General features: G+C 38.5%; 1 protein-coding gene across 1 annotated transcript; it reads right to left on the bottom strand.

Annotated features, from left to right (window-relative positions):
- Positions 1–77,060: 77,060 nt before the first annotated feature.
- ipmkb (inositol polyphosphate multikinase b) lies at positions 77,061–128,745 on the bottom strand. Its single transcript, XM_028795410.2, has 6 exons — positions 127,792–128,745; positions 113,750–113,835; positions 101,202–101,298; positions 90,189–90,361; positions 81,666–81,747; positions 77,061–81,485 (listed from the first exon to the last, which is right to left on the bottom strand). The coding sequence occupies exons 1-6, from the start codon at positions 127,985–127,987 to the stop codon at positions 80,854–80,856; spliced, it is 1,266 nt and encodes a 421-aa protein (XP_028651243.1). The 5' UTR covers positions 127,988–128,745; the 3' UTR covers positions 77,061–80,853.
- Between the last annotated feature and the right edge of the window lie 15,434 nt (positions 128,746–144,179).

The following is a 144,179-nucleotide window of genomic DNA, read 5'->3' as shown; positions in this document are numbered from 1 at the left end:
ATGGCTTTTCTTCCATTTCACTGTCCGTAAAAAAATCAGAAGCCCCCTACCTACCCATCCAATGCTCGTTGCCAGTGCGAGAACTCCATGGTGGAAATACACCCCACTCAGCCAGCGTGAAATCTCCATTGGGGTTCTGTTAGAGCGAAGGGTTTTAGACTGTCAGTAGAAAATTTTGCTTCTCAGTAGAAATGTGTTTTAGAAGTGCTGTCTCCAAATAATTAATAAATGATCCAGGCAACTGAATGGTTTTAATATTGATGTGTATTAAAATACAACATTTTTAAATTGTAGTTACTCTTTGAGTTTATCAGAAATGTTTGTTTCACTTGACATTTTCAGTGACCCATTTTTGCTGATAAGTTGGACCATTATCTAGACCCCCCTGCTGTCAAAACAATTGGATTACTTCACATCAGATTGAAACAAAAATATGAATACACCCTTATAGTTGAAACATATCGGCCTAAACTGCAAAGATGTTTTGTTTTTATTGGTTTTGGTTCATATTTAAATAGGATAAAATGTAGGCACAGGACTGCCTGTCTGGGAATAAAGCAGCCCGTGATTAATGAACATTTCATCTGTTAAAATTACAATTAATAAATGCTGCCAGTGGACCACCACAGGGACACCAGCTATAATAATAATAATAATTCATTACATTTATATAGCGCTTTTCTCAGTACTCAAATAGTGGTCAGCTAGCCACCAGAAGGCCGATGTTAACCCGCTGGGTGGTTACCATTAGGATTCTAGCAGCTATGAGCTGCTAATTGCTGAGCGGCCAGTCACCAGCAAGCCAACAGTGGACCACCGGCTGAAAACTCTGTCAGCTTGCTGCTGTGCCCCCGATGACCATCTTCTGATTGGCAGTGTAATGCCATGTAACAGGGAGCAGACCGACAGATCCTTGCTTACTGGGTTTTGCCTTCTTTTTGTTATTCTTTTGCTGATATAAATAAATTTATAAAAATTCTTTGTAGACTTTCTCAAGCCACAGGTGTTTTTTTACGTTTTTTCCTTTCACTTGAGTTGCATTTTAATACATGTTGGGTTTTCTAAAAGCTATTTGAACTATATATGCCTGTTCCCACATTTTGAGGCCTGAACTGGCCTGAAGCCCGCCGATGTAGTTGGCATGACAGTCTGTTTTTGGCGAAGCTTACTCTTCTGTTTTCTTCAATGACTGTCATATTACAGGTTTATAAATATGAAGCAACCCACTCTACCCACTAAACAAAGCTATCAAAATATCTATCCATTTTTCTTCAAAAGATCACTGGAAGCTGAAGCCAATCATGGCAGCATTAAACAACAGGCAGCAATCAATCAAGAAATGAAATTAATTTATACTCACTGATTAATGTAACATGCCTATATGTGAGATGTGGTGGAAACCTTCAGTATCTGGAGAAATGCAGTACTGACAAAGATGGATAAGTCAACTCCACATAAAGAGAGAATTGAACCTCGAGAATGGGGGCTGTGAAGCCACTCTACCCCCATACTGCTTCAAGCAGGAATATTAGAAGACAAAAATAATGTGTTGAATAAATGCATAAAATCAGCTTAATGAAATGTGGTTACCTTCAACAATCCATCGTTTTAAGATTTGCTGCCAAATTTTTATATACATTCATCCTAAACAAATCATAGTGAATTAGGATGGACCAAGACAAGAAAACATTAGCTCTCAAACACTTAGTGATTTATTAGTTCATTCTTTTTCTAAACCCTGCTTTTGGACAGTTGATATTGGTAGTAGGTTTAATTAAAATTCAGGACAAGAACAGTAATCAAAAAATATATTTTTTTAAAATATTGTCTTGCCACAATTGCCTGGCTATTTATCTGCCCCCCCTATCCCCCCCCCATTTAGAAATCTGGTTTAGTATTCTGGGGGAATACTCTTCTCTGCAGGAACAAGAAGATGCAAGTCCTAATTGTAATCTTAATTTCAGTCTTTGCTGCTTCATGAGAAAAGATGGGATGCCTCATAAATTCTAGATAATCACTGACTGAGGAGAGAACAAGCTCTTGCTTTAAAAAGATTTCTCCCTTGCAGGTTTGATATTTCCTGGCACAGCACTTTCAGCAGCATGCCACACTCGGGGCTCTCTCTTGTGTCTTTACACTGCGCTGGCCTTGACCAGACGGGATATGACCAGCATCTGCACAAAATTGGCTCTTCGATATCTGAAGGTTGTTTAAAGCAAACCTTCATCTTAGAGCTCTGTTCAGTTCAGCCCTATTTCACTATGCGCTGTCTATTTTATTACAGTATATGAGGCCCCATGGTTTTCCTTTTTTATGAAACATTCTGTTTAACAACTGAGGACAAGAGTGTGTCATTAATTACACTTTCCCTGGTTGCTGGCCAGTTTTAGCTGCAAGTTGCCCAGTAGATCAATAAATATTAATCATACTATTCTCTTGCTTGTAGTTTAGCCAACTGCCCTGTGAAAATGACTTTCCTACTACATATTATATCAAGTCCCAAAACCCTTGGTAATCCTGGACATGCACCTTTGTCTCCTTTATTATTGAAAGCTGAACTCAGTCTTATTGTGCCACCAATTTGTGTAACCTGGGATTCTGGGCAAACAATAAAAAGATCAAAAATAAAGAATAAATGCCTGGCATCTACACCTGGGCCTTGCACTTGCTAACCTACACCTTCAGTGTGCCCCCCTTAGCTTCAACTCAGTAAATTATTAATGCACTACCATCCTCACCGAATGCATCTCTATATGTCTGGAAAAATGCTGCTTACTTTCCATTTCAGGCTTTACCTACAGACTGGAGGCACTGGTTAAACTCAGAAACAGAAATCAACCCAACATTGCACTTGTGATCCACGCTCAGATTCCAAAAGCACGTCTACAGTATGTGTTTCTTATCATTTAAAACTTTACACAGAAAGAAATTGGGTTGGACATATTTTGACCTACTTTTGTAAATGTTTTGTAAAGCAAAACTCATCTGTTCAGGAAGGCTTTTAGCTCTACTTGACTTTATTACCCTTCTCTCAGTTTACTTCTTGTCAAGTTGCTAATGTATCCTGTGTGTGTGTGTTGTGTGTGCGAGACCATCAATTATGTTGTCTGTTTTTTTTTCAGAATTCACTGTCTTAATCTTCTTTATTTATTTATCTGGTTTGTACAGTGCTATATACTGTATACGCTGCCGTTCTTTATTATATTCTGTAAGTGCCTTGAGCATGGGAAAGGCGCTATATAAATAAAACGTATTATTATTATTATTAATGTTTTCATCCTTTTATGACTTATTTTCTTAAGATAAAAGATGGATTTCATGAACTAACGCATCATTTGAAAGCAATTTTTTAAAAGACCACTACACTTTGTAAATAGTTAAAATTGTACAAAATATGCTGGTTTAATGCCACTGTTGAGTCCGTGTGAGTCAAACAGCTCACCCATCCTTTGCGCTGAGGTGCCCAAATAGCAATGTGTTGTAAGGGCAGCACCATGTTAGCACACAGAAGAGCTAGGCCAAACCGAGAGCCCCAGTGGCAGCAGAAGAGTTCTGCACATGCAGCTGTTGGAATGAAGGGGTCAGCAGGGGACAGTAAATCTTACTTGTTTGTTTTAGTCTCCAGAGGGTCCTGAGGATAAGCATACAATGTTTCCGTAGACTACTAGAGGGCAGTTGCCAGAATTGCTTGTGTTTTTTTTCACAGACAGAGGAGGGAACATCAGTGATAGAAATACCTCCTGGCCTGAAGGTGGCACACAGTCCCAGAAGGGAATGCACATGACTGTACTTATCTTCACAGAGTGCAGGCCTCTGTGTATTCAGCTAATAGACAAGGCAGCAGAAGAATTATGGGTACAGGGATATCGAAACCTGGTAAAGGGTGTTCTTGCCTGGTGAGCAACCTGGAAGTGATTCTGTGACTTGAAAAGATGTGGCCACAGGATGGAGTGTAAAGAGTCTTTGTAGAAAGAAACTACTTGGTGGACTAGTCAGAAGCAGACATGAGCAAACTGTCAACTGGAGTGAAGAGTATATAGGGAGAGAAACAAAGACGGAGAAATACTGTAGATTTCATTGGGTCAATACTGTCGCATACACAGAATACACTGAATTACTTACTTGTATGTGTTACTCACCATGCAACAAACACATCACCACTCTCTGGCACCATGATCAATGAGTGTTACTAACTTACCACAAAACTTCTGTCTACCTTAATGGAATTTCTGTATCCTTTTCCTCCTGGATGGCATTCCGGATGCAGGTGGGCAACAGTGAGTGCTCCAATCTCTCATACCTTCTAAAAAGAAATATATACATGTAAAACATTGTCTTAGAGCTCTGTACCTGCAGAAGACTTAGGATGTCCTAATGAATGTGGAATAAAATCCAATGAATCGTAGTTTACCTGTCCCAAACTTTTGACATCTTTCATCCTTGTAACTCTCTAAGATAATGTAATAAATGGATCCATTATTTAATTTTTTTCACATTAGTCTCTATCATTTTACAAGACCTAGCACTTGTTTTGGTGGTTTCTTCAGTCCTAGAGTCTAAATCTGACATTAGTTTTTTGAAGCAAAGCTTACTTTTGTTTTTATAATTTATTTTGCACTGTTTTCACTGACATCTTTGTTTATTCACGATTGCCACTATTTTAACATCACGTCATTAGGGGAGCCTTGTGTGTTGTTAGGGGTGTGTCCTCAGAGGTTGTGACCTCCATTTAATGACACAATTGGGTTAAAATGTCATCTTTGGAGGTGATTAGCTATCCAAGATTCCAAATTCTATCCTTGAAATCCTATTTCTTTTGCTTCTCTGGTTTTTGACTTAGCTCAGATCTTGGACTTTGATTTTTGTTTCGTGAATTGGCTTTGGTAACTATGTGGCAGACTTTTTGGTTTTTGACTGTTTCTTTTGGTTTTGACCTTGCCTTCTTCTCCCAGGTTACTATTCAAATATTCTTGGTAACTTGCCTAAATTAATAGATAAATCCCACTGAAGGTGTCATCTTCATCTGTAACCATGCTTTGTAAGTGTGCTATGTGCAAAATAATAGTTAGAACAGGAAGAAGTAGCAGCATACCTTCACACTGAATTCAAAAACTGAGAGAAATTACAGGTCCAAATTTTCATTTATATCTGTTCTAATGAGATTTTGACATTGAAAATGTAAATATATAGAGGGTGAACATCCTAAGCAACTAAATTAATATAAATTTTAAAACCTCAATGTATAAGACATAATATAATATATAGATAAATGAATATACATAGATAGAAATACATATATAGAATAGAATAGAATAAATAGAGCAAAACTTACTACTGTAAATTTTAAATAATCATTTTTTCAACAATCCAGTTTAAAGACTGAAGAACAGTCGTAGACTACTAAGCACTGTTGTAAGTCGCTCTGGATAAGAGCGTCTGCTAAATGATGTAAATGTAAATGTAAATGTAAATGAATCTGCATTATCCAGTTCAGGGTTATTGGGTGTGGCTAGATAAGGAATTACTGTATTAAACAGATAAATATGATAGGTGCTGTAAAAAAGATACATAATTACAGAATTGTTAAATATAAACCAAATAGCTTGATAGATACATAAACATATTTTTAACTAAATGGAGATGAAGATTCAGTTAGACAATTTGGTAATCTCTCATGAATTACCTCAGAAATAAATTTATATCCCGAAGGTACTTCATAACGTTTTATATTATTATGTATTCTATGTAAAGAAGATATGCATTTACCAAAGAGCAACTAGAATAACAAGAGAAGCATTAATTTGATAATTTCAGATAATTTTCATTGACTGGTGGAGTTTCCACTAAAACCTGTTCCTTATCATTTTTTATCCCTTTTATTATTAGATCCATGTATCTATGAACACATACTTCCAAATAAAAGGAACAACGTTTGACCATTAGCTGAATGCTACAACCTAAAAAGGCTAGAAAAGATTAAAATGCACCACTACTCATCAGCATGCAATACATGAAATTATCTTAATGTTCATTTAAATTGAAAATGGTTTTCTTTCACTTTGAAGTCACTTAAACCAATATATGTATTTTCAAGGACAATAGTTTTCAGCTTGGATAGGATGTCGGACAGATTACAAACGAATGATAATTATTCATTAGTATCAGCAACAGAGAGCATTGCCAAGATAATTGACTGCAGTAACTGTGAGAGCTATTGAAAAACAAGGTATGTTATTTAGTTGATATATCCCATTGCGGGGCACACTAATGATATTATAAGGCTGATAAATGCTTACTTTGTGTAAAGTGAATGCTGCTATTGTTACCAAAATATCATTGTACAGATGTTAAAATTGAAAACGTTTTGAAAAAACTGTTAGAAATTCAAGGTCATTTACAGTGCAAAAAAAAGAGAAATGTCTGTAAACTGAATATCTCAATACAGATTTGGTCCGTTTTATTTTTTATAGGATAATGAGCTCCACAAAATTGGTTTGTATCCCATCACCCTGTCTCTGTCTGTGTGACATTTGTTCAATCTCCGCATATTCACAAGGATTTGTCTTCAGTTACTCTGCTTTTCCACCCACAATCTGAAAACTCTGCACGTTAAGGTGATTGGTTTCTCTAAAGTGACCCAAATGCTGGTTTGTTCCTGTGATTGGATTCAATAGGTTAGATACACGGATGAAGACATATTGGCGCTAACTTTCTGTATCCACCTATCTATTTTGGAGTCAGTGGTTCATGCATCACCGGTCACAACACCTTGGACAAGACATCACTCAATTGCGAACACACATACACACACAACAATACACATGCACACACACACACACACACACACTCATTGGCACTAGGCCAACATGGACTCATCATTTCACCTAATATGTATATCTTTGCAATGTTGCGTCATGGACGAAAAGGGTAGGAGACATTAGTGACGAGATGTCAAGGGGTGCTGGTTATTAGCATAAGGGGTGTTGGTTATGAAGTGGGCATGGATGAAACAGTAGGAGATAATAGTGGGAAAATATCAAAAGGTGTTAGCCTTTAGCATATGAAGGGATGGCTAGAATAGGTAATGCAAGCTCAAATCTGTATAAATTACAGCTCTGTGCCTGGTCTAGTGGCTGTTTTGTGAACCAGCACTGTTTTGTTACTTTGTAATAAAGTCTCACTGAAACCAAAGATTCCTGAATCTGCATGATTTCCTGGACTAAGAATATTCTATGACATTGCACATTCGATAGACTGGATAGCAGAACTCTTCGGTCTTTCTTGGCACAACAATGTGCATAAGTACTTAATTTCTCATGGATTTCAGACGGCTATCTTGAAAAGCACAGGTCAGACAGCCACTGTCGAATACCTGAAATCTAGCTAAGGAGGGCGAACTGGAGGTGACTGCCAGCATTCTTTATGTTTGAGCAGCACCGCACCCCTGTTGCTTTTGAAATTAAATAGAGTTGGCCGGTTCCAAGCATCAGCTGAATGATAACATACATACAAGACCGCAAGACAAGCACATTAGTGAGTCTTCATTGTTTGTTAATTTACTTTTATTTTTAAAGTTGTGTTTTTTTTTAATTATATTTTTCTCAAACAATTAAAAAAAAAACCTTTATTTTCCTCCCGGGCAACTCTGAGTATTTCAGCTAGTATATATCAATGGTAATGTGCCTAGCCAGGCATTAACAAAGAAAAGGAAAATAACACAGTATGTACTTTTAAAGAGTTATATGAAAGACAAGAAAAAAAAACCTGTGTGCATGAGACGAGACATCTGCTGGAGATTTAGTGAGCTTTGATGGAGCTACGAGGCGAGGCGTTGACTGATCAGCTACTGTGCTGCTGTGGAGGCCTGCATAGCTGTACATGGTGTTTGGGCCCTACACTGGTGGCCTGCTGGAGTAAGAGCGGTTAGTTTAAAGTAAAAAATCATCAGGATCCCAAGGTATAAAGAAAGAAAAAATGTACTATGGTGTCTGAAAGGGGTGGTTTGCTCAAGCCTGAAGCCTGTGTGCATGAGACTGTAATGAAATTATTAGAGACATTGCACAGGTCTCACATGTCACACAGTTTGGATTTGCTCACGTCATCAGTGATTGGCTGGGAGAGTCTGTGTGGACTTGGATTGGATGGCAAAAATGATGCCAAATATAAAAGGCACTTCCTTGATGCAGGGGTCTTCTTTTGGTCACTTGGTGAGTGTGAGGAATAGTTTATCATAGAGCAATTTACAGTACAATGAAGCATATATATATATATATATATATATATATATATATATATATATATATATATATAAATATATATACTGTATATTGTATATAATGAATTTTTTCATATCTCCTAGTTCTTGATTGACAGATATATTTAAATAGTTTGCTTGTTTTTGTTTTGTTTTTCTTGTAAATACACTTATTTTTGTGAATTCTACTTTTCTTGGGACTTCCTGCCAGCATTTTCATTGAGGAAAACTGCCATTTATTAGTGTATATACATTTATTTTTCCTGTTTGTTTTTATTTTTGAGACATCTGGATTTTTCACTGTAATTACTGTAAACAATTACCATTAGATTTGTGTGTCATCGCTGTTGGACTGTAAATCAAACCCCACATGATACTGTTCTTGTTTTGTTTTGCTTGCATCTACAACCCCAATTCCAATGAAGTTGGGATGTTGTGTGAAACGTAAATAAAAACAGAATACAATCATTTGCAAATCCTTTTCAACCTATAGTCAATTGAATACACTACAAAAACAAGATATCAAATGTTCAAACTGATAAACTTTATTGTTGTTTTGCAAATCTTCACTCATTTTGACTTTGATGCCTGCAACACGTTCCAAAAAAGCTGGGACAGGGGCATGTTTACCACTGTGTTATATCACCTTTCCTTTTAACAACACTCAATAAACGTTTGGGAACTGAGGACACTAATTGTTGAAGCTGTGTAGGTGGAATTCTTTCCCATTCTTGTTTGATATACAACTTCAGTTGCTCAACAGTCCGGTGTCTCCGTTGTCGTATTTTGTGCTTCATAATGCGCCACACATTTTCAATGGGAGACAGGTCTGGACTGCAGGCAGGCCAGTCTAGTACCCTCACTCTTTTACTACGAAGCCACGCTGTTGTAACACATGCATAATGTGGCTTCGCATTGTCCTGCTGAAATAAGCAGGGATGTCCCTGAAAAAGACGTCGCTTGGATGGCAGCATATGTTGCTCCAAAACCTGTATGTACCTTTCAGCATTAATGGTGCCTTCACAGATGTGCAAGTTACACATGCCATGGGCACTAACACACCCCCATACCATCACAGATGCTGGCTTTTGAACGTTGCGCTGATAACAATCCAGATGGTCCTTTTCCTCTTTGGCCCGGAGGACACGACGTCCATGATTTCCAAAAACAATCTGAAATGTGGACTCGTCAGACCACAGCACACTTTTCCACTTTGCGTCAGTCCATCTCAGATGAGCTCAGGCTCAGAGAAGCCGGCGGCATTTCTGTCTGTGTCCCTTCATCTTACTTGTCTCAAACTGGTTCTATTCAGTCCCGAACTACAAGGACATCCATTAAGAAGTTTCGTGCCCCAAATCCCACTACACCGGCTGTCTTAACATTTCACATTTAGTACCTTTAGGGTAAACGTCCATCTTAAGTGAGAACATATAGAAAGGTTTTGGACAGTCATCAGACTTTCAGCTTCTAGAGTTTCTCTTTCTCTGGAAATTACTTTGTCCAACTTTACATTTGATTAGAGTGTTTGTTTTCTTCTTCTCCACTGCCATCTGGCTTTTAACATAATCATTGAACATCTTGCTCAAAATTTATCTTGCAAATTAACTCTCTGTGTTAAGATTTACATAAACCTATAATGACGACCACTATGTCAAACTACTGTTAACAGAAGTTAACTTGAATTCTTACAAAAAAATGGATTGGCCAGAAACTTACACTCTAAGTCTAACTGAAATTTTTGACACAGCAAACTTCTGTAACTTCAGAGTCTAACAGTTCAGCACAAGCACGTCATCTAGTGACAGCTTGGCTTCAAAGTGAGGAGCTGTATGGGGCTGAATATTCTAAACCACTCAAACTACTTTTCTGATATTTCTTTCCTGTTGTTGAAGCCATAGAAGGATTGAGACAAGACAAGAAATACCTTTCCCCCTTAAAAGTCAACATATATATATATTTTTGATATTTGGCCTTCTCTGACCCACTTGGCTATGTCTTTTTAAAGAGTAATTTGATGTGTACATCTTTTTCATTGACCACCCTGCTAAAGTCAGAGGGTGCTGGCTTAATAGCATTTTAAAGTGCAAAATCACTCAATCGAAGCATCTAACTAGGTGAAGGCAAAATGTCAAGCTATTTGTAAATGCACTTGAGGGCTATCCAGCCTCCTCAATTAAGATTTTTCATAGACCCGGTCTTCAAGAACAGAATGAGCACATTTCAATGTTTTTTTTATCTTAAATATTGCTGTTGAAACCACAAGGACAGTAAGATTAAAACTTCTGCTCATTCTGAAATCTGACACAAGATTTGTGTTTATAACTCCAGTATGACAAAGAGAGAATCTGAGGTCAATTTGGATTTTCACCTCTCTGCTTGTGCTATACCATAAAGTCGTACTGTGACCTAAGACAGAATCTCGTTTTTCCAGCTGTAATGACTTAATCTAAACCAGACTCAATGAACCTGACATCTTTGTGTGGGAATCATTACAAGTCTTGCTGTGAAGAATAACTTGTCCATTTTGCCTGCCCTTGGGATAAATGCAAAAAATGACTTTATTCCCAGCAATGCCAGTAATCTTTTATAATCTGAAGAAATACATCAGTGGTGAAGTGAAAGCCAAGAGTTTAGTTTGAATTCCTCCGCTGAAGAGCACCAATAATAACAACAGTAACATTTATTTACATACTGCCTTCCAGTAGAAAGTATAATTCAAGGAGCTTTACACATGGTAGTAAGTGAAAACAAAGAAAAAAAAATGAAACTAATCATATGAAGAGAGGAAACAAAATCCAGTGGAGAAACAACCGTTGGGGTTCCATGATCAAAAACCCACACCATTCCCACTGGCCATTCTAATATACATCTAAAATACAAAAAGAGTATAGAATAGAGAATCAGCCAGTATAGACGTCATCAAGGACGACACCTCAGTGTTCTACTTCTTCACACTAGCCTCAGGGAATTTCGTCCAGATAGTGGTGGCACAGGGCCACCATCAGATACTGACATGAGAAAATAAAAGACAAACGATGTGATTAGTCACAAATTTAACAAAAACTACATTTTAAGATGTGATTGAAACAACTCTTCCGCCGTCAGCAGAACTTTAATTATTCTGTATTTTTGGGGCATAGAAACTAAAGGCAGTCTCATGCACTTCAGAACAGCTATGAATGTTTGGGTCCAGCCAGTATTTGGATGGGAGACCAACCAGGAAAAGTCTGGGTTGCTACTGGAAGAGGTATTGTTGAGGCCAGTAAGGGGTGCCTACCCTGTGGTCTGAATGTGGACCCCAATGCCCCAGTTAAGTGAAGGGGACACTGTGCTGTAAAAATGGCACTGTAAAAATGAGGTTCTGTCTCTCTGTATTCATAAAAGATCCCTGGGCATCCTTTGTAAAGGGTATGGTGTATAATGATGTCTTGGTTAAACTGCGCACCATAGCCTAGTCATTTTGCCCCCTAATCATCCCTTGTCTCTAACTGGCAAACTATCTCTCACCAGTTCACCACCTCATAGCTAATGGTGAGCTAGTGTGGTGAGCGTACTGGCACAAAATAGCTACATTGCATCATCCAGTTTGAAGCTTCACATTGGTGGTGGTTGAACTGGCTCCCAACTCACTATGTAAAGTGCTTTGAATAGTGAGAAAAGCACTATATAAATGTAAAGAATTATTATTATTATTATTATTTTATGTTTTACTCTTGAAATAGCAAGCAAAGCAGAATTTGAGTATCTAAGGTTATGAATGTCACAAAAAACGACCATCAGACAACGAGAAGGTTTGGGGCAGCCACCCATTTAATCGATTATGGCTGCAAAACTGATTCATTACAACAGACATGTTCATTCAACAGAGTCCAAAACAGAACTGACTTCTTCAGGCAGTATGGCTGCTTTTATAGGCCAGCTAAGGAAGTGACGTCATCAGCCCTGGAACCGGAAGGGATGTCATTGGCTGCCCCAGAGCCGGGCGGGATTTCCCTAGAATGGTCTGCAAAAGATCGAGAGGGAAAATTAGTGCACTCTGCCACCCCCTGGTCTGGCATGGAATTACCGTTATTTAAGCCCTTTAGCTGTCTCCTAAACACACGTGTGTGACACAAGATATATAAAGGTACAAGCCTTAAAAACAATTAGTAGCATTTTAAAATCGATTCTGAAAGACACAGGCAGCCAGTGTAAAGATGCTAATACTGATGCATTGCAATCAGATTTCTTCTTTTTATTTAGGTTTAGCTGCGTTCTGAACCAACTGTAATTGATTTAAATGTTTTATTGGCAGACCTGTCAGGGGTGCATTGCAACAATTTAAACAGCTACAGACAAAGGTGTGTATCAACTGTTTTGTATCCTCTAAAGACATAAAGGACCAAACAGAAACTATATTTCTTAAATGAAAAAGTGTACTTTGGGTGACATAATTAATATGAGATGAGGACAAAAATTTTTAAGTGCCTTTCAGACAGCCTTGGTGTCACAATCCCCCCTTACCCATTAACAGCTGTGTTTGGTGTTCTTCACTACACTATTGGCACGTAGACTTATTTTGCTAAATTGGAAGAATCCTAACTCTCCTCTTTTAAGTCAGTAGGTAACTGATGTTTTATATTATTTGAAATTGGAAAAAATCAAATTCTCACTTAGAGGATCTGTGCAGAGCTTTTTCAAAACCTGGCATGATCTAATCAATAACATTTCAGAATAAGCTTTTAAAGCACTGAGGAAGCAGATTCTCTTCCCATTTCTTTTTGTTCTCCATTTATCTTTACCTGCCTATTAAACTCATCAATTTATGTATTTTTACTAGCTTTAAGTTTTACTCCAGGGGTGGAGGTTGATTTGTTTTCAATCCTATTTTATTTAAAAATTGTCTATTTGTATTGAATGATGACAATAAAATCAATAAAATTTTTAAAAAAATTAATATGAGATTTAAAATTCTAAAATAACTCCAAGATTCTTTACCTCATATTTTCATACTTTTTAAAATTTCTACATTTTTTTATTGTAACTGACAATGAGTAGTTCCGTTTTCTCCTTATTTAATTTAAGAAAACTGCAAGTTAGCCTCAGCATATTGCTGTCAGTCACTCAGCCTAGTGCCTTTGTGTCATCTGGGGCTATGTCTAAATAAAGCTGCATGTCATCTGCATAGCTCTGGTAATTTATGTTCTTCTTTGAGATGATCTGGCCTAAAGGGAGCATGTAAATTGAGAAGAATAACAGATCAAGAACTGATTCTGACAGGAGGCCATATTCAATTTTATGTGTTCATGATACGCAGTCGTTTCAAATTTACAAAGAAATTCCTCCCTGGTAGATAAGACTAAAAACCAAACCAAAGCTATATAAGATGGGCCAACCCATTTTTAAAGTCTACTAATGAGAATCTTGTAATATAAAGTATCAGATGCTGCACTCAGACTATTTTTTTCAGTAATTATCTGTAACTCATTAACTGTTTTTACTAGGACAGTTTCTGTACTATAGTTACATCTAAAGCCGGACTAGAATTTATCTAATATAGAATGTTTTTTAAGCAGTTGTTTAACAGGAAAGAAACATTTTTCCCAGTATTTTACTTAAGACAAGAAGATTAGCAAATTATCTAGGACAGTGTGGTCAAGGTTATCAGTCTTGGCCGAGGAATTAGCAAAGGAGTAAATCTAAATGGAATTTTTGACACACCACACTGCTGAATAAAACAAACATGATTTTAAATGTGATGGGCAACCTTCAGGACCCCACATCTCATTTCAGGCTGTCGGCACACAAGGCTGGCAGGTTTAATGGACTGAGGTTGGTGTTTCTTCCCTTGTGACGGTGGTAGGAAAGGAGTTACACCTACCTGCATTCCTGAACCTGGATCTAATGGGTTCAGTAAATGAAAGGAACAATGAAGTAGAAATTAGAAAAGTCCATTTTATTAATACAGAAATTAACAATAAATCTGGTTAATTTACGATACAAACAATTCTTATTTAGCTCAATGTTTAAATCACATTTGTTGATTGTGTAAGTGTTGGCTGCTCAGCTTCAGTCATGTCAATGATTTTAACTCACACAGAAATCTGCTCTAATAAATATTCATCCCTTTAAAATGAATACTTTTTAAATATATTTTACACTCAGGTGAAAAAGGCAACATAACATTTCCTGAACTCACATTTTCAATAACAGTGTCAAAGGAAGCACTGGGCCCGAGGCCAGAACCAGCTCTGAAGTTGGCACCAGTCCTCTGTAAGGCACACTCGGGCACAGACAAGCACAAGGCAGCTTAAACTTTCAGAACAGCCAGACATGTACCACATGCATCACTGCACCACCATGCCAACCTATTACACTGAAACACTTCATTGCATTTCTTTTTCATTATAATATTACAAAAAGTGAAATATATGGTGTAATGAAAATCAATAAAGCATACAGTGGAGTCAGAAAGTTTTCCAACCTCTCCACTTTTTTACATTTTGTTATGTTCCAGCCTCATGCTAAAATAATTTAAATCCATTTTCCCCACATCAAGAAATACTCAACATTCCTGAATGTCAAAGTGAAAACAGGATTATAGAATTTATTGCAAATGTATTAAAAATAAAAAACTGAAATATCACATTGACACAAGTATTCACACCCATTACTATGACATTTGAACTTTGGCTCACATGCATCTCATTCTATTGATCATCGTTGAGATGTTTTTACTCCTTGTTTGGAGTCCCCCTGTGGTCAATTCAGTAGATTAGACATAATTAGGAAAGGTGCATACCCATCTCTAGAAAGGTCTGCAGTTGAAAATGTGTATCAGAACGAAAACCAAGCCATGAGGTCAAAATAACTGCCTGCAGGGCATAGAGACAAGATTGTGTTGAAGCACAGATCTGTAAAAGGCTGCAGACCTTTTACTTCATACTTAGTTGAAGCACCATTTGCAGCAATCACAACCTGGAGTCTTCTTGGAAATTTTCTGCCATTCTTCTCTGCCGATCCTCTCAAGTTCTGTGAGGTTGGATAGGGACAGTTGGAAAACAGGAAATTTTCAGGTTTCCCCAGAGATGTTCAATTGAGTTCAAGTCAACGCTCTGGCTGGGCAACTCAAGCACTACCCAGAGTTGTCCCTAAGCTACTCCTGTATTGTCTCTGCTTTGTGCTTAGGGTCACTGTCCTGTTTGAAGGTGAACCTTTGTCCCGGTCTGAGGCCCAGAGTACTCTAGACTAGGTTTTCATTAAGGATATCTCTGTATATTGCTTCGTTCTGCTTTACCTCAACCTGATTAGTCTCCCAGTAACTGCCACTGAAAAACAATCCCACGGCATGATGTTGCTACCACCATGCTTCACTATTGGACTGTTATTGCACCGGTGATGAGTGGTGCCTGGTTTCCTTCAGACATGACTAATCTTGGTTTCATCAGATCAGAGAATCTCATTTCTAACAGTCTGAGAGTCCTTTAGGTGCCTTTTTGCAAATGTCAAGTGGGATTCCATGTGTCTTTTACTGAAAAGAGGCTTTTGTTTGGCCACTCTGCCATAAAGCCCAGGTTGATAGAATGTTGCAGTCATGGCTGTCTTTCTGTCTTTTCCATCTCCACACAGATTCTTCAGAGCTCAGCCAGAGTGACAATTGGGTTCTTGCTCACCTCTTTTACTGTGACCCTTATGTCAAGTTTAATCAGCTTGGCCAGGAGGCCAGCCTTAGGAAGAGTCATGGCTGTTCCAGGCTTCTTCCATTTAAGAATTGTGGAGGTCATTATGCTCTTGGGAGCTTTCAGTGTTGCAAGAATGTTTTTGTAGCCTTCTACAGATCTTTGCTGCAACACACTGCTGTCTCTATAGGCAATTCCTTGGACCTCAATTGTTTTTTGCTGAGATACATTTTGTCAACTGCAGAACTTTCTAGAGTTGGGGGGCTGTTCCTATCCTAATCATGTCCAATCAATTGAATTTGCTACAGGGGTCTCCAAATAAGGTGTAAAAACAGCTCAATTATAATCAATAGAATGGTATCCACATGAGCTAAAATTCAAGTGTCATAGTAATTGGTCTGCATACTTGTGTCAATGTGATATTTCAGTTTTTTATTATTGAATAAATTTGCAAATATTTCCAAAATCTTGTTTTTTGCTTTGTCATTCTTAAGAATTGAATGTTTCTTGATGAGAAAAATATTGATTTAAATTATTTTAGCATAAGGCTGAAACATAACAAAATGTGTAAAAAAGTGAAGGGGTCTGAATACAGTAACACTTTAGTTTAGGTACTGCAGAAGGGCATCTATTACTCATTTACTCTTAACTAACATGACCTTAACAAAGGCTTCTTCTGATGTTAATAATACTTACAAAAGCATCAGTAAAGCAGTTATTCAACTTTGCAATGTGACACACTAAAATAACTTCACTTTTGAACAGTCAGAGGCACCTTAAGTGAGACACATTTCTCTTGATATTGCATACTTAATAATAAAATCTGTGAATCTTTCATATTAACAAGTAATTTTAGCAGCATATTAAAGGATCTTATTATGTCACAATGAACAATCCATCTAATGATGTTTTATAAGTGTAATGAAGACCAGAAGAACCCTTTGTTAAGGTCTTGTTACATTAAAACATTAGCACATTTAGCACAATCTAGATGAGAACAGGCCATTTCAGCCCAACAAAGCTTGCATGTCCTATATACATAACTCTTCCAAAATAACATCAAGTCTAGTTATGAAAGTCCCTAAAGTCCTACTTTCTACCACACTACTTGATAACTTATTCCAAGTGTATATGGTTCCCTGTGTGAAGAAAATCTTCCTAATGTCTGTGCGAAATTTACCCTTAACAAGTTTCAAACTTATTTCAAAGTAACAGTCTCGATCCACTTAATAATTTCCCTTGATAATTTTAAAAACTTCAATCATGTCTCCTCTTAATTCATCCCCTGTAGCCCTAAAATGAGCCCAGTTGCCCTTCTCTGGAGTTTTTCTAGCGCTGCTATGTCCTTTTTGTAGCCTGGTGACCAAAACTGCACACAGTACTCCAGATGAGGCCTCACCAGCGCATTATAAAGCTTGAGCATAACCTCCTTGGACTTGTACTCCACACATTGTGCTATATAAGATAACATTCTGCTTGCATTCTTAAAGGCTTCTGAACTTGTCAGGAAGTTGATAATGTCAAGTCCACTGCAACTTCTAAATCTTTCTCATAAGAAGTACTTTCAATTTTAAGACCTCCCATTGTGTTTTCAAATCTCACAATTTTACCTCCTACTCTACGTGTAATATTTTATGTTTACTTACGTTAACTTTCATCTGCCACAAATCTGCCCAAGCCTGTATGCTGTTCAAGTCCTTCTGTAATGAGCCAACAGATTCTAGATTATCATGAGAGTATGTGAGTAATAGATACATTTTTGCAGTACCTAAACAAAGTTGCTACCCTAAATACTTTCTGAATCCACTATATATAAAAATGTGCAAGCTGTTAGGTTGTTAATGGAGTGTAGTCAGTCAGCTATTTGTGTTCACCACCAAAAAGATTCTTTAAAGCTGCTGCCTGGGCTTTGATTTGATGTTACTATCCTCCATATAACATTCTCTTCTGTGTAATTTTCTTACTATTTGCAACAGTCAAAAATTGCAGCATAACGGCTATCTCATAGAAAATGCACACATAGCTTTGATTTCACCTTGTCTAACTACAAATTGAATAATAGTTTATATGTAGAAAAAACATTCTTATTTTTATGTAAGATAATTTCTACACTATAGCAGATATTATATTTATCAAATATAGTGTTGGTCTTGAGAAGAAAAAGATAGAAAATGTCTGTTTTATTATTTATTACATAAAATTTCTGTTAGGTAATTATAAGCCCAAAATTACGACATATAAAATGTGCACAGGTATTTCCATAATCCAAATGTTTTTACGGACAACCATAAAGCACAGTTTCCATGCATTTTTGAATGCTCTCTTTACTGACATAATTCAGATATCACAGAAAAAAATCAACCATTCTTTAACTACCTAAAAGCTTTGGTGTGTGGCACACAGAGTGATTTCCTTGATCCTTGATTTCTGGTTGCTAAGATACCTGTGCTGATGGCTGCACAAAGGTCAGATGACAACCCAAAAAAGAAAACTTGTGAAGACGCCTCTTACTTTACCTGTCTACTGAAGCCTGTCTGCTTTAGGAAGGAGGAGAACATACTTAGCCTCTCTGATTTTTTTGTTCTGGCACACAAAGCAGCAAGCATCTCTGTCATTGCCATTAAGGACTTTTACTCTAAAAGGGAACAAGTTGGGAAGCTCATTTCAGATCATAATAATGTTGCTCTTTTATGTTTGAGAAATCTAATAGAAATCGTGATAGCTAAGGTTTGTGTTGATCACCATGTATTTTTCCTGATAGGTGCAGAAGATTATTAGTACATCACTCTGATTCAGCCTGGGCTGTAGGGCCATCAAGGTCTTTTAAACAGGGGTTATTACTTGCCATTAATTGGACTACTTAATTAGATATTAGCATTAGAAATTTAGCAAATACATATTTTCTTGCTGTGCCCAGGAGTCTATTTTTTGAGTAACCAGTGTGCATTTTAATATTTTAAAAAAAGTTACATTCATGAAAATCAGACAATTTAGAATGAATAAACAATGTAAATCTCCTATCACCAATAATCATCTTGCTTGTGATTGATTGGGTGATGAGGACAACAGTGGATCAACCTAGGGGCATACAGTGGACCCTGACCCAGAAGCTGGACGACTGGGTCTTTGCAGATGGCATTGGACCATTGTTGCATACTCACTAGTACATCCAGGAAACAAAGAAAGACAGTGTTACCAGAGCCACAGGATTGGAGATAAACATCATGAAAACCAAGAGTCTGCAAGAGAACTACATACAGAAAGCTCCACCAGCTCACCATCAATTGATAGGCTGTTGAATATGTTGATTGCTTCACATACTTGGGCAGTTTTGTTAGCAAAACAAGAGGGACAGATGAAGATGTGAACGCTTGGATCACTAAAGCATGCTGGGCCTTTTTTGCCCTGAAGCCAGTGGGGAAGAATAAAAACCTTAGTCTTCATACCAAGGTGAGTGTGTTTAACACAAATGTCAAGTCTGAGCTACTGTAAGGGGCAGAGACCAGGAGACACACCAAGCACCTTGATCACAAGCTACAAGTCTTCATTAACAACTGTCTACGACAGATCCTGCTTATTAGGTGGCCAGAGTGGATTTCCAACCAGGAGCTCTGGTGGAAAACCCAGCAGCAGCCATATCATCCATTCCATCCAGACAAGGAAATGGAAGTGGATCGGGCACACCCTACACAGGGAGCAGACAAACATTCAACAGTATGCCTTGAAATGGATCTCCAGGGAAAAAGAAAAAGAGGAAGACCAGTCCTGACTGTAATGTTCTTTAGGTTGAAGTAGCGACATACTCAGAATAACGTTTTGAATGCTGTTTATTTTGAACCCTGTTTAACCAACTCTCCATACAGGGTGTTTTTTAAACCACATCCTTCCCTCAGGAAGTTATACATCCCAAAAGATGCAGACCATAACAATCAATACTTGAACATAAAGTAATCGACAAAAGCATTATTGAACAATCATATACAACACTGACATGGAGAAGAACCCTACAGTCAGAACTTAAGAGCATCGGTCAATCACTGGGAGAGGTGAAGTGGATAACCCAAGGTAGAGATAGATGGAAACTTAGAGTGAAGACCCTATGCTCTGAACAGAGTGAAGAGAAATAACTATAACTAATTTGCAGTCTGTGTACAAGGTTTATCTCAATCGTCTTTGTTGTCATATGGCTGGAAAAAAATCTCTTAGTTGTAGCAGTTGTCCCTGTCCAGTGAAACTTAGCAATCAAACAAGAAAAGTCTGAATGATGGGGTTGAAGACAAGGAGTGAGCACAGATTTGTGACGCTCTTACATGTTGAGTTAACATATCTGTGGTCAAATTCTCCTTCCAGTAAATGTCTGTAGGTCATTCAGCAGCTGGTAGCTGTTGTTGATTTTATGTTGTGCTTTTATGTGTCTGCATGCAGTTTTTGAATCCCTCCCAGGCTCTCCTGTGTGTGCCATCTCCCTCCTTTTGTTTTAGGGTAAAAGTATGCTCATTAGAAACTAGGCAGCATCTTCGGAAAGGCACCCTGTGCTCCTTTGTTTCATTAAACCGCTCTGGGCTGGCGTTGTTCATTTTTTACCTTCTCAGATCTCCTTCGCTCTTCCACTGCATTCATTCCTGATACAGTACGTGTTCCCAAGATCAAGCACTTCTGATTACTGCTGCTTTTTTTCTGTGGGATTTAGTTTTAGTCTCTGGTCAGAATGTTATCAATTTGGTGCCATTAAAAGCATATACCATTACAAGGCACTTTACAAAGGTAACAGATTCTAATACATTTTCAAATACAAAAAAGTAACAGTATGATAGAAACAAATCAGGAGGGCTTTGAATGTAAACCTTAAGAAATAAATGCTGTTTCTAGCTCAGCACTTGTGGCAGCTGCTGCTATCAGTCTGTTACACGTGGTAAGAGATGAGATTGCAGCACTCACCCTGTGGTTTTCCAGCCCTGTCAAGAAATGTTGTCAAGAGACTGTCACTCATACCTGATGAACTTTAGTAGTGCGATATCATGAGCAAAAATGGAATGGAATGGAAATTGAGATCTCAAATGGTGTGATACAATGGCACATCTACTCTTTGGGGTCTTTCACCTTCCTGTCTGACAATTGAGATGGGGTTTGTACACACAAGGGTCAGCTAGGAGTGTGAACTGATGACGTGAGTCAATTCAGTTGGAAATACAGGCCATACAGATAAAGATGAAAGGGCCAAACAGCTCCAACAGTCCACAGTGAGGGAACCGCTACACTTCCATCAGTGAGCAGAACTGTTAACAAGATGGCCTTGTGTTGTATTCCAGTTTCCTTTGTAAACTGCCTTTTGATGATGTATCTGTGAAAAAATGTTATATAAATTAAAGATTTCATTAATGGATATGATTGCTACTGCAATGTGTCTCACAAGGAGAAATTTAAAGAGAACTCAGGAGTGTAAGCCACTATACATGAAGCCTAATTACCAGTAATAGCAAGCTTCTCAATGAAAAGTAGCAGAGATTTTACAGCAGTAAATAAAAACAATGCAGCCTGCAAAGATCAAAATCATCCAACTCACTATAACTGAGACGTTAGCAAGGAAATTACAGAGCTTTTGAGGAATTAAGGAAATATAGAAAAGATTAGCTTAAAAAATAAACAATAAGAAAGCTGTAAGCTGCTTTGATAGATGCAGCTTATGAAATTTTGACAATTTTATTATCATTACATCTAACGTCTTAAAGATTACAAGGAGCTAAACGTACAATATAATTAACAATGCTTTTACTGTATAAGGTTACTGTACACAGATTTCTGTGTTACTCTTCTGTGGATAATCATATTAAAAATAATTATGGATCACTAAGCAGGCTCATGTTATTTTTTAATTTGTTATATTTATTTTGTGTTCATTTTTGACATCTTGTTTGGCTTTGCTTTCAAAGTATAAACTTTCCTGGATGGTTATTATACTGTATATTTTGGTAGAGTTACAGGTACTATTGTAATGTTTCGATTTTTAAAATTTTTTACTTATATTCAACTTTTGTCATTTTGTTTGTGGTAGATTCAAGGGAGAATTTGCATTCAGTTTATAGAACCCGCTGTCACACACGTAAGCATGAGAGGCAGCTAAAGGGTTTAATTGAGAGTAATTCCATGCCAGACCAGGGGGTGGCAGAATGCACTAACTTTTTTTCTTACTTTCCTGCAGATCATTCATGAGAATCCCGCCTGGCCCTAGTGGTGTCACTTCCGGTTCCTGCCCTTTTGATAACGTCATGTCCGGGTCTGAACCTATGGAAGAGGACCCTTCTGCATTCCGCCCTCGATGACCATATTTGACTAACCTAGTCAGTTCTGTTTTCGATTCTGTTCTGAGCACATCAGTGCTAGCAATTTAAACATTTGCAGCCAGGGAATATTATACGGGTGGCTGCCCCAAACCTTTTTTATGACTCTAGTGTCTGCTTTTTGTGACACCACATATAATTAGTTGGTATTTGTGGAGTTATTTAACTATTACATGGTTCCCATTTTATTTCATTATTAGTTGTCAAATGTGTTTTTTGCACATATTCCTTTTTTCTTATGTAAAATTGACTTCTTTTTATAATAAAATATGTGTTACTATATATATTACGTGCATTATTAGTGGAAATATGTTTTTTTCTATGATCAATAATTGGTTTGTGTCATCACAAGAGGTCATCATCAGAGGTCACTCTCCAAGATCCTCCCAGGTATGTGGTACCACCCTTGACTGAGAGGGGGCACTGCCACTTTTTCTTCTACAGTGCAGAGAAACTGTCCAAAGAGGACAACTGATTCCACCCCTTCCAGTCCCTGGGCCATAAAAGCACAACCACCCAGAAGGAGGCGTCACTTCTTACATTAGCGACCAGAGCAAAGGAGCTCCTCAATCAAATGACAGCAGACAAAGCAGTCATTGTTATTCTAGCCATGTTATCCTGGTGGCAACTGTTTTTCTTTCATTTTCACGTCATTGAGTGTTGTGTTTGTTCAAACCATTAAGTAAATGGGGACGGCTGGGTTGGTGCCCCAAAATTTATCCTTTTTTTGGGCCTGTCCTTCCCTCGGGTGAACACAGTGTTTTACATTATCATTTTGTTCAGTATACTTATTTGTGTTAAATTTCCTACTTATTCTATATTTTGGATTATGTTCACAGGGAGCAGGAGCTTATCCCAGAAGCACTAAACAAAAGGCAGCAACCACTAATGGATTGGGTGCCACTTAATTGCAGGGTACACTTAGAAAAAAATGCAATATTTTATGTTTAGCTAATTTTCCAAGCTCAAGGAAGTGGCTCAAAACAGCACCATTAAAACATTAATTTACAATGTTTTTTTTGTTTATATGCCCTATCTATTAATCATTCATTAAATTTCACAGTCACAACCAAATAGTGTTTTTCTAAGGAGTATTCCACACAGCAAGCTAAGTGCTTAACTCAACAAGCCGGGCTTATTCCAGCTGTTTTGGGCTCCACCAAACAGGATCAGAGTGAGGGGCACTCGGTAACCAAGGCAACTAAGTGCCACTTCTTACTCCACACCAGGATAAAGATGACGCTTAGTGTGGTGCAGTGACTTGAGACTTCCTAAAGTTCTCGTTCAATAAGAAACACAACACCTCAGAGAAAGCATATCTATATCACTGCATTCTTATCTACACTATTGTATAAATGTGAGTGCTATGCCATTACAAAGTGATAAAACTTGAAAAGCTATAATGCTAAAGAATAGTATATTCTAATAGTATAAAGAATGAATAATTTATAAGTATCTGCTTTTCTTGATAATGACAGTCAAAAGGAAAAAGTATGTAATAAAAATTGGCTATAACGGTGTGTTTCATTAAGCTAAAATCTTTAATTATTGAAAGTGTCAATTCCAAATAGTAAATTCTGACAATAATTACCACCGAGATGTTCATAGTAATGTGCAAGGAAAAAAATGTCATAATTAAAAACCTTCTGGAATCAACAATGAACTGCTGCTTTATGTGAAAATCCTTATTCAAGAGGGAGATTGTGCACTGTATCAAGCTTCTAGGCTACAAGCTATATATATATAGACACTGTATACTGTATAGTGGCCACCAGGGGGTGCACCAACTCCCCAAACCAGACACCAACAGACATAAGGGACAAGTCCAGCACACACAGAAGGCTTTTATTCAGTGGGAAACGTTTCCCAAGTTTCCCACCAGCACCAAGTACAGTAAAACAAAAACAAATATAAAGCACAGCACTTTATCTTTTTTCTTCTCCTTGTCTCTGTCTCTTCCGCCTCCACTTCTCTTCTGTTATGCATCGTTCTCTTCCATCCGATTCTCAGAATTAAGGCAGGTGGCTCTTTTTAAACAATCCCAGAAGTACTTCCTATGTCCCAAAGGCTTGGCCTGGGAGCACTTCCAGGTAACTATGGAGCCCCACTAAATTGGGCTGCCCAGCACCCCCTGACGGCACCCATGGCACCAACAGGGCTGAGTGATAGAACTCCAGTTCCCATGAAGCCCTGTGGGAAACTGGGGTGCTGCTGCAACCCAGAGGGACTGCCAACTAGCGGCCCTTCCACTTCACATCCCGGACGGGTAAGTGCCATATGTATATGTGTGTCATGACAATATTTGTATTGTCTAATAATAAAGAGTAAAACACTTGTAAAACAAATGTATGTGTATACTAAGCAGACTGCATTGCATATCTCAATAATTAATGGCCCACAACCTCTTTTTTATTTTTTAGGAGTCTATATTCTCCTCTTTTACATTAATATGATTATATAAAGGCAAAATGTTTTGGAATTGGGCTACGTCATTGTACATCTCGCTGGGGAATTACTGTCTTTGTAAGCTGTCCACACTGAACCAGGTGTCTTCTTTTTCAATTCCAATCTAAAATGTCTCGCTTATGCAATGCCAGCATACATGCCCCCCCCCCCCACCCCGCAAACTGTCACCTACCTGTTTCCTCCCACAAAATGATGTCCGCATAAGACAAACTTATTGGTCACTTTAATATTCATTTTCAAAGGATTCACCTATGGACTATTTTGACATCTGCTCTTTGTAAATCTGTACTGATCCCCCACTGCCATGAAATCAATCAGATGAGGTTTGCAGCTACTTGTTACTGGCTACTTCTTATGATACTGGGGCCTTATTGACCACAACCCTGTTTTCTCTTCCCTGAAAATAATAAGATGCCATACTTCTAATAAGTAGTTAAATGAGCTGATTATATTGAAAACAAGTCAAGACATAAATTAAAACATTGATACAGAATTCACAAACACAAGCCGAGCATGAAACACTGTAAACAACACAACTGACAGTTACCAGTCCAACAAATATTAATTCTGAAAACGTGAAAGTTCCATCTGCAATCATGTGAAGCCTGGTTAAATGCCATAAGGAAGATGGGGATTAAAAAAAATGATTTATTGGTACTGACTCTTCCACAGCCTGCAAGCAGCCAACTCCTCCAGAATAACTCTTCCTGGTTTGTGCCACCATCAGGTAAGCAATCCACCTCTGGGTGGGTGGTAAAAATCTTTTCAGTTTTAAAATTTCAGGTTTGAGATTTTTTGGATTAGTGGATTTTGTCTTAGATACTTGTTTAGTTGACATTTTGACAATGTTTATATTATAGTACTATATATATTACAGTACTTCATTTCCTGAATCTTGATATTTAGAATTTTGGTTTTTGTGTTTTGTTATTTTGTTTGGAAATTAGAACTTTGTATTTGTGAAAATTTGAATAATTTTACCATGATAAATTTATATTTGATTTATTAAATTACTTGAAATATTTAAAGTATTGTGTTGGAAAAGTGTTTTGGCAGTTTTGGCCTTGCAGATTTAAGAAATGTGTCATTTTTTAGCCATATAAATGACTTACGCTATTGTGAAGTTGTTATACAATTCTCAGTTTGGACGACCGAGCCATTCATTTTTATGAATTTGTAGGTTTTTATTTTGTTGCATATTTAAATGTGTACTTTTTTTAAAGTTATGGAAATTTTTAATGTTCTGAAACATCCATCCATCCATTGTCTCCCGCTTATCCGAGGTCGGGTCGCGGGGGCAGCAGCTTGAGCAGAGATGCCCAGACTTCCCTCTCCCCGGCCACTTCTTCTAGCTCTTCCGGGAGAATCCCAAGGCGTTCCCAGGCCAATCGAGAGACATAGTCCCTCCAACGTGCCCTGGGTCTTCCCCGGGGCCTCCTCCTGGTTAGACGTGCCCGGAACACCTCACCAGGCAGGCGTCCAGGAGGCATCCTGATCAGATGCCCGAGCCACCTCATCTGACTCCTCTCGATGCGGAGGAGCAGCGGCTCTACTCTGAGCCCCTCCCGGATGACTGAGCTTCTCACCCTATCCTTAAGGGAAAGCCCAGACACCCTGCGGAGGAAACTCATTTCAGCCGCTTGTATTCGCGATCTCGTTCTTTTGGTCACTACCCATAGCTCATGACCATAGGTGAGGGTAGGAACATAGATCGACTGGTAAATTGAGAGCTTTGCCTTACGGCTCAGCTCCTTTTTCACCACGACAGACCGATGCAACGCCCGCATTACTGCGGATGCCGCACCGATCCGCCTGTCGATCTCACGCTCCATTCTTCCCTCACTCGTGAACAAGACCCCGAGATACTTGAACTCCTCCACTTGGGGCAGGATCTCGCTACCAACCCTGAGAGGGCACTCCACCCTTTTCCGGCTGAGGACCATGGTCTCGGATTTGGAGGTGCTGATTCTCATCCCAGCCGCTTCACACTCGGCTGCGAACCGATCCAGAGAGAGCTGAAGATCACGGCCTGATGAAGCAAACAGGACAACATCATCTGCAAAAAGCAGTGACCCAATCCTGAGCCCACCAAACCGGACCCCCTCAACGCCCTGGCTGCGCCTAGAAATTCTGTCCATAAAAGTTATGAACAGAATCGGTGACAAAGGGCAGCCCTGGCGGAGTCCAACTCTCACTGGAAACGGGTTCGACTTACTCCCGGCAATGCGGACCAGGCTCTGGCAACGATCGTACAGGGACCGAACAGCCCTTATCAGTGGGGCCGGTACCCCATACTCTCGGAGTACCCCCCACAGGATTCCCCAAGGGACACGGTTGAATGCCTTTTCTAAGTCCACAAAACACATGTAGACTGGTTGGGCAAACTCCCATGCACCCTCCAGGACCCTGCTAAGGGTATAGAGCTGGTCCACTGTTCCGCGACCAGGACGAAAACCACACTGTTCCTCCTGAATCCGAGGCTCGACTATCCGACGGACCCTCCTCTCTAGGACCCCTGAATAGACTTTTCCAGGGAGGCTGAGGAGTGTGATCCCTCTGTAGTTGGAACACACCCTCCGATCCCCCTTCTTAAAGAGGGGGACCACCACCCCGGTCTGCCAATCCAGAGGCACTGTCCCTGATGTCCATGCGATGTTGCAGAGGCGTGTCAACCAAGACAGTCCTACAACATCCAGAGCCTTGAGGAACTCCGGGCGTATCTCATCCACCCCCGGGGCCCTGCCACCAAGGAGTTTTTTGACCACCTCGGTGACCTCAGTCCCAGAGATGGGGGAGCCCACCTCTGAGTCCCCAGGCTCTGCTTCCTCATTGCAAGGCATGTTAATGGGATTGAGGAGGTCTTCGAAGCACTCCCCCCACCGACCCACAACGTCCCGAGTCGAGGTCAGCAGCGTACCATCCCCACCATATACAGTGTTGACACTGCACTGCTTCCCCTTCCTGAGACGCCGGATGGTGGACCAGAATCTCCTCGAAGCCGTCCGAAAGTCGTTCTCCATGGCCTCCCCAAACTCCTCCCATGCCTGAGTTTTTGCCTCAGCAACCACCAAAGCCGCATTCCGCTTGGCCTGCCGGTACCTATCAGCTGCCTCCAGGGTCCCACAGGACAAAAGGGACCGGTAGGACTCCTTCTTCAGCTTGACGGCATCCTTCACCGCCAGTGTCCACCAACGGGTTCGGGGATTGCCGCCACGACAGGCACCGACCACCTTACGGCCACAGCTCTGGTCAGCTGCCTCAACAATAGAGGCACGGAACATGGCCCATTTGGACTCAATGTCCTCCACCTCCCTTGGGATGTGGTCGAAGTTCTGCCGGAGGTGGGAGTTGAAGCTACTTCTGACAGGGGGTTCTGCCAGACGTTCCCAGCAGACCCTCACAACACGTTTGGGCCTACCACGCCTGACCGGCATCCTCCCCCACCATCGAAGCCAACTCACCACCAGGTGGTGATCAGTTGACAGCTCCGCCCCTCTCTTCACCCGAGTGTCCAAGACATGTGGCCGCAAGTCCGACGACACGACCACAAAGTCGATCATCGAACTGAGGCCTAGGGTGTGCTGGTGCCAAGTGCACATATGAACACCCCTATGCTTGAACATGGTGTTTGTTATGGACAATCCGTGACGAGCACAGAAGTCCAATAACAAAACACCACTCGGGTTCAGATCAGGGGGGCCATTCCTCCCAATCACGCCCTTCCAGGTCTCACTGTCATTGCCCACGTGAGCATTGAAGTCTCCCAGCAGAACGAGGGAGTCCCCAGAAGGTATGCCCTCTAGCACCCCCTCCAGGGACTCCAAAAAGGGTGGGTACTCCGATCTGCTGTTCGGTGCATACGCACAAACAACAGTTAGGACCCGTCCCCCCACCCGAAGGCGGAGGGAGGCTACCCTCTCGTCCACCGGGGTAAACCCCAATGTACAGGCTCCAAGTCGGGGGGCAATAAGTATACCCACACCCGCTCGGCGCCTCTCACCGGGGGCAACTCCAGAGTGGTACAGAGTCCAGCCCCTCTCAAGGAGATTGGTTCCAGAGTCCAAGCTGTGCGTCGAGGTGAGTCCGACTATATCTAGCCGGAACCTCTCAACTTCGCGCACTAGCTCAGGCTCCTTCCCCTTCAGAGAGGTGACATTCCACGTCCCAAGAGCCAGCTTCTGTAGCCGAGGATCGGACCGCCAAGGTCCCCGCCTTCGGCCACCACCCAACTCACACTGCACCCGACCTCCTTGGCCCCTCCCATAGGTGGTGAGCCCATGGGAAGGGGGACCCACGTTGCCTCTTCAGGCTGTGCCCGGCCGAGCCCCATGGGTGCAGGCCCGGCCACCAGGCGCTCGCCATCGAGCCCCACCTCCAGGCCTGGCTCCAGAGTGGGGCCCCGGTGACCCGCGTCCGGGCAAGGGAAAATGCCGTCCAAAATTGTTTTCCATCATAGGAGGTTTGTTTAACCGCTCTTTGTCTCATCCCTCACCTAGGACCAGTTTGCCCTGGGTGGCCCTACCAGGGGCATAAAGCCCCGGACAACAGAGCTCCTAGCATCATTGGGACACGCAAACCCCTCCACCACGATAAGGTGGCGGTTAAAGGAGAAACATTCTGAATTCAATTTTATACTGATTTTGTGCTTCTGATTTCATTTTAGTGTAGTTGATATTTTGTTTTGTTATATATTGTCTTTGTTGGCACTACCAGTTTGAGACATTTGTCGTTAGCAATGACGCTGCATCGTGTGACATCATCTTCCAGGAGGTATTTAAAAATGTGGTGGCTGCATTCACCATCCAAAAGTTTTGATCAAACACAAATAAACTGTGTAATGTTTGGTAGCTATTTAAGAAAAGAATTTTGGCTTTGTTTCTTTTTGAATTTACATGTTCATTCATCATTTTCAGGCTTTTTGACTTTCTAAATTTTGATTTGTTTTATTGTGCTGATCCTTGTTGCTAATGTTAGTTTTTGGGATGTGATTTTTCCATCAAATCCTAATATAATCTTGAATCTAACTTAACTATGGAGTCTGAGATGGAGCTTGTCATTAAAAAGACAAGCAGGCTGAGCAAGAGAAACAAAGCAAACTAATTAATGAGCTCAGCTCAGCTCTGCTGTATTATCTACTATGTTTAATGAGATAGTTTTCCTGGCTTTACAAATGGAAAAAAAGAGATAAAAATGCACCACCAAACTGAAAATCCCCTTTAATAGGAAAACTAAGCTCTAGTGAATTAAAGAAATTTTAAGGGAGGTGTTGAGTTTTTATTGCAGCGGCTTGGGACATTTGTATGCAGGCTGTCCCAAACTACAGATAAAAGTAGGCAATTACAGTCAAATCCTCTCAGAAAAGTCTTTAGTGGTCACTGTAAAGATTCAAGTCCAGGAGTTTCCTGTTCTGATGGATTCTGAGTTTGTGAAAAAATAATAATTGACAAACTACTCTCAGAATTATAAATATAACCCACGGGTAGCCTCTATTGATGACAATCACATTGGCACTGGACTCCTTGAGTTTATCCCCTTAAACTTCAAGTTGGTGCTCTATACCATGAATCTCTGACATCTTCTATTATCAACATGTAGCTTTGTGTTTCTCTTGACTTACAAAGCACACTCCTTATATTAATTCATTTTCGAAACAGACATAAATTTCAAGTACAGTTTGTTTCCCACATCTTACATACAATTTCACACATTGCTGTTGATTGTTTTGCAGTATTCTTACAAATATTTTGAAGATGTATGATTGTGCTTTAGAGCTTTAACCAGATACCCCATCATCACTCTTTCCTAGCCAGAGGCCCAAATTGTGGTGGAGTATGTTCAGGTAACTTTGCAAACTGGATTTATTAGGCCATTGAGCAGTTCTGTAGGAGATACAATTTTCTTTGGTGAATATGGTGTATAGAGATTTAAATAATATCTCAGTTAAAAATTATTGTTACCTTCTCCTCAACTTTTCTTAATCAAATAATGTGTCAGGTTCTACAACATTTAAAAAAAACTGGATCTAGGAAGTGCATACATCCTTATACACTTAAAAAGAGGATGAGTGGAAAGTCACACTTAATACGCACAATAGGCACTATGAGTACAGAAGTATTATTGATAAATGCGCTGGTGATTTAATTTTTAGAACTACTGCGCCTCAGCTTCATCAGCAAAGCTCAAAGAATTCAACCTGAGGGTAACTTTTATATTTCTCCTGTTATTTTTATGTTCTGGACTCTCTCTTCAAAAATTTTTGGTCATCCTAGTAAAGCCCAAATCCCTGACCTTCTTAAACAATATTTTTGGCGAAGGCATATTGGATGTATCAAAAATTCTGTAAGTGATTTGTATTCTTGACTTTTGAAACGTGTTGTAGGGCCGAATCCACACAACATTTTCTGACAGGTTTGCTGGAATGTATTTCTTCACCTAATCAATCTTGGAAGGCAGTTTTGATTTAGCTGATCACTAATCTTTCCTCCTCATCAAACTGTATCACTACTGTAGTTGTTACTGATTGCTTTTCTAAATGTGCTCATTTTACATTTCTTTACAAGTTACTGTCTACTTGAGAGTTCATTGCCATTTTTTTGTAGACGTCATCTAACTTAATGGCTTTCTACAGTCACAGGAAACCTCGGTTTGTCTTGCTTTTGGTGACTGTTTTTTAATAAAATGGTCTGTGAATTAATTTTTACTCCTGGATATCATCTGGAGTTCAATGGACAAACTGAAAGAGTGCACCGGGACTTGTAAAATTATTTTCGATGCATTGTGAATAGTTTCCAATCAGATTGGAAACCTATGTGACCATCAGCGGCGTTTTCCAGAAATGTGCTCTACCATACACCTAATAAAATATCACATTTTGAAAGCTTGTATGATTATAAGCCTTCTTTGCTGCATCTTCCATCAGTCAGGTCCTCTGTACCTAGTCTGAAAGAATATTTGACTAGGCGACATTATGGGTTAAGTTCAGTTCAGGAGAATCTGCATCCAGTGGGAACAAATGGCGAGCAGAATACAAACACATAAAAACTTCAGAATTTAAAGCTGGGTGGGCACAAAGCCCTACTTGTGGCTCATAACACTGGAAATCCACTTAAGGGTTGATAAGCAAATGGGTCCAGCTAACCTCAAGATTCACCCTTCAGTAATGTGTCTAGATTTGTGTCCAGACTGACGCCTGTTTATTACCCTTTACAGTAATTGCTCCGTCCTGGGTATGATGTTAATCTGTATCCAGCCCTGCATGTAGGCCCTCCAACCTGCAGGGAAAAACCTGGGGGTTGGTGGTAGAATTGGCACTCCAGCCACCATAAAAAAAACCTCACACTGTTCCATTCCATCTGAACTAGTGTGGTGCTGAGGTGTCACCCATTGCATGGCTGCACTCGGGTCCTAATCTGAGTTGGTTTGTCGTGTGGTGGGTGCGGCAATGTGCTGTATCAGCGCGTGCTCTTAACATCAACAACAACAGTAAAAGTATTCTTTTACTCCACTGATCCAAGAGGGCACTGACAATGATTTTGATGTTCAGAACATGTTGGATTTTCAAGAGTCTGGTTCTCTGATCTGCTATCTTGTACATTGGCCTGGTTATGGCTTGAAGATTGTTCATGTTGGTAATAAGTGTTAGGAAGTAATGTTTCATGGGATTCATTTTTTCATATATTCAATTTTCATGTATTTACAGCATTATAATTCTATATAAGCTTTTGACACCAGCATATTATTTTAATGTTATAGAAGTACCATGTGTCACCTAACTGATGTCCTGTAATGTGTGACATCATTATCCTCTAGCTATAAAACAGAGCAGTGTGATAGTAGCCTTATTCTAGTATTAGGAAAAGCAAACAACATTTTTCTCATGTTTACTTTGATTAATTGTTTTGGTCCTTTTTTAGCCTTTGATTTCGCTTCACATTTTGTCCCGTCATTTGAATCTTACCTTGTTTTGGCCTATTGACTTCTCTTTTGTTTGACTCCTCCGTCTCCTGATCCACCTGTGTCCTCGGTAGGGCACTTCTTTCCAGCTTGTAAGGACAAACTTGGAATTTTGTTGTGGGGCAGTAAAGGGTTCCCTATGGTCATGTTTGTGTTACACGTCTTTTTGAGACAGTGTCATCTTCGTGTCTGCTTATTAAGATAGGGATTTTTGTTATGATTTTTTTTTTGTTTTTTGTTTTATTTCATGTTAAACTTTGCATTTCTTTTTAAGTTTTATGGATTTTCTAAGGTTTTGATACTTCTCGAATTTTGTCTTTATTTTTATGTTGTGTTTTATTTTCATTTTAGTACATGACATTTTTTATATTTTGTTTTTACAAGACCTCTTTTTGTTTTGTGGTCATTTTGAGGCACATGTTATTACCCAAAAAAGATTAGATTAGATTAAATACAAACAAATTTTGTATGTTCGGTAGCTATTTAGGGATAGGGTTATAAGGCAGAGAGGATTTTGGCTTAGTTTCTTTTGATTTCCATTATTGTTGTTTGACTCTCTGGGTTTGACTTGGACCCACTGCAAGGCCTTACTTTTGTTTTGCCCTTTGTGTGTTCACCTCCCAATCAGGGTTGCGAGATTTCCAAAATCACAGATCAGGACATCCACCATTTTGAGCAACCAAAAAAAGATGTTAAGGAACTAAGGAAGACAAAAAATAGATAATTTTAATTAAATGTAATCTAAACATACAAGTATATGTAAATAAGAACATATAGAGAAGAGAACATATATAAAATAATCACAGAAGTATGGATATGTTTGATATAACTTGTAACATGTTTTATGTTTCATATAATATGACACAATGCATAAATAGATTGCAAATATGCAGAAACACCCTACCTTGTTAGTCAAAAAGTGTTTAGCAGTATTACTTCACTTTCAAAACAAATTACACACTAGCAACTAGCATGAGCAGCCGTGATGAGCACGAGAAACATACGGCGACACAAGCACACCACGTACACAAACACATACAATTCAAACACTCAGATTCACCTGACAGTTACCAATTTTATTCATTAAAGATGGTATACCAGGCTGTGTACCAAAATTTAGGGACCCTCTTTAAGTAGATATTCAATATAAAAATTTTGTCTACATCCAATTTTTGTTCCTTCAGGATTTCTAGAGGCAATGTTGAACTCAGGATTGTCCCGCTCAAATCAGGACATCTGGCAACCCTGCTCCGGATCCACCTAGCTCACATCAATTTTTCGAAATATGATTTTTCATTCAAATCAAAACACAGCATCTAAATTAAGAGTGGATCATGGATCTACAGATTGATGGTGATCTGCTTAGCCAAGGGATATGCTGTAGATTTCAGCATGTGCAAATTCGTTCTACTAGGGAGACTTCAGATCACCATGATACTGTAGTGAATGAGGAAGGTAAGTATAATAATTGGATGTGTATTAACACCACAAAGTACAGACTTTAATAAAAAAAGGCACAGTGCTGCCATTTTGTGTGTCGGTAGCATTATTGTTTTTGGTAGCAACATCTACATGACAGTGGGAATTTGTGAGCTGTGACATCATCTTTGCGACAATATGTTAAGCAGAATTGTTGCAATACTGGCATCCACGTTTGGGTAGACTTTTTGAAATATTTTTGTGGAGATAGATTAGTATAAAAATCTGTTTAGGGCATCAGGGCTTTACATGTTTTGTGACTGAGACTCTGAATTTGCATATTGGACTTTTATTTTGAACTTTTTAGCTTCAATCTTGTTAGCTTTTTACCTTATTTTTTCTCTTCATTTACTGATGTTTTAAACCTTGATTTTACTGTTTATGACCTTGGCAGAACAGGCATAAACGTGGAATAGAACTTGAGAGCCCATAATGTCTGTGCCACCAGAATAAAGAGATCTATTTTATTTGGATAAGGGAAAGAATTCAATTCAGCCCTTTATTATTTGGATTCAAGTGATGAGCATCCATGCAACTGTATGGATAGAATGAGCTTATTTATATTCTTCTCATAAGTGAAGGTAAAAAAATTTGAAAACGTTTTTAATGCAGTATTTGCTCAGCTAGCTGGCAGCCCAGAAATACATTTATTTTAGAATCTCTCTGAATCAACATACCACATGTACATAATGACTAGTCTCTTAATAACACTTTTTGGTAGATGCTTAGGTGAGAAAAGAATGCATTATGTTATTAACTGGTTTTTAAGACTATTTCTTTAGAATAGGAAAATTTCTGAAAATAAAAATAATATGTAAAGTTTGCATATTTACATAAAATGTAACAGGTAACCAAAATGAGTTGTACATGTGTATGCAATAACAGAAGGTCACCTGGCCAGTTGATTTCAAAAAAATCTAAAACTTAAACACCCTAATTGAAATGATGTAATATGGCACATTATAAAGGGTTATGGGTAAAAAACTGAAGTCTGAGAAATTTCATGAAAAATATTTTCTCCTTTCTAATCACTCAAATCATTGCTTGTTTTTCCCCAGTAAATGGGTTGTTGTGGAGTATAAAAGTGTTTAAGACACACCACATTCTGATTCTTCTTTTACTTGTTTGGGGTGCAAAGTAGGCAAACTTTTCATCTTTAGGCATGAAAAAAATTCTTATGCTTCAAGTAAACTGAAACCAAATATATGCATATTTAATTCTTTGGTCTGCGGTGGGTTGGCACCCTGCCCGGGATTGGTTCCTGCCTTGTGCCCTGTGTTGGCTGGGATTGGCTCCAGCAGACCCCCGTGACCCTGTGTTCGGATTCAGCGGGTTGGAAAATGGATGGATGGATAATTCTTTGGTTAATAATCTGGTTGGTCAGATTTTTGTACTTCTGAACTAGATTGACAGGCAGAAAGGTGGATACATGTATAAACGATAGACTGCAACAAACCCAACAAATAATATAGACCCTTTGGTGATCTTCACCACCTTGACAAATGCAGGATATTCTTTCTACCATTTGTATAACTTCAACACAACTTTGACACATCTTTACCACCTTTTATTTTTAATTAAATGACCTTCACAAACTTTCATTGGATTGCTCCCAGAAGAAGTGTGTGTATCAATAATTTCATATTAGTGATTGAATTTTACTGTTCATTTTTAGAGTAAAAGAATGCGTCCTCTAAGCATATCCTCAGAAAATAACACAATGAGGACATGAGGACGCGTGGTAGCCATGATACGTGTGCGTACACATTCTAAGGGTGAAGTATACACCGGCCTTAAGGCATTACACAATACAAACGACCAGCCATTACTATTAAACTGCAAAAAAAAAGTCATCTTAGTTTTCTGAATATATCTCTTCTGGTCTGCATCACAAGAGGATGTTCTTTCTCAGGATTCTCTGATTTCCTTCCACATCCAAAAGACATGAGGATTTGGTTAACTGGTGACCAAAAATTGTTCCAATATATTGAATTTATGTTTCTCTGTGAATGTATCCAGCAATGAACTGGAATGCCATCCAGACAGGTTTCTGCCCTGTTTCCAGTTGCTTCTGGGATAGACTCCATGTATCAATGTTACCAGGCTCAGAACATCGATGAATAAATGAATTCAGTAAATTAAACCAGCATGAACTGGTAAGTTCTAAAACAAAACTAGCTGTTCTATATTTACACAGTCATGTCCTCCAAACACATCAGTTTTGTCTGCTTATATACTATCTGTGAGTAAAAGTGTTCTATTACACTGCACAAAAAAGTTTTTGCTTCTTGTACACTGTTGGGTGTTTCTTATAGATTTTTGATCACGAATATCACATCAAAATTTACCCATCACGTACCGTTTCAGAGAAATCTTCCATTTTGTCATGATTTTTTCTTATATTTGCATCCAAACATTTTCGCTCCCGTAAGTGACTTATCAACAAAGATTTGTGCCACCTGGGCATGTCCAGGCATGGAATCAGGCCAGGTTGGAAGCTGTTCTGTGGAAGTTGACATCCTGGGTATGCCTGGTCAGGACTGAACGAGCTTGACACTGTCTCAGCATGCTATAAAGGTGGCTTGCATACACCGATCCTGCTCATTTGGTTAATATAGATAGTCAGTGTGCATGTACAGTATCAGTATAGTAAACTATAGTATCTGTAGCAATATAACAGTAAGTAAGCTTGATGCTATAGACGTTTTGGTGTCGGGCGATATGTCTCGTCAATGTTGTAACAGCCGCAATACATTCTGCTATATCTGTGGCGAATATACACGTGCACCTCAGAGACTAATGACTAATGTGTCTGGTTTCTCTGCCAAAAACAAGAAGTCAATTGAATATCCTAATTTGCCTTCAGCAATGAGACCCGTGCCACATGACGACAGTCTTCCAATTCTGAAACCACCAGAGGATTGGATCTTAGACGAGCCAGATGAAGAAACTGCAATGCAGGGTAATGACAGTGATATTGACCCAGATTTTGAACCGTGCTCATCAGGTAACACAGTCCGAATTGAAGATTTGGTCAGAGATTTGGGTCTGTCAAAAGCAAAAGCCAGGTACGAAAATTTCTGTGTTTCAAGGCTGACATCATGATATAGCCAAATTTTTTGCACAAGTCGCCAGTCTCTGTTTCTGTTGTGTCATTGAAGGATTGTTCTCGGCCTTGGGTTGTGATCACAACCCAGAAGAGTGGCGTCTCTTCATTGATTTGTCAATGTTAAGCTTGAAAGCTGTTCTGCTACTCAATGGCGACGTTTATCCTTCAGTACCTGTTGGCTATGCAGCACACATGAAAGAAATGTATGAGAAAATGGAACAGCCAGTATAGCAGGTACAAGTGGAATATCTGTGGAGATTTTAACGTCGTTGCTCTGTTACTAGGACTGCAGCTCAGCTATACAAAGTACTGTTGTTTCATCTGTGAATGGGACAGCCGTGCCGAAGAGTTGTACTGTTCTCAACAGAACTGGCCACTCTGTAAAAAGTTAGTTCCAGGACAGAAAAATGTGGCACATGATGCGCTTGTCGACCCGGCAAAGAACTCATGAAGAATTTTGTGAAAGCACTGATCAAGGAAGGTGAAGGTTTTCGTTATTTAAGACAGATGTTCCCAAGAATAACTGACGCCAAGATCAAAGAGGGCTTTATTTTGGCCCCCAGATCAGACATGTTATGAGTGACAAGCGGTTTCAAGATCAATTAGATGGGCCGGAAAAAATGACCTGGAAAGCCTTCAAAGACATTGTTGACAATTTTCTGGGTAATTACAGAGCCTCAAACTAAATTCAGCTGGTAGACAAACTTTTCAAAGCATACAAGACAATCAAGTGCAACATATCACTCAAGATTCATTTCCTCCACTCACACTTGAACATCCTCCCTGCAGATCTCGGCGCTGTCAGTGACGAACACTGAGAAAGGTTTCACCAGAACATTGCTACGATGGAGAAACAATACCAGGGCAACGTAATGCACCAGACATTGAATACAAAATAAAATCAGGAGCAAAACACTTTTAATTCTGTTGAATTTAATAGCTTATGTGAAACATAAACATGACTAAATACGTTAGTGTCAATAAACATATAAATGTCTATTTCTCAGAGTTCATAAGTGATGCAGTAAAACCAAAACTATATTTGTGCATACCCAGTAGGTACCTGTCACAATCAGCAAGAACTTTTCAGGAAGCTGGACTTTTCAAAAAAATTGGAACACAAACTCAAAACACAACTGAGACTTTCTGACATTGATATTTTTATTTTCTATACAACTTTTGTCTTTTTTTGGTAGGGGGGGGCTCCTACACCATGGACCTCTTCACATTTGGTCTGTTTTGGGTTTCCATCACTTTTAACATTTGAAGAAAACTGAAGGTCTACCTCTTCACTGTTGGGTCTTCTCTTTTTGAAATGGGCCATGTGTTATTGTGCTACTGCTTCTTCACTTTGAATTCTTTGGTCTGTTTTTCTGTCCAGGTTGCTGTCTTGAACGTCTGAACCGTGCATGACTCTGAATTGGTGTAAGTGAGTTTTAAAATTTGATGTTCTGTTATGCTATATTGACAATAACAACCCTCTAAATCTATAAGTCTGTCATTCTTTAATGTCATTTCCTGCTCTTGTTTGTTCTTGTACTCATGGGTTCGTCAGACAAAAAAGAGCGAATGGTATTACAGAAATATCAATTGACTGATACGTTAAAAATGTTTTTGCCATTATTTAGTTTTTCTGTTTAGCTGCAGTTCAATTTGTGCACTGAAGGTCACTGATATAGTGTACTGTGTATTTAAACAGTTTTGGGCATCTTTCACTTCCCATATTGCCATTTTTCTTCAGCGCTTATTTAATATTAACCTAGCAGTCTTATGTTGCCTTTTGTTTTTATTGCTGTGATGCATTAAGAATTGGAAATAAAATGAGGCCTTGTACTCTAGAGGCATGAATCATGTTGCCAGTTTTTTTTTAAGTCTCCATAGCACTATGATTTTGATCTAAAATTAAAATGAGTTTTGAAAAGTTAAATATTGATATGGCGGATATACTGCAGCTTTGCTGTTGTATCTTTCCAGAACAGTAATCTATAACACAAAATATAACGGGTTTTATGTGACTCTTACAGTTCACTGTAAAAGTCCTAAGTCAGAGGAGAAAATTATTTTTATTTCAAGTTATCAGAGCACCAAATATGTATTAATTTGTTACTATGATATTAGATTAATCCTAAAACATACTGATGTTATAGAAAGTAACAGCAATATCTTGTGTTTTAAAACAAGTCTGTGTGTGGTGTGTCCTCTCTTAGGGCTCATTTATACTTAACGCTCAGAACGCGTATACGCCCGCATCATGGCTGCCACACATTCCCAGCGTTCATTTGATGCATCCTCTGAGCAGGTCCTCAGAAATTAAGTGACATGTGTGCGAGTTGCAGTACCAGCAAAAAGTCTGGGGGCACAGTGTGCTAAAAGTCGGAATGTGATATCAGTGTCATTGTTTACTATCTACATGTGACAGAAAGCCTCTATGCAGATCCTACGAGATTGATGTGCGCACTTCGATGTTTGATGAATGGTTCGATGTGGTGAAGCAAAATGCCGACATACAGATGTATTTGTGATGCTTTTATATTCAAGCATCGCATATTCCTGATCGTAATGACACGATACATTTTAAAAGTCTCACATACCATCTTTTGTGCCATCTTTTTTTTTTGCAACTTCACAACAGCAACATAATGTACAGTGCTGTATTTGAGCCACTGAGAAAATAATTAAGGACATGGTGAAAACGTGTATTTTGTGATTACAGTGGAAATTTCGCCTTTAATCTCGAAATGTCCACTTTAACCCTGTAGTTTACTTTATCATTAAAGCAGACCGTCGTAAACGCCAGCCCGGTTTTTAATTGCTATGGCAAGCAGCAATAGATCACCACACAGAACTCTCTGCAAATTCAAAATCTTTAGATTTATACTTGATATCACTTTCATTATGAAACGCATTGAAGTATGTATGTTGCATTTTACAGATAAATCATTAATTTCGTTTAAATAATAAATACTGTTAATAATTACACACATGGGGTTGACGCGGTGGTGGAGTGGTAGCACTGCTGTCTCGCAGGGAGTCACGTCGCTGGTATTCCCTGCTTGGATTCCACACTGTGCTCCGGTTTCGTTCCAAAGATATGCAGATTTGGGGATTTGGTCCCGCTAAAATGATTCCAGTGTATGCGAGTGCTTATATTCACCTTGTGATGAGCTGGGGCCCCATCCAGGGATTGTTTCTGCCTCGTGCCCAATGCTTGCTGGAATGGACACATCCCTGGATTGATAGATTTAATCATTAAACATCCTTTTCAGAGATATTGCGGGTAAGGTGTCATCGGAATTTAATGGGTGTTCCAGGCAATTCGCAACACAGAGAAGCCGGACCTGTTCTCACCATGATAATATCTTGCACTGCCACCTGCTGGATTCCTCCAGATTTACGTAAAGTACACGTGCAAGTATAAACATTAAAATGCTTGGGAAGCAAGAGCGTCCGCTGCAGCATGTGTTGTGCCGCGTGAAGTATAAACCCGGCCTAAGAATGTATAACTGATGCAATTCACTTTGTTACATTGCTGCATTTTTCTTTTACCAAGTAGTCCTGTTGTAAATTTTTCCAAGATTATTGCAGGATTTGCTTTAACACTTCTATTGATTTCTAGATGCTTTTGTTCTTTTCCCTGTCCAAGTGATTCCACTCAGCTTCAGTTATGCTAATTTCAGGACGCTGCAATGGCCAGTCTAATGCTAATGAATGTAATTCTATTTTTATTTCTCAGCCATCATTGTTCCATCGTTTTTGGCAAGATCAATTTCAATTTCATTGTCATGTAAGCACAGTTCACTGGAACTCTTACTTGCATGTCTCCTCAAAGTAGTGGCAATAATAAAATACCAACAGACAACACATAACATATTATATACCATTATATATGCAAGAACTCATACAGTATTTGTTCCTAATACTGGTTAGTCATTAACCCTGCAACGTGTTGATGCGGTATTTGATCAATTTTATACGTGTTTTTGTCTAATTTGAAAATTTTTTACATGGAGATTATATTTCTGACATTAAATTTTTTGTTTCATTGTTTGGATATTTGTTACCGTTTCCGTATTTTATTTTTACCCAACACCATTTTGGCTGTGCGTCGTCATGTTTCCATTCTTGTTTTTGCAAGACTTCTGATATAAATATAATGTGGTGTATTCATTAGCAACCATTCGATATCAAATGGATCTTCATTTAAAAATAGTTAGCTACTTTTTCAAGTTGCCTCTAGTGTTAGGTTTCATTTGGGATTTTGACTTCTGCTCTGTTTCCTGACCTTTGATTTTGCCTTGCCCTTTGCTGTTGACTTTCTGGACTTAATTCTTGCATTCTTATGACCTCACTTTTTGGTTCCTGAATCATCTCCTGGTTGTTGCTTTTAGCTAACAATAAATCTTAGGCACACTCTTTAATTGTGTTGGAACAATGAATCTACTGGTGCAAGTTAGCTGTACTGCAATCCCAGGCCATGACAGACCCACCATGCGGACAGGCATCAATGTATTTCTCAGTAACTGTTCTCCTGGCCTAGTGGCATCTTTCTCAACTTTGGTTTCATCACTGCTTAAGATATTCTTCTATTGCTTGTTGTGCCATGCTTTATTGTTCATTGTCCATATCCTACATCCTTTAATGCTTATTGATTTTTCACAACTACAAGGCATCACACAAGACCATTTCTTTGGTAACTTCTATCCATAGTTTGGTCCCAGATGCTGAGCAAACCCTTCACTGAATATCTTTCTGTCCATTATAGAAGTAACCTTTCATGATAGTTTATCAGATGCAGAACAAATTTTTGCATCTTCCCAGCTTATTCTGTCTTCAACTTGACCAATTTCTTTATGCCAGCTTGAATAACATATCGGTTTGCTGTGCTATTGTTTATCAACACTGGTCTGTGATTTTATGTCTGCCAGTGTGCATTGAGTTAGCCATTTTCCAGATGTCTCTCTCCTAGAACTGTCCAAGTATTTTTGGTTTCAATCCAGTACAATAAGGAAATATTAATTAATTAAATATAATAATGATACTGTGAACAAACATCAACAAAACAATTAATTTCCCAAATAAACAGTAGAAATGAAATTTCCAAAATGAAATAATATAATGTTAGTTACATAAACTGACACTTACGCAAGATATGTCTATACTGTTGCCCGAGTAATGCTTAGCACTAATGCTGTTGACACTTTTACAGCCCAAGTAGTCCTCTGATCTTACGTGAGACGCGTCTATACTGTTCCCAGAATGACACTTGGTACTAACGCTTTCAGCACTGTTTTTACAGCCCTAGTGACACTCGGATCTAAAGCTAAAAAAGTTAAAATAGCACTAACAAAAATACATATAAATAGAAGAAAAATATGAAAGATATGTCACAAACATTTTACAAATTCTTGGTTCTCAATCTATTTGCCAGTCTTGCTGTATTATTCATATAATCTGTCTAAGTAAATGTTTTACTTTTGTTGGCTGTTTAAACACTTGTTTTCCTGTTTTACTTTCCTATAAATAGATGTTTGATGATGGGGTCAAAAATTTGCTATGCAGTTACATTCAGATTGTGCTTTTATTTCAAACTAAATAAGGAGAAAAACATAAATCTTAGTGATTGGCAAAAATGGATATAATGAGGATATTAGAAATAAACAATCAATTAGGCTTAAAAGTCATGACAGAGGTAAAGAATTTAGGGGTAATTATTGACACTGACCTAAATTATAAATTACATATTAATCAGATTACTAGGACAGCATTTTTTCACTTAAGAAATTAGTTCACTGTTTTTCAGTAGGCTAGATTACTGTACCCCATGATCCTGTGTTAGGATATAGCGGGTTGGATAATGGATGGATGGATAGATTACTGTAATGCACTCCTCTCAGAACGAGAAAGACATCAATCGATTGCAACTAGTGCAGACTGTAGCTGACAGAATCTTAACTAGGAAAAGAAAATATGAGCTCATCTCTCCAGTTATGACGTCACTACACTGGTTACCTGTGCCGTTTAGAATTGGCTTTAAAATACTGCTTATGGTTTACAAAGCTTTAAATAATCTCGCTCCATCTTATATTTCAGAATGTCTTTCACCTTACACTCCAAATCGTAACCTTTGATCTCCAAATGAGTGTCTGCTTATAATTCCAAGAACTATCCATCCATCCATTTTCCAACCCGCTGAATCCAAACAGGGTCACGGGGGTCTGCTGGAGCCAATCCCAGCCAACACAGGGCACAAGGCAGGGAACCAATCCCGGGCAGGGTGCCAACCCACCGCAGGACACACACAAACACACCCACACACCAAGCACACACTAGGGCCAATTTAGAATCGCCAATCCACCTAACCTGCATGTCTTTGGATTGTGGGAGGAAACCGGAGCGCCCGGAGGAAACCCACGCAGACACGGGGAGAACATGCAAACTCCACGCAGGGAGGACCCGGGAATCGAACCCAGGTCCCCAGGTCTCCCAACTGCGAGGCAGCAGCGCTACCCACTGCGCCACCGTGCCGCCCTTCCAAGAACTAATCTTGAAATAAGTGGTGTGGCAGCTTTCTGCTTTTATGCACCTAAAATATGGAATAGCTTACTGATAGAAATTCGCCAGGCTAATACGGTGCAGCATATTAAAACATCTGCCAAAAAACCATTATTTTAAAATGGCGTTCTTTTAGCTTCTTTTTAGTGTAACCCTGATATTCTGTATATGCATTTAATTGTTTGTTTTTTCATGGCTCCACTTTCTGTACTAACCCCTACTTTCTCTACTGTTCTTTTTCCGGTTTTCTGTGGTGGCAATCTGCTCCACCACCACCTAATCACAGCACCGTGATGTCCCTACATTGATGGATTGAAGGCCAGATGTCCACATGACCATCATCATCTAATTCTTCCACATGAAGCCTGTAAACCATGAGGACTGATTGAGGTCATTTACAGTATGTTGGGTAGAATGTCTAGAGGGGGCTGGGTGCTCTGATGGCCTCAGAACTCCTGCAGATTTTGTTTTTTTTTCTCCAGCCCTCTGGAGTTTTTTTTTTAGTTTTCTCTTTCCTCCTGGCCATCGGACCTTACTTTATTCTTTGTTACTTAGTATTGCCTACTCTTATTTTTATATTTTTCTTTCTTCATTTTGTGAAGCACTTTGAGCTACATAATTTGTATGAAAACATGCTATATAAATAAATGTTGTTGTTGTTTTATGATGTTCAAAATGTTGAAAAAAGATGATTTTAGCTGCTGTCTGTACTGTATATATGTCTGTGGAAACCTATCTTTTTCAAACAGGTTTCATTGTTTAAGTGTTGTTTTAGATTGCAAGCTATTTCAAAAATAGTTTTACTGATGTTCAACGATAACTGCCTTATAAAGTGTTTCATTTAACCAGGATTTATGCAGTCTGTTCTTTTTAGTTGTAGGACCAGGCCTAATGATTTGTAAAATTTTTGCAGAAGTTGTTTTTGTGATGCAAAATTTAAGCAGTGTTTTAACAAATCTGCTTTTATATGGGTATCAGTTCTGTATACTCTGTGATCTCTCTACAAAAAATAAGTTGTATTTAATTATATATATATATATATATATATATATATATATATAACACACACACACACATATATATATATATATATATATACACGCACACAGAGACACACACAATCCCACTCCTGCACTCAAAGATAGGTGTAAGTAAAGACAGCGGACTGCTTATTTGTCCTGCCAGAGCCTATGGTGAATGATGAAGAGAAAGAAGTGAACACACAGACACACACAAGGTCGCACGCACCACAATAAATCTATAAAGATCGACGTGCACAGACACACATTAAGCCACCCCTGTACCAATCTGAATGTCTGTGCTGCTTGTTTACTTAATTTGACCCAATATGTTTAGTTTAGTCAAATTACATATTATTATCGTTCTTCACTTTGTTCAATTTCTTGTTCATTTTATACTATTTTTATTTGTGTACATAATAAATATAAGTTAATGTACTTGATTGTATATTATTGTACACTACATCTAATTTTATTGTACTGCAAAATATTATGTTGAGAATTACTAAAGTGAAATTTACATCGAAGTTCTTGATGAAACATTTCATACCGATTTTTTTTTCCTCTTTTTTTATATTTTTGTACTTGTACTTTATTTTTACACAACTGTTCATTTTTTGCTTTGAGTTTGTATATGTGACTGTAATTTATTTATTTTTTTACCTAATTTTTCTTTTACATCTGTATTTCCTTTTACCACTCCATTTCGTATTTTTTTTCCATAAACGTGTCCAATCTGTTGAATTGCTACTTCACAGAATCTAATAAAAACAAGGAGATACAAATAAACACGTACTGCCCAGATAATTAGCTTTAAAAGTAATTTTCATGGGTGGTCTAAGACTCCTGGCCAGCATGGCGTATTACATTGTAATGGACTTGTGTCTCGTGCAGAGATTGTGCCTGTTGTGTGCCTGTTATGATCAGCCGCTCTATTTAGTTTTGTATTGGCTTTCATTGGGCTTTAAATAAAAATTATGCATGTAAACTAGAGTTTTGAAACCTAATGAATTCATATTTAACTTTTACATTTTATTTGGAGTTCTGTTTAACAGTGTTAAAAATTGAATTGCATTCTCTTGTGACGCCGTTTTGTTTTTTGAGGGGTCAACAGGAAGTGTGACATCATCGGGTCAAAGGTATAAAAAGGCAGCGTTGTGCACTTCCTAATTGTTCAAGATTGTGAATGCCCAAACTGTTTCTCTTGTGCTTGCTTTCTTTGTTTGACTTCTTGACTTTAGACTTTATTCAGTGTTTTCTTGACTGTAAATTAGGTTTTTGTTTTTAAACCTTAACATTTTAATAGTTAGAATTTATGGTTTCATATTTTCCCCTTTTTTGAGTTTGTTTTAGCTTCTCATCTCTTACTTTAAAATCATTGGCACTTCTTCTATTGTAGTACAGCGCCGATTTTATTAAATAGCAGCAGGCCCCCCAAAACCCTGGACAGGAAAATAAAATACCAGAAGCAGAAAGACTGGACTGATTTTATGATTAAAAAGAATGTATTGAAATCATTAACAACAGACTAGTATTACGTGATGGGTGATACTGTGGCGCAGTGGACAGCAGCAGTGCCTCATGCCTCCAAGGACCCTGGTTTAAGTCCTGCCCAGTGTACTGCCATTGCGGAGTTTTCTCATCCTCCCCATAAGTTATTTTAGATAACACCACAGCAATGTAACATTCAGCACGGCTACTGCACACCTCCAGAGGATTTAGTCTCAATCCCAGCAAGGTTACTGTGCTTGAGTTTTTCTCGAGGTGCTCACTCCTCAGTCCTCCTTCTTCATCTCAAACTGATTCAAACTGACATTGGTGTGTGCTGCGTTGGACATTTTAGTTCTTGCCTTTGGCCCAATGTTTCTAGGAAGCTCCATTGCCCAACTCTGTAATAGGAAGAATGAGTTCAGAAAAAGGTGGATGTTTTAGTCTTTTTAAATGAACATGACTGATAGACCCTGCACTGTATTGTACCAGAAATTAATTGCCTTAAAAACATATTCAAAAGCTCCATATTCTTGATATTTGCTCATGAAAAATACATTTTCTATTTTGAAGAGCAAAGCTATGGCACACTTACATGGCTTCCATAATTCAAAGGGAAAAATGTCCACTTTCCTAGCATATTTAATGAATGCTCGAAACAAAAGTGTAATTCCCCTCATGTTCAGAGGGCATACTGTAAATTATGAGGCTAAATTATTAAAAATTGAATGAATATGAAAAATATTGCAGGATTAGGTATTTTGCCCTGAAGTGGGTGAGAGTTTGAAGCATACTAATGGGATACATTAAATAAATTGACTAAGCTGTTGTTCCTTTGCATAAGCAAAATGCAAAAGATAGGAAGACATTCTAAATTAGAATTTAACATCTCAGTAAGGTAATTTTGCAAGTTATTATAAAATGATATTTACTTTTGCTTCTATTTTTAGACATTCTGCTTTAATCTGTTGAAATGAGAAGAAGACACAGCATGAAACAGTGGTCGAAAATGATTAGCCAGATTAAGGAAACCCTGCACTTGGAATGATTGTGTATTGGTATTTACCACCATCTAGTGGTCTGGTGTGGAAGCACAGGAGCCTAGTAATTTCGTCTGAGATATTAATGTAATACTCACGAAATAATGGGAAAATTAAACAGCCTCCAGCTAACTTTGTCTTACCTTAATTACGGTATGTCTTAATTAAGTAACAGGGAACAAGATTAAAAATCTAAAGGAGCATTTTAATAATAGCAGGATATTACCCTTATAATGTCTTTTATGCCTTTAATGTTTTCTGGGTCCCTATTCATTAGAGATCAGACTGTTCATTTCTAATCACTTCTTTATCTCTTTGTTTTCCATTTTTTTATACAACATAATGTGTAACTATGACAACGAATGCAAATAGCAAATAGGTGGGCACATATTTTGTAGATTTTGTGAATACCATTCCAAATTCAGGGACATATTAAGTATGATTATTTACATGTATTTTTACAGCTGGAGTCCAGACAGGTGAAGAGACATGCGCAAGGTCTCATGGTGAGCCCGGGCAAGGACTGAACAAGGAGTTATTTAAAGTCCAAGGCCTCCAGCCAGTAGGCCGTACTGGCCACTTTTCACAGCAGCTTAACCTTTTGCAGTGTCATTCATCAGAAACCCCCTTCGCTCAAGTTGGTACAATCATTACTTTTTTTTTTTAGTGTTCCTCAATGAAGACAATTTACCTTGAAAAAGCCAACATATTATGACAGCATGAGAAAGACATATGCAATTCTGTTTTTGCGATTTGCTGTTATTGAAAGGATAAACAAAGTGAAGTTTGAAACTTCCTAACATCCTGTGATGCTGTCAGTTCAGGGCTTGTCAGAGGAGAGACGGTAATGGTGAGTGAGCACATTGTTGCCTCAGAAGACCTTGCTAAGTAACCAACATGCACACTTAAAATCCCAGACGTTTCCCTGTGTGTCAGTAGAGTGAGATTCCGTGCAGCATTTTAATTCCCTTTGACTGACTGAGGATCCAAAAATAGAGTTAACAGCCAAGGTTACAGCTTAATTACCATCATTTCCTTGGCCAAAGGAGTTTTCACTTGATTTTGGTTGTAAGGGGAAAAATGAAGGGTGTTTACCAAGATGATCTGTGAAAAACAAATCAATGTCTATTTCCATTGCGATTTGTATTCATGCTGAGAGCCCTGTGTGCGTCTTATTTAGTATGCTTTGCGAGACGAGGCTTTTTTAACATGAATATTCCTCATTGACAGATAAACAAAGAGATAAAGCCGGAGAGAGAAAATTATTTCTAGACCTTCTGGAGGCTTTGCTCCACTGGTGGATTAAAAAAGGTTGCTCTTAATAATGATAGTAATAATTATAAGCAGAGAAAGTAAATACAAGTTGATATTACATAATGCATAATAGATTAGAATTGTTCTTTTACAAAATAAGACTAATTGAAAATTCAGCTTTAAGTAAAAGGCAAACATAAAGATAAAAAAAAATGTAATTTGAGGCATTTTGTTGACAAGCACTAAATGGGTGAGACATTAGCATTTGTGACTTTATACACCTTCTGACCATTTTATTAAGGACACTTGTTTTATTAGTTGGTCACTAAAACTAATTGGCAAAAATGTTTCTTTTGCAGTGAATTTGCTGCATCTGCTGGTTACCTCGTTTACTAGATATTGCCCTGAAAATTCACTGCAGCCATACTAGGCAAGCTTTCTTTTTCCCAGTGACCCATGATGCTTTGCAAGGCCAATGTGCAGAAAAACATTTTCATGTGTAAATTTGAACCCAACCGTACAATAAAAATACATTAGTAACACTTGCAGGTCATTGACAAACCTCAAAGACTGTCCGAGTGAAACTAAAATTTACAAATTAAATCAAATCATGGGATCACTGTCATCCATCACTTAATCGTGGAAATCATGTCCTCACACTTGCTGCTTGTTTGAGCCGATGCACCATTGATCCGTATGACAGACAGTTCTAAAAGGACAAGGTTACAAAAAGAGGACCTCCAGACAAAGTGACAAGGTCAGGGTTCTTCCATCAGGAAGCTATAAGAACTTTGGCAGCTATTGAAATAATTTTATGAAAATGCGGAGAGGGAGTAGAGCAATCTAAAAGTAAGAGTGATAGGAGAGAAAGGAATGGAGGAAGATGAAATGAAGGAGAGAGAGAGTAATTGAGACTAAGAGAACTGCAATACTGGCACATTCCCAGAATGTGTAGAGAAAAGTGCATTAAGGGAACATTGGTGACAGACTGGGTCAGGAACTAAATCATGTGGAAAGACTTTTTCCATCCTCAACAACCCAGTCAGAGACAGGTTGGCAGTAGCAGCAGTCACCACCTGCGGCTAGACCTCATGGTGAGGGACTCCCTGGGATGCATCAATGCTCATGAGTCTATGTACGCTGATGACCCCATGGAGTTCTGAGTCATGAGGCTGGATTAAAGCCAGAAGCTCGCACAGTATGTGCTGGAAGTGCAAAGATGCCAGCTTACTATCTATGTAGGCTTTCTGTGCTGCGAGCAGGGTCATTCTGGATAAACTAACATTTCTAAAAGTGGATGAATCCAAAATATTCAGAAATTTCCAGTCCCCTACTGCTGACTCCATGAACTGGATGAGTCTCTTATCTGTCCCTCTCTATTGCTCTACCTGTAGTTTTCTGTAACTTATGTGCACAGGCCTTGTGGGGGCCAAGCCACATTAAATTTGTACTTGCTTCTCCATTGCACTATTATTATTATCCACTCAAAACTAGTTCTGTTTCTTCTTCTCAACTGACTTCAGTGCATTTTGCCAAGTTACACAATTTTCCAGAACTTGAGGCGAAACTAATTTAAAGTGATTCACTCATCACTATTACTGAGTCATTTTCCTTCAGAATGGCCTTTCGTTCTTTGCGACATGGAATATGCAAGATGTCAAAAGTACAGGCCATGGATTCAGGACAGTGTTTACTCCAAACTGTTTATTGAATCTCACCTCGTAGATGATTCAGTCATTGAGAAGGCCATAGTACTAAAGTGAATTGACTGCTCTATTCCTGGAACCATTCAGGTTCTTTTCTCGCCTTGTGGTATGAGGCATTACCCCCCTCAAAAAGCACAATCATAGCAATTAAACTGTGGGATGATTTTTAGATACGTAGACATTGCTCTGCTTGTATAAACAAGCCCAACATATCATGAAAACCACAAAAATTTCACTGTTGGCCCCTGGCAGAATGAATCAAGATTTTACTTTTTAAAATTAGTTTTTATTTCTGTACTATTTTCACCTGTCAAATCATTTTCCATTAGTTTCAAGTTAGTTTTATAAACCTCTGACCTTTTCTGTTTCAGTTTTTATTATTGGTGACTACTGATGAGCAAAACAGTTTTGATTCATGTACAGTTTTGTGAAACTGATGGTAAAATTTGATATGCAATTGGAAAATCCCAAAACTCACGAAAAAGGTTTTAAAGGTTTTTTGAGTGGAAAAAAGGAATAGTGCACCCTAAAGCCTCATTCACACATCTGTGTTTACTTGTCTTCCTTTCTGCGGTTTCATAAGGCTTGTAATCTATACCATACCAGTATAGTCAGTTCCATGTATGCCTCTCATTCACATCACTGTGGGGGACTACAGTGTGTTTTTTAAAAATGTGACATACTTTCCACACAAAGACTCACTAAAACACACCATCATGGACATTACTGTGTTACAGTATCTCCAGACATCTGTATTTAAATATGAGCACTAAATCATAGGAAGATGCTGCGGAATTAATGCATTAAAACACTTTGAAATGTGAACTGCACATTTTTCTTATTGCATAAATGGCTGGAATTTCCAGATTGATTTTGTAGTACTAGGGTGTTGTACCGTGTTAGCCATTATGAATGTAGAGAAAAGCCAAGCAAAATGACACCTTTTATTGGCTAACTAAAAAGATTACAATATGCAAGCCTATCGAGGCAACTTAGGCCCCTTCTTCAGGCAAGATGTAATACAGAAACTGGAGTTCCCTATGTTTATATACACACTCTAGAACAAGAAACAACATTGGTAAATCTTTAAATGAGAAATTTTAAATGTAAAAAATTAATAGATTCGTTCAGGCTAGGGTTAATTTAACAAGAGAGAAAAGAACAATGTATTGTCAAGATCTCTGGATAACTGTCCAACAAAGTCTTTTGAAGTTTATGGTGAGTTTTTTCAAAACAATGTGGATCTGTACACAGGTTGTCTGTCATTCTGAAAGATGTAAACAATCCTCATATCTAGCCATAAAACTCTTGTCTTTATTCAATCCATGTTGTAATGTATTAAATTTTAGCATGAGTTTAACTTCCCATTCTTTTCTCTCTTGCTGTGTTTTGAAGTTGCCCGTAAGCACTGTGACTTTAAAGTCCTTCTCACAGTGTCCATGGCTGTTGAAGTGGGCCGCTACAGGAACATCTGTGTTGCCATGTTTAATGTGGAACCTGTGTAAGTTCATTCTCTGGCGGAGTGTTTGTCCAGTTTCTCCCACATAGAGTGCAGTGTCAGGACATTTCATGCAGAAAATTTTGGTAGACTACATTAGATGATCTGCAGGAAAATGATCCCTTTATGTGATGGTCAAGTCGGCAGTGTGGTATAACTATACAGTCTGTATCATAGATGTGCGCACATGTTTTGCATCTTTTCTGTAGGCATGGAGATGTGCCATTTTCTGTTGGTTCACTTAGGGAGCTTCGGACAATTAGTTGTTGAAGGTTTGGTGGTTGTCTGTATGCCAGGAGGGGAGGTTCAGGAAATACTTTTTTCAGTGTTTGGTCATTGTTTAGTATTGGCTGAAGTTCTTTTATAATTTTTCAAAGTGTTTCAAGATGTGGGTTGTAGGTGACAACAAGGGGGATGCGGTTCTTGTTGTCTTTGTTTTTATATTCCAGAAGGTTGTCTCTGGGTATGGCAGTAGCTCTTCTTATTTGAGTGTCTGTTGTTTTGGGGGTGTAACCTTGTCTGATGAAATCTTGTCTGAGCTCCTGCAGTATGATACAGTATGATACTATGATACAGACCATATAGTTATACCATACTGCCGACTTGAACATCACATAAAGGGTTCATTTTCCTGCAGATCATCTAATGTAGTTTACCTAATTTTCTGCATGAAATGTCCTGACACTGCACTCTATGTGGGAGAAACTGGACAAACACTCCGCCAGAGAATGAATTTACACAGGATCCACATTAAACATGGCAACACAGATGTTCCTGTGGCGGCCCATTAAAACAGCCATGGACACTGTGAGAAGGACTTTAAAGTCACAGTGCTTATGGGCAACTTCAAAACACAGCAAGAGAGAAAAGAATGGGAAGTTAAACTCATGCTAAAATTTAATACTTTACAACATGGATTGAATAGAGACAAGAGTTTTATGGCCAGATATGAGGATTGTTTACATCTCTCAGAATGACAGACAACCTGTCTACAGACCCACATTGTTTTGAAAAAACTCATTACAAACTTCAAAAGTATTGTTGGACAGTTATCTTATCCAGAGATCTTGACAATACATTGTTCTTTTCTCTCTTGTTAAATTAACCCTAGCCTGAATGAATCTATTAATTTTTTACATTTAAAATTTTTCATTTAAAGATTTACCAATGTTGTTTCTTGTCCTAGAGTGTGTATATAAACATAAGGAACTCCAGTCTCTGTATTACATCTTGCCTGAAGAAGGGGCCTGAGTTGCCTCGAAAGCTTGCATATTGTAATCTTTTTAGTTAGCCAATAAAAGGTGTCATTTTGCTTGGCTTTTCTCTACAGATTGATTTTGCAAAGTGAAACACTGAATTTCACTGCAAAGTCAAGATTACACAAATTTTTTCACTCATCACCTTAATTAGTTTTTATTATGAGAGAATAGTTTCACTTTACTTTTTTTTAAAGGTTAAACTATGGCTATTCAGTGAAGATTAAGAAATGCATGCTTTGCATTGATGGTGGAAGGGTTGTAGGCATAGCCATAAAAGACGCAGCAAGCCATCCATTCAAAGAGTTCCCTCCTTGAAGTTGTATAAAATGTGTGTCACTGGTGTTGTAGCACTGATCATATGTTCAAGGAGCAGGGTGTTTACCTTTAAACCTTGGATCAAAGACTTCACATTACCTGGTGAAGGTGAGTAAACATTCCATAAATAGCTGGGACTGGATGAATATATCCGTTTTCCAGAGACATCAAATAAAAGTTTTTGACCAATGTAGACTGTTTTACCTTATTTGGTAGGTTTATGTTTTTAAGTCAGTCCTTAATCTCTTTGTATGCATCTTTATGAAACTAATTCAAGTACATTTTCATTTAGTTTAAATTCCCTTTAATTGAGCTCCACAAACCTGACTGCCAACATTCATTGCACACCTTCTCTTGTTACTCCCAGTGTCATATTGAAAATACCCCTGCCAGACAGGACCTTCTCATTTGTGACCAATTCCTTGCAAGGTATCCATGTTTAAAAACATGTTCTCTCTACAACAACAACAACATTTATTTATATGGCACATTTTCATACAAACAGTGTAGCTCAAAGTGCTTTACATGATGAAGAAAGAGAAAAAAGACAAAATAAATAAGAATTAAAATTAGGGAACTCTAACATAGAATAAAAGTAAGGTCCGATGGCCAGGGAGGACAGAATAAAACAAAAAAAAAGAACTCCAGATGGCTGGAGAAAAAAATAAAATCTGCAAGGGTTCCAAGGCCACGAAACCACCCAGCCCCCTCTAGGCATTCTACCTAACATAAATGACCTCAATCAGTCCTCATTGTATTCAGGGTTCTCATGGAAGAATTTGATGATGACGGTCATGTGGACTTCTGGCCTTTAATCCATCAATGTAGAGACATCACAGTGCTTTGATTAGGTGGTGGTGGTGCAGATCACCACCACAGAAAAAGAACAGAGGCACCTAGCAGTCGTCATTCTCATTAGTCTATATAGCTATGTCTGGTTAGTAAAAAAGAAAGGCAATAGTAGGCTACTGGCAACTGGTTTATTTAAAAGCTGGAAACAATACGTTACTGTTTCCACTTGTGGCAGATGGCCAGAGCCTTTACCCAGCCGGGACACCCTGAGTATGGAAGGACCGGAGGAGAGAGTATTTTTGGGACCACTTCTCCCCCTGACTGGCAGAGGGCAGCCCCCTTGGCTTACAGCAGGGCCACGTGTTATAAGCATGGAAGCTCCACCACCAGGAGACACCTGGATATTTGCAGGGCCCTATTTGGCAGCACTTCCACCACATCCAGAAGTGCTGCCAGAAGAAGCTTGTTGGGCAACTGGACTCCTTACCACATGCTCTATAAAAGGAGCCATTCACCACCACTCAATGGCCTGAGTCGGGAGGAAGTCAACAAAGCTCTTGAGGAGGAGTGGAGGCGGAAGGACTGGCGGCAAAGGGACTGTTTTGTGCTTTGCCCTGTGAGCATTGTATGCTGGACTGTAAATAAACCAAGTGCAGTGTGGCAAAATCGTGTCCTGCCTGTCTGTGTCGGGGATAGGGCTTCACACAATTTAGAATTCTATTTCAGTTAGTTTTTGAATACGCAGTTTCCATTTTAGTTTATTTTTCTATTTTCATTTTTCACTTGGCATGTACTGTACTTTCATTTTTATTTAAGTTAACAATATGCTGAGTTAGTTAGGCGCCGCCGTGAGTGGCAGCCTTTCCAGCAGCTCCATGTAGGACTTTACCTTTCTACTTTTTTCTCTATCTCTCCTACCACTCTTTTATGTGGACTTGTTTCCTGGACACTTTTTACTACTTGGACATGGATTTTTACATGCCGAGACTCGTCTATTCAGGTAGTCAAGTTCTAGCTCTGAGAACAAAGGCCCATGCCAGTGTGGTTCCCTATTTACCTGATGAGGTAAGAAGGTCATATCGTGGCAGCAAAGCCAGTGCTAAGCTAAAGGCTAAGTGGCTAGCAAGGAAGTGGCGATACAAGCCTTCGGTGCCTTATGTGATCCTGGGAAATGTAAACTCACTACCAAATAAGATCGAAAAATGGTGGCTGCACTGGTGAAAAATGTCAGGAACTACAGAGCATGCAGTTTGTTGTGTTTTTGTGAAACGTGGCTAACAACTAACATCCCAGATGCTAACGTGGAGCTACCCGGGTTTAGTACAGTTAGAGCGGACAGAGATGCAAATACCTGCGGGAAGCGGAAAGGAGGAGGACCCGCTCTCTATGTGAATACAAGGTTGTGTAACTCTGGACATGTAAACGTCAAAATCTCCACTTGCTGCAGCGACATCGAACTGTTGGTCATAAGTCTGCGTCCCTATTACTTGCCCAGAGAGTTTGGACACATCATTGTTGTTATCGTTTACACCCCTCCTCGCATGGACGTGGAGATAGCAGGTGACATCATCCACTCCGCTGTTGCTAAATTACAAACGCAGGCACCCCGAGGCACTTGTGCTAATCTCTGGAGATTTTAACCATGTGACACTGGACAAAACATTACCTGCCTTCTCCCAGTATGTGGATTGTAACACCAGGAGAAATAGGACTGTTGACCTACTGTATGCAAACGTTAAGGACACATACAGCGCCACCCAACTGCCTGCGCTTGGGAAAGTAGATCATAACCTGGTTCTGCTTCAGTCTCACTACAAACCAAGAGTGAGGGAGCTACCTACAGCTACACGCTTATTCAGGAAGTGGTCCCATGAGGCAGAGCAGGCACTGAGAGACTGCTTTGGAACTACGGACTGGGATATCCTGCAGGGATCACATAGTGAGAACATTGAGGAGGATGTTGACTGCACTACTGACTACATCAACTTCTGTATGGACATTGTAGTTCCAGTAAGAACAGTATGCTGCTATGCTAACAACAAGCCATGGATTACAAGTGACATCAAGGGCCTTTTGAACCAGAAGAAAAGGGCTTTTAAAGGCCACTTTTAAAGATGCTGCAGATGTTCTATGAAACGGTTGTGGCAAGCGCCCTCTTTTATGCGGTGGTGTGCTGGGGAGGCAGCACAAAGAAGAGATAAGAAGAAATAATTTTTTCAATGCATTTTTCTGGGTGTGTCGCTTAAAAAGGACGCCTCACGCCTGGACAAACTGGTGAGGAAGGCAGGCTGTATTGTAGGCATGGAGCTGGACAGTTTGACATCCGTGGCAGAGCAACGGGCGCTGAGCAGGCTCCTGTCAATCATGGAGAATCCACTGCATCCACTAAACAGTGTCATCTCCAGACAGAGGAGCAGCTTCAGAGACAGACTGCTGTCAATGTCCTGCTCCACTGACAGACTGAGGAGATCATTCCTCCCCCACACTATGTGATTCTTCAGTTCCACCCGGGGGGGGGGGGGGTAAACGTTAACATTATACACAGTTACTGTCTGTTATACCTGCATTTTTATCACTCTTTAATTTAATATTGTTTTTTATCAGTATGCTGCTTCTGGAGTATGTGAATTTCCCCTTGGGATTAATAAAGTCTATCTATCTATCTATCATTACTGGATGTTTTGTGTTCCTTAGCCACCCTTCTTGTTTTTGTACTGTCAGACTGGTCTTTAACGGTCATCTGTCTTACATCACCCAGTTATACTTTCAAATACCCTTCTTTTGGTACAATTTTTATTAATAAGTGTTAGTGTACTGACTGTAGGGCACCTGTTACTCTGCGTCTGTGTAATCCATTCATCAGTGGTCTGTTGAGTGGATGTGTATTGAGTAGTACACCAACTAGTACTACTAGTTGATAGATAGTATCTATCTAGTTGCCCATTCTTGATTGACCCAAGACACTGCTGAACCTGGAACACTAGCACAGGTGCGCTTCCTAATATCAGTGCAACTGGGGCTCCTACCATGTGGATTTTAAGACTTTGCGCTAGGCAAAGTTTGTTATTTTAAGAATTTTGTTTTGATATTTTAATATTTTAACCTTATTTTGGTGGCATCACTGTTTTGTTGATTGTTTCCTCTTGCAGTCACTGCTATTCTGTGTTTTCTCACATCACTGAAGCCATGTTGATACTGGCAACAGTGTTCAGTTACTACCATGACACAGCTAGAAGCCATGACGTCATTTTTTCCCCCAGTATTAAGATGGTTGTACTTTATTACTAGCGGTTAAGTTTCTGGAAACTCAACATCAAATCTGGATGTTTTTAGCTGTGCTGACACACAGCCCAATGAGACCCCAGCCTGGACACTGCCTCTGTGGAGTTTGAACATTTTCTGTCTGAGTCTACGTAAGCTCTTAGTCCATGTAGTCTTCATAAAGATACTGTATGTAGGTTAGGTTAAATGTTGACTGTAAACCATTTCCTGTCATCTTTTTCAGATATCATCTTTCATTCTAAAATATCTGCACATTTTTACTCAAAGTTTAAATTATATCTTCAATCATTTCGAATGGAAATTTGTAAAATATAAAATGCAATTTTAACACATTTTTGAGATTTTTTTTTTTTTTAATTATAGTCAATTATTATTTAGTTTGTATTTTGACTAGTCGAAATATAAATAAATAATTCAAACTACCATAGATGTCAATGGAATAAATCTCTTTGTACTTTTATTATTAAAAGAAAATAATCACTTAATCCAGTTGTGCTTCATGAAGCAAGTGAGGCCCCAACTCAGGATGTGGTGCCAGTCCATCACAGAAAATCAAATTATAGATATCAGTAAAAGATGATTATGGCCAATTTTAATGTGTACTTGAAACATGAGGTCATGCTTCCAAGATACAATATGAGATTTACTTTATTTTATATTCTATTTTATTGCCGTAACAGTATCAATTGCATGGAATTTGATTTGGTGAAGATGTGCAATAAAGGCATTCAATGAAGCAATGAAGACGTGTGAGTGCACATTAACTTTGTACTTAATCGCCCTCTGTAGACGAAATATAATTATGGAGGCTGCAGATGAGTGGAGGATTATATTACAAGGGGTAAGCTAGACTACTGTGGTTTTGCAAAATATACATATAATATTATAAGACATGAAATAACTTTAAAAGTGTTTAATAAAAGACAAACATCAATTAAAGGTTGCATTTACTGTGAGAAGGGTAGCACGATTGCACAGTGGTAGCGCTGCTGCCTCGCAGTTAGGAGACCTGGGTTCGCTTCCCGGGTCCTCCCTGCGTGGAGTTTGCATGTTCTCCCCGTGTCTGCGTGGGTTTCCTCCCACAGTCCAAAGACATGCAGGTTAGGTGGATTGGTGATTCTAAATTGGCCCTAGTGTGTGCTTGTGTGTTTGTGTGTGTCCTGCGGTGGGTTGGCACCCTGCCCAGGATTGTTTCCTGCCTTGTGCCCTGTGTTGGCTGGGATTGGCTCCAGCAGACCCCCGTGACCCTGTGTTCGGATTCAGCAGGTTAGAAAATGGATGGATGGATTTACTGTGAGAAGACAGCTGTGAATCAAGAAGAGACAAAAGACGAAGAGAATTTATTAGCTGTGAGAGGGGGAATCGGCTGGTAACATCGTCTCCACTCCTCCAGCTCATTGAAGGGGACCAAAGCAAAAAGGAAGAAACAGAATGACTGTAAATCGGATTAGTGTGAAGTGTCCTTCTTCATGATATTTGTCATTTTTGGAGGAACATATTTTGATGTACAGCATGCCAAATGTTCTGTGACTGGTGTACAGATTTAGTTGGAGGTTTGAGTCCCTAACACAGAAAGACATTAGAGGGTTTAGTGCAATTCATAGTACCAAGAAAAATATATTAATTTATACAAACTTAATTCGTACTCTTGTATAGAAATTTGTGAATTTGGAATAACAGCAGCTGTTTGCAACAGGTAGCATTCTTTCCCTGCCTGACTTTAACATGTCAGTGTTTTGGCCACCTCTGCTGGCCATTTTTCTCAGAGTGGATTAGGGGTGCTTTGTTGGAGATTTGACTCCCATTCATATTCACTTTTGGTAGCTATAGCATTGTATCCATTATCTGAGCAGTGTACATTAAAGAAGACCACTTTTACTGTGCCAGTTGGCTGGTTAAGTCAATGTAATGTGCAGGTATGTTTTAAACAGATGTCTATGTTTCACATATAATATGCTAGGACCGATTTAGCATTGGTAATTCACCTAACCTGCATGTCTTTGGACAGTGGGAGGAAACTGGTGGACCCGGAAGAACTTACACAGACATGAAGAGAACAAGCAAACTCCATGGAAGGAGAACCCAGGGTGTCAACCCTGGTCTCCTTACTGCGAGGCAGCAGTGCTACCAGGCCGCACCATCACCACCATTTACAGTATAAGAGCTATAAATCAAGTAGAATACAAGCCTACTTAGGAAATATTAAGTTATTAGAACCTATCAAAACCATTATCAACTAGACAGAAATCCACAGAGCAAGACAGTCTTCAAATGCTTCTTAAAACAAATTGAGGGAGTCAGCAATTCAGATAGAGCTGGGCAGCTTATTCTACCAGATCTCGGTGCGACACACAAAAAGAATCTTGACTAAGATTTGAGACCACCTCTGTTCATTAGCAGACACGAGTGGGCCAGAAGGAGCATAGGATCTCACAAGTATTTCCATGTGCATTAGTGCTGACCCACTGTAGACAAGCATCAAGGATTTGAACCTAAGTACGTTCTACTACAGACAACCAGTATAGCAAACTGAAAAGAGGAATGACATGTGCCTGTCTTGGTTGGTGGAACACAAGATGTGCCACTGTATTTTGAATCATCTGTAGCAGCTTGGCAGCACATGCAGTTACTCCCGTCAGTACAGAGTTGAAATAGTTTAAACATGACAAGGCCAAAACCTGGACCTGGGCCAGGGGTATTCTACACGCTCTATCAGATGCAGTCTGATCTTATAAATGTTGTACAGGATGCATCTGCAAGAATGAGAGACAGAGACGTTGTTAAGGATAGCTGGTCATCGATCACCATACTGAGGTTGCTTACTGATTTGGTGTGTGTTAGCAGTAATGAGCCAAGGTGAACAGAGATGGGGTGTTGAATAGATGGGCTGGCTGGGATAACAAGGAGGTTCATCTTTGTCAGGTGGAGCTGGAGATATCAGTGAGAGGTCGGGTTGGGAGCATGCACTGATACAGAGAGTTGCTGCACCCACCACATGATACACCACCTCAGGAACCCAGATTAGGACCCGAGTGCAGCCGTGCAACAGGTGACACCTCAGTACCACACTAGTTCGAATGGAGTAAAAGAGTGTGAGGTTTTTTTACAGTGAGAGAATTAAAAATTCTAGTTGATACTACATACAAGCCAAGGTGTTGGGCAAGGTCATGGGGTCCAGAGGCTGTGAGGCATAAGTTGTTGAAGAAAGATTCATGGATCTTGACTTTGTTGATGATGCTGTGATCTTCGAGGAGTCAATGGAGGCTCTGATTAGGGTGCTCGAGAGACTGAATGAGGAGTCTGAGTGTCTGGACTTGCGAGTGCCCTGGATAAAAACCAAGACCCAGGCCTTTAATGACCTCTTGGGCACAGCCATCAGCAGTGTGTCTGTTTGTGGAGAGAGTGTCGACTTTGTTGAAAGGTTTGGTTACCTTGGCAGTGACATTCATGTCTCTGGTGACTCTTCCTATGAAGTCAGTAGATGGACTGGGAGAGCATTGGTAGGTCATGAGGTCGCTGGAAAGGCGTGTGTGGCGCTCCCGATATCTATGCAAAAGGATGAAGGTCCAAGTCTTTAGAGTCCTGGTGCTTCCTGTCTTGCTATATGGTTGCGAGACATGGACACTATCCAGTGACCTGAGACAAAGACTGGATTCCTTTGGTACTGTGTCTCTTTGGAGAATCCTTGGGTACCGTTGGTTTGACTTTGTGTCGAATGAGCGGTTGCTCATGGAGTCTTGAATGACTGCATTGTGAGGGAGCATCAGCTACGGCACTATGGCCATGTGGTGCGTTTCCCCAAGGGTGATCTGGCTCATAAGATCATCATTGTTGGGGACCTGAGTGGCTGGACCAGGCCAAGGGGTCGCCCACTTAACACCTGGCTGCAACAAATAGAGGGAGTCATTTCCAGAGGGTGGGACTAGACCACGTGTCTGCCTGGGAGGTTACAAACTGGGATCCCGAGTTGTTTCATCGTGTAGTGGGTGTGACAACGCACTGTACCAGTGCATGCTCCCCAACCTGACTTGACTTAGCTGATACTGTGTGGTCCCCTGGACAAGTACAGCTGTGTATCATAGGCATAGCATTATTATGAGAAACCATGGGACTGAATGATAGGGCCTAGTGTGGTGGTGTACAGAGAGAAGAGGAGGAGGCCTAGTATCGATCCTTTGGGATCCTCGTGTTTGCCTGTTGCACCCTTGATATCTCTCCTCACCAGGACACATGGTGGCAGCTCACAGCTCCTTGGAGTTGGATTTAATTCTTGCCCTGCATGAAATATGTATGCTCTCTCTTTGTCTGCGTGTTTTTACCCCTGGGTACAAACATTAGGATCACTGGTGACTTTGAATTGGCCCAGCTTTAAGCAGTGTGTTTATGTGTGTGTGTTTTTCTGGGGCTTTGCAATCCATAACTGCCTTGCACCCAGTGCTGCCATGATATACTTGAGAGACTGTCTAAAATTGTGCAGTCTAAACAGTGGGATGGGTGGATAAATGGCTAACTTCTCAGAAGTTCAAAGTTACATGCACTGACAACTTTGTATACTGTATGCCAAAAAGATGTCACTCCAAAGCACATTGTGGGTTTGAGGATATAATTTCATTTTAACATGTGTGACACATTCAGCCTGACAGACTTTTTATGAGTCTCTCTGCTTATTCCTGCACACTTTGTGAGGCCACCTCATTTTGTAGCATTACAGAATGTTTGCCTCCTCCCTTTATCTTCTTGTATAATTCAAAGTTGGACTCATTTTGTGTTGGACTTCCCTCCCTACTTCTTCTCTTTCCTTCACTGTTTCTAATCATCGGGCACCTTTGCTCCCAAATACTCACATCCCACATACACACTGTAGGTCAGGGATGTCGAACTCCAGGCTTGGAGAGCCGCAGTTGCTGCAGGTTTTCATTCTAACCCTTTCCCTAAACAGTGACCAGTTTTCACTGCTAATTAAGTTCTTTCCCTTTCATTTTAATGGCCTTGTTTTTAAGGATTCAGTCCTCTGAATTGATTCCTTTCTTCAGTAAATAACAGCTAAACAGAAATGAGATGTGAAACGAGCCAACAGATGACCAGCTAAAGTGGAACATCAAACTCCAACCAATTTCACTCCAACCAATCTCTTATTGAGAAGCTGATTCTTGCTGTTAATTAAACCCGTTATTTAATTCCATGGCTTCTTGCTGCTTTCATTCTGCCATAGCAGACATTTCCAAAACTGTTAATTTTTCTGTTTTTCTACGAATGCCGTCAAAATGTTTTGGTGACCTGAGAGATCAACCTTACTGAGACCTTCACCTTTCTTTATTTTCAGATATTGTGTGACGGGCACCAGTGAGCTGGTTATATGGCGGTTCATTTTGTGTCTCCTTATTGTTTGGCTGCAAATTAAGGAAAAAGAGACAACTAAGGGGTCAGAGTCAAGTTAATTAAAACTAATGCAAAAGAAGTTAATTAGCAGCAAAAACTGGTCACTAGTGAAGAAGATGGTTAGAATGAAAAGCTGCATCCACTGTGGCCCTCCAGGACCGGAGTCTGACAGCCGTGCAGTAGGTTGAACTATGCAAGACCCTAAATATACTTTCAATAGAATGCACATTAGCTAGTAGTTTTTATCTGATCATAATAAATACAATGAAAGCTCTATGATCTTCCTTTGGATTTATAAGTCATATCATGCTCTGGTTTTAATGTCCTAACATTGAACTAAAACTCACATCCCTGTTCAGAGCTGACCAGTATTCATCCTGGAGTGTTTTGAGCTTCACTGGGCACACATTTCACTTTATATTTTTAGACATTTGGCTGTAAAGACATCCTAACTATCTGTATTCAGATGATTGTCTACAAGCTCTGTTCTAAAAACATGAATGAGCAGAAGAAATGTGCAGAGGGAGATGACTGGCGGGCAGAAGGAAAAATGACTCCTAACCTGTGAGCAAAGGTGAGAGAAATTGATACCCAGAGGATTTAGAGTAGTTATTACAGCAAAAGTGCTACAGTACGTAAGGTCTTAATACCTACCTGGTATATTTCAGTTTTGCATTTGAAGATATTTTCTGTAGCATCTAACTTTGCATTTAAAGTATTTGAGCATGTGAGTTTGCTATAAATGTACAATTTGGAATTAAGCATATTGGGTTCTTTTCTAATCCAGAAAAAAATAAAAAGGGTGTGAATGCTTTACCAAATCATTTTATGTTCCTAAAGTATTGACGCCTAGTACTTTCAGCTATTATTATATCATGTCCTGTGTAGAACCCAAAAATAATGAAATAATAGGTTTTCTTTCAGGGTGGCATGGTGGCACAGTGCCTCGTTGCTCCCACACACATTCCCCACCTGGTTGTTGTCCCCGTACAGTTTGTCTGTGTGTGTTTTTTCCCAATTTCCTAAAGATGTGCCCATTAGGTTGACTGACTGCCAATTCTAATTCCCTGTCTACAGCTGTGTCCTATCACAATGGGCTCTCCAGAACAAAGCGATTTTAATTTCCTTAGACTATAAGAATAATTGGTGTCAGAGACGGCCCGAATGCCCCTAAGAGGAAAGGATGAGGGAAGGCAGCTTTTCTAGGACACTGCCTCCCCCAAGACGCTAGATGCCAGCTCCCCTGGACTGAAGCAGTGTCCCAGGTTCCCGCAGGGCACTATGGGACATGGAGTTCGGCAACACAGCCCCGCTGGGTACCGTGGGTGCCACCGGGGGATGCTGTGGGAATATGGTGGGAGTCTAAGTGCTCACCTTGCCCGGAAGTACTAGCGGATCACATGGGCAGAAGCCCAGAAGTACTTCCGGGCTGAAAAGAAAACTCAAGTTCTCCATCTGACCTCAGGAGGAGGTGGACAATGCTTGCTGGGAGGTGCGGAGGAGAAGATTATTGTGTTTATTTATTGTATTTATTGTGGCTGTGGTGCTTTGGAGGCACCTTTAGAGAAGAAGAAGAAAATTAAACTTTTTGGTGCTTTTAACATGTGTCCAGAGCGTCTGTCTGTTGGGTTTAATGGGGTGACAACGACCCCTAGCGTTCTCACAGTGGATATACTTACCTTATACATTTTATGCATCATTATAATTTGCAGTCCTCATTTGCTTGCTTCATTGTAATGTTTGTCTTATAATTGCCAAAAACACAACTTATATACAGTATTTAAATTTGAATTTGTCTCACTTAATCCATTCTTGGTCACAGGGCAATCCCCAGCAGAATTGGGTACAAGGCAGAAATCAAGTTGAGTTGAGGAGTGGGATGTGGGAGGTAAAGCAAGAATACTCAAAGAAAAACCCCCAAAGACAGTGACCAGACCAGAAATTGAGTATCACCATATGAGATACCTACTTGAAAGGGATCAGTATGTTTTTGATCTCTTATATCCAATTAAAAGGTGATCAGTTTCCATTATTTACAAAGGTATGACAAAATACACAGGTTGTATTGGTCGGCACTTCTATGTGGTTCACCTTTACTTAATACTGTTGTGGTCGAGCGCAAGTAAGAATCGGGTCCAAAAGAAATGTTGGGACACCAGCCAGTTCGTCCCATTTAATTCAGAACAATAGAAAACAAAATGAACACACGTTGGCATCAAAACAACAGGCATACAGACATTAGCCTTCTCAGTTTTAAAAATGCTGCTCAGTTAAATAGCTTGGAGGCGCTCCATCTTCCGTTTGGCTCAAAACCAAAGTGAGACTCCATAATCCAGGGATGCCCAGCTTTATAGGACTCGGCCCAGAAAGGGCAGGGTCAGTTGCCCTCACTGGGCGTCTTCTCTGAGCTGACAGTGTTAGCGACAGTGCCCGCTCTCGTCCCAGAGTAGGTATTACACAACTCTGATGAGCCCAGAAGGTGATCCTCCGACGTGCCTGTGTGACACTGTGAATTAGTAAACCGAACTTTTACATGAACCCACTTTTTGCATTGTAGAGGAGCTGCAATGAAGCAGGAGCACACTCAGGGAGGGACATCAGTCTATCGTAGGAAGTACTTGCACATCTCACTCACTTAAATAGCAAATGCTCAAATTATTTTGCTTAATGGCTGAATCTGAAAATTAAAGTGGAAGGTACAAACTGAATGTGCATAAGCACTCCCCCAGAAAAAGGAGACGCGTGTGAAATAGAGCAAATCCAACTGAATTTGCTTTGCCTTGATTCAAAAAAAAGAATGAAATTTTTGGGAATTTCAGCAAAATGTATTGATGTCAGTGGGTAGGGAGAAACTGCACTAGTTTTGAATGGATTATAATAAAGCGTATTTAGGGGTCAATGGCGATGCTGTTTTAGCTACAAACAGTGCGCTCTGGCTCTTTGAGGGGGCTTTGGTGAATGCGGGAGTGCAGCCAAGAAGCCCCAAAGTGTTGATGGGGAAATTGGTAGATTATGCATTCACATGCAAGTGCAATGAGTTCAACCGGTTTCCTCATTAGTGCTATGAGGATCGTAATTGAACCATCCACGCCTACATGGGATAACAGAAGCCTAGGATAAGTGAGTAGGGGAAGAAAGCAAACAAGAGCTAGAGAGATCCACGAAGGACAATGATAGGAGGAAATCCAGGATTGTGGCAGGGCTGGTGCAACAGAGAGGAGGCACAATGGTCGGAAAGAGACTCCTGGGGTATGGTTCACTTCTTACTGAACATCAAAGTTGAGCAAGGGAGACCATCTTCTCCAAGAGTACCCATGTGAGATGATGGGAAAATGGAGCTAGACTCGTGAGCTGCCCAAAGATGCTGAGGGATGGTGGGGGGCTTACAAGCCAGTTAAAGGGTTGACCACACATACTGGAGGGTATCTCCTGTAGCTGATTAGACCTCATAAAGTGAACTACAGGGACATAATATTGACAAGAAAAAGCCACACTGGGGCACAAGTTGTTAACAGAGACACATCCTGACAGTGTTTAAGACCTGCTGTTAACTGATGTTTGGGTTTATTTAATCATTTGGATTGTAACCCTCATATCCACTCTGTTTTTATGGCTTGATTATTTATTGAACAATACTGTACCACACTTTTATTGATTTGGACACTGGTTGTTTTGTTTATAAGAATAAAAACACTTTGATGATGTGTCCTCATTGCCCAGGCCGTACTTGGTTTATGTCTGTCAGTGTCCCGGGTTTCAAGTAGGTAACGCCAGTTTCAAGCAACACAGGCAGCACAAAGTGCAGTTAAAGAAATACCCCACACAAAAACTGTTTTTTTATTTGTTAATATTTTTTATATGTTGATTCACCACATGTAGTTTGTAGTGATGGCTGTGTAAGCATAAGTTTAATATGTCACTGTGCTCTGTGCAAATATATCTGATATATTTGCTTTTTTTTCAGCTCACATGCACAGCTGACACTTTCCCAGATTAAGCGCAGCGATTCACCGTATAGAATTGCTAGGCAAGCAGTATGACATAAGATAGATTGGAACAAATGGACAACGTGCAGTCAGACTGTGCTATTTCTATCTGTTCAGTCAGCATGGAATTGTATTCACGTTTAAGCATCGTTGCCTTACTTGGAATTACATGTTCACCTACAGAGGGCCTGCATGTGGAGAAAACAGTATAAAAGTTTTGGAACATTGCCAAGCACACCTTTTGAAGCCAACAAACGGATGGGAGATAACGTCACCTGTTCCTAAAAATGCCTTCCACTGCACCAACGACACAGACAGACTCAATGCCTCGAGCCCCCACTCCCGGACCAGGCTTTATCACTGGCTTCATTTGTCTGATATGTAGGGTAAGCCGACCTTAAACAAAGCTAAGTTACTTCTCCTACGTGGTTTCTTACCAGCATATCACTAGGGAGGGGTATCGCCTTTTATGTTATATATACAGTGCATCACTTTTTCCACATTTTGTTATGTTACAGCCTTATTCCAAAATGGATTAAATTCATTTTTTTCCTCAGAATTCTGCACACAACATCCCATAATGACAACGTGAAAAAAGTTTACGTGAGATTTTTGCAAATTTATTAAAAATAAAAAAAAACTGAGAAATCACATGTACATAAGTATTCACAGCCTTTGCTCAATACTTTGTCGATGCACCTTTGGCAGCAATTACAGCCTCAAGTCTTTTTGAATATGATGCCACAAGCTTGGCACACCTATCCTTGGCCAGTTTCGCCCATTCCTCTTTGCAGCACCTCTCAAGCTCCATCAGGTTGGATAGGAAGCGTCAATACACAGCCATTTTAAGATCTCTCCAGAGATGTTCAATCGGATTCAAGTCTGGGCTCTGGCTGGGCCACTCAAAGACATTCACAGAGTTGTCCTGAAGCCACTCCTTTGATATCTTGGCTGTGTGCTTAGGGTCGTTGTCCTGCTGAAAGATGAACTGTCGCCCCAGTCTGAGGTCAAGAGCGCTCTGGAGCAGGTTTTTATCCAGAATGTCTCTGTACATTGCTGCAGTCATCTTTCCCTTTATCCTGACTAGTCTCCCAGTCCCTGCCGCTGAAAAACATCCACAGCATGATGCTGCCACTACCATGCTTCACTGTAGGGATGGTATTGGCCTGGTGATGTGTGGTGCCTAGTTTCCTCCAAACGTGACGCCTGGCATTCACACCAAAGAGTTCAATCTTTGTCTCATCAGACCAGAGAATTTTCTTTCTCATGGTCTGAGAGTCCTTCAGGTGCCTTTTACTAAGGAGTGGCTTCCGTCTGGCCACTCTACCATACAGGCCTGATTGGTGGATTGCTGCAGAGATGGTTGTCCTTCTGGAAGGTTCTCCTCTCTCCACAGAGGACCTCTGGAGCTCTGACAGAGTGACCATCGGGTTCTTGGTCACCTCCCTGACTAAGGCCCTTCTCCCCCGATCGCTCAGTTTAGATGGCCGGCCAGCTCTAGGAAGAGTCCTGGTGGTTTCGAACTTCTTCCACTTACAGATGATGGAGGCCACTGTGCTCATTGGGACATTCAAAGCAGCAGAAATTTTTCTGTAACCTTCTCCAGATTTATGCCTCGAGACAATCCTGTCTCGGAGGTCTACAGACAATTCCTTTGACTTCATGCTTGGTTTGTGCTCAGACATGAAGTGTCAACTGTGGGACCTTATATAGACAGGTGTGTGCCTTTCCAAATCATGTCCAATCAACTGAATTTACCACAGGTGCACTCCAATTAAGCTGCAGAAACATCTCAAGGATGGTCAGGGGAAACAGGATGCACCTGAGCTCAATTTTGAGCTTCATGGCAAAGGCTGTGAATACTTATGTACATGTGCTTTCTCAGTTTTTTTTATTTTTAATAAATTTGCAAAAACCTCAAGTAAACTTTTTTCACGTTGTCATTATGGGGTGTTGTGTGTAGAATTCGGAGGAAAAAAATGAATTTAATCCATTTTGGAATAAGGCTGTAACATAACAAAATGTGGAAAAAGTGATGCGCTGTGAATACTTTACTTATTTGGGATAAGTAACATGCCGCAATTACAAAAGAACTAATTCTCAGGGAGCTAGCGGCCCCTGCTGGACACTGGCTGAGAAATGTTTTTAATCTCATGTTTTCATGCAGATCAGAAATCGCAAAGTTTCTCATAGAATAGTCTTTTATGGTGACCAGCACTGCACAATAGCAGACAATATCAAAAGGTCCATTAAAAAAATTGTGTGTCACTCACATCGCATAACCCACATGTGAAGTCATCCAGTTGTATGTTTCAATGTCCCAAACACATGTATTTTTACTATAATAAGGGTTTCAGGGAGTTCGTGAGGGACAGTTAGGTCCATAAATATTTGGACAGAGACAACTTTTTTCTAATTTTGGTTCTGTACATTACCACAAAGAATTTTAAATGAAACAACTCAGATGGAATTGAAGTGCAGACTTCCAGCTTTAATTCAGTGGGGTGAACGAAATGATTGCATAAAAATGTGAGGCAACTAAAGCATTTTTTTCACACAATCCTTTCATTTCAGGGGCTCAAAAGTAATTGGACAATTGACTCAAAGGCTATTTCATGGGCAGGTGTAGGCAAGTCCGTCGTTATGTCATTATCAATTAAGCAGATAAAAGGCCTGGAGTTGATTTGAGGTGTGGTGCTTGCATGTGGAAGATTTTGCTGTGAACAGACAACATGCGGTCAAAGGAGCTCTCCATGCAGGTGAAAGAAGCCATCCTTAAGCTGCGAAAACAGAAAAAACCCATCCGAGAAATTGCTACAATATTACGAGTGGCAAAATCTACAGTTGGGCGGCATGGTGGCGCAGTGGGTAGCGCTACTGCCTCGCAGTTGGGAGACCTGGGGACCTGGGTTCGCTTCCCGGGTCCTCCCTGCGTGGAGTTTGCATGTTCTCCTCGTGTCTGCGTGGGTTTCCTCCGGGCGCTCCGGTTTCCTCCCACAGTCCAAAGACATGCAGGTTAGGTGGATTGGCGATTCTAAATTGGCCCTAGTGTGTGCTTGGTGTGTGGGTGTGTTTGTGTGTGTCCTGCGGTGGGTTGGCACCCTGCCCAGGATTGGTTCCTGCCTTGTTCCCTGTGTCGGCTGGGATTGGCTCCAGCAGACCCCCGTGACCCTGTGTTCGGATTCAGCAGGTTGGAAAATGGATGGATGGAAAATCTACAGTTTGGTACATCCTGAGAAAGAAAGCAAGCACTGGTGAACAACACAAAAAGACCTGGACGTCCATGGAAGACAACAGTGGTGGATGATCGCAGAATCATTTCCATGGTCAAGAGAAACCCCTTCACAACAGCCAATCAAGTGAACAACACTCTCCAGAGGGTAGGCATATCGATATCCAAGTCTACCATAAAGAGAAGACTGCATGAAAGTAAATACAGAGGGTGCACTGCAAGGTGCACACCACTCATAAGCCTCAAGATTAGAAAGACTAGATTGGACTTTGCTAAAGAACATCTAAAAAAGCCAGCACAGTTCTGGAAAAACATTCTTTGGACAGTATGAAACCAAGATCAACCTCTACCAGAATAATGGCAAGAAAAAAGTATGGAGAAGGGGTGGAACAGCTCATTATCCAAAGCATACCACATCATCTGTAAAACACGGTGGAGGCAGTGTGATGGCTTGGGTGTGCATGGCTGCCAGTGGCACTGGGACACTAGTGTTTATTGATGATGTGACACAGGACAGAAGCAGCCGAATGAATTCTGAGGTGTTCAGAGACATACAGTCTGCTCAAATCCAGCTAAATGCAGTCAAATTGATTGGGCGGCGTTTCATGATACAGATGGACAATGACCCAAAACATACAGCCAAAGCAACCCAGGAGTTTATTAAAGCAAAGAAGTGGAAAATTCTTGAATGGCCAAGTCAGTCACCTGATCTTAACCCAATTGAGCATGCATTTCACATTTTGAAGACTAAACTTCGGACAGAAAGGCCCACAAACAAACAGCAACTGAAAGCCGCTGCAGTAAAGGCCTGGCAGAGCATTAAAAAGGAGGAAACCCAGCATCTGATGATGTCCATGAGTTCAAGACTTCAGGCTGTCATTGCCAGCAAAGGGTTTTCAACCAAGTATTAGAAATGAACATTTTATTTCCAGTTATTTAATTTGTCCAATTACTTTTGAGCCCCTTTTGAAATGAAGGGATTGTGTTAAAAAATGCTTTCATTGCCTCACATTTTTATGCAATCATTTCGTTCACCCCACTGAATTAAAGCTGAAAGTCTGCACTTCAACTGCATCTGAGTTGTTTCATTTAAAATTCATTGTGGTAATGTACAGAACCAAAATTAGAAAAACGTTGTCTCTGTCCAAATTTTTATGGACCTAACTGTATATTCACTATAGCCCAGTATTGTTGATTTTTCTCGTGTGAACTCTCGTGTGATTTTTATCTCGCATTATGTCACTCACTGTTACTTTTCTCGTGTATTATTTTTCTTGCAAGTATGTATCTCACCTAACCCTAACACAAGAGTTACAAAATAATGTGAGTAAAATCACGCAAGAAAAATAGCAGTCACCATACAGCTCTCCCCCTTGTCTGAATCAACAGTTTCCCATTGAAAGAAATAAAAGAAAATGAACCCTGCCACTGCTTACAGCGCCGACCGCTAGGCGTCTCTTGACTTGCTGTTGGCCCATGTTTACCATTTAGACATGTGTCATCATTCTCTACACGACCGTCATCTTGTGCAACTCCATAACAGCAAGTGCTAATTCTCATTTGATACGGTTTACCACAGCTTAATTATCTTCTCATATACTGGTGAGGATTAATTGTATATGTATGAGACAATCAAATCTCGAAAAATAAAGTACATTATACTCATTGCATGCAAAGTTGTGTTTATGTGAATATTTCTGGGTCCATAGCTTTCATAAGATTCTGGACCCTTACGTTTCACCTCAAGTAAGTCTGCTCATTCAATCGCCCATGAACTGGATTCATTTCATAGGTAAAAACAAATCATTTGGTCTGTAACCCCTCAGCCTCTTGGACTGTGAGTACTTACGGGCTCACATCTTACAAGTCTTGTTCACTGACACATCACTGGAGTTTACAAAGAATGTGCCAACTCGAAAGCAGACGTCAGCCCATCTGGCAATCGGACCCAGAGCTTTGGAGCTGCGTAATTACAGGGCCACAGGATTTTGTTCCAAAAAGGGTCAGAACAGAGGTTAGCATAATTCTGAAGTTACTCAAACTCAAATGTCCTCATAATTAAATTGATTTTGAACTTTTAATTAAACTAGAAGATCTGGTTTGAAAAGAAACTTAATCAAATTCATTTTTGCCACATGTGAAGTCTCCTCAAAGCACCTTCATGGTTTCCACCTCTTAAATGAGACAATTATATTGTAAAAGGTGTTGGTTGTTCGACATACAAGCCTCATTTGTCTTTTTTAAATCTGACAGTGAAAATGCCGTGCAAAATCTGAATCATAAAAAAAAAAACCTTCATTAAAAGCGTACACTGAAGCATAGCACCACATTGCAGTGCTTAATTATAAGAGATTTAAAAGCAGCATAAGCAGCTACTGGGTAAAATTGCTTGCAGTAAAAATAATTTACAGCAAAGGAGCAGTTGTAAATTGCTCAGTATTTATCCAGTCACTCGAGCTGAAGCTGGAGCCACCTGAGATTCCCAAGTTCAATATTGCTTAGGCTGACAAGGAGCGCTTAACAAGGTGGTAGGATAACACGCCACTGTCATTTGTTAAAGCAGAAGTCATTAAAGAGCCATGGATTGACCCAGAAATGGAGAATCTTTTAAAGGGAAAAAGTTGCTTTCTAGAATCAAAAACAGGATGGGCCAGATGGAATGATCGGCAGTTATTTTAAAACATTTAATGCCAACGTGATTTTGAAATATCTGCAAAGTATACGATTAGAGTCGTTTTTATTGAATATTTTTGAAAAGCTTTTTTGTTGCCCTGTCTAAAGAGCTTGTTGCAGTCAATAGCATACCTGGAAGGGGAGGTTTTATGGGCATTAATCCATCCCTGAAATGGCATCTGTTAAATCGACCTTTAAGCAGTGATATGTCAGAATGCCTCCCCTTCCCGTCTTTGTTACAAGACGTACTCAGAGTAAAATTTAGCATCATGCCAAAGGCTGAAGCAGGCAGAAGTGGAACAAATCTGCCATGTAACAGAAGGGTCAAGCGAGAGATAGAGAAAGAAAAACAAATTAGGAATGGGAAGATCCTCCCTTCCTAGACATGCATGTTGAATTAGCTGGTGTCTCTGAATTGGGGAACACGAATTGTTACGGCCATTTCCTGCCAGCGCCTTTAACCCTGAAACTGAATGAAGCAGGTTTAAGGATATCGCCTTATGTTCAGCAATTGCTTGTTTTTTCTTTTCTCCTTATTAAGGTTATCATACACAGTTGGCCAGCTGGCATGGAATTAGAACACTAGAAAAAGTTTGTCAAGAAAAAGCCAGCAAGACTTACCAATCCTTCCTACCTAGGCCCATCAGTGTGTCTATACTTCTATCTCAGACGTCTTTCCTAAAAGGCTTGGATTCAAACCTTCTAATGTTTGTGTTCTCTTGTTAAACATATTTTAAAGTATTCACCTGGATCTACTGTACTAATTCCCTTCATAATTCCTTCAATCATTGATCATAGCTCACATCTCTCAGTTCTAAAATAAGCCTAGTCGCTCTTCTCTGGACTTTCTCTTGTGCTGCTATGTCTTTTTTTTGTAATATGGCAACCAAAACTGTAAACAGTAGTCCAGATGAGGCCTCACCTCCCTTCACCTGTACTCTACACATTGAAATTTACAACCTAACCTTCTGCTAGCCTTCTTAACACTCTCTGGATGTAGATATTGATGAGTCCATCATGACATTAAATCCTTCTCATAAGGTGTACATTCAAGTTTCAGACCTTCCATTGTGTATTCAAGTCTAACATTGCTACTTCTTACATGTAATTCTTTACATTTACGTCCATTAATTTTATTTGCTACAAACTGTCCCAAGCCTGATCCATAAAATTACAGATTAAATCTGTTCATATATCATTTTACAGGACCCCTGTGTGAACTTTGCACATTTTTCTTATGGATTTGTGGGCTTTCTCACAGAATTCCAGTTTCCTCCCACATCACGGGCATATTTGATGACAGTAAATTGGTGCAGTGTGCCCAGTGAGAGACTGACAATCCATTCTGGGTTAGTTCTTGTCCCATGCATGATGTACAGACTGTGACTCCCAAAGACATTAAAATGAATAAGTCATGTTAAAAGAAAATGGAAGGATCGGATTCTGACACACCACCCATCATCCTAAATTAACCTCTGGTCTACAGTATACCAGGATAAATGGCTGTCATTTATTACCATGTTTTATAAAGAAAACAGATGGACAGAGGCAACATGAGGAAAACTAGAAAAGTGGAATACTCAAGGAATAGCTGTTTTATGCTGAACTACAGCCCCAATTCCAAAAAAAAATAGGACACTGTAAAATTTTAAATAAAAATAGAATGCAATGATTTGCAAATCTCATAAACCCATAGAACACAGAAAATATATCAAATGTTGAACATGAGACATTTTACTATTTCATGAAAAATATTAGCTCATTTTGAAATTGACAGCAGCAACACGTCTCAAAAAAGTTGGGGTGGGGGCAGTAAAAGGCTGAAAAATGTAACTAAAATGGCAGTAATAAGCTTCAGCTGGAGGAACATTTTGCAAGTAATTCAGTGCAGGTCAGTAACATGATTGGGTATAAAAAGGGTATCTTAGAAAGGTAAAGTCTCTCAGAAGTAAAGATAGACAGAGGTTCACCAATCTACAAAAAAACTGCATCTACAAATTGTGAAACAATTTCAGAATAATGTTCTTCAGTGTAAAATTGAGAAAACTTTGAATATGTCATCATCTATAGTACATATTATCATCAAAAGATGAAATCTCTGTGCACAACGGACAAGGCTGAAAATCAAAATTGGATGCCCATGATGTTCGGGCCCTGGGGACCCGGGTTCGCTTCCCGGGTCCTCCCTGCGTAGAGTTTGCATGTTCTCCCCTTGTCTGCGTGGGTTTCCTCCAGGCGCTCCGGTTTACTCCCACAGTCCAAAGACATCCCGTTTAGGTGGATTGGCGATTCTAAATTGGCCCTAGTGTGTGCTTGGTGTGTGGGTGTGTTTGTGTGTCCTGCGGTGGGTTGGCACCCTGCCCAGGATTGTTTCCTGCCTTGTGCTCTGTGTTGGCTGGGATTGGCTCCAGCAGACCCCCGTGACCCTGTGTTCGGATTCAGCGGGTTGGAAAATGGATGGATGGATGGATGGATGGATGATGTTCGGGCCCTTGGACAGCACAGTATTAAAAACAGGCATGATACTGTTATGGAAATCATTGCACGGGCACAGAAACACTTCCACAAGTCTTCATCTGTGGACACAGCTTGCCCTGCCATTCACAAATGCAGGATAAAGCTCTATGGACACCATGTCTTCCACACTAAAGAGGAAAGGGTTCGTCCAACTTATCAGTGCTCAGTTCAAAAGCCTGCATCTCTGATGATACGGGAACGCATTAGTGCCTATAGAATTGGCAGCTTGCACATCTGGAAAGGCGCCATCAATGTTGAAAGGTGTAAACAGGTTTTAGAGCAACATATGCTCCTATCCAGATGACGTCTTTTTTAGGGAAGGCCTTGCATATTTCAGCTGAATGGGCCTGCCTGTAGTCCAGACCTTTCACCAATTGAAAACATTTGGCACATCATGAAACGAAAAATACGACAAAGACAACCCAGGACCACTGAGTAGCTTGAATCCTATATTAGACAAGAATAGGACAACAGTCCTCTCCAAAGTCCAGCAAGTGGTCTCCTCAGTTCCCAGACATTTACAGTCTGTTATCAAAAGCAGAGGAGTTCCTACACAGTGGTAAACATGGCCCTGTCCCAACTTTTTTGAGATGTATTGCTGCCATCAAATTCAAAATGACCTTATCCTTTTCTTAAAATGGTACATTTTCTCAGTTTAAACATTTGATATGTTTTCTGTGTTCTATTGTGAATAAAATATGGATGTATGATATTTGCAAACCATTGCATTCTGTTTGTACTTACATTTTACACACTTTTTGGAATTGGAGTTGTAAAAAGAATGATAACTGATGACATTACACCTTTTTCATTTCAAGCTGCAAAGCAACAAAATGTGAGTATTTTGAAAGGGGGTGTGTGATTCTTTTCTATAAACACTGTAAGCCTTGTTGAGGACCAAAGTGTTGTGGGTATGCATACTTTAATTCTATCAATAGGTTTGGTCATGAGTGAGCCTTTCAAAGAGGTTGGGAGCATGCAATGATAGTGCGTTGCTACACCCACCACATAACGAACAACCTGAATTGAGACCAGAGTGCAGTGGGTGACACCTCAGCACCATACTACACTAGGACAGTGTAAGTTTTTTATGTAGCCTCGAATGCCAATCCGGCCACCAACCCCCAAGTTTTCCCAGCAAGTTGGAGGACCTGTTTACAGGGCTGGATGCAGGTTAATGTCATACTCAGGACGATGCAATTGCAGGTTAAGGGCTGGCTCAAGGGCCCAAAAGAGTAGAGTCACTTCTGGAGTTTACAGGATTCGAACCGGCAACTTTCTGATTGCCAGTGCAGATCCCTAGCCACAGAGTCACCACTTTTCAAAGGGAAATAAAATATCCCAACACTCCAAAAACTGGCATTTTACCTTAATTTGCTACTGGAAATTAGCACAGTGAGTGAGCAATGGATGAGTGTGCCCTGCAAACGATTGGACTCCATTTCAGTTTTGGGCCAGATGATAGACTACAGCTCCTTCTGAACCTCTAAAATGTGGGCTACAAGATGGAAGGATAGATTCTGATAAGTAACCAGTATTTATTTCAAAGGACCATCAAAACTCTCAGTACTTCATGTAAGTCTGGCATTAAAAAGAAAATGATGGGGGGGTCTTTTTTTTCCTGCAAACGTTTCTGGGCAAACATCCCTTCTCCCTGCAATAAGCAGTTAAAATAAAATCAGAGGGCTCACATTTTTATCATTTCCCCAACCACATATTTTAATGTTTTTCTTAATTTTTTCCAATTGTAAAAAAAAAAAAATAATAATAATAAACAAGGTGCATGTGAATTTTGACATTTTGCTAATTCAGACTAGGTGTACAATTTTTTTTTAATTTACGCAGACTTAAAAATAGTACAAAATATGACTATAACAGTAAACATTTAGTTATGACAGATTTTATTAGTAATTTAAATTAGCCAAATATACAGCAATTATATTTTATCTAAATATTATATATTTTTTTAATTTACAAAATTAGGAATAACATCAGTTTAATGTAGCTGATTCCTTTGTTTTTCAAGAAATGATTACACATATACACTTCCCCTGCTATTTTATATAAGACATAAAAAATATTCAATCAAAATAGAAATACAATTCATATTTTAAACAAATGTAACCAAGAAAATGGGAAAAGGGAATAAAGGAAAACATTCAGGAAAAGCACAATGGGTTGCAAAACAGCATTTTCAAGAAACCGTAATAGGCAAGACTTCCAGAACCAAGATTCATATATCGAAATGCCAGATTTCATATTCATACAATCAAAAAATATAGCTTTATCAACAAGCATTTATTTTATACTGTGAAAAACATGTATTTAATAAAATAAATGTAAAATAACGATCACAACAAAATTAAACTCTCTTTGATAGTTTTACTTCACATCCAGTACATCCTCTGCATTATTAAAGTGCTTCTGTGCACTGTTTGCTTACATTTAAAATGAGATCCATCCATTAGTGTGGTCATAGCTCTAGGATTTGGGACACATCAGGAAAACACAATCATTCACAAAAGATTTAAGAAAACAGCTAAGTACATCTTAGTATAATTCATGTCAAAAGCTTTAGAAGAACTAATAACCCAAATACATGTTTTATTCTGTATTAACAGAGCTCTGATTCATCACATGTATGAAAACAATAAACTGGCAAAATATATGAACTGTAAACAATACATGATGCAATTTGATACTTTTCATAAATGAATTAGCATACAAATAATGTTTCTGAAGCCACAATGCATCAATTGATAAGCTGCTCATGTTGTGCATGTCATTTAACATAACTTTCGACTATAATATTATTAAAATTATTAGCTGCATCTGAAAACACAGAATTTGCCAGACAATTCAAAGTCTGAAATTGATCAGATATGCACCAGTTTCCACATTTTAAGTGTGAGTTTGGAAGCTCTCCTATATTTTAGTCAGTGCCTCCCACTTAAAAGACGTTTTAAAAAAAAAAAAAAAAGTGCTGAAATTTGCATGTTGCCAAAAATCAAGACAGCTTTTGCACTTCATAAAAAGAGATGGTAAAAACTGTGGTGAGATTAACAAAGTAAGGGCCATACATTTAATATGGCTTGGTCTCAAAAACGTCTTCCTACATTTCACAAATTTGCACATTTGCTTCAGCATAAAGATTCCTCTCTCTGCAAAATGTATTAATGTATTCCAGAATGACATAAAGGTATTTTCTGCATAGCTCATAAGTGGTCAGATTTTGGTCCCCCTCTGCCCACCATTACCATTTAGTAATAATGGCTTACCATTTGCATTGTTCTCCAGTACTTAAAATGGACTACTGTATGTGAAATGTAATGCTGCAGTAAACCTTTTAACATTAATAATAAAATGATTCTCATGCTTTCACCTCCATAATAGGCTACATAAAACATCACTGCAATACATATTAAAATGGAGTAAATGTAAAATTAAAATACATTTATAAAAGGACAAGTAGAAATCATAATATTAGTATTAATAGAAGACCCAAGGATACCAAACCCTACTAAATGCTAAATTAAAATGTCATAAAGGTAAATATTTCTCTTCTTGGGTAAGTTTATAGTGTTCTGAGTAGGCGCTTGTCTGCTTTTTCTTTCTCATTTTTTATTTTAGTTAACACCTTTCAGAAGTTTTCACTCCAGTAACCTTATATTAAAATATTTATTATTTCACAGCACACCTAAATTTATAAATAACTGCATAGCCCATAAGCTACCAATGATCCTTACTGCGCTTTCATCCCTCACTTGGTGAAAGATCAATACATTAAGCACATCACTCTGCTCAAAACCTATTTACTTTCTGTGAAACACGGAGATGTTTTTTAAAAGCTTAAGAGACTCAGTCACTTCCACTTCTAAATAAATAGAGATGCATCACTGGTGGTGGTCTTGTCAATTCTATAGCAAGGAAAAAAGCATTTCAAAATGAAGAAAAATCAATGGCTAGAGTATGTTTGAGAGCTGGAAGGTTTGCTGCTAATGGCAGTATCTTTTGCCTGCCCTCTGCAGCCCTGCTTGCACATGGCTATTAAGCATGCTGACATTCACCGCCTCCAGCATTTAAAAAACTAAACTGCAAACTTCTCCATTATCACTGCCTTTGAGATGATCCTGTAAAAGCTTGATAAAACAGATTTTTCATGAGAGTCAAAAAACAAAAAAAAAAAACAAATATTCACCACAAAAATTTTAAAAAAATTGGTAGTGCATTGTATACCTCTAATTGCAATTACACATGGACAGGACTTGATTTTTTGTTTTTGGTTTTGGTCTAGCCACCAATATATAAAAATATCAAATTCTTTCTTACTGTGATAATACAAACTGTGAGCAGCTCTATCATTTTTTTTAATTTAATAACCAAATGATGGGATTAAAAACTGATTCTGTGGATGCTACAGGTAAACAGCAATATAGCTATTTACTTTATATGAAAAACTAAGTGCCTGGTTTTCTACTCACTAAGCCAAAGAATTATTTAAGGTCAAAATTTACCTAATGTTTACAAAATAGTATGAAGTATTCAGACAGAAAACCAGCTCTGGCAGAATTTCTAATTGTAGAGGTAATAATTTTGAAACAGAAAAAGTATTCGAATTTGACAGATACTGCACCAATATAAAGTGCAGCCAAGTAAGGAGCAGAAAATTGTACTGAAAAAAAAATCCATGGATATGCTCCATTCCACAGCATATTCCTTAGCAGGACAGCAGCAATTATTTTACATATTTACAGTAAATGCTGATTGCCAACAAATAAATACCTATTTTTAATGAAAGGAATAATTCTGTTGTTTCTAAATAAAACAGAGCCCTTGTGATTTTTCCAACTTTTGGCATAAAAAACATTATATCTTAATTTGGCAGCCAAAAAAAAAAAAAAAAGCTGACACTGATTAATTTTTCAGCTAAATATTAACTATATTGCCTCACTTATTATAATGAACATTTAAACATCATGAAATTATGCTTAATTAGTCAGTAGTTTTCTGTTTTTGTGATGTAAATTTAAGAGGAGTTACATTCTAATTGAACGTTAAGTTACATTTCTCCTGAACGTCAACACATATCCTGCACTGTAAGGACTTGAAGTGCATAAGCTTGTTGGATACAAAGGTCCACAGGACTAGAGAAATCAAAGAAAACTGAACACAACATTGGCCTCTTAAGACCCCTTGCATGCCACCGATTAAAGAGACTAACACTCTATAACCAAAAGATGGCCTAATGTCTCCTGTTGGCAAGGGTCACACTACAAGTTTTAAATTAGGTTATCCTGGCTCCTTCAGGGAAAATGTATACCTGCCTAGGATATGATTAATCCAAGCTTCATTCTTAATTGTTCCTTTTAGAAGCCAAAACTGTATAAGTGAATGTCTTTTTTTTAGTTTCCTGAGTAAGATAATCATAGAAAAATTAAACTATATAGTTACCAGTAGTACAAAACAAGCAAATGTACACAAAGAATTACAAACAAGTTATGCATCATTTCTAGTGCAGAATTCCCCATGTTGTGGCTACTTTATTTACTTGACAGTTGGCCCCAATAGAAAAGTGCAAAAACCACCACTATCAGTTATGGGAATTTAATTATTTAAGATTTGTTGCAGCACTGTTAGCAAATTTTTGAGGCCATAAATGTATCCTTCATCCTTGGTGGTACTTGGAAATACATGAGCAAAATCTATCATTCTCACTTCTACCTCATTTTTTCTTGCCGTTATTGTTGGTGTGCAGTGACGTTCCTTTTCCAGTTGGGACTTAGTATTGCCATTTGGCCGCTCCATTGAAATGCAAGTTGGTTTCCATATGTTGTTGTCTTGTGGATCCGTTTTTATTTCAAGAGGAATGTCATGATGCCCAAGTGTGCATGCTTTTTTATGAAGAGCATACATATGTGAAAGACTCTGCCCAACTGAAGATTCTGTTCTTCCATTCTCAGTGGAACCAAAGACACAAACATTGTTGTTATACTCGAGCATTTCTCTGTCTGGTTGGCAACCTTTAGAAGAAATGGTTACATCTTCCAAGCTTCTATCATTCAATTTTGAACCCCCATGCTCAAGGAAGCCTTCATATACAAACAATAAAGAGCTTGCATAAAAATGCAATTGACTTTGATTCTCAAACCACTGCAGTATCATCTGGACCTTCTGAATGCTAGCTTCCACTGCGTCTTTTCTGATGCAGCATCCATTATAGAAAAATTTAGCTAAACCTGTAATGACAAATATGTCTGTTTCACTCTTTTTGATACTGTTAAAGAAATGTTAGCTGTGAATATGAGAAGAAATAAATACACCATTTACTTGTTCTAAATAAATAAGATAAACATCAATACAGCAACACTGCAAGTAATAGAAATAATGAGTTGAAAGTATAAAATTCCTAGTCTTACCATCCTTTATACTTTCTTTTGTCAAGCCTCTTCCATAATGTTGATCATGGGTTTCATAGGTATCAGTATCCATGTGATAGATCTACAAATTAATTATAAAATACTGAATTAAAAAGAAGTAAAATCATATACCATATATTTGGACTATTAGATATTTTATAGGTTACACAGGTTTGTGTGTTCACAGACAAACAAAAAAGTAACATAAAAATGATAATAAAACCTTCACAGGTTAATTTATTAAAGGGTAAATAACTGTCTGTCATCTTAAACAGATGCATGAATCCCTCCCTTGTCTATGCTAAACAGCATCTTTTCTATCTAGAGTGCAGTAAGTAATCAAGTATGCCAACCTTCTACCCCAAAGCATTTAATTTTTTGACACTTTTAAACAAATTGGTCTCTAATCCTCATTTTGCAGATCACAAACATATTACATTAACCTAATCAAACCAGCAACACTGAAATACTGATTTATTCAACTAAAATCAATACTAAAGCACAGAAGGTAAATTAACTGATATTTCAATAATTTACTAAATTGAATAAATGTAGCATCAGGTGCATTAAACCAGACTCACATTCTGTAATTAATAAATCACTAAAGTGCAGCTTGAAGAACACAACTTCAGATAAAAACAAAAAAACTTAGTCTAATTTGCTCTCAGAAAGAAAAAAAAGATAATAGCATGAACTTAGTTCCTTATTTTTTTTTTTTAGGACAAAAATATTCTAATTACTATACTGAAAGCAAAAGAGCATACAAACATTACAGAGCAGCCAAGGAAAAAGCTTCAAAAGGACCACTTGGTGGTGCAGCAGCTAGTTTTGCAGACACATTTACTTGGGTCCTATTTCATCATTCTCTTTGGGTATTCTGGTTTACTTGTTCACCTCACAAAACTGATCTTGTTTAAGCATGCATGCATGCATGTGTGTGAAAGTGTACCAAAGAGTGTGATAAACCAGTGTCATAACCAAGATTGATACAGTCCCTGTGATTAATGCTGCACTGAAAGAGTCCAGCTTCATGCTTCTCTGGAAAAGACTAGAGTGTATGTTTAAAAACATGATGAACTTACCAATGTAGGCATTGAGACAGCATAGGGATAATTTAAGTTGTCATTGTTTACAGTATTTTGGCCAAGAATAAAATCCCAGCAATGGCAATGTCTGCTATGGTATGATGGAGTTTGCCTGGTTATATGTACATGGGGAGAACAGATTTGGAATCTCAGTTTATATTCCACAGTCAAAAGACATGCAGTTAAAATCAGCAGGCTGTTAACATATCTGTGGATGGAATGGTGCTCAAAAATAATAAAACCAATAAAAAACATTAATAATATTACATTTAGATGGAGCAAACAATTTTGTAATTTTACAAAGTGCTGAAAAGCAAATAGATTGATTTTGAACTTTATTGTCAGGTAACATTTTGAATTTCTGTTGGTGTAACATTATACATAATGAAGGTAAACAAAATTAACAGCACAATATTTATAGTTATATATGGCACAATCACAGCATTATATGTACTGGAAGTGAGTCATATATTGAAGAAAAATACAAATACAGTATTAAAAATTGTATACAGTATAAAATTAAACTATAATGCACTACTATTCGCAGGTTTGGGATCACCCAGAAATGTTCACGTTTATGACAAGAATTGCTACATTTTACTATCAAGATACCATTAAACTAATTTAAAAATATAGCCAAGGCATTACTAGTGTTTAAATGTCTATTACTACTTGAAATGACCGATTTTTAATTTATTATTCACATATGATTGCAAAGCCCCATTTTCAGTAGTTCATGTCCTAATGATAAACTTAGTTTATCCTTAATTAGTCACCTTTACATGCTAATTTTTTATAAGAGAAACCTCATTAGAACATCAGAATCTACAGTTTAAGAAACAAATGCCTTACTGATCCCTCAGTTGACTTCTACCAGCGTCATTTGTATCACAGAAAGACCATTCCGGGAAGCTGACCTTAGAGGCAGATTTTCAAAGTAAAAGACATATGTGAAACTGTCAGTTAAAAAGAAAATATTAAAATGAGCAAAATAATACAGACAATAGACAGAAGATGACTGTAAAAGATATTATGATCAGCATCCTAGAATTGTCTTTTCTCTGTTGTAGATGACACTGGTACTTGGTGTGTATTTAGTGAAGAAGACATCTGAAGACCTGTAAATTGTTTATTTCTCAAACTACAGAATCTGATGTCTTTATATTCTTATGCAATTGCCCATCTTGGCCTTCCCCTTGTTTTTCTACCCTGGTCAGTTCAAGTTTGCACTCTTCTCTCAAGACAATAATAAACACCTTTATATGAAATCTTCAGTTTCCAGTCTAATAAAGTTGAGATAGCTGTTTCACTTTGGTCATTTTTGAACCCAGAACTGTACTTTAGGAATGTCAGAATGAGTGAACAGAATAATAATAATAACGAATTAGCATGTAAACATGACAAATTATGGATCAGCTAAGGGAGTTTAGCAATTAGGATACTGAAGTAAATGGAGCTTTGCTGCCATATGTGAATAATAAATAAAAAAGTCAGTCATTTCAAGCACTAATAACCATTATAATGCCTTGGCTATACTTCTAAATCAATTTAATGGTATCTTGATAATAAATGGTATTAGTTTCTATCAAAAATATGAACATTTCTGGGTGACCTCTATCTTTTGAATGATACTGTATCTGAATTTAGAAAATAATACATATATATTGATAAATAAGGAAACATGCATTTCATCCCATTTCTTGGTACAAACTTAAAATTTACTGCACAAAATTGTTTAGTAATAGTTGAATAAAAAATGGAATGTCAATAAATATAAGATTACAAATTCAATTTAAACACTGCAACTAATAAATGGCAACATGTTTACTGCTACTGCACCACTGAGTTTTTATCTTAAGTTCATATCTATCATTCGCTGAACAACGGCTTTAACTGAAAATATACATAATGCTTGTTGAGTCTGACAAGGTGAGAAGATGAGTGAACAGTACAAAAACCTACAGGACATTTCCATACCATAACTGACTATTGGCCATGGAATTACAGTAGTTTAATTATAAGCATATATAAAATAGAAACCTAAAAAAAATAAATAACATGTTTTAAAAAGGTTACATAGTAATCTTTTTAAATATTGTTAATTTTACTGGTAATAATGCAATATTTCACACATCTGAAAATGAATGAACTACACAAAATAATTAACATTTTAAATCACAAACTTTTATGCAGAAGTAAAAAAAAAATCTGTTTTTATTCTTTCTCCAACAGTACAGGCTTGCTCAATGCTCTAACTTTAATGAAGTGCACTTTTGCAAAAGAAGGAATGTGATGTGCTGTTGTTAACACTTGAGGAATAAAATCGAGTTCAGTTGTGCAAATTACTGATACAGCCTTTCTGCTTTTTGTCACCAGATGGAGCTATGATTCTGTTTGTGACATTACTGAAGCTCTGCATATTTTTCAACACCTGTTCTTAAGACAAAGCAATAATATGAAAATAAAGAGATCTATATTGCATTTCACTTTAAAACTTTAACACAATTGTACTGTTTTTTTTTCAGATGAATACAACTTTATTAATACTATTACAGATGTTATTTTTCTGAATACCAAACAAATGAAGTAAATTTTGCTTGGACACTATAGTAATATTTATTTGAAACAGAAAAATGCCTCTGATAAATTATTTACTAGGCACTCTCTTTAAAAGTACCATAAAGATTCTACAACATCATGCTTTAGAAGCTCCTTTTGAAAAATAATAAAATCTATTTAAACTAAAATTGGTACTCATATTTTCATTTGAAACCAAACTTTCCATTTCATAGCATTTTATAGAAGTTTTATATGATTGGAAGCTTTAGCTGTGTAAAATGTTCTGATAGCACAAATGACTTCAATAAACTTGCTGAGGCATGTATTATATAGATAATGGAGGAATGTTTAATATATTCAATTCCTTTTATACCACTGCTTGGAGCCTCATTTATAAAGCTTGCATACACACAAAAATAGGCTTGAAATGTGTGTATGCAACTTCCCACATAAACGTAAGAAAACGTAAAAGAAAACTTGATGGGGGAGATATGTGTATATTTATAGCAGCTCTGACCAATGCATATGCATCTTCTCAGAGAAACTGGGAACTGACAACACCTTTGATCCAGTAGGGAAATGCAGCCAAACCAGCTAAATGAAGACTCACGTTTACAATAAATCATATCACTCCGCAACAAAAAGTTTACACCATAAAAGTTATGAATATGATACACAGACTATATTTTGATTCCCTTTTAAGATGACAAATGCTGCACATTTTCAGTGAAGAACTTTTTTGTTTTTCATCAGTTTGTATTAACTACCTGTTGTCACTTCTCAGTGAACTGAAAGAAAAGGTCAGCAATATCTCTGCCAAGACTCACCCTGTCAAGCCTCCTGTTCCAGAAGCCATCAACCAACCAGCCATGTGCTATATCCAGATTTTGTATGGTGTGGGTGCACATACATAAAACATATTATGCTTCTGCCAACATAAAAAGACAATTTGTAGCAGTGTCCAATTCTCCTAACGTAACTGAAACAATGTACTTGTGTTTTTAACAAGGGCACCTAGCAAGAATGAGGCTGGTTTTGTTTATAGTGAGCAGTGACATTCCATTAACACACAAGTCATCTTTGATGCCAAGACTCAGCTGACAAATGTGGCCCAGTGGCCTGGGTCAAATCATGATTCATTTATTTTGAGGCAAAGTAGCTTCAACAGACATGATGGTACTGTACGTGGTGGCTAGTTTATTGGTAAGGTAACTGGCTGATCCCTCAGTTTTTTATATGGACTACACTTTTCACTGTAATAACACTCATGTCATTGCATGTGCCAGTTTATAGCATCTACACACTCAAACGCTGGCGTCTTAAGCCTTTCCCTGTCCCCCAGAACACAGAGAAGAGGTGTTACAATGGCATGCATGATCTTACCCTCTCAGTTGTAGAGAGAAGCCAAATAATGTTGAATGCAGGTGGTGGTGTCTCGATGCATCATGTGAGGGTCTGCAACATCGTGATTGCATACTTGTGAGGTTGATTAGCATGCCCCCATATATGGATGTTTCAGAACAGTGTACCAGGTATGTTCACATAAGCACATTTTCAAGGTGATTGTGATTTATTAAGGGTAAATTGTATAGAAATGTGCATACACCAGGTTTTATAAATCTGTTTTTTTTTTGGCTGAACACATTTTCCTGTTTTTTAGGTATGTTCATATTTTCACTCAAATCCATACAAAGTTTTAAAAATGAGTCTCCCGGGGCCTCATGTATAACGCCATGCGTAGAACTCACACTATAACATGGCGTAAGCACAAAAGCGGGATTGTGCGTACGCACAGAAAACTCCAGATGCAGGAATCTGTGCGCACGCATACTTTCACGTTCTTCCACTACATAAATCCCGATCAGCGTGAAAAGTAACGCACGTGCACGCGCCTTCTGTCCCGCCCCATCTCCTCCCAGAATTACGCCTCTTTGAATATGCAAATCAATATAAATAGCCTTCTGTGAAAAGACAATGGGAAAAGCACAGGGGAAAATATAAGAATTTCAGCGAATACCAAGTGGAGGCAAAGGAAAAACGTACTATTTGTTGGTTTAAACAGTGGTATAATCAACAAAAGAAAGTTGATCGACTGACAGAGTGTCGGAAAAACTCGAAAGATCAAATTCACAAAGTCGAACAGTGCCCGAAATAAAAAAGAAATCACATATCAAAGTCGCCGTGAAAAGGCAAGTCGTAGCCCAGTGTCTGAGTGTCATATGAAAGCTTATTAGGGTACAAACAAAAAACATAGGCACACAGTGGGAAAAAAGCACGAAATGTCAACTTTAATCTCAAAATTTCCACTTTAATCACGTAGTTTATTTTGCCATTAAAGTAGAACATCATAAACTTCATCTTAAAATCGTTTATTTTACTAGTTTCTCAAGTAGCACATTAAATGCTTTGTTCTGTATTTGATCTTCTATGTGCTCTATGTGTGTGAATCACTACGTGCTTCCGTTCTTTCTCTTTCTCCGACAGGACACAGAATCCATTACATTCGTGATATTACAGCTCTCTGAATAATTAAAATACTGAGATGTATACAATCGCCTACTTAATTCAATCCAGCGTGACAGAGTTTTGTCTACCACACAGCCCATTCTCACACACACACACACACACTCAACCAAAGATACATTAGGCAAATTACAATCATTAAAAATGTAACAGGTTAATTTATGAGATGTGGTAGGAAAATAGAAGAAAAATTCATGCAGAAACTGGAAGAACACACAAATCCTACACAGGCAACAGGTACAGAATTCAAAACTAGTATGCTGTATGTGATACGCAGTTAAAACTAACCACTGTACCTCCAACCCACTAATTTGATTTCTTTAAATTACATCAAATGTAATTCTAGAGTTTTAGACAACTTAAAGAAGGATAGATCATTTTGTATAAAAATCTCTTCAGCAGTTCTAACAATATGTGTGGCATCTAAGAAAATGTACAAGCAAATGCTTTTTTCTACTGTATGCAAATATCAGTAAAATTGATTACATCTACATTTCCATAGGAAGCACAATCCATTATCTTTTTTTTATTGTAATGCTTTACCATAAACAATTTCCCCCAACGATCACACCATGGTATCCACAGATATAAGCACTATCCAGTTCTAAGGAGCACATAAGTATCTATCTATCTATCTATCTATCTATCTATCTATCTACACAGGACTGCCATATCCATTTGAAAATAACTGCAAGGTCAACTTCCATGGTGATGATGGAACCCTATTGTTCCTCTTGCATAGGTTTTACTATAGTGATGACAGAAACGCATTTTTTTGACCCCTATTTAAAAATGGGATCACTGTTTCAGTCTGCCAGCCTCAAGGCCAGTCCGGTTACCCAGATACCCCCAACACCATTTAGTATATTCGGCATTTCTGGATCAGTCTCATCTATTCTTACAGCCTTAACATTATGGAATTTTTTTTAACTACAACAGTCATAGAAATCGATCAAATCTCAACCAATGCTTCTTGAACTACCATTTAGGGCAGGTGTCGCCAACTCCGGTCCTGGAGGACCACCGTGGCTGCAGTTTTTCATTCTAACCTTTTTCTTAATGAGTGATCTGTTTTTGCTGTTAATGAACTTCTTTTGAAAAAAAGGGTTAGAATGAAAACCTGCAGCCACAGTGGTCCTCCAGGACCGGAGTTGGCTACCCCTGGTCTAGGGAACCATTTTCACTTATAGTTTAGGAGTTGTTCAGAATGCCTCTCCTACCTCTCAACGAAACACTCCAGTTAAGATCAATGTTCAACCTTCCCCACATTGTCTGGACCATGTCCCATATATATTTCTAGAATTTTAAATTGGTTAACCAGCACCTCTTTTAGGCACTTTGAAAGTTACTGCCTATGCCTTAATGAACTTCTCTTAGATTTAGGCCTTTTGTTTGGACACTGCCACAGCAGGTAATTTCTTGGACTGCTGGCACAGCTTCTGTCCCACATTTACGTGGCCTTAATAGTAAATCTTACATGTATACCCCTGATTAAAGTCTGGAAACAATCATGTTAACTGTATAATGAATGGTTCTTTTTTTCCCAATTTGAAGCCGCATGGGGCCACCATAAATGGTCATTTGCCATGAAACAAAAAGTGGGAGCTGCAGGCAATGTTTGATGCTTGACAATCATGGGCAAGACAGATCTAGGTGTACAGGGCATTGGCAATAGAAACTGGTTCATCTTATTTGGACCATACTCTGCTTTCTGGTTCCTTTCCCTCCACAGAAGTTATGCCTTAAGTCTGTATTCAACTTTTAAGTGTCATACTGTTCATTTAATACAATGATAAAAGCTTTGAACCCCAAAGAACACTATAAACCCTAAAATTACATACATATAAAAATAAAATTAAAAAACATGGGGCCTACAGTGCTAAAATAAAATGCTTCAAAATGCTAAATATAAACAATATGCATGCATAGATAGATAGATAGATAGATGACACAATGGCAGTGTCTTCTGGAATATTGCCTTGTAGTGGCATCCATTTCAATGTCAATTCTTTGTGAGCTACACAACCCCTTACATGTCACCAATGAGTCGCAGAGAAAATGTAGTAATACAATATCAACAGTTAATGTGCAGTGAAAATTTCAAAATAAATCTTGAAGTACTTGAACTAGATTACAGTAATACACTAATTAAAGGTCTATTTCTTTTATAAACCAAATCAAACTAGAAGGGAAATAATTAAACTACTCTGAAAAGATTAAAAAAGTTATGGTTTAGACCGTGAAAGGCTAGCTGACTACATCAGCTTTCTATTTTGTTTGCTTTAGAAGAATGTAGCACTGCTCCCAAATTCATAAACACATCCATCAAAAACATGTTTTAACTGAATGTACTCACCCTCATACCAAGTACTAAAAAGCCGATTTCCTCCATGAGCGGATATTTTCTGATCTGCTGGTCTTTCTTCTCCTTGGAAGCATAGGGGTCATAACTTCTTTGGCCAATCTTTACATCCATTATACATGGTTTGATAAATTTGCGAGTCACATCTTCCAATTTAAGGTACTGATCTAAAGTTGCACAAAACAGCTCATTTAGCTGAAAGTAGTAATGACTACATGCACACATACATCAGGAGCAAATCAATACTGACCTTGTGCTCTCTACCTCATATATCATTAAGGAAGTAAATTATACTAACAGTCAAACCCATTGAACAACTAATGTAATAAAAGGTGCTGTATACAAAACTGAATTGTAACAAACAGGTATAAGTAAGGAATTAACTACATTACGTTTGTTCAAATATGATGCCACAAGTTACAATAACATGGAGTAAGTTAACTCAAACAATTTACTTTGGAGCAAGCAATTAACATGTACACTAGACTAGAATGTCATGGATGGGTTATTATATATATATATATATATATATATATATATATATATATATATATATATATATATATATATACACACACATATACAGTTGTGCTTAAAAGTTTGTGAACCCTTTAAAATTTACTATTTTTCTGCATTAATATGACCTAAAACATTATCAGATTTTCACTCAAGTCCTAAAAGTAGATAAAGAGAAACCAGTTAAACAAATGACACAAAATATTATACTTGGTCATTTATTTATTGAGGAAAATGATCGAATATTACATATTTGTGAATGGCAAAAGTATGTGAACCTTTGCTTTCAGTATCTGGTGTGAACCCCCTTTGCAGCAATAACTGCAACTAGCAGTTAGTTTGAAGGTGAAATTAGAGTCAGGTGTTTTCAATCAATGGGATGACAATCAGGTGTGAGTGGGCACCCTGTGTTATTTAAAGAACAGGGATCTATCAAAGTCTGCTCTTCACAACACATTTGTGGAAGTGTATTATGGCACGAACAAAGGAGATTTCTGAGGACCTCAGAAAAACAGTTGTTGATTCTCATCAGGCTGGAAAAGGTTACAAAGCCATCTCTAAAGAGTTTGGACACCAACAATCCACAGACAGACAGACAGACAGACAGACAGACAGACAGACAGACAGACAGACAGACAGACAGACAGACAGATAGATAGATAGATAGATAGATAGATAGATAGATAGATAGATAGATAGATAGATAGATAGATAGATAGATAGATAGATAGATACTTTATTAATCCCAATGATTGTGTACAAATGGAGGAAATTCAAGACCATTGTTACCCTCCCCAGGAGTGGTCGAAAACAAAGATCACTCCAAGAGCAAGGCGTGTAATAGTCGGCGAGGTCACAAAGGACCCCAGGGTAACTTCTAAGCAACTGAAGGCCTCTCTCACATTGGCTAATGTTCATGTTCATGAGTCCACCATCAGGAGAACACTGAACAATGGTGTGCATAGCAGGGTTGCAAGGAGAAAGCCACTACTCTCCAAAAAAAAACAAAACACTGCTGCTCGTCTGCAGTTTGCTAAAGATCACGTGGACAAACCAGAAGGCTATTGGAAGAATGTTTTGTGGACGGATGAGACAAAAAAATAGAACTTTTTGGTTTAAATGAAAAGCGTTATGTTTGGAGAAAGGAAAACATTGCATTCCAGCATAAGAACCTTATCCCATCTGTGAAACATGGTGGTGGTAGTATCATGGTTTGGGCCTGTTTTGCTGCATCTGGGCCAGGATGACTTGCCTTCATTGATGGAACAATGAATTCTAAATTATATCAGAGAATTCTAAAGGAAAATGTCAGGACATCTGTCCATGAACTGAATCTCAAGACAAGGTGGGTCATGCAGCAAGACAACAACCCTAAGCACACAAGTCGTTCTACCAAAGAATGGTTAAAGAAGCATAAAGTTAATGTTTTGGAATGGCCAAGTCAAAGTCCTGGCCTTAATCCAATCGAAATGTTGTCGAAGGACCTGAAGCGAGCAGTTAATGTTAGGAAACCCACCAACATCCCAGGGTTGAAGCTGTTTTGTACGGAGGAATGGGCTAAAATTCCTCCAAGCCGGTGTGCAGGACTGATCAACAGTTACCGGAAACATTTAGCTGCAATTTATGCTGCCCGGTTGGCTGGGGAGCGGGATGGGTTGGTTTGGGGGTCACACCAGATACTGGAAGCAACGGTTCACATATTTTTGCCACTCACAAAAATGTAATATTCAATCATTTTCCTTAATAAATAAATGACCAAGTATAATATTTTGTGTCATTTGTTTAACTGGTTTCTCTTTATCTACTTTTAGGTCTTGAGTGAAAATCTGATGATGTTTTAGGTCATATTTATGCAGTAATATAGAAAATTCTAAAGGGTTCACAAACTTTCAAGCACAACTGTATATATATTATATATACAGTGCATCTGGAAAGTATTCACAGCGCATCACTTGTTCCACATTTTGTTATGTTACAGCCTTAATCCAAAATGGATTAAATTCATTTTTTTCCTCAGAATTCTACACACAACACCCCATTATGACAACGTGAAAAAAGTTTACTTGAAATGTTTGAAAATTTATTAAAAATAAAAAAAACTGAGAAATCACATGTACATAAGTATTCACAGCCTTTGCTCAATACTTTGTTGATGCACCTTTGGCAGCAATTACAGCCTCAAGTCTTTTTGAATATGATGCCACAAGCTTGGCACACCTATCCTTGGCCAGTTTTGTCCATTCCTCTTTGCAGCACCTCTCAAGCTCCATCAGGTTGGATGGGAAGCATTGGTGCACAGCCATTTTAAGATCTCTCCAGAGATGTTCAATCGGATTCAAGTCTGGGCTCTGGCTGGGCCACTCAAGGACATTCACTGAGTTGTCCTGAAGCCACTCCTTTGATATCTTGGCTGTGTGCTTAGGGTCGTTGTCCTGCTGAAAGATGAACCGTCGCCCCAGTCTGAGGTCAACAGCGCTCTGGAGCAGGTTTTCATCCAGGATGTCTCTGTACATTGCTGCAGTCATCTTTCCCTTTATCCTGACTAGTCTCCCAGTTCCTGCCGCTGAAAAACATCCCCACAGCATGATGCTGCCACCACCATGCTTCACTGTAGGGATGGTATTGGCATGGTAATGAGTGGTGCCTGGTTTCCTCCAAACGTGACGCCTGGCATTCATACCAAAGAGTTCAATCTTTGTCTCATCAGACCAGAGAATTTTCTTTCTCATGGTCTGAGAGTCCTTCAGGTGCCTTTTGGCAAACTCCAGGCGGGCTGCCATGTGCCTTTTACTAAGGAGTGGCTTCCGTCTGGCCACTCTACCATACAGGCCTGATTGGTGGATTGCTGCAGAGATGGTTGTCCTTCTGGAAGGTTCTCCTCTCTCCACAGAGGACCTCTGGAGCTCTGACAGTGTGACTATCGGGTTCTTGGTCACCTACCTGACTAAGGCCCTTCTCCCCCGATCGCTCAGTTTAGATGGCCGGCCAGCTCTAGGAAGAGTCCTGGTGGTTTCGAACTTCTTCCACTTACGGATGATGGAGGCCACTGTGCTCATTGGGACCTTCAAAGCAGCAGAAATTTTTCTGTAACCTTCTCCAGATTTGTGCCTCGATACAATCCTGTTTCAGAGGTCTACAGACAATTCCTTTGACTTCATGCTTGGTTTGTGCTCTGACATGAACTGTCAACTGTGGGACCTTATATAGACAGGTGTGTGCCTTTCCAAATCATGTCCAATCAACTGAATTTACCACAGGTGGACTCCAATTAAGCTGCAGAAACATCTCAAGGATGATCAGGGGAAACAGGATGCACCTGAGCTCAATTTTGAGCTTCATGGCAAAGGCTGTGAATACTTATGTACATGTGCTTTCTCAGTTTTTTTTTATTTTTAATAAATTTGCAAAAATCTCAAGTAAACTTTTTTCACATTGTCATTATGGGGTGTTGTGTGTAGAATTCTGAGGAAAAAAAATGAATTTAATCCATTTTGGAATAAGGCTGTAACATAACAAAATGTGGAAAAAGTGATGCGCTGTGAATACTTTCCGGATGCACTGTATATACACACAAACACACTGCAGAGTATAGCATCAAGTCAATGAAACTTCTGAGATATTGATCTGGTCAGTTAAGTAACAGAGGGGGTTGTTAATCAGTTTCAGCTGCTTTGGTGTTAATGAAATTAACAACAAGTGCACTAGAGATGAGATGAGAAAACCCTCAAAACAGGAATGGTGGAGAGCACTGACATTTTTCCCTCCTCGTTTTTTCTGACTTTTTTCACTAGTTTTGGATTTGGCTACGGTCAGTGTCACTACTGGTAGCATGAGGAGATACCTGGACCCTACAGAAGTTGCACAGGTAGTCCAAATTCTCCATGATGGCACATCAATACGTGCCATTGCCAGAAGGTTTGCTATGTCTCCCAGCACAGTCTCAATGACATGGAGGAAATTCCAGGAGGCAGGCAGTTACTCTAGGAGAGCTGGACAGGGCCATAGAAGGTCCTTAACCCATCAGCAGGACCGTTATCTGTTCCTTTGGGCAAGGAGGAACAAGATGATTACTGTCAGTTCCCTACAAAATGACCTTCAGCAGGCCACTGGTGTGAATGTCTCTGACCAAACAATCAGAAACAGACTTCATGAGGATGGACTGAGGGCCTGACGTCCTCTAGTGGGCCCTGTGCTCACTGCCCAGCACAGTATAGCTTGATTGGCATTTTCCATAGAAATACCAGAATCGGCAGGTCCACCACTAGTGCCCTGTGCTTTTCACAGATGAGAACAGGTTCACCCTTAGCACATGTGACAGATGTGAAAGGGTCTGTTTAAGCCATAGAGAACGTTATGCTGCTTGTAACATCGTTCAGCATAACCGGTTTGGTGGTGGGTCAGTGATGGTCTGATGAGGCATATCCATGGAGGGACACACAGACCTCTACAGGCTAGACAACGGCACCTTGACTGCCATTACATATTGGGATGTAATCCTTGAACCCATTGTCAGACACTATGCTGGTGCAGTGGGTCGTGGGTTTCTTCTGGTGCATGACAATGCTCAGCCTCATGTGGAGGGAGTATGCAGGCAGTTCCTGGAGGATGAAGGAATTGATACCATTGACTGGCCCCTGCGCTCGTCTGACCTAAATCCAATAGAACACCTCTGGGACATTATGTTTCGGTCCATATGACTCCGCCAGGTTGCACCTCAGACTATCCAGGAGATCAGTGATGCCCTGGTCCAGATCTGGGAGGAAACCCCCCCCCCCCCCCCCAGGACACCATCCGTCATCTCATTAGGAGCATGCACCGACATTGTCAGGCATGCATACAAGCAGAGTGGAGCCATACAAACTACTGAGTACAATTTTGAGTTGCTGCAATTAAATTTCGGCAAAATGGACTAGCCTGAGTCTTTGAATTCAGCCCTCTGTAGGTTGATAATTTTTATTTCCATCAAATAATTTGGCATCCTTTCGTTACTAACACATTACCCAGTCCATATCAGTATAGATATCCAGAAGGATTTTTTTTCCCATTGAAATCTGATGTGTTTTCAAAGTGTTCCTTTAATTTTTTTGAGCCATTTTTATATATATATACAGTAATCCCTCCTCGATTGCGGGGGTTGCGTTCCCGAACCCAACGCGAAAGGTGAAAATCCGCGAAGTAGAAACCATATTTTATATGGTTATTTTTATATTGTTATGCTTGGGTCACAGATTTGCACAGAAACACAGGAGGTTGTAGAGAGACAGGAACTTTATTCAAACACTGCAAACAAACATTTGTCTCTTTTTCAAAAGTTTAAACTGTGCTCCATGACAAGACAGAGTTGACAGTTCCGTCTCACAATTAAAAGAATGCAAACATATCTTCCTCTTCAAAGGAGTGCATGTCAGGAGCAGAGAATGTCAGAGAGAGAGAGAGAAAAAAGCAAACAATCAAAAATCAATATGGCTGTTTGGCTTTTAAGTATGCGAAGCACCGCCGGACAAAGCAGCTGCAAGAAAGGGAGCAATGTGAAGGTAGTCTTTCATTATTTTTTAGAGGAGCGTCCGTATCGTCTAGGCCAGTGTGTGAACAGCCCCTCTGCTCACACCCCCTCCGTCAGGAGCAGAGAATGTCAGAGAGAGTGAGAGAGACAGAGAAAAACAAACAATCAAAAATCAATACGTGCCGTTCGAGCTTTTAAGTATGCGAAGCACCGTGCGGGAAGCATGTCACTTGACAAAGCAGCTGCACGGAAGGGAGCAATGTGAAGATAATCTTTCAGCATTTTTAGACGAGTGTCCGTATCGTCTAGGGGTGTGAACAGCCCTCCTGCTCACACCCCATCCGTCAGGAGCAGAAAATGTCAGAGCAAGAGAGAGAGAGAGAGAGAAAAAAGCAAACAATCGAAAATCAATACGTGCTGTTTGATCTTTTAAGTATGTGAAGCACCGTGGGGGAAGCATATCGCTTGACAAAGCAGCCACATGTAAGCCCAGCAAGGAAGGGAGCCATGTGAAGGTAATCTTTCAGCGTTTTTTGAGGAGCAGCCATATCCTCTTGGGGTGCGAACAGCCCCGGTGCTCACAATATATTTGAGGAGTTTTATTTAATACGTACAGTAATCCCTCGCTACTTCGCGGTTCACTTTTCGCGGATTCACGACTTTGCGGATTTTATATGTAAGCATATCTAAATTCATAACGCGGATTTTTTGCTGCTTCGTGGGTTTCTGCGGACAATGGGTCTTTTTACTTGCTTCCTCAGTTGGTTTGCCCAGTTGATTTCATACAAGAGATGCTATTGGCGGATGGCTGAGAAGCTACCCAATCAGAGCACGCAGTTAAGTTCCTGTGTGCTGCTGATTGGCTCAGCGACGGAGTGTTGCATTAACCAGGAAGTCTCATCTCACTCATTCATTCATTATTAACGTGCTAATGCTTCAGGGGCCGTGTCCAAGCACCAACAGAAGATGCAAATGATTGCAGAAAAGGTAAAAGTTTTGGATATGTTGAAAGAAGGGAACAGCTACACCACTGCAGGACATCGATTCTTCTTATTTAAAAAGGAGGAAAGCATATAAGATCTACGGCCGCAGTGTCCTTTAACCAGGGTGCAAAACAAGTTGCAAGTGGACGTGAAAAGGCAGTAGTCTGGATGGAATCTTCTTTAGGAATCTTTGCAACAAGGTCGACGACATCATGACCGCCTACAAGCTGCTACGTGTACTTCGCTATACAGTAAGTGTAAACTTATCTACCGATTTCATATTGCTTAGCAGTTGTCCCTGTTTTTAATAGAGTAAATGGTGGGTTGTAAACAATACAGGGAGGATTTAAAAACGTCCAAATACACGTTAAATAATTAAATAAATATAGTGTCCCTACTTCGCGGAAATTCAGTTATCGCGGTCGGCCTTGGAACCTATCTCCCACGATAAGTGAGGGATTACTGTAATACGCGCTCTGGTTGGGTAGCTTCTCAGCCATCTGCCAATAGAGTCCCTTGTATGAAATCAACTGGGCAAACCAACTGAGGAAGCATGTACCAGAAATTAAAAGACCCATTGTCCGCAGAAATCCTCGAACCAGCAAAAAATCTGCGATATATATTTAAATATGCTTACATATAAAATCCGCGATAGAGTGAAGCCGCGAAAGTCAAAGCGCGATATAGCGAGGCATTACTGTATATATATATATATATATATATATATATATATATATATATATATATATCTCAAAGACAATATATAGCTAAATTAGGTATGGGGGGGTAGATGGGGGGTAATGAGGTTGGGTTAGGAGGGTGTTGGTTGTAAAGTTTTATTTATTATGAGGATGTTCTTCTTCTTAAGTTTGCATATGCTGGGTTTATATCCAAATGTCTGTTAATGGCATTTTCATTTGATAGCCAAGATTCAGCCAGGTCTCTGGCACTTTTAGTACTGGCCTTAATTCTTACTTGTACATTGTCCCAGTTAAATATATGTCCGGTTGAATTTGTGTGTGTATAAATCAGTGATCGCGAGTCCTTCCTTCTGACAGCATTTTGATGCTCCTGTATACTGTACGTGTTGTGATTCTTTTTGACGTTTGTCCTATGTATACCGCTGGGCAAGAACTGCATGGAATGCTATAAACTGCGTTTCATGTCTCTGCTGCCGATTTCTTGTTTTTGGCATTAAAAAGGACAGTGCGCAGATTGTTTGTAGGTCTGTGTGCTATTCTGATGCCTGATTTGGAGAGGATACGTGCTGCACCTTCTGACACTCCGTGATGATAAGGAAGTGTGTGCGAGGTGGGATGGGGGGTCAGATTGGATGCTGGGTGATTGCTGGCGAAGTGTAATATCTTGTCTTAGGTTGGTTACTGGAGTTTCTATTTACTTGCATTTGATTTAGCCTTTAGGCTAACATTTCTCATCTTCTCTACACTTGCTTACTTCAACATTGTTGCTAATATTTAATGTCCATTTCTCAAATCTTAACAAGAAAATAAACAAAATTGTGTTTATTGTGTATTAGTTCTTTGCTTTGCTCCCCTTTTTCTTCAATATACTACATTTACTTCTGTCATACGAACAACTGTGTAATCACTTGTTTAGATGTTTATATATAGTGAAGCTTATGTGCACCTCTGGCCTATGAGTACTTTCTGTACTGTTCTGTTCACTATTATTTTTTTCTGTATATTCTACTTCACCCATACACCACAGTGACCAGAAGGTGAATTTGCCCTGAGGAAAGCAGTCCAATCCTGAAACGCAATAGCAAAGTTTATTGACTGTCGTATCTAAGGACTTAGATATTTAAAAATAATCTCGGTTTTGAATGAATTTATAAAATCCACCATTCTGAGTTCCTTAGAAATACCAGTGTTCTTCTGACTACAAGTTTTTTCTACTTTTTTATATATGTTTATTCTGTCTTTAATGAAAAAGACTTTGCACGTTTTTCCCTTTGTTTTCAATTTCTATGTATTGTACTTTACATTTTTAACTTGTTAAATTACAATTATTTTTCCATGGATTCCTTAAGACCTTTTCTATCTGTTGCTTTATGTACATTGTGAGGAGCTATATTTAGTGATTCACAGTAAGATGTTATACAGGCCAGCAATAATGAGTACAGCCAGCAGAGGGAGCTAAAGAATCCTTTTTTTCCCCCCCTCAGATTTATAGAGGGTCCTTAAGTATCCCTAATACACTGTAATGGAAAACAGGCATTCATAAAATGGATGGAAGACTGAACAAAATTTTATATATATATATATATATATATATATATATATACACACACACACACACACACACACACAGAGTTATGTTTCTACGTTTATATGCCTTTGTAGAATTTGTAAAATGTGTACCACACTTTAAAGGAAAGATGACTGATTAAGCAAAACACATTTTATTTACTTTTAATGGAATCCAAATTAAACTATAAGAGATCACATAACAGCACAACCATTAAACAAAACATAGTAACGAGGAAAATAATGAGATGGTCCCGGTTCAAATTTTTGCATACCCATAGTTCTGAATACTGTGTAGTTTAGGATCAGTGATGGCATGCAGTCTTTTGTGATAGTTGTGAATGAAGTTCTTCATTTTCTCAGATGGTAGAGCTGCCCATTGTTCTTGGCAAAAAGCCTCCAGGTTCTGTAAATTCTTGATCTGTCTTGCATGAACTGCAAGTTTGAGATCTCTCCAAAGTGGCCCAATGATACGGAGGTCAGGCAATTGTGATGGCCACTCCAGGAGTTTCACTTTTTTTCTGGTATAGCCACTGAAGTGTCAATTTGCCCTAGTGTTTTTGATCATTGCCATGTTGGAAGTGCGTCCCATGTACAGCTTCCAGACTGATGAATGCAAGTTGTTCTCTAATATTTTCCAGTAACATGCTGCATTCATCTTGCCATCAATTTTCACTAGGTTACCTGTATAGCTGTAGCTCACACGCCCCAGGGACATCAGAGATCTACCTCCATACTTTTTATGGTGGGCCTCCCCAAACATAGCATTTATGGTTGTGACCATAAAGTTCAATTTTGGTCTCATCACTCCAAAGGACTTTGTTCCAGAAGTTTGGAGGCTAGATGCTGTTTGGCATATTGTAAGTGGGCTGTTCTGTGGTATTGGCACAGTAAAGGCCTTATACCTGCAACTTAACCGTGTGGGCCACTTTTGTTCAAGTACCTCCTTATTGTGCATCTTGAAACTACACCACCACTTGTTTGCAGAGATGCCTGAATTTCATCTTAAGTGGCTTTTAGGTTTTTCTTGGCATCTTGACAAATGATCCTGGTAGTTCTGGCTGAAATCTTGGTTGGTCTACACTTTTTTAATCAGAGTCTGCACACTACTGACAGGCATTTTCAGATCTCTAGATTTTTTTATATCCTTTTCCTGATTTATACAATTCAACAACCTTTTCTCATAGACAGTTCTTTTGCTTTCCCCATGGCTCGGTATCCAGAAAAGTCAGTGCAGCTCTGCATGAATTTAAATTGAATATTTATACACAGACACTGATGACAATCAAAGAAGTTACAAGTGTGGATACTCTCCCTTAATTTGAACCTTTGTGTGCCAACCTGGGTGTACATTATGAGCCCCAACATTCAAGGGTATGTAAGTTTTTGATCAGGTCCATTTGGATGATTTCAGCTATCATTATGATTTAAAAAGGGCATGCAAAATTATGTGATAATAAATTGCTTCACCTGAGCACACTCCCTAATTAAAAGGAAAGCTTTCTGTATGATTACTTATATTTTACAAATAATGGCCAATATTTCACAAATTCTGCCAGGGTATGTAAACTTATGAGCACAACTATATATGATCGAGAAACTTTTTCTTGAAACTGTATTAAAAATGTATAATAATTACAGCATAAGATATATATTATTTATAAACTATTCACTTCTTAAAGTTCACAGAAAGACTGCAAGAAGTCAGTGCATAGAACAGAAAAAAAATCTAGCGTACCATTTGATGCATCTGGAGGAGTCCAAGTACCATAATACTTTGGCAAATGCAGCTGGAGGTCCAACAAGACAGGATCACTGCAATCTTTAGCATGTACCTAAAAAAATGTACAAAACAGTACAGCTTATGGTTTAATTTGCTAAGAACAATCAGGAAGCAAAAAATCTGGTGTTCAGTTTAAATTTTGATTAGGGGCAGTAAATGGATGGATTACTTTTTTTTTTATATTTAAACATTTCATAAGAATCCATACTGTGTGGCAACACACAGAAATATCATTGCAGCAAAAAAAAAAAAAAAAAATTTTCAGAGCACACAAATTTTAAAGTTCAAGATGGTGCAATTTGCTTCATCCAGTTCAGGGTCGGTGTGCAAAAACAATTCCAGACTAACAGGACAGAAATAAGCAACAAACCCTAGATGAAGTGCTAGCCCATTAAACAGCCAGACCCACAAAAATATACTTCTTATGATTTTTGTGGAAAACGAAAATTAAACTGTAGCTCTCGCCAATCTCAAAAAGCTACACTGGAGAAATACAACATTAGTTTCATTTTGACAATTTCCAAACCACCAAATGTCTTACAATTTGTCAGGTACATCTCTTCATAAGACATATACAGTACCAAATCAAAAAAAATGAGGAAAACTCAGTTCTTCAGAATAAAGCGAAAGTTATAATGCATCTTAAGTATACATATGTGATGAAAACAATCATATTTGACATTCCATTGAAGTCTTTCATTTCACTATGAAAAATTTATATTCTCCATCAAATGGCAGTTTAGGTCAGGGTTTACTTTAGTGTACAAGCTGACTTCTACACTAATCATCTTTTTAGTTTTACAGACTATCAGTAAATTAACATGTTAACTTTTTATTTTATACCACTAGCGACTTGGCGTGCGCTACGCTGCGCGTTGGATGACCACAGTTGAAGGACTCCCTGTTTAAATGCGCCTGGCAGTTGTGAACTGGGTCCTTCATCGGACCGCATTTGATTTTTGCATGGGAAACAAAATTTCAAAACAAAACCCATGATTCACGAAGTGTGGGACGCAGACTAATCAGAATCGTATACATTGTGTAAATGGTTGTAAGGAAGAGGAGCGGAGACGCATCGTTGTGGTAATGTCTGTGAGTGGTGAGTGTCAGTTTGTTACGAGCGAGAACGGTGAGAGCGTTCACTTGGAGTTTCTTGGGAGACCGTACGCTTCTGTATATTACGGTTGTTTTGCAATCGTAAGGACCTGTCGTCGGGTGTCTCATTGGCACGCTTTTGCCTCTTTCTTTCGCGATCACGGCGTAATGTGTCCTCTCTCTCTGTAGGAGTTTGTCTATTACAGTTGTTTTGCAATCGTAAGGACCTCTTGTCGGGTGTCTCATTGGCACGCTTTTGCCTCTTTCTTTCACGATCACGGCGTAATCTGTCTTCTCTCTCTGTAGGGGTTTCAGTTGCCTTTCATTGTGCGGCAGAGATGCGTCGTTGAGCTAATCTGTGTGAATGCTGAGTGTCCGTTTCTTGCGAGCGACTGGCACGCCTTTGCCTCTTTGCTTCGTGATCACGCTGTAATGTGTCCTCTCTCGCAGGAGCAGGTTCAGTTGCCTTTCGTTTCGGCATTGTTCGATAAGGTCTCCTCCGTACAAGTGCACATGGGTAGCTGAAGACGGTAAGGCATAGTGGGCTGGAAGGGAGAAAATAGAAAGTCGCGGCTTGAAACACCTATCCGACTCAGACGCGGGGCTCGAAATACTCAAGTGCACATGTAGCAAAGTGTAAATGTTATTTATAATTTTTTTTTTTTGTTATGAACTTCCCCAAAAGAGTTGATCCCTGTAAATAGTTAATAGTATATCAACAATATAATCTGTTGTAGTGCGGGCGTTAATTAGCATCACACCTCTATACGGGGCGGCTATACAGTCAAAAGGAACCAGGACCCGGACCCGGACACGGCGCTGGGCTTTTATTATATAGATTGGCCCTAAAAGTATAAGAAAATTTGTCAAGTGCAGTGACTCACTGAATAATTCAATCTGTCAATCTGAAAAATACAATAAATGAAATATATACATTTCATATAAATATAAATATAAAATAAATAGAAATTCAATAATAAAGTCAATGGCCTTCTACACTTCCACTACATTAATAGGGGATCTGGCCCAATCAAGTTTGAAGCCAGTTTAAATCTTTTAAGTTACATATCAGTCTATCAAAACTTCAGCAAACTGGGAATATTTTAAATTAAAATGTAATTCTATGTTAGAAACAGATCAATCTTTCCTAACTTTTGGTACTCATACAGCACATTGCCGCACCCACCACATGACAAACCAGCTCAGGATCCCAGATTAGGACCCGAGTACAGCCATGCAACAGGTGACACTAAACATTTTTTAATTACAGCATTCTAAAATCTTTTGCGATTACAATACATCACCTTGAATAAACAAGACTAGAAAAAAAAAGTACCAGCAGTTATAATATAGTACTTATATAATGTAAACCAATAAAATCATTTGAAGTCCAACATACATTAATAAACTGTTGGATGTTACTTTTTGCATACACTTATTTAGCTTCAAAGTTCACAGTAAATAACTTTAATTTTACACTAATCTGAGTAAATGCCAAGCGCACTGGAGTGTGGCTGTTAAGATCACTGCTTGCTGCTTCAATAAATTTTAAATAACTATTAACAGTTTCACCTATTTCCAGTTCATGGGCAGAACAATACTTGAAACTTAATGCTATTATTGTGTTGTGAAAATAAAAAAGATATTTTTGCCAAAATAAATAACTGTAATAGTTGCACCAGCTGTATTTCATCATGCTGGTGTAACTATTATGTGTTTAAAATAAATTGTGCTATATATCTATGATTTGAAGCTTATCAATTTAAACTAATTTACATCATTGAGGGTACACGTGGTAATACAGACCATTATTCAACCTTCTTTTTCTATGCACAGATTTACCTACATTGCTCTTATTGTACTTTAACTCGTTTCATCCTGGCATGTCACATAAACTGATAGAAATTAAATATATGTATATATAAACTAATCCTCATTCAACGTATTTTTAAATCCATTTAGTTTATTATATTTTCCTGTTATAAATTAGCATGAAGCCAAAGTTTGATTGTATTAGCCATCTATACAGCACAACAAAGCTAAAAACAGTACTGTTCATGATCCAAATGTATCATCTACCAACCTAAGCAGAATGTTAAAAAATAAAAAAGTAAACAGCTCTCATTTTGCTAGATAAGTTGATATAGTTTGAGAAATAAAAAATCAATTCCCTCTTTGCTAAAATTAGTTTCACTTACACTTCTAAAGTTGTTGATGTTAATGATCAGTGGAATTATAAATTGAAATGTGCACAGGTAGACTTGAATTCATGCATTGGATCAAATAATTCTTCAGCTGGTTCTTGAGGTTTGTTTGCAATATACTTTGCACGTGGCATACTGTATATCCTGCATATTAAACACATTTATCCAGATTAAGAGTGTACTAGTAACTCGACCTGGTGAATAAGATATGCAAACACTCCACTAACACAACAAACAGAAAGGCAGCAAATATGCAAAAGGCATACAGTTTTCAGTTTAAGTTCAGCTAATTCTGCCTGCCAACCCTCAAATGACTAATTTAATTTTATGCATATAGCTTGGTGCTGGTCAGATTATCTAACATAAAAATCAATGAAAATCTAATCTTGTCTATTGTAACTTATATCAGTTTCAAACTACTTGTCTAAAAAGTTAAGCTTACTCATTGTTTCCACTTGTTTCAGGAGACAACTCATTCATAATACTTCTTCTTTTTTCTTGATTAATTAGCCCTAAACACTTTCTTGAAATCTCACCATTGTCTTCTATTTTTAATTCAAATCAAGTTACGTTTGTCTCATTCTTAAAGATATAATTTTTTTTTCCTTTTTTTTAACAAGGACATATTTTTTCCAAAAGAAGAGTGGACCATCTAGTCCATCAGGCTTATCTGGTTAAAACCAAACTATCCAATTATCTCTTCATCATTCTCTGTCATTTTAAAGAAAAAAAAACAGCCTCAACAATGTGTCTAGGCAGTCTGATAAAGATCACCTCAGTACAAGAACAACATTCCTTTTTGTCATAAATATTAGTTACCATTAGTTACCATTGAACTGTTCTTTCTCTTGACCCATTTGGGAGTTACAAGCTCCTGGTTAAATCATTAAAGAAATATACAGCAGTTCGGATTACCCACCCTTTTTGGAGTCCCTGGAGGGGGTGCTAGAGGGCATACCTTCTGGGGACTCCCTCGTTCTGCTGGGAGACTTCAATGCTCACGTGGGCAATGACAGTGAGACCTGGAAGGGCGTGATTGGGAGGAATGGCCCCCCCGATCTGAACCCGAGTGGTGTTTTGTTATTGGACTTCTGTGCTCGTCACGGATTGTCCATAACGAACACCATGTTCAAGCATAGGGGTGTTCACATGTGCACTTGGCACCAGGACACCCTAGGCCTCAGTTCGATGATCGACTTTGTGGTCGTGTCGTCGGACCTGCGGCCACATGTCTTGGACACTCGGGTGAAGAGAGGGGCGGAGCTGTCAACTGATCACCACCTGGTGGTGAGTTGGCTTCGATGGTGGGGGAGGATGCCGGTCAGGCGTGGTAGGCCCAAACGTGTTGTGAGGGTCTGCTGGGAACGTCTGGCAGAGCCCCCTGTCAGAAGTAACTTCAACTCCCACCTCCGGCAGAACTTCGACCATGTCCCGAGGGAGGTGGGGGACATTGAGTCCGAATGGGCCATGTTCCGTGCCTCTATTGTTGAGGCAGCTGACCGGAGCTGTGGCCGTAAGGTGGTCGGTGCCTGTCGTGGTGGCAATCCCCGAACCCGTTGGTGGACACCGGCGGTGAAGGATGCCGTCAAGCTGAAGAAGGAGTCCTACCGGTCCCTTTTGTCCTGTGGGACTCTGGAGGCAGCTGATAGGTACCGGCAGGCCAAGCGGAATGTGGCTTTGGTGGTTGCTGAGGCAAAAACTCGGGCATGGGAGGAGTTTGGGGAGGCCATGGAGAACGACTTTCGGACGGCTTCGAGGAGATTCTGGTCCACCATCCGGCGTCTCAGGAAGAGGAAACAGTGCAGTGTCAACACTGTATATGGTGGGGATGGTGCGCTGCTGACCTCGACTCGGGACGTTGTGGGTCGGTGGGGGGAGTACTTCGAAGACCTCCTCAATCCCATTAACATGCCTTCCAATGAGGAAGCAGAGCCTGGGGACTCAGAGGTGGGCTCCCCCATCTCTGGGACTGAGGTCACCGAGGTGGTCAAAAAACTCCTTGGTGGCAGGGCCCCGGGGGTGGATGAGATACGCCCGGAGTTCCTCAAGGCTCTGGATGTTGTAGGGCTGTCTTGGTTGACACGCCTCTGCAACATCGCATGGACATCAGGGACAGTGCCTCTGGATTGGCAGACCGGGGTGGTGGTCCCCCTCTTTAAGAAGGGGGATCGGAGGGTGTGTTCCAACTACAGAGGGATCACACTCCTCAGCCTCCCTGGAAAAGTCTATTCAGGGGTCCTGGAGAGGAGGGTCCGTCGGATAGTCGAACCTCGAATTCAGGAGGAACAGTGTGGTTTTCGTCCTGGTCGCGGAACAGTGGACCAGCTCTATACCCTTAGCAGGGTCCTGGAGGGTGCATGGGAGTTTGCCCAACCAGTCTACATATGTTTTGTGGACTTGGAAAAGGCATTCGACCGTGTCCCTCGGGGAATCCAGTGGAGGGTACTCCAAGAGTATGGGGTACCGGCCCCCCTGATAAGGGCTGTTCGGTCCCTGTACGATCGGTGCCAGAGCTTGGTCCGCATTGCCGGCAGTAGGTCGAACCCGTTTCCAGTGAGAGTTGGACTACGCCAGGGCTGCCCTTTGTCACCGATTCTGTTCATAACTTTTATGGACAGAATTTCTAGGCGCAGCCAGGGCGTTGAGGGGGTCCGGTTTGGTGGGCTCAGGATTGGGTCACTGCTTTTTGCAGATGATGTTGTCCTGTTTGCTTCATCAGGCCGTGATCTTCAGCTCTCTCTGGATCGGTTCGCAGCCGAGTGTGAAGCGGCTGGGATTAGAATCAGCACCTCCAAATCCGAGACCATGGTCCTCAGCCGGAAAAGGGTGGAGTGCCCTCTCAGGGTTGGTAGCGAGATCCTGCCCCAAGTGGAGGAGTTCAAGTATCTCGGGGTCTTGTTCACGAGTGAGGGAAGAATGGAGCGCGAGATCGACAGGCAGATCGGTGAGGCATCCGCAGTAATGCGGGCGCTGCATCGGTCTGTCGTGGTAAAAAAGGAGCTGAGCCGCAAGGCAAAGCTCTCAATTTACCAGTCGATCTATGTTCCTACCCTCACCTATGGTCATGAGCTATGGGTAGTGACCGAAAGAACGAGATCGTGAATACAAGCGGCTGAAATGAGTTTCCTCCGCAGGGTGTCTGGGCTTTCCCTTAAAGATAGGGTGAGAAGCTCAGTCATCCGGGAGGGGCTCAGAGTAGAGCCGCTGCTCCTCCGCATCGAGAGGAGTCAGATGAGGTGGCTCGTGCATCTGATCAGGATGCCTCCTGGACGCCTCCCTGGTGAGGTGTTCCGGGCACGTCCAACCCGGGAGGAGGCCCCGGGGAAGACCCAGGACACGCTGGAGGGACTATGTCTCGCGACTGGCCTGGGAACGCCTTGGGATTCTCCCGGAAGAGCTAGAAGAAGTGGCCGGGGAGAGGGAAGTCTGGGCATCTCTGCTCAAGCTGCTGCCCCCGCGACCCGACCTCGGATAAGCGGGAGACAATGGATGGATGGATGAAAAAAAAAATACAATAAATTAAGTGTTTACTTTATACAATGCCATTAACAGTATGCCAAATTGCAAAGTAAGTATGGAGCAAAGAAAACTACAGTATAGCATCAATTGTAAAACATCAAAATAATTAAACACAATTACATAACTGTAAAATACACCAATGCAGCATAATCAGACACCAGGATGTTCTTGGGAGGTTACTGACAAACTTTAGCTCAAGTGTGAGAAGGAATGCTGCACGGTTTTTAACAGATACAGTTACAAATTAAGGCAACTGTCCACCAAAACAAACACTAGGAAATGTATCAGTTGTACTTTGTTTTCTAATAGTGAAAGGTAAAGTATTTTTAGAAGAATGACATACAATGACTAAAATTACAAAATATGGTAACAGGAGCTGTAATTTGATTGTTAAAGTCATGATCATTTATGTCTACATTAAGATGATAATGGCTAAACTGACCACAGTTACTTCTGTAAAAATATTTAAGCAATGAATGCTTAAAAGTGTAACAAAAACATTCGGAACATGCTGATGAACTGCACAATTTCTTAGGGACAGACTACTTAATGGCAAAAGGACACTGGGATTTCCATGAAGATATCTGTGTTTCCAACTGTATCACACATTTAAATACTTAAGTAAGTAGAATTACAGTTAAGACCTCTTAGAGATCAGCCTGTATCTGTGTGTATAAGAAAAGAAATGTGGAGAAAACAGTGGCTTAATAATACCATTTACTTAGGCAATATATTTCTCATTTAATGTTGGGATAGGTTTTGTTATATTTTTTATAGACAAAACTTAGACTAATATGACAAAGACTTCATCCCACCCACAGAAGAGCCTTTAGTGTGGTGGAGATGTCACAAAATATGTGCAAGAACATGGCACACATAGATAAAGTCTACAGTTAGGTCCATAAATATTTGGACAGAGACAACTTTTTTATAATTTTGGTTCTGTACATTACCACAATGAATTTTAAATGAAACAACTCAGATGCGGTTGAAGTGCAGACTTTCAGCTTTAATTCAGTGGGGTGAACAAAACGATTGCATAAAAATGTGAGGCAACTAAAGCATTTTTTTAACACAATCCCTTCATTTCAGGGGCTCAAAAGTAATTGGACAAATTAAATAAGTGGAAATAAAATGTTCATTTCTAATACTTGGTTGAAAACCCTTTGCTGGCAATGACAGCCTGAAGTCTTGAACTCATGGACATCACCAGATGCTGGGTTTCCTTCTTTTTAATGCTCTGCCAGGCCTTTACTGCAGCGGCTTTCAGTTGCTGTTTGTTTGTGGGCCTTTCTGTCTGAAGTTTAGTCTTCAGCGAGTGAAATGCATGCTCAATTGGGTTAAAATCAGGTGACTGACTTGGCCATTCAAGAATTTCCCACTTCTTTGTTTTAATAAACTCCTGGGTTGCTTTGGCTGTATGTTTTGGGTCATTGTCCATCTGTATCATTAAACGCTGCCCAATCAATTTGACTGCATTTAGCTGGATTTGAGCAGACAGTATGTCTCTGAACACCTCAGAATTTATTCGGCTGCTTCTGTCCTGTGTCACATCATCAGTAAACACTAGTGTCCCAGTGCCACTGGCAGCCATGCACACCCAAGCCATCACATTGCCTCCACCGTGTTTTACAGATGATGTGGTATGCTTTGGATAATGAGCTGTTCCACGCCTTCTCCATACTTTTTTCTTGCCATCATTCTGGTAGAGGTTGATCTTGGTTTCATCTGTCCAAAGAATGTTTTTCCAGAACTGTGCTGGCTTTTTTAGATGTTCTTTAGCAAAGTCCAATCTAGCCTTTCTATTCTTGAGGCTTATGAGTGGCTTGCACCTTGCAGTGCACCCTCTGTATTTATTTTAATGCAGTCTTCTCTTTATGGTAGACTTGGATGTCGATACGCCTATCCCCTGGAGAGTGTTGTTCACTTGGTTGGCTGTTGTGAAGGGGTTTCTCTTCACCATGGAAATGATTCTGCGATCATCCACCACTGTTGTCTTCTGTGGACGTCCAGGTTTTTTTGCGTTGCTGAGTTCACCAGTGCTTGCTTTCTTTCTCAGGATGTACCAAAATGTAGATTTTGCCACTCGTAATATTGTAGCAATTTCTCGGATGGGTTTTTTCTGTTTTTGCAGCTTAAGGATGGCTTCTTTCACCTGCATGGAGAGCTCCTTTGACCGCATGTTGTCTGTTCACAGCAAAATCTTCCACATGCAAGTACCACACCTCAAATCAACTCCAGGCCTTTTATCTGCTTAATTGATAATGACATAACGACAGACTTACCCACACCTGCCCATGAAATAGCTTTTGAGTCACTTGTCCAATTACTTTTGAGCCCCTGAAATGAAGGGATTGTGTTAAAAAAATGCTTTTGTTGCATCACATTTTCATGCAATCGTTGTGTTCACCCCACTGAATTAAAGCTGAAAGTCTGCACTTCAACTGCATCTGTGTTGTTTCATTTAAAATTCATTGTGGTAATGTACAGAACCAAAATTAGAAAAAAGTTGTCTCTGTCCAAATATTTATGGACCTAACTGTATGTGTCTGTTTAGGAGAGGTAACTATTAGCCATAAGACAAGTTAAACACGACCTTCACAATGGAAACACTCTTACATTTTTTAAGATATAAAAAAGTTGTCAAATAAAATTAAATAATATAATAAAGACACAGCATAATCACTCAAACCATTCCTCTTGACTTTAAAATATGAAGGGATCCCCATCACCATAATCTCCCTTAAAGATGATTTGGTCTCCATGTGATTTATGAAAGCAATGGTCATTTGCATTGAAACTGAGATATATCCAACTGATTAATCATTGCCCCTCTTATCAGCTATCTACAACAGTATTTAGCATAAAGACATGTAAAGTGTTGTTGAAAATAAGTTAAGGGACGTTATGCTCAGACTATATAATGCACTAGTGAAACTGTATCCGTGTACAGTGTTGGTCACCACACTACAAGGAAGACATTGCAGCACTTGAAGCTGTGTAGAGGAACGCAAACAAGTGCATCCCAGGACTTAACATCAAATCGTACTCGGACAGATTCAGAGAATTAAACCTGTTTAGTCTTGAGCAGAGAAGACAATATGGGGTGTTCAAAACCCTTGAAAGGCATTGATAAAGTAGATCCAGCAGAATTTTTTCAATGAATCATGTACCCGAGGACACCAATAGAAATTAAGTGAAAGAGCATTCACAACTGAAGCCAGAAAGCACTTAGGCAAAACGTTGTGATAATCTGGAACAAATTACAGAGCCATGTAGATACCTTGATAACCTTTAAGAAATATCTATATCAGATCTTGGGACAGCTTAACTATTAGGTAAACAAATGTCCTTGATGGACTGAATAATTTCCTTTTGCTGACAGATTTCTTATGTTTTTATGTATGCCTATTTAATATCTGTTAAAATGTGTAGGCTTCATATTCCAACATGAACTGTCACTACAATGCTAATTTGCTTTCAACATGCAGTAATCAAAGTATGCAAACGAAAATATTTTTCATTCTAAATTTGCCATAGACTGAGCTTGTCATCATTTTTAAAGATCTGGCATTACCAACCTATAATTTAATTTTTCTAATATGAATAAACAGTGAATAACATGTACAGGGTGGTACAGAGACACTGATAGTTAGTTCTGCTACCTTAGAAATCTTGGGAGACTGGTTACTGGATCCAGTCAACCTCTACATGGACTCTAGGTATGTGTTTGTGCATTTAAAAGAATCTGAATCCCTTCCTAAGTGGATTTCTGCTTTGCTCAGATGCACCAAGATAAGCACTCCATGAGCCTGTTTCGGACTATGTGCATTAAGAAAATAAACTAATGAAAGAAAGCAATTCTAAAGCATCCATCCATCCATCTCTGGACCCACATAATCCAGTTCAGGATTGCCGGTTGCTGGGGCTATAGCCCATCACCTGAGCACAGTATGCAAGGCAGGTAGTTAAAAACTAAACTGACAATGGCTTTTAAAATAAATGCTTTTTTGACTGGTTTTCAGTTCAAGTACAAGGAAAAGCAACACTGAACATTACAAAAAAAAAAAGTGCACGTTGAATTTAAACACCTACATCCGCAGCTCCTCCCTGTACACTCACTTTTTTATGTTACTTACTTGGGTCAAACCATATCTTAAAGTGAATTAACTCCAAGCTGGGTCAGTTGTTTTACACAGTTGCAATCAAGGTGTGTTAGTGATTGGTTTGCTAGTGTAAATGCTTTAGTTTATTTACAAATGAACATGAAGACAAAATCTAATGAAAATGAGGCATAATTTATTAGCCTATTAAGCACAGACCATTGATCCAATTAAACATTACAACTTTAAATGGTGTAAAGTTGTACATCAGATTTTTACACATTCCACAGAATTAAAATACTATACTTAAATGGAGATATTTGCTTGCATACAACTATAAAAACACCCATTGCTGATTTAAAGCTCAGGATTTATAAGATAAATCTTTTTGTGTGCTAATGACCATTATGTAAACCTGCAATTTCATTTTACGAGCATGTAAAACATTCACTGGCAACATGGTTTATATTTGTATAAGAGAACGCAAAATGAGTACAATGAATGAACAACTATGAACACATCTGGCAAGAAATGTTGCCCTGAGCATGGAATACATTTACAGTATAAACAGTTTCAAATACACTTAGAGAGAGAATGACTAATCTTACTCTGAGCTATTAAGTGCCAGAAAAAGCACTAAAATGGTCCGGCATAAACAACGAATGTTGGTGTTGGCCACAGATATACACTAGCACCTTAAAAAAAATCTCTACCCTCATTTCAACGGCATAGATTTGAGTAATGTTACACAAAAAATTATTTTTTAATGCTGAAATGAATATGGAAGGTTATTACATAGTACCAACAAGTATGGATGAATGTTTATAATAAATCTGCTAATTTCAAATCCTTTCATACCATATTAAAAGTGAGTACCAAATAGTGGTTAACGTGGACTAAAATAGGGATGAGATTTACTGAAGTGCTTAATTGTTGCTTGTGCATTTTAGCATAGTAGATTAAAATACCCCTGTTTAACTTTATTTAACTTTTTATAATACATTAGCTGAAAATAACGTTTTGACTGATATTGTGCTTAGACATACTTTTATTATTCATTTTAAATTATAAACTGAATTGTTGATTATTGGGATGCTTTTAAGAATTGTATATATTAGCTTATTTCCTTTAAGGAATAGCAATGTGTGCCTGTAAAAAATAGATTAACTGCAATAAACTGAAATAATCTAATCTTCCCAGAAATAATGCATAAAATCATTACTCTATACACATGTCTGGGCGGGTCTTAAAAGTAGTCTGGCAGGAAAATATCACAATAGATCAATCTGTATACTTAATTATGCCTAACACAACAATTCAAGTAAAACTGTATTTTTAAACAGTCGTTTTCTGAAAAACATACCTCTTGTTCTCAAGCAAGGCAGCTTTTTAAGTGATTTTTTTCAGCACACACCCACTACCTTTGTCACAACTTCTACATATTTTAGGAGAGCGGTTTGACTCCAAAACAGGTTAATCCTCCTCAAACCCTGTGGACATTTTCATACAATATACACAAGATGGAGCATTACTGTGAAAGGGATTTTAATATGATCTGTTAATATTGTCTGTACTAATTTACCATGCTGTAGAATTGCAGTTCTCTGGGCCCACGTGGTGGAGGCTGCAGCTGTTTTAAGACGGTGCCATCTGGGTGTTGTAATATACCTGTTTAAAAAGATTAAACAAAAAATTAAGCACAGTCTGATTTCAAGCATAATCCTGTGCAGACATAATTTTAAGAGCCCAGAAGTCAGGGCTATCCCTTTGGTAACCAAAAATTCAATCCTAATACATGATTATATTTGTAAGCCTGGATATTCCCAAAGTCATTATCCATATGTAGCACAAAGCAGGGATAACAACTTCAATCCAGTTAGTCAATGCCAGCAATACATGTTAAGAAAAAGAAAAAAGTCAATACTCAAGCACTTATACATCTTAAAAGAAGCCCTCCTGGAATTAAAATGTGGAATGATGGAAACATACATTAAAAATAAATTAAGAGATACATAAAAATATACATATACTCTGAAGTGTCTGTGTTAAAGCAAAGGAGGGGCTGCTGGCAGTGAACATTACAAAAACTGTATTCTACAAATGTCTGTAAGATGCCAGTTTTATTTTTGGTTTTAAGCCACATTCATTGTTATATTAAGTTTGTTTTATAAAATATACAGCAACTTTTACAGATCAAAAACTCAAGAAACAATATGTGGCACTACTTGAAAAATATTAAAATGTCAAGGCTTAACTCCTTATATTAAACATATAATGTCCAGTTTACACACCAATGTATACCTTAACTGGAAGGGAAACTCTTGAAATATTGTATATTTTAAAGTTGTGTTTAGGTGATGTAGAAATACATTCAAAGCGAATTATGTCACAGTAAAGTAAATTTCTTTTTGCAGTTCTTTGTATACATTATGCCTCCATCCAGTTCATTGTTTGCTTTTAAAATGTTTCAAAAATCATGCCCCAGAACCAACAGAGTAAGGCAGGTATATTCTGTGGATGACACTGCATATTCAAAACCCAGCCATGCACACACACACCCCTACCCAATAAGGCTTTAATCCTTTGAAGTGAAGGCAGAATTCCCAAAGACAACTGGCATAAATTTCACACATATACCCAGTTGTCAAGTCCCAGTAATATGAGGCAACAAAGTTTATTTTGGTTTTTTTGGTTTCACAACTAATCTTGTGTTTAAGATTTGCTTTATCCCTAAATATGGTAATTAAAAATGCTTAGGAAAATAAACCATTAAATATTTTTGTACCACTCTTTGAAATATTCCAACATGCTTTATAAAACAAATTCAAATTATTTGATTTTACTGTCACGATTTTTTTAACTTCTGGTTTACATATCAAAGATTTAATCATGGAAGTGGCATTTAATGACTTCCCACTGTCCACTGCGTGACCCTCATTCCAAAAGCAAGCCACAGCTAACCTAATAAAAAGTGCGTTTCCATGCCTGATGTGAAAGAATAAGACCCAGATACACTACATATTAGCAGCAGAAGAAAAATGAATGTGATTGGGAAAAAAATACATTACTAAAGGTGTGCTAGGATTTTAAAGGGCTAACAATGTAATAATTGTGCTATTTTATTATTATTACTAGATGGGATGTAATCAACAGACCCGGTTTTACCGAAGAGTGCATTAAACTGATACAGAAGTACATTTAAGGAGACAGTGTATTAATTTTTAATGCGGCAAAAGCTTGTCTTATTTTTCAGATTCAATATGAACCATGAAAAAGGACATTCAGACACAAATATTTCAAAGCCTACTTTTCAAGTTAATTCTCTGTGTTGCTACAAGAGGATTGGTGAAAATGCATTAATCATGATTCATATACTGGATGCATTAAAATAAAATCCTTGGTAAATCCTTAAATCACATAATCTACACAAACTGGGCCAACAAAGTTGCATTGAAAATTCAGGTCAGTAAAGGTAATAGAACTATTTTAAAAATCACAACTTGATTGCAGTAAGATTTAAATGAGAGATGTCTTACTGAAGAAAGCTCATCTTCAAACTTATTTAAAAAATAATTCTTTACCAACACTCATGACTCAACTAATTCCTGTTTCTAGTATACTAAATGTTTCCATTAAAAAGCAGAAGTAGGAACAAACCAACAACTTGCAAAATTTATTGTATACATTGTATAAGCTATACAGGAACGTCACTTACACAAAATGTATTTATTGAGAGCAGACTAATAGCAATAAATTAATATTTCACCTATCCAAACATTAAATGGGCTCAAATGCACATACTGTATGCTAACTAAAGAAGAAAAAAACAATAGAAAAAAAATAAACTTTTTTTTTTAAATGTCCCAAAATCCTAAAAAATATGGAAACCATATTCTACATCCTGGGTGACGAAGGTCATTAATCTGCCTCTTCATCAAAGATACAACCATACCTTTGTGAAACAGACACATAGAGAAAATACTGTAGACTAGAAACCCATGGCTTCAAATAATGCCAAAATGATTACAATTTGCCAAAGAAAGCAGAGCACTGCTGTTTTATTATCGAAAGGCAGAATTAGGCATCCTACCTCATAAAAAAAAGTATCTTTGTTAGTGATGCTGTAAATTTGTTGCTAGCAATGGCATGGCATGTATCAGAATGCACTACACTGCCTGCAGAGGTGTTTTTCAGAGCTAATTTTACAGCCCTGCTCCCACAGAGTTTTATCTCGCACCTTCTTGCTCTCACAGAGCCTTCAGTTCACTCCAGCCAGCATACATCCAGTATAATATTGATACAATTTTAACATGCAGAGACCTAATTTAACATATCGGACCTAAAGATAAATTAGGTGCTAAATGTTTGGCTAAATAAGTCATTTTTTAATTCAGCCAGTACTTATGTAGTTGTCCACACTGCTGAAGACATGTGAACTTCAGGGCCAAGATACAGTCCTGGGTAAGGGATAAGCTGTCTTTTGTGCTATGGGATATCCTGGTCTCAACTGCATTTTTATTAGATTAAGAAAGACATAATACCCATTGACCTGGCAGCTGCTTCTTTCAAGCTGCTCACAGCCGCTTTATGAGAGCAGGTTGGTCAAAACGTTGTAGACTCCAGTGACTCTCCATATGCACACTTACTACTGGCTATTAAAGTTCCCTCAGCCCTAACCATCTTGTCTTCATGGTGCTAGATGAGAGGAGGCTTATAAAGTGCCTTATTAAATGTTACAGTGCACCAGGTATGTGTATGCTCCAGAGTCCATGGCCTGTATAGACTTCTTGGGAGCCATTGTCACATAGGAAGTCAATAAACATTTGCTCTTATCCACTTTAACAGGTCTTACTCCACAGGTTAGCTTACACTATGATAACAATCAATAATTCATTGATTGTACAGATCCTGTACACCTTAGCCTTCACCCCTATTTAGCTAACTTAGAAGACATTTAACTTATTAACCAATTACATTTGTTATGCAAGAATTCCACTAACATTTAACATTTTAATATAACAAACTGTCAGCTCCAAACTCTGGCCACAAAAAACTTAAGTTCACATGATGGAATGAAATGCCCAAAGTCAGGTATAATATTTGCATACTGTGTGACTGGTATCCTTACCAGTTGTTATGCAGGTAGCTGATCTGGTTGCTCTTCAAAAATACCTGCTGGTATTGAATGATTTACCACTTTGTTATGGCTATGTAACACTGGTATATAGTATATTTATAATAGCCTACACAATTTTAATCTTCAGCATTCCTGTAACCTGTTCTTCAGAAGCCCACTGCTCCCTACTTCTCATCTTCTGATCAAACACTGCCTGTCTCAAGGCTGCCTATGCCGCACATGGAATGTATGATAGGGGCTGTGCTGCCATAAAAAGATGTCATAACACATGTCAGAACAAGAACAAAGCAAATGGCACAATCCCTGCAAGTAACCATGTCAGCATTCTTCCGCTTACAGTTGTACATTTTTAGTGCCTGCAAAGACAGTTCAACATTTCAGCATTATAAGGGGTACCATGCAGCGGTGGTGTGCAAATGAGCTTGCAGAGCAGTTAGTGAAATTCTACAGAGCACACTAATATATCTTACTAAGCTGATTCCACTTCATGTATAAAAACATCCATTTTTCATACACCTCATAACATGAAAAGTTCAATGCAAATAGTCTTGGACTGGCAAGGGTACCTTGGAGAGCACAAGAATACTATGTTCATCTTCTGGGTAAGTAGGGCAAAAAACTTTAACATGACATTCTTTTTTACCTTTGTAGTTCCTGGTTTCTAAAATTTTTGCCCCCAATTTTTTTAATGTTCCTTCTGTCTTCCTGTTCAAATACAAGATATACACCTTCAAACTGTCACAATAAAAAAAAATGTTCAATATCATCCACACCTAAATCCATTGATTTTTAATAGACATTTTCAGGGTTTTTTTTTTTTTTTGGCTCTCTATTGTTGCATGTTTTAACCTCCTTGGCAATAACTTCACAAACTCAAAATTATATGTAAATACAGTTAAGTTTAAAATCCAGGATATTCTTAACGCTACACAATGTGCATGCTTTCGGATGCTGCTGCTACGCAAGCAGTGTACTGTCTATACTTGCATATGTAACTTTATGTAAATCTGGAGGATTCCACCAGATGGCAGTGTGAGACATCACTATATTGTGAGCTGGGGAAAGTAAGATGTTGAAGATAAAATTTTTTTGCATCCTGATGCTGTACCTTTAACTGTATTGCATCATTACAATGGGGAATATGCAACACTTGTATTGCCTACATAAGAAACGGATGAAGAAAAGCAGCATGAGTACTTTCATATGCCAGCATTTAAATTTGATGATTTGCTTCACTGCACAAACCATCAAACATCGAAGCACACACACTGATCCTGTTGGAGCTGCAATGCAGTTTGCCGTCACACTGTATTATCTTGAAAGACCGAATCTCCACTTTTTTCCTCTGAAAGTTTCTGTTTTGTATGGACGTATCAGTCTCGAATTTGCTTCCATTTTGTCTTGCACATTTCCACATCCACTTTCAAAGAACTGCCAATTTAATCCCAGTTGTTCTGACAGGCATGTCCATAACTATGGAGATGTTGATACTAAACAATGATGCTGACGTCATGTACAAAACTTGAACATACATGCCACCCATATTTTTGCTGCTACTGCAACTCATGTACATGTCATGCTAATTTCTGACAACTTGCTCAGAGGACAGATCAAAAGATCGCTGGGCGTACCATGATGCATGTGCATAAGTGTTCCGAGCATCAAGCATAAACCCAGCATAACTCGGGATGACGTGTAAAGATCCGTTTTTACAGTGTTAAGCCCAAATAAAACTCAGGATAGTATTCTGCTGCCATCTAGTAGATGAAATAACATCATGCTGCAAAAAATCATGAATATTTCTATGTATTTTGCTACTTTATGGTAACTCTATGGTAGCTCATCAATATTCATAAGTGTGGTGGGGCCTCCAACAAAAACACAGAGGCAAATGAAAACCCAGAAAGCCAATTTTACAACTGAAGCAGAACCATTCCTCGAACCAATCACAAAAATGTGGACTGGTCATCAGATGTTGACACAAACAGTGAAACTGACATCTGTTTGGTAGATTCTGACCTGCCAAGCTTCAATGACGTTTGTTGATGGCTTCATCCTACTGCCAACAATCCTGCAACCCCTTTTTGCCCATTTATAGATAACCCCATTCAAAAAATGTGTTGATCATGATTATCTGGACTACTTACAATTTTTCACTGATAGTCTGGTGGACTATATAGTTGTTGTAACAAATATGAATTTCTATATGCTATGCAAAGCAAGCTCTGGATACATCTGAAACTTCATACTTTTCCTTGCCAGAGGGACCAAATGGTATGACATGTACAGTCAATACAGCGTTGCTACATCACCTGTAATGTTACTGGCAGACCCTGTGCTTGACCAAGGTTACTGTATAACAATGGACAGATCCTATACCTCACTTGCTTGACAAGGTTACTGTATAACAATGGACAGATCCTATACCTCACCTAAACTGCTTGAGATTTTAGTTCAAAGGAAACCTGATGCATATTGCACTGTGCATCCGAACCACCGCAATACTCCAGTCACGTGAACTCGTCAAGCTGCAAAATGGTACAGTAGTTGTGCAGCACAAAGGCGAAATGGAAGGCAATGAAAGACATTTGCCTCCTAAGCATTCTTCACAATGCAGCAACTGTCAATGTTCGTGTTAGGGGAAATGTGGAAGTCACTTTGCCTTTTACTGTTTTAGACTACAATAACACAACAGGCGGTGTCGATTGTGTGAGTCAGGCACTCACATTCTACCCTGTCACACGCAAGCAACCAATAAAATCCTACAAAAAAATCTTTTGACATCTTCTCAAACAGTACCTATGTGTGTTGGTGTTTCAAAACATTTCACATGAAGCACATACACTAACTGCGGTGGGCTGGAACCCTGCCTGGGGTTTGTTCCAGCCTTGCACCCTGTGCTGGCTGAGATTGGCTACAGCAGACCCTGTGTTAGGATATAGAGGGTTGGACGATGACTGATTGACTGACACATACACTAAATCTGCACTGGACACTAGACATTATCTTTCCTACTGTAATTATGCTGCCATTTTGTACCTGCATGTTTCTGTTACACGTATCATTTTTTGTTGTTAAAAAATTAAACACTTTTGACTAGTTTTTCCTGAGGTAAACATAATGCTAAGGTGGTTAATTGCTTTGAACTGATGAGAGGTGATATTAAATACTATAAAAAAATCTCCACATGGCTGTTTATAACACAATCACACTCAAACACCATGTGACTGATTAACTGACTGGCTGAGTGACTACTCAAAAGATTTTTATTTTTTAGAGGTTTCAGAGATTTCAACCAGCAAAGATAACCACTGCGTTGCTGCCCTTCCTTCCCTATATATTTAAAATGACTTAATGCATATTTAGTTTTACAGTTTGTCAATGGAAAGTGCAAAATAAAAATACATTAATCTGGTTTTTGTTCTTCTGTTTAGACTCAAATATATGATGAGCTATAAGTTCATTAAGTATGTAAAATCTGTCTAATAATGTAAGTGTGACTAAATTTGCTGCTTTAAAATCTATTCGTAAAAATCATAAAAAATAATTCATTTTATAATTTGGTAAGAAACGTAGAAGGATCATAACAATGTGTTATTTACCTTTTAGACCATATCAATCATTTTTTAATTTATATAGAGTAATACATAGAGTATATCATAATATATACAATATTTCAAAATAAAAAGTAAATAGTAAATATAATTTGAACTTAACATTTATTAAAAACTAAAATGGGTGTTGTTAACTTTAGTCATCCTTTGCTCCTGTAGATGTAAACATTTGTAGCAAAGGTTTTATAAGGAAGAAAAAACTGAACACTCTGCTCAAATTCCATTTTTTCTTTTACTACTTCAGCATCCAACAATATCTGGCAAAGAGCAGCAAGATATGGACTAATGTCAAATTGCAGAAGTATATTCAGAACATTTTGTAGCTGATGACTCATTTTATAGAAAATTTTTGATGACAAAAAAACCAGCATAACTGACAATCCTCTCACTGTAAGTGAAGCAAATCATTTGGTTCCCCTAAAGATACGTATACCACCTCCCATTTTTTAATAGGGATCGAGTTCTGGATTGTCTTCAGAGCATTCTATTGTACTTGCTATGTTATTTTTTTTATATGCTTGACGGGGGCTGTGCTTTGTTATGATGGTATGTTCTGTTCCTAAATAAAAGGACCACTATCTGTTATAAACATTGCAAATCCAGAGCTAAGATTACCTGAGTAGTTTTCTTGCATGCTTTCTAATCATCTCCCATTCAATTGTCACTAACATTCAATTAATCAGTTAAGCTAAAAAAAACACCTTTGTCAGACTTGTACATACTGTAGATATAAATAGAAATGGGACTCTAAAATGTAGTAGTTATTAAACTATGATTTACTTTTCTGCAGAATAAAAGTACCCCATCAGTATTTGCAAAGGGGCAGGGGGATATCACAACAAATTAAAACACTATTAAATGCTGCACTCGGATGTGCTGTATGGTCTATCACATTTCTCTGCTGTGCCAGTGTTTGAAAATTTTCTTTAAGTTGGCAGCACAACTTTCGATACAGTGAGAAACACTTATGCATATACTGTATTTACTTGGGTGTGACAAGATGGCACAATGGATGGCACAGATGCCTCACAGATCTAGACATCTGGGGCCAGATGCAAATCACATGACCCATCATTGTCTGTACAATTTTTATTTTGGTTTGTGTTTTTCTTCAGGAACTCTAGTTTTCCTCCCATATCTTCAAACACTTAAATGTTAGGTTAATTGGCTATTCTAAATTGTTAAAGAACATGTGTAAGTGGGCCCCTTCGATGGACTGGGACTGTGTCCAGGGCTTGCAGATCCCTTGTGCACGATGTTCCCAGAATAGGCTCCAGACCCTAACAACCCTCAACTGGGTTAAGCTGCTTTGAAAATGCTATCTTTTATTGATATGTACCCCTTAACCTGAAAATTACTCCAGGGTCACTATAGAATGGCTGACCCTGTGCTTTGACCCCCAAAGGTCATGTGAAAAGAGAACTTCCCCTTAGGGATTAATACAGTATACCAAAAAAAAAAGTATTTGCCTCCCCAAGGATCTATGTGAACATTATAAATTAAATGTCAAGGTGTTCAGATATTAGTTTTTAAGCATGTTCACACAGGCCTGGATAATGTGTAGGATCAAAAATTGTTCCCAAAGATATTTAACTGCTTCAAGCGTATTTGTGTTTTACCAAACATTCAAAATTATTTTTTACAGTAAAACTATCATTTTACTTTTATATATATATAATTTTTAACCTCATAAAACCCTTGGTTTTAACCCTTAGGTGGGTCAGGAAGGAATTAATGTAGTTTTTTTATGGAGACGGTATCATTCAGGTTAATTTAATCTAATGCTTTTCTGGGCTTGCGTGAAGAAGAAAAAAAAAAGAAAAAAAAGGAAAAACCGTAGTGGTGTATATTCTTGCAACATGTTATCATCCGTTTAGTCCATGAAATTATGCAATGGCTTTCCCAACACCAAATTCAACTGAATGCCATAACTGCACAAATAACCAAGCATATTTAATTCAATACAAATTGACTTGGTAAAACAATCTCAGACTGTCACTTTATTGAAACTAAATTAAATAGGCCAAAGACAAATAATTGTTTTTTCACAAGAAAAATAAAAGAGTACCTAGACAAATACAACAATGATATTGAGACTTGACACAATAAGAGTGCTAGCTTTCCAGTGGAACGGCCATGTTAGGTAACTAGCACTCAGATGGGACAAGAGTTTACCATAACTATTTAATAACATTTGGCTTGTCAGCCATACAAATAAAAGCCAGGATGCATAGCCCATTTATACATTATATGTAACATAAATCTGGCAAATGATACTATAAAAACAAATATGTTAGAAAGACATCTACTGACTCCTCCATATTATCTGAAACACAAGCCACTGTCCGTTTTTCAAAGAAAGACTTGAAATGACACCTCAGGAACTCAGCAGAAATCTCAATTCCAATGATAAACTGCAGTTAGCCTCCTATATTGCTTGTTGCAGTGCAGCTAAGCAGAAAGCTGCATACACTATTGCACAGAGATTAATTCTGCCTTTAGCAACAGACATGGTTAAAAGCATCTTAGACAAAAAGTTTGCAGATAAAAGGAAAAAAAAAAAATGAGACAAGTTCCAATGAGCAATTACATGGTGTCTCATTAGATTAGCAACACTGCTCAGAAGTTGGAGCAACAGCTTTTATCTTGCACAAAATCAGCAGGACATTTTGCGACATAAATGGATAAAAGCACAAACACTGCATTGCGTACTGATTTCTTGGTATATGTTTAACATGTCGGAGAGACAGTTGCATGAGGACCTTTGTGGCTGTTTGATATTTCCTACCAGCATGTCATGAACACAGATTTTTGAGGATTTAAATAACTCTGGTAAAATGCAGGCTAGACTGGTCAAGCTGCAAATGCATAATGAGTGACCACAGGGTAGCCAACATGTTAGGGAACAACAGAAGCGTTATGAAAAGGATTAAGGAGGCAGCAAATCTGGAAGTAGCTTGGACTCACTGCTTTACTCACTATGAAGCCCTGGCTTTGAAACATATGCCACCTGAGCCAGACAAAGTGATGTCAAAAAGGCAGCACCCTCAAACAACACATTTTTGGGGTCTTGTGTTCCAAAATGTGGTCAGAAAACCTGCTCTTGCTCTATTCATTCAGATGTGCAGTAGCCATTGAAGGGTAAAGACTACTGGCAGAGTGTACCAAGAAATATAATATACACATTCTTTCATGAAAAAGAGTGCCTTCTAGCTAACTTATTCACTGATAAAAGTTGGCTCTTGAGCCTTTCATATATTTTTGAAATTCTAACTTGAATCTGTAAAAAAAAAGTCATCACTTTTTTTTTGGAAAATATGAACAAATTAATTGCCTTTATAAAGTCAACTAAACTATGGAAAATACAAATGAAACCCATTTGTCTTTACTATGTTAAACACAATGATAAAACATACTGAGGAATCAGCTGTTGCTATGAATACTTGTTAGTTTGACGCAGTTCACTGAAAGAAACTTCAATGCACCATGGCATATATTACACACTTATTCCAGATAAAAAATTAATTCTTTTGTGAGAAAAGAGGTGAGTGAGAAATCTATTTAAGTTTGAAAGAGCAGATTCCATGATTAATTTAGACCTCCAGGTGAGGAGCCTAAGCTGCTGCAGATAACCTGTGACAGTACAATGAAGACACACCAGAAGCTTGAGAGGTTTTCAATATACTGGGTCATCCTGTCCCAGTAGTACCCAGTGCTGAGTAAAACCAGCATGTTTCTGCTATTGTCCTTCACAGCGATATATTGCACATGAGTAATGCTAGATTTTATGTTTTAACAAAGATGAAAATAAGGCACAGGCATCTATTTAACACTTCATCAGATATATATGTTGCTGTCTCATTCTTCAAACCACACTGAAAAAGAAAACAAATCAGGCCTATCCATCTTATTAATAAATCAGTGCATCAATAAGTAATCTCTATTACAGATACTTCAATTAATGTTTATTGATGGTGTATATATACACACATTAATTTATTCATTTATTAAAGGTTATGCTGAATATCACTTTAAAAATATAGGTAGTCGTCAGGAGAAAAATAAACTAAATGGTACAGAGATGCTGTTTCTAATGTTTTCAACCTTAAATTACATGCAATTTACTTCCTCTGGAAAACAAACAGAATGATAATAGTGAAAATATCCATTGTTACTCTGTGCATACTGGAAAAAACACAGTAAGATGATTAGATCAAGATAATACAGTACTGTTTTTATAAAGGATATTTACACTTTCCCATGTTTTAACTAACCTAGAAATTAAAAAAAAAAACAACTCTCTTGACTTACATTTTAGAGATGCCTTGTAATTCTGACCACAGCCAAACACAAACTACTCATAGGGAAACCTTGTGTAAAACTTTTAAAATGGAGTGTGTCTCTGCATGTCAATGTTACAAGTGAAAAATAACCCTACAAATAACTGACCAGTTTCAAAAAGGAAATTGATGTAGGGATGCACTGATTTTTGTCTACTGAATATGTAGTGCTCTTCTATTGCACTTCTGCACTGGTTATTGAGGAAGCTTTCAAACATTGCTTCCAATTCTAAAGGAAATGGGTGATACATCACACTACACTGTATTGTGAAGAGTGTGAACCTCATCTACGAAGGACTGTACTAGGCTGGTTCAAAACACGGAACCCCCACAGTCGCAACATATTGCAAGAAACTGCAATGTTTTTACAAAAGCAATTGGACAAAGGAAAGGAGAAGAAAAATGGATCATACCAAAAGAACTCTGTTTAAACAAGTTGAGTTTGATAAACAATGTGGATCCATATGACCTATCAGCCAACAAATTGACAAAACTTACTCTTTTCATATTACATTTCTGTTGTAGTTGTATATTTGTGTCTACTTTGATTTTAGCTTTTTAAAGCTGTGTCTACCTTGAAAAGACTACCTTCAATAATAATAAAATATTTTTTTATCAACTTGCACTTTTATAATTCAGTTTCATTTAAAAACATAAATGTTAAACTTATTTAATTAAGGCCTTAAAGCAATGGCGCAAAAACAATGTGCAAAAAATAATTGGGAAAAAAGGTATTCGGTATTCTGCCCAGTGGATTCTACAACTTAACATTTGCTTCAGCCAAGAATTTTCATTTTGGTGTATCACTACTTATAAGCCATATGAATCCATGTTGAAACACCCTACACCTTACACAAATATGTTATAAACTGCCAGGTACATATGAATACATTAAAGGTACACAAAATTCTAATTCAGTAAACACTCCTTTTAAAAGGCATAAAATTAAAAATGTACTGAAAGTTTGGCCATGTAAATCTGTCAACAACACTGCTCACCAACACAGTTTGTTCAACCCATGCACCAGAAAAGTCAGCTCACGTGAAGCAGGGCACTTTGAGAAGCTAGTGCCAAAGTAAGGATTGTTATTCTTAGATTAAAATTGCCATGTATGTACCACTGAACGAGCATGAACAAGTTCAAGGTTGCAGTGACCAGAACCCATCATGGAAGCACCAGGGACAAGGCCAATTCTGAGACAACGCCTAGCCTAGCCTAGCCTACTCCAGAGGCAACACCTAGCCTTTTCACTGTCCAAATGGGAGTGTGCACTCTCCCTGGTTATCTCTAGATATTACAGTTTTCTCCAATAACCCTGACCTGTGCAGACTGGCTTTACAAATGAGCCAATGCTTGTAATCATGTTCAGAAATGTGGTGGTGTCTCATTCAAAGTTGGTCCTTGCCCAACTCATGAGGCTGTGTATGGAGCTGGACTCCCAATGCCATCAACTCTGTGATGCACTCTGAAAATATGCGGATGAATTGAAGTTTATAAAATTATTTGCAAATTTGCAAAAAACTGTTTAGGCAGATTTTACAAATTCAAGCAGCACAGAAAAATCCATACTTCTGTACTGCTTCTAGCAGCTTGCCAGGACAATGAACTGTAAAAACAAAGTACCAACCCTTCCTATTAAGTCAACAGAAACCTGTGAAATATTAAAATGTTTCCATTATCTTGTAATAACTCATGTCTTGCAAAGCACCAAACACCATTGCACTACCATATCCCTTTTACCATTACAGACTCGAGGAAAGTCAACTCTTATTCTGATCTTGCTATAAGCATAACTAGCAATCACTTAACTACAAATGTCTGTTCTTCACCATAACAACTAAAGTATATACTTGGTCACTAAGGGTGGCAGGTAAACTCTGACATTTTTATCATTTGATACTTGCACATGGAAAACTATGCAAATATAAACATTATTTTTGAAGATACTGCTGGAATCTAAAAATATGTGATGCTCTATGAAACAGCCCAGGGAACAACCCCACCCACCAATTAGTGCCCTTTCCTCTAGTGATGAATACAATACTGAATTATTATTATCAGAGGGGAGTGGGCATACTCTGTCTAGTGAGTCATGGGCACCATTATCACTGGACTATGAACTTTCATTTAAAGCAACTCCAAAGTCAATAGAGAATATTACCCACAGTTGTTCTTAGTAACTAACAGAAGGAAAAGTCACCTCAGCAAGAACTGTGATTCAGTGCTCGCTCAAGTCTCAAAACTAAATGCACTGTGTGAACCCACCAAAAGACACTCAAGCTACCAGTGCCTCATAACTCACAAATATTAATCTCTGCAAAATTATATGTACGTGAATGAAAACGTTCTATGAAAGGCATTAAATAGACTCTGAATCTGCATATACACAAAAATGTGTGTGATTAGTTACCAACTGGGCAAGGTTTGCAAAGCAAATGAATAGTTGCGCAAGCGCTACCAAGAGGCAACTCTGTAATTAGAAGAACACCTTCGTTACGTGCAGCAGGGAGGGTGACGGCTGCTGGTTACTAACCTACTTTATCCACTCCGTACTTGTGTCCGGCCACTTGATGAGAGAGGGGCACACATCCATTCAGGCGCTTCCGAGAGGCTTCCTGGATTTTCCGCGTTTCATTTTCACCGTCTTTCTCGCAGTTGACAACTTGATGGCTTATTTCCAGTCTTCCCAGGGCTCGCGACGAGTCGTTAATGGGATGCGTGGTGGTCATGTTGGTACTTCTTTGCGAAAGCAGATGTTAAAATAAAAGTTCCTTCAGATGATGTGCTTCTCCTGTATATATTAATGTATAATTTTTAAATCCCCCCCTCCCCTCCTTCCCGTTTTAAATGCCCGGTGACGCGCGTGCACCTTGAGTCACAGGATCGCCAAAGGGCTTGTTCATCCTGGTAATCATTCACTTGCTAGTCTGCCGGCACAACGTCACAGCAGTGTGACAAAGTCCCCTCTCAGCTTCACAACTTAAATGACACTTACATTTTAAACACCAACACGAAATCCAGTCCGGCCACATCCCACTTTGTCGCCACGCAACGTCAGTACCTATACAGTCTTCTTGTTGCAACACCCTCTCTGTACCCGAAATAATGGTAATATGAGATGCAGTGCATTACGAAATTACATTCCGTCTCAGTTTAGATGAGTAAGATTAACATTAAAATTAAGAATTATGTTCGCTTTCTCGCTGCAACGAATTTCATAGATATTATCCAGTAATCGCGCTACTGCGATATTTAATCCTATCGATGGCGTTAGTGTTTCGTTCCTTTCCAGTTAAAACAAATACCATTTTTAAACTTCGCTACGGAATATGTTGGTTTTAAATCTGAATCTTAGCATTTCGCAAAGATGTTACATCCGCGGCTGCTCCAGAATTTACAGCGTTTCTGCTCTTTCCACGAATTTCCAGTCAATGCAAGATATTACATATGACTTTCTCCCACTTAGTATCAGCAACACTTCCGGAACCTCCACCAGTGTCGTAAAGACCCGCCTCTTCTCGTAGCCGCCCTCTGAAGCCAGAAGCCGTATCACTTTTTCCCTTACTGTCGTAATGAGTGAGCCGAACGGAGCAACAGAGGGCTTCATGAAGGGTTTTGTAAGACGTGTGCAAAGTCTTCATGTTTAGCTTGGACAGTCCTAAGAAACGCAAAACTGATTGGTTTTACTTTGGTTGCATGATGTCTTAAACTGATTGGGTTTACACTGGTCGCATGATGTCTTACTTTTAAATAGTTTATTATAGGTTGAAATAATAGGATTTTTAATTCAGTTCTAAAGAATAAACAAGATGAATTCGAAATACACTTAAGTGTTGAATGACCACCTTTCCCATAATAAGCTGACGACGCGAGCAACAGACTGAGCCGCTGACAGTAGTTTCCATTCCTGGTTTCCGTCAATCCGTGTTAACAGATTACTGTCTTAAGTGTTAATAGAAGTCAGAGACAACAGACATGCTAAGAGATTTAATGTAGACAAAGAACGTCAGCACTGCTGGCCTTTACAATGTATGCTACCTAAATAATAGCCTAAAATATCTGGGATTATTGCTGTTCAGGTAGTGATTGTTATATATGGTATTGAAGTGTCATGCAAGACAAGACATGAGAATACCATTGGAAAATGACTTAAACAATAAACGCCAAACCCGTCCTTTAGATTTATCAGTATTCATTTTATATGATGCATTTCATAGTTTGCAGGAATTAAAGAAAAAAAAACATTACAGTGCAATAAAACCATGCAATACACTACTTATACAGACAGTTATGTCAAGATAATAAATCCAAGTAGTATGTTAAAATCCCAAACTCTCAACAGTAAGCTTCATTGCTTCAACTTTTAGATCCCAGACAGCTCAGTCTGAATATATCAGTTGCCATTTCCTAATTAGATGACTCATATAATTGTTCAGTAAAGCACTACAGTCATTATCCAGGGCAATGTACAAAATGTGGACATACTGTAGTATGATTGTTTACATACATTCTTACAATGGGAATACAGACAGATAAGTGACTTGCTCAGGGACACACAGTGAGTCATAGGGTGAACTTTAACCTGCAAAATTGAGGTTTAATGTCCTGTGTCTTAGCTACACACCATACCGGTACAAAGCTAGGCTATTAGACCCGGGGGCACCCACAGCTGTTGGCTCCTCAGGCTGTTTTTATTGTTATGGATGACAGGATAAGCAAAATGAAAATTATAATTATCCATCCAGTGTCTCAACTGACTTAGTCTAATAGCAGGAGAGTAGGAAGCCTATCCTGGTAGCACTGAGTACAAGCCAGAAATCATTCATGGAAATAATGCAGGGCACATTCATGTACACTCAATTTAAAGACACCACTAATCTAACATGTCATTGTATTATAGAAGAAGACTTGGAGTACCTAGGGAAAACAGATGCGCAGAATGTGTGAATTCTGTATAGACAGTGATTAGGGCCAGAAATCAAATTCAAGCTCTTGGACCTACACTAACCATTGCACCACCATTAAAGGTTAATAGATAGATAGATAGATACTTTATTAATCCCAAGGGGAAATTCACATTTTGTGAATAATAATGTATATGAATTCAGGTAAAACATCTGAATCAAAGTAACAATAGATACATATACAGCAAAGCACATACAGGGTAAAGATAATATGTAAAGTAATACTATTCTCATGATCATCCTTCATAATTCACAAACTGCTTCACCAGATCTATTGTTTGTTTTAAATAATGCACAATGATAACTACTGTATATTAATAAAATAAAAAAAGTATTGCACAACCCTACAGCCTGACCACCCCAGAGCCCTGAAACACTCTTCTGTGTAGCATTTGCACATTCTGCCCAAATCTGTGTGGATTTTTCATTAGGTATTTTTGTTCCCCCTTCCACATTCCAAAGACACGATTGAGTGGAGGTGTGTGCATGAGCCCAGCAGTGGACTAGAACCCCATTTATGGGCTGGTTGTTGCCTTATACCTGATGCTGCCAAAGTAGATACCAGTGCTTCAAGGTCCTAAAAATCATTTAAAAAGGCTCAAACAATGGTCATGGATGAATGGAGAGAAAGACAATGAAGTCCTTAATTCTAACATGCATAGGTCTTAAATGAAAATAGTCTGTATTTTTATGTAGATGCTGTGTCTGTAAAAAGTATTCACCTCTCTTGGAAGTTTTCATATTTTATTATTGCACATCATTGAAACACAGTGGATCTAATGTGTTTTTTTACATTAATCAGCAGAAAAACGTTTATGTTAAAGTGAAAACAGATCTCTGCAAAGTGATCTAAATTAATTACAAGTATGCACCCGTTCAAGTCACTATCAGTATGAAAATGTGCTATATAAATAAATGTTGTTGATGTTGTAGTAGTTCCATAGCTGCCTTGACTCTATTTGTATAGGTCTCTCTCAGCATTGCACATCTGGACAGTTGTCCATTGTTCTTTACAAAACTACTTAAGCTTTGTTGGGTTGCATGGGGATCATGAGTGAAAAGCTTTTTTCAAGTCCAACTACTATTTCTCAATTGGATTAAGATCTAGACGCAGATTCGGACACTCCAGGACATTCCTATTTTTGGTTTTATGCCATTCCTTTGTATCTTTGGCTTTATGCTTGGGATCATTGTCTTGCTGGAAAACAAATTTTCTCCCAAGGAGCATGTTTCTTGCAGACAGCATCAGGTTTTCCTCCAGGATTTTACCTGTATTTTGCTGTATTCAATTCATGGTGGGTGCTGCCCCACCATGCTTCACAGTAGTGGTGGTGTGTTTTTGATGCAGTGTTTGGCTTAGGACAAACATGGTGTTTAGTCTAATGATCTACATTTTTGTCTCATCAAACAGCAGAACTTTCTTCAAGCCAAGTTCAGAGTTTGCCATGTACCTTCTGGCAGACTATCCGTGCAATTTTTTTTTTTTAATAGTGACTTTCCCATTGCCGTTCTCTCGTTAAGTTGCAACTGGCAAATCACCCAGGCAGGGACTGCTGCGCGTAGTCTCTCCAGTTTCATCCACTGTAGCTTGTAACCCCTTCAGAGCTATCATAGGTCTCTTGATGGCCTCCCTCACTAGTCTTTTTCTTGTATAATCACTTATGCAATCAATTATTTTCTGTTTTATACTAGGGGGCTTTGCCCCTTACTCATTCTGCTTGCCAAACCCCCCGGCCTGCGCTACACGCCAGCCACTTCACGTCTCTGTGACTCACATATGTGGATTTCACGTTCACCAAACAACAAATCTTTTAATTCTCATGGATACGCCTCTTCATTGGGAAGAAACACTACTTTTCCCTGATGGCAACATGAATTAGATGATCTACAAGTCTCCGACTTAAAGTTTAAATCTGAAGAATTTATTCGATCCCTTTTCACTGTTCCGTTATTTCACTGAATAATAATTTCTGTTTGTTTGCACTAATGAATTTTCGTACTTTCATTATCTGTAACCTGCTCTGCATGTGTATTGCGTCATCAGTTTTGAATTCTTTACGACGTTCTACTTTGTCATCTACTCTTTATCTTTTATTTCCGGCCCTGGGCCTGGTTAAATCTCTTGGCACAAAGTCTCGTCTCGTGGGACATGAAAGTATCTCTCTGAAAAATTCTCATCTCGTCCCAGGCTAAAAGGTCTTGTCTCATCCCAGGATTTTTTTATTATAGTAGAGAGATTTGTAATTGATTTAGATTATATTTCTAAGATCTGTTTTTGCGTTGACATTAAAGAGTCTTTTTCAGATGATCATTATCAAAAAAGTCAAATTAAATCCAGTGTGATTCAAAGTTATATAACAATAAAGTGTGAAAACGTCCAAGGCGGTGAATACTTTTTATAGGCACTGTATTAGGGGAAAAGAAATCAACACATTTCATGCAGTTTGAGGAAGTGTGAAAGCCAATCAATGTAGGAAATTTTGCTGACAGTCTGCTAGAAATACAACACATCAATTAACATAAAACATCGTAATCTACAGGCAATATAAAGAGAAGACATTAACAGAGAGAAATCAAATTACAAAGCACCTGTTGTTATGGTGCAGTATGATGGCACAGTGCTTTAGCACTAATGTTTTCTGAGTTCAAATGAACCAGGTTCAAAACAAAGCTCAATTACATGCCTTTGTGAAATGTGTACATATATCACCTTGTGTTTTATGCTTGATTTTGTTTTCTGGGTATCCCCATTTTTTCTCTTGCATGTTAGGTTAATTTGGCTATCTGAAATTATTCCTGTATGTATTTCTGTTGTTCTGCCCAGGATTGGTTTCTGCCTCAGTTCTTCTACTACAGGCTACAAGTCCCCATGAAACTGAATTGGGCTTAAAGGGTTCAGTAAAAGAGTGGATGGACATCAGTGTTAGTAAATGTATAACAGCAAAACAGGACAGCCTGGATTCAGCTCCTTAGCGTGACTCTGTCTGTTAATTCCTTTGAGTGACAGTTGTTAGAGGACAGGTTTCCCAACCAACATGACCAGTCTCATTTTTAGGCTGCAACAATTACCTTATTTCATTTTGTTTTAAAAGTCCAAGAAAATTACTTATGGCCATAGAACTTTTTTTTTGTATTTAAACCCAACGTGTCCTCATTCAAAATTTGAATAAGGTGCCCTGAGCAGTTTTCATTTGTATGAACACTAAGCTTATGCTTATATTAGACAACACAGCTGGCACAAATTTATTTATGAAACGTGAAGTCAATTTGATCATACTTAGAGGCCAAGAACTATATACAAAATTACTATGTCATCAAAGTAAACAGTGTAAGAAAAATATATTAATAGAGTTATGTTTGCCTGTAGTGGATGAAACCTTAGGCAGATGTGCTTGTTTACTTTCAATACCTTGTAGGAGAAACATTTGACAGGTTGTGTTTTGGGTGATGCTATAACATGCTAATCCCAATGTAATTTCAAATTACCTAAAACAGGTCTGACAACTGCTGTCCGCGTGGATCACACTGTTTGCTAGTTTGCATGCCACATTTTATCTCCCAATTAGCATAATTGAGATAATTACCTGTTCACTTAGATATACAGAATATTTTTTCACTGTTAATATAGCAAAATGCAAGTAAGTCATACTGCTGCACATATGATGTTGAACCTGCAGATATGGAATTTACATTTAGTTCAAATTATAATTGAATTAGGAACACAGGTGATATAAAAAGAGGAAGCCTAAAACTTTATGATAAATCAGAGTTAAGCTCTGTAGGGAGAAATCACATTTTCAGTTTGGTTCACACCTTCTCACAAATGTGCATTCATGGGTAGCACCTCTTTTCATCCGCTGCAGGTAAGTTACTAGATAAACCATTTTTCTGTAATGACTGCTTAAAAACACCTTTAAAATGTATTAAAAACAGTATACTTTTATCTTGTAAAAAGTTATTTCAATTAGCACAGATATAGAAAAATTGTTTTTATCATGTGAAGCATCACATCAGTTAGTTTAGATCATTACCTTCCCCAGCAAGTAGAGGCAGATTTAGTCTATTTGATACCTTTGAGGAGCACAGCCAGAATGAAGCTCCTTAGCAAATTATATTACTTTTTTTTTTCAATAGGCTAAAGATCAATAAATGATATAATTCAAACACAATTATGTCAAAGAGAACAGTAACAGAAATTATTGTATGACCACACTTTCAGTTTGGTTTATGAGTTGAAAGTCACTTGCAATTAAATAAAATTGCCTTGATGAAGAGTCTTTCGTGTACTGGGAATCCTTAGGGCTATGAGGTCAGTAGACATCTGTTGCAGGCAGTGTTACGCTTGAAAAGCTGGCCCAACAGAATGAGCCATACAAAGTGCAACTCAACACAAGGATACCTGACACATTTCCTAAATGAACTCCGTAGTGTGAAATTTGCTCACAAACACCTTGTGGCTGATGACCCCAATTGTGTAGCCATGATACAGCTGTTTTGTGAGCTCACCAGTTACAGGGGAAAGAGTGTGGGGGAGTGGGATGTGGTGTGGATTCTACTCCTGTTGATTTACAGATATGAGGTGAACAAATCCAGATGGGCTAAAACGTGGCAATGAAAGCTGGCTCTTAACATGTGGACTGTCATGTCTTTGACAAAGCAGGAGCCAGAGCCTATGAAACATCCTTGCAGGAAGCATAGCATTGGCTCCCTACTGGAGTAGTTTGTCCTAGAAGTTAACAGACCCAAACAGACTTTAGGATTTTAGGCAGATTAAGGTCTTTATGTATGAGAAAACAAGTAGAATAACTGAAGGACAGGTTGAGATCAATACAAATTAAACAGGACCATCAGACTACCAAAACCAATACAAAAACCATACTCAGTTGAAACACAAAATATAAAGTACAGGGTGTCCATAAAGTCTATGTGCAATTTAAAATAGTTGTAACTTTGTAAGTATATGTGATAGAAAGAATCTGTAAAAAGGATTAGAAAGAGGAAACACTTACATTTTTTATTGTTCTTGTTAATTTTCAATATATCCACCATCATTACTAATACAAAGGGTAATATGATTCTGTAGTTCTCGGAAAACATTTTCAAGCTGATTTTCAGTAATACCAGCAATCACATCAGTTATCCTAACTTGCAAGTCTTCTAAAGATTGAGATTTGGTTGAATAAACATTCATTTTCATACGTCCCCATAAAAAGAACTCCAATGGAGTCAAATCTGGCGAACGTGGAGGCCAAGAAAATGGTCCATCTCTTCCAATCCATCTGTTAGGGAATTTCTCATGTGGAAACTATCTAACATGCAAAGCAAAGTGACAAGGAACACCATCTTGTTGAAACACTGTATACTCTATCGGTCCTAATTGTTCAAGTTGAGGAATAAGGTACTTTTGCAGCATTTCTAAATAGCTATCACCATTATCAACATGCCCTTCAAAAAAGAATGGCCCTATGACTCAATTTTTTCCCAAAGCACACCACACATTAACTTTGGGAGAATCTCTTTCATGTTCAACAGACTCATGTGGATTTTCAGTTCCCCAAATATGGCAAAAATAAAACTTCTAAAGACAAACAAAAACTAGATACTTCAAGCTTTCTAATCCTTTTTACGAATTCTTTCTATCACATATACTTACAAAGTTACAACTATTTTAAATTACACACAGACTTTATGGACACCCTGTAGTTTCCTAAATTCTACCATAATTGTTTGCTGCTTTGTAGAAATGCTTTAGTTTAGACTAATACAAGGTCTTTCCTTTGTGTTCAATCCAAAATTTGGAAGCTGGTGTGTGTACACCATCATTTTTAAATAATGGTGGTGTGATGATGCATCACTTTCAGCCTATGTGTCTACACTCTTGAGCAATGCCCAAAAGGTTCCAAAAGACCCATCCATTTGAAGGTTCCAGAAACAACCTTTATTTATTTACATCCGTAACAAGCTACATACAGTAAATAACTATGACTAGATGGTATCATGTTTGTGAATCACCAAAAAGTCATGATTTTAAAACAACTCTTCCTGCATGCAATAACACTGGGTTCAGGTTGCTGTCAAGAATACAGTGGTGCCCATGAAAAAATACACAAAATGGCTGCATCCTTGGGAAATCTTAAAACACAGTTATAATGATGCCAGAAAAATAACAGTAAACAGTAATACTAAAAATGATTTATTAAAGAAATTATACAAAATGCAGATTTGTAATAAAATCCTTATACTCTGCAACCAGGTTTCTTGATGAAGGTTAGCTTGCCATGTTGCTAATGTTGCCATGTTGCTTTGTCAGGAACATTCCAAGTGGATGTGGGTTTACTCACATCCCTCTTGTACATCTGAAGTCTGTGGTAGTGGAAAACAGAGTTATGTCAGTTTCTTTGTATGTACTCGACTGTTTGAAGGAGTTCATCTTTCTTGAGGCAATTGGTGTAATAGCCAAAGATCTACCAAATATTTACTACCATGTTCTCCTTGCAGAAATCACTCTTGAGATGAATGACAAAGATACCTGGAAGAGCATAACTGGCATGTCACAACTGACTCTAAGAAGAGAATCTTTATTTATTAGTGTAGGGACTATGGAAACTGAGTTCTATTTTTATTTATTTTGTCTACTTCATATTTAATGAAGCCAGTAGTTTATCAGAGTTTCAGTAAGACTCCAATTTTACATTTAGCCAATAAAAGGTGTAATTTTGCTTGACTTTTCACTATATATAGAGACAAAAATATTTAATGCAAGGTAAATAAGGCAAAAAAATGGAATAAGCTTGTTTAAAGTTCTTCTAGAGGTTTTTTCAAAGAAAAACAGAGGGTTCTGGTTTCCTGTTTGATTTTACAAGCTTTTTCACAAAGGTGTTTTTCTTTTTTTAGTGAATCTCACATGACACCACTGTCACCAGACTGTGAGAGAGACAATAAGCTACATTATGCAGCTTCGATTCGAAAAGCTTGTAAAAGCTAGAACATTAGCCAACACAATTGTTACTGGTCTTTGTTATAGAGAATCAGTTAAACACAAGGCAAAGTGATGAAGTAACACAACCATGCTTTAGCTGAATATTTATATTTAGTTTCAATTGATGGGAACCATGTTTTGGGGCTGTTCTCCGCACAGATTTTATTAGATTAAAATTATTTTTTATCTCACAGTCTTATATTTTGTCTGATATGAATAAAGTGTAATCCTGTTTATCCTATGGATTAGTAACCTGCTCAGTGTATTGTAATGCAATCCTTAAAACTGAAAAAAGAGTTCATACTGATGTTGGTACAGCATGACACAGGACTCTGGTTAGTATATCTAACAATGTATTTCAAGATATCTCAAATTGTATTTCAAGATATCAAAAATGCGTTTTAAGATATCTTTAAAAAGACACTCAATTATTTCAAGATATCTCAATAGCATTTTCAGATATCTACAATACAATTTAAGATATCTGAAATACATTTCCAGATATCTCAAAACAGCTTCCTGTCCATTTTCAAATATTTCAACATCACTTCCCGCTCATTTCAAAATATCTCAAATACATTTTAAGATATGTTATAATAAACAGGAAGTCCCATTGAAATAATAGGCAGTTTTACAGGAAATGATTTTGAGACATCTTGAGATGCATTTTAGATATCTTAAAATGAATGAAAGGTAAATTACATTTTAAGATATCTGAAATTCATTTTGAGATATCTCTAAATGTTAATTTGGCTTGCCATATATTAGGACAAGAGGTGCAAGTACAGTATATTCATATTTTACAATTCGTGTTTTTAGTAAACCTAGTGGTGTATGTAATGGCAGTTGCAATTTGTGTGGCCTTAATATAATGAGAAGTCAAGCAAAATGACACCTTTTATTGGCTAATTAAAAAAATTACAATATGCAAGCTTTCAAGGCAACTCAGGCCACAAAAGGTTGCATATTGTAATCTTTTTAGTTAGCCAATAAAAGGTGTCATTTTGCTTGACTTCTCATTACATCCATAATGGGTAACACGGTACAACACCCTAGTACTGTGGTCTTGATAGTGACACTAATCCAGGGGGTGCTATCCCTTCTGAATGTTGCAAGTGTAATAAAACCAAATGGAAGTCCACCACATTACGCACGCTCCCTACTGTCCATTATAATGAGCAAGTGTCCTTGGGGTAGACTGGTCCTTCACCAGGAGCTTGGACACAGGACAGCAAAAACACCAGGGGCCTCATGTATAAACGGTGTGTACGCACAGAAATGTTGTGTACGAACGTTTCCACGCTCAAATCGCGATGTATAAAACCTAAACTTGGCGTAAAGCCACGCACATTTGCATAGTACCTCATGCCCTGGCGTATACAATTTCTCCGCTCAGTTTTGCAGACTGGTGGCAACCAGCATCAAAGCAGTGCTACTGTTCCTGTGTGATCACCCTTTCTTTCTTAGACCCACATTCCTGACGCGGCTTTATAAATACACTGAAATTAACTGCATATTGTTTATTAGTGTAATGCATCTGATTGTAATTAACCTGTAGCAATATTATTGTCCAGGGAATAGCCATAGTATTCCAAATACCATAACTGCTTTACCGTTGTTACGCTCACTGCGTCTTCTTCTTCTTTCAGCTGCTCCCGTTAGCCATTTGGACTGAGTGTTTTCTCTTTGTTTGTAAACGTTATCTTATTGTTATATTCAATGGCCTGGCAAGTCAAATAAATCAGAAATTATATACTTCCCAAAAGAATTAGATGTGCTGCTCCACTTTTCAGATCCATCCTCTCTTTTCTTGACCCACTTATCTAGGGCATGTTCACAGGGAAGCTGAAGCCTGTCCCAGAAAGCATAGAGCACAAGGCAGGAAAAGTGCCTGGACAGGACACCAGTCCTCTGCAGGTCGAACACACACACAGAACCAAACACTAGGGCCAATTTTGACTTTATCAGTTCACCTAACCTGCATTTCTTTGGACTGTGGTAAGAAACTGAAGCACCCAGAAGAAACTTGGTCTTCTTTCTGTGAGGCAGCAGTTCTAACACTGCCCCATTGTTCCACCCTACTTCTCCGATGTGATTTTTAACTGATATGAAGAAGCCCAAAGCCTTTCATTTGTCATTATTGTCTGAAGCACATGTAATAATGATTTTAATTTTTAAAAAGAAAAGGGCAAATTCATCTGATTCATCTGAAAGACATATCCTTCTTATAACTTAACATCCTCAAACCTTTTTAATCCAATTAAGGGTCACAGTGGCTTGAAGCCTGTCCTGGAGGCACTGGGTTCAAGACAGGAAATAGCCCTGAAATGGGCACCAGTCCATTACAGGATCCACTCATAAATGCACTCAAAACATGCCAATTTAGAAGAATGAAGAAGCCACACAGAGACAACAACCTAGCATAAGATTACAAGCCAGACCACTTGATCCTTCAGGCAGCAGCACTTACCACTGCTCCATCATGCTGTCCCATACCCCCTATATGATTTATAATATCTAAACTGTAATATTCTTTGAACTGGTAATGACTAGCTATTATGTCAAGTGCTCTCTGAATGAAGGACAAGCATGAAGTAAAAAGAAAACTGTTTACTCAATATGAAGCAGTCTGAGCAGCCAGAGGAGCATCTCTTGGTAGAGTAGTTTATTAAGTTTGCACCACAGATTACAGCACAGAATACCCAGCTCATATAAAAAATCTTGGCTCAAGAGCACAAGAAATCATATTTTTTTTAATTTTATTTTGTTCTAGACATTAATCAGAGAAGATGGACTTCTGTAATATTCTCTCTCAATAATCCTTAGTGTGGGACAAATAGGTAGCTTCTCTTTTATGTTACTTACTTGTGCACCATGGTACGGCTAATTGCAAAAATGAAAATTAATTCTCCTTAAGTTCTACTCTCTACTGCGTAATAATATAGTAATGAGCAATAAACTAAGGTAATAAACATTTCTTCTCTCTTGACAATTTGGCAAATTCGATTGCAGCGTCAGTGTTATGATATATGTACCAAATTTTAATGCATGTCAAAAGCAGGCAAAACTGTATAATAACTTGTGTGATCTGGTGCTATGGATACAATGCATAGATGAAACACAATGTAATATAGTGCTTTGATTTAACACAAAAAAGCATAAAATTCCTAGCTGTCTCAGTGTGCCTGTTATGCTGTGGCATTTTACCTTGTCTTTCCTCATTTTTTTCCATTCTTTGTCCTTGTGCTCCTGAAGTCTCTGACTTCTGGTTACATCACTTTGTACCCCACTGGTGACATCAACACCCCATAAAAGGTCTCAAACCCATTTAATTTATTTCATATTCACAAACCTGTTAATACTGTATATTCTAATGTTCTAATATTCATTGTGCCCAGAGCATGGTCCAGCAGCATTGGGCACAAAGCAGAAACCAACCCTAGACAGAGTGCAAGTCCTTCACAAGGACCACATCTTCAGGCTTTACTTCAACTTGAGTATAATTTCCTCTTGTATTTTTTGCTGTTTCCATTTTTTAACTACATTTTGTCATGATTTGGAGTTTTGTCAATGTTGTCGTGTTGTTGTGTATTTCACCTTTTGAATATTTTTTGTCATTTTGTATTATTAAATTACAGAGTGGCCATTTTGCATTGTGGGTACTGCAATTGTCTGTGTTTTTGTGTGGCCATAACCATATTGTCTAAGATTGCAATATGACATATTATGACATTGTTCTGCACTTGTATAAGATAGCAACACACTCCTCTCAGTATACATTGTGTATATTGTGTTTGGACTTTGTATGTGTTTCTTGATTCAAATTTTTGGTTTTTATATTGGGTTTTGGTATTTTGGCTTAATGTTATTCCTAGTGTTCTGCCAAAATTTTACATGGCAGGCCACTAAGGCATTGTCATGATCTGGACTTTGTTTTATATTTTTATAGCCTATTTGTTGGCCTCTAAAAATAATGGAGATATCATTTTGGGGATTTTAGTGGTCAAGGGATTTAAAGGGATTTAAAGGTTTTGATTTAGGATGGTTTTGAAGATCTTGTTTTTGAAGACTAGGGGGCTCTGCTCCCTGCTCGTTACGGTCGCCAACCCCTGGGCGGGTGCTACACGCTAGCCAGTTCATGGCTTTGCCGCTTGCGTATGGGGAAGGGGGTGTACAATTTAAACAGATTGTTATTTTCATGGCAATTGTTACATATGCATAATAGAACTAACTATTTTACATTACAGCGAGTACTTAACTATAGTAAAAAAATAGTAAAACAATAAATTGAAATAAAATTATGTTTAATGTTGCGTTAGAGGTATTCGTTGCATTATACATTTTCATTCTGTTTGGCTTTGAAATTACCACACAAATACTTTTTAAACTTACACTTTTACTGTAAAACTTCAATAAAAACTATATTTGGAATGAACTTTTTGTCAATATGGCAGTGAATTTTGATGCCGTGTTTGGACTTACATCGTGACAACGCAACATATAACATATAAACCGACTTTTTCGAATGTTTGTCCCTGTGATTTGTTAATTGTCATAGCAAAAGCTAATGGGAAACTGTAAACATTTTAATATGAATGGCAAATCAAGATCTCCTTTGGTGTCTAATGTTATCCATGGAAGATGTACTACATTTACTGTCTTGTCGCCTGTTAAAATTTTACATGTCAGAATTGTTCAACCGATTTTGAATACAACTAATCTTGTCCTATTGCATAGCCCATCACTCATACATAAATTATGCAATAACATTACGATACATCCTTCTTTCAACAGTAATTTGGAAGACCGGATGGTGTTAACGATTGTAGATATTCTACGGGATATTGTAAGTTCATGTTTTCACCTTCCGCACCATCACCACCAACTGTTTCAGCATAGTCTATTGATATGCATTTAAACAATTTGCCGTGTAACCGACAATTTTCATGTTAATTCTTTTTGACATTGTTTCTCATTGCTAGGATTGCCTGTGTACTCATGTCTTCTGTTGACAACCCTTCGGGATGAAATTCTTCAATAAGATTTAGACATAATAAGTATCTTTTATTGGGAACTTAAAGTGAGGAAAACGTAAAAATGTATAAGAGCTGAGAGCTCAAGAATTGTGTCTTACAAAAGCATTCACACGAATGAGAGGTGAGAGGACCACAGGCACGGGCCGTTAACCAGAAATGATTGAGAGGAGGGCGGGACATGAAAAAATCTCTTGGCAATAGTCTCGTCTTGTCTCAAGATTTTCTTTTATAATAGAGATGTTGTTTTTGAAAAATGTCTTCCTGCATCACCATTTTGTTTTCATTATTAGTGCTGCCATTGTTAACTTTTGTAATGCAAGATTATCTGGCTGGTGCTAGACAGATTAGCATGGAGTGTTTGATGCATAATGTCATTAGTGCAATGGTATAAAGATATGTGTCATATGCTTCCTGGCAGTCCATTGTTTGTGGATAAATCAAAATAAAAAGACTTTCTGTTTTTCTTGTAGTACTAGGGTGTTGTACTGTGTTAGCCATTAAGAATGTATTGAGAAGTCAAGCAAAATGACACCTTTTATTGGCTAACTAAAAAGATTGCAATATGTTGCTTCGAAAGATTGCATATTGTAATATTTTTAGTTAGCCAATAAAAGGTGTCATTTTGCTTGACTTCTCACACTATTCTTGTTAAAGATCTCTCTGATTATGAGTTATTTTCTGTTGTTCAACTTTGATAAATTTCTTACTCTATGGCTTAGGCTACATGAAATATTCTGGTTATTGGCACTCTCGCTGTGTTTCTTGTCTATGATTTTGTTTCACATCCTGGCTATTGCTTTTTAATTCATGTCCTTCTGGTTATAACCTTGGCTTGTTATTACTATTATGATCCATCATCTCATTCCATTTTGTCATGATTCCGTGCTTTTAATTTTTTATCTTGTTGTCTTTAGCTGCCTTCTCAATTTTGAAATCCTATTATGTTTTTGTTTTTTTGTTTCTTTTCATGGCACAGATTTATACTCTGGCATGTATTTATAATCTGGACTTCATGATGAGTGGTTAGTAATTATTTTGTATCATTTTCATTGCCATATTATTTCTCCTGGAGCACTACCATATTGTGGTTGCTATGGAGCGCATTCCTTGAGGTTGCACCACTAATGTTATTGCAGTGCCGCTATAAGATTTGCATGTTAGATGTATTTGTATAGTAGTGCTATTTCGTGTTCCCGGTTTATGACTTTTATCTTCTGTTTCTTACTTTGATTCTTGGCTTACAATTTTTGATTAAATGAAAGATGGACTTGACTATTGCTTATGACTTCTGGCTTGTTTAATGTTTCCTCTCCTGATTGCTTTCCTTCGTTCTGCTTGCCTTTCCTAGCGACGAAGAGAAGAAATGTTTGCCTGAAACTAGTAATGTCAAAGTCATTAAATCAATCCTAAACCAAAATGCCAAATCCTAATCATAAACCAGAAATTTATAGTCTTAGTCAATAGCAACAAATAATAATCCTAATTGATTTTTTTCACAAAATCGCACATCAAAGTGTTAAAAGAGTTATCCACAATCTTGGGCATTGTGTACCCATTTAAATTGTTGTGCAGATCATTTCATATGACACCCCTGAAAACTGATCATTATACCACGGCAACAGGACGAGAAACTGTCCACAAGAAAACAAAATGGGGTCACTGAATTTTCAAATAAATATATTAAAATAAAACATGTTTAAATTCAGGGCGGCAGTGGGTATCGCTGCTGCCTCGCAGTTAGGAGACCCGGGTTCGCTTCCCGGGTCCTCCCTGCGTGGATTTTGCATGTTCTCTCTGTGTCTACATGGGTTTCCTCCAGGTACTCCGGTTTCCTCCCACAGTCCAAAGACATGCAGGTTAGGTGCATTGGCGATCCTAAATTGTCCCTAGTGTGTACTTGGTGTGTGTGTGTGTGTGTGTGTGTGTGTGTGTGTGTGTGTGC

This window comes from Erpetoichthys calabaricus, chromosome 2 (genome assembly GCF_900747795.2).
Source record: "Erpetoichthys calabaricus chromosome 2, fErpCal1.3, whole genome shotgun sequence".
Classification (NCBI taxonomy): domain Eukaryota; kingdom Metazoa; phylum Chordata; class Cladistia; order Polypteriformes; family Polypteridae; genus Erpetoichthys; species Erpetoichthys calabaricus.
Note: the sequence above shows the minus strand (reverse complement) of the source record. Positions and strands in the feature narration are given on the sequence as shown.

Bases quoted from the DNA above. Each gene is read 5' to 3' on its own strand.
- ipmkb (XM_028795410.2), bottom strand. From the start codon at position 127,987: ATGACCACCACGCATCCCATTAACGACTCGTCGCGAGCCCTGGGAAGA. The intron at 81,748-90,188 runs GTGAGTACATTC...ATTAATTTGTAG, and splicing joins TTTTAGTACTTGGTATGAGG to ATCTATCACATGGATACTGA. The intron at 81,486-81,665 runs GTAAGACTAGGA...TTGTCATTACAG, and splicing joins AAAAGAAAGTATAAAGGATG to GTTTAGCTAAATTTTTCTAT.